Consider the following 144,179-nt stretch of genomic DNA (forward strand, 5'->3'; position numbering starts at 1 on the left):
TCAGTATTATAGAATTCCATACAAGAATGAAAAAAATTAAGTTCTGGTGGGTTTTTTTGGGGGGTGGTCTGTATTTCAGAATTATGGTTATAGTAATAAAAGGTTATGAGAGCTAATATCAAAGATAACTTTAAGATTATGAGTCTGAATTACTAGGATGATGTGATTGTCAAACAATAGAAGTAAATAATTTGGATGTGTGCATGGTTTTTTTTGGGGGGGGGAGGATTATTTCAGTTTTGGATATGTTGAATTTAAGTTGTCAACAGAACATGTCAGTGGAATTATTCAATAGGTCAATGGGGATATGGGACCAGAGTTTTGGGAAGAGGTTGGAGAAGGAGTAGAAATACAGACTTAGGAGTTATTTGCTTAGAGGTGATAAAGTGGGCAAAGGGAGAAAATGGAGAGAGGGAATAAATCTGAAAATGGGAACTTGGAAAACACCTACATTTAAGGAGAGGCAGAAGGATGAGAATACAACATAAAAAGAAAAATGACAGAAAAGGAGATGAAAAATCTTGAGAAAGATATGTCACAGAAACTGAGGTAGGAAAGGATATCTATAAAGAAGAAGGAATAGTCCAGAATGCAAATGCCATAAAAATGTCATTAAAAAGTCATTGTGGAGCAGCTACGTGGTGCAGTGGCTAGAGCACTGGCCCTGTTGTCAGGACGACCTTGAGTTCAAATCTGACCTCAGACACTTGACACTTACTAGCTGTGTGACCTTGGGCAACCCCAATTGCCTCCTCGCCCCCCCTCCCCCAAAAAAAGTCATTGTTCTCTTCTGGTGGCAGAGAAAACTAGATTTCAATAGACTGAGGAGGGAGTGACAACAAGGAAATGGAGGTACTGAGGGAAAAGCACTCTTTTAGATGCCTTAAAGAAATATTAATTTGGATTTTTTGTTTCCTTTCTGTATTATGCCATCTGTAGGGACTCAATTCCATCACTATCAGTGCCAGAGTGACCAATAAATCACTGCTTCATGAATAGATCAATGAGAATGAAATTTAAAACAAATGCTAGTTTGGCTACTTCACTTCCTTTTGGTGAATTAGGTAATAATGGAGGCATAGTGCTGGTTTTTTAGCTCCCTGATGATGGGGATAAGGTAGGAATGTGGTTCTTTGGGCAATAAATACAATCCACAAAGGATGCTAAGTTTACAGAGTTATTATTATGCGAGTTTCATTATAAAAAACGAATTGATGAACTTTTGGTTAGAAAGCACCACCAGCATCATACAGTGGAGAACCATATGTAATAGTTTTTCCTGGAGAGAAACTGTCTTTATGTTAGTATACAGATGACAAGATAATTTTGTGATAACAGTATTGGATGTTGTCAGAAAATCTGGGTTCAAATCCTGCATCTACCACTTACACTATGACTTGTGTTATATTGCTGAAGACATTTCTGCTCAATAGGCTTCACTTTCCTTATCTATAAAAATTTAAAGTCCCTTTCAGCTCTAAATCTGTGATCCTGTGATTCTATGAGTTATGCCATGTCAAGATAATGGAATGTGATAGATGAGATTTGACAGATACTCAGGAGCCTACCTGAGTGGATTACTGGCTGATTTGACTGGATTACTAGTTGACTAGATTCTAAGCACATCTGGCTGGAAGGAGAGCCTGCACAGAGCTCGAGAGACTCCAGAGGACTTCACAGAGAATTGAGGAAAAATAGGATTGCCAGGCTGTAGGAATTCTGTTCTCAATCTTTCTCTTTCTATCTTTCAATAAACCCTTAAAAACCTAAACTCATTTTATCAGTGATTTTAGTCAGTTTCCCCCAAAATTGGGGGAACAGATTAGAACCCACATTTAGAATTTTAAATTACACAGCCACATGGATAAACTTAACATAGGCTGAGTCACTGATCCCAGAGATTTCACCAGATGCTCCTAGGAAAGGAGTGGTAATAGATGTTGCAAAGCAGAAGTGGTGCAACATTGTTGGGGAGGTCCTGCCTATCCTGGGACTCTAGCTCCCAAAAGACTGGCAATGTGGTCTTTTGATTTAACATCACTTTTAAGAGAGAGAGTCAGAAATATGGAGCCCCTAAATAGTTAAAGTAACCTCCTGTTCACAAATGTTTCCTGATCCTACTATATCACCCAGTCTGATTAGTTTCCAGTATTCTTCTTTTCTATCCCATTCCTCACTTCTGGGAAGAATCTAGAATCTGACATTGTATTCTTTCCAATATTCCAGACATTAAAAAACAAAATTAAAAAGATTCTTGCTTGAAACAGAAATATCTCTACAACATAAAATAATTTGTGTTAATATTTTGATATATCAGAGAAAGACAAGTAAGAAAGGGTAGATTATTCTACATGGAGCTTAGGTAAAATAGTTTTGTTATGGGGATCTATGAATAAGGAAGTATAGATATCCAAAGAGTGCTGAAATTTGAATAAGAAAATCTGAGTTTGAATCACAGCTCTACTACTTTTTAGCTGTGTGGCCTTGGACAAATCATTTTATCTCAATAAATCTCAGTTTCCTTAGCTGTAAAATAAGGGATTTGGATGAGGGGATGCCTAAGGTCCCTTTGTCCTATGTATCTTGAAACTTATGATGGAGTGCGTAGTGAATTATTACTCCTAAGATACAGGGAGTGTATTATATTTTTAAATTCTGGAGGATCCTCCATTATTCCTTCTCTAATTGTCCTCCCCTCCTTCGTAAGAGCCCCTGAACCCAGTTACTTTTCCAGCTTGATAATTCTAATCTAAAAATTTCCAGAAAAATTATGGAATCTTATAAAGAATCTCCCTTATATAGATTTATGTTAGTCAAAGATATGGAAGGGACAAAAAATAGGGAAAAATTTGACCATGAGAAATTTTATTAGGAGATTTTATTATGTGTCTTTGTGAGGAAAAGACCAACAACCACATACAAGTTTACAAAGATGGTTATCCTTCAACATGCTTACTGTATGAATGGGACCAAAGTAGCCTCACCATCTAGGCTATTTCTTGAAATATACACAATGAAGGGAGAAAGTCTTCAAGAACAATCTTCAACAGGAAACACTGACAAATCTTGTAAATCTAGGCTTTTTAGTGCAAGTCAACAATAACCCTGACCTGCAGTTTTTAAAACGAAAATAGATTAGCACCATCATATTTGCCTTCCTAAGTTTTAGTGGTCTTGACCAGCAATGACAAGAAAGTGTAGAAGCACCTTTGAAAAAAACTGAATTTAAATCCATGAATAAAATGAATAGCTTAAAGAAAGGGGCTGCTGCTCAATCCTTGCACTCGCCTGTACTTTATCCACTACCCATTGGCACAGAACTATACCAGTTTTTTTAAATGAATAATTTGAATTTATAAAACTCTCAGATGCATACAGAGTTTTTTTTTTTTTATTCATTTGCTTTTGGTTTTGATTGAAAGCTAATTTATCCCAGTTTCTGTCCAAGATGAGGTAGTTGAAACAGGGAAGTCCTTTCTAGCTTTTTCTTTTTACCATCTCAGAAAGGAAGATAAGTTGTTCATGCTTGGGATATTCAGTGCCTTGCAATTGGGGCAGCATTCAAAGACTGGAACACAGAATTGTTGTAAGACTGTTGAAGTTTATTATAGCACCACTGAGACATTTTGAAGATGGAATTGGTAAAAAAAAAAATAGAGCCAAAAGCATTTGATTTGTATTTGGTGTACTAGCAAAACAAAAATGATCCCTTTTTGTCAAATCATCATTTTTTTCCAGAAATTTTGGAAATAAATAACTGGAATACGGTTGTTCACCTGTATTGGTTGACAAGATTAAAACAAGAGGAACACAATTGGAGTGTGGATTTGTTTGCTGGGCTTTCAAAGAGAACAAATTCTTTAGTTTACAAAAAGCAAACAGGGCCAATGTCCACACCAAATTCTTGATCAGGACCACCAATATCGAAGGGAGCAATATCAATGATGGGCAGTCTCACAGCCTTGCGTGTTCGGTATTCAAAGACCGTTTGACCCCATTCCCCGGTGTGTTTCTGTGGGGGAAAAAAGGAGCAAAAAAGAGAAAGAGTTGCATCAATGACTTGAAAATGAACAGTATTTAATAAGTTGTTTAGATATGGAAAAATAGTCCCCATGGTATTTCACTAGTTTCCTTGCGACCTACAACATGAGAAGTCATGAGAACATTGAGTTCTCTTTGTTGAAGGATACAAGTTTTAGCTTGAGCCCACTCAGGGTTGCCTGATTTTAGAGGGCATGGCTCTGAATTCTCCCAGAAATACAGAACTTACTGTCATGACCATGAAGGACTTGGTAGCTTTGCTTACTGCTCATTAATGAATGAGTTGAAGGACAAAAGGTAAGGGGAGGGCCATTCTGTGTGCCTAAACTGCCCTGTAAATTAAGCATAGTCTTCTAGGGCAGAATTTTAAACACTAAACAAAGAATATTTAAATCATTCACTTACACTGCAACCATCTTCCAGAACGGTGTATGTGAATTTACTATTTCCTTCAGCCTTGAATTCACCTTCATTGGAACCCATCAACCTTAGAGCTTTCTTTACATTCCCACTGGCTTGATCCATATAAGCAATGCTGTTCTTGCAATGATATGTGATGTTCTGTGAAGCACGGCTGGAAAGAAGTCTGAGGAATGCCAACTGAACCTCTAGAACATCTTCAGGAAGCTCAGGATTACCATAGCTAAACTGTGATAAGGAAAAAAAAAAGAAATTAGCCAAAAGTTCAAAATTTTAATTCTAATTCTTGAGATTTAATTGGAATCTGTAGGAACATATTTGTATTTACCAGTGGGTCACTCACAGTGGAAGAAGTGGAAGAAATGTTACCTATGGAGAATAATAGCTAGTGTGCCCCCCCCTCTCCTTCCCTCTCTCTCTCTCCCTCTCTCTTCTTCTCTCTCCCTCTCTCTTTCTTCCTCTCTCTCTCTTTCTCCCCTACTCTCTTTCTCTCATCTATTTATGGGAGTGCAGTGGTAGGAATCATAGTATAGGATCAGTCTTGGAGTCTAGAATACATAAATCATGTCGAGACCTCTCAGTGCCAAAAGACAACACTAAATCTATGAAGTACAGAGGGTGTGTTGGTAGGAACAGTGGTGGAAATATCCCCACCAAAACAATTCGTATAAAAAGAGTAATTTGCAAATGAATTTATATTTATTTTAGTATAATATATATTTTCTATATATATACCAGAAAGTTTTAATAAATATGTTTATATCATAAGAATGAATGATTCAGTTAACATAATTCTTAAGCTTTTCTTTACCCTGATAAACATGTAGCTTAAAGGAAAGCTCGTCCATACTATTTCATCATTTAGAATACTCATTTCATTAATTTAAGAAGCAGCATAGTAGAGAGGATAGACAGCTAATCTCTCATGGCCGGCATTCAAGCCCAATCTCTGATTCGGTGCACTAAACCAGCCTGTGTGATCCTGGGCAAGTATCATCCCAGGTGACACTGTAAATCCTATAATTTATGGATCCATACTGATAGAGGGAGTTTACTTACTGAGAACTCCCCATGTGAAGAAATAACAAGTCCAGACATGATCCCTTCCCCCTCCCCTAGAGGCAGGTAGGTGGTACACTGCCAAGAATGGAGTACAGAAGACTTGAGTTCAAATCCAGCCTCAGACTCTTACTAGCTGCATCACTCTGGGCAAATCACTCAACTCATGTTTGCCTCAGTTTTTGCATTGGTAAAATAGGAATAATAATAGCACCTATCTCCCAGGGTTGTTGGATCAAATAAGAGAATAGTTGTCGTAAATTACTTAGCACATTGCCAGGTGCATCATAAGTGTATATAAATTTTAACTATGCTATTATTATTATTAAAATTGCTAAATAACTTTGCTTTGCACATACTTAATAAATCTTTGTCAAATTGAAGAGAAGGAAAGTAGAGAGGAATAGTAGAGAATCAGATAAATTTAGTTTATGTTACTGGGAGACTAATAATATCTCCATTCTTACCTGGAAACCACCATTCATGGACTCTCCAAACCAAATGTGTTTCTTTTCACCTTTGGAATCTGTCCACCAGTTCTTCCGTGGAACATTCATGGGACTGGCATTTATACACGTTTCACCAGTTTCCATATTACAGTACACTTGGATAGCATCCATCTTGCAACCTTGGTTAGGATCAACCCAGTACTGTCCTGAACACACACAACATAGAACAATGGTTAAGAAGTTCATTTGGAAAATTCATTATTTCATCTAGGTTGAAAGATTTTTTTTCTTTGAAATATAGCAATCCATTCTTAAGGTTAACCATTTGAGAAAGGAATCTAAGCTTCAAATGAGACTATTTGATTGTTTATTCCATGTGCTGATATTTTACAATATAGGATCTGAGAGAAAATTTGTAGTTTTCTAATAATTAAATACAAAGCTAGAATACTGTGTTTCCTGTCAGTGTAAATATTATGAGAGGCAGAATGTTCACCTTTTATGGATATCATAGAGTGAAGCCCTGCATTGGGTAGAGAGATGGACTCTAGTTTAAGTTCTGAGGTTACTTTTAAAACTGATTTGCTGAGGGGCAGTTAGGTGGTGCAGTGGATAGAGCACCGGCCCTGGAGTCAGGAGTACTTGAGTTCAAATCTGACCTCAGACACTTAACACTTACTAGCTGTGTGACCCTTGGCAAGTCACTTAACCCCAATTTCCTCACAAAAAAAAATACTGATTTGCTGAGTCTATAAGGACAGTGTCAGATTCACAGAAAAATAATATCCTGATACCTTGACATGGTTTTAATACTATGTATATTTTTTGTTGCTAATTTTGATGACAGAATCAAGGTGATTAGAACAGGTATTTTTCTTAATTATATTAACTCTTTGGGGATTACTAATAATTTAATATGTTTCCTTTCCATAAAGTAGCCTGGAAGAGCATTATTTCAAGCCAGTTCAAATTAATTTCTACTAAATTCCTTTAAGTATTACTTTGATTGTATCTTTCTTTCACTTTCTGATTTCTTAGAAAAAAAATGACCCATGTCACAGAGGGATGAAGCCTGCTATTTCTCACCTTTGCTAAATTTACACTTGCATTGAAAACCATTTCCATTCTAATATACATACCACTCTTGAGTTCAGGATGGCAGAATTTCAGGTCACGGCAATTGCGTGCAGGATTTTTTCGTGATCCATCAGGACTAATGATGCTTTCTATCTGTCCATTCATTGATTTGAGTGAGGACAAAATCTCTTCAGTGTTGACTTTGAAATCTGAGGGCTCATCTCCATAATATGGGGCAGATTTTTCTTGTGAAAGTCCATAAGCAGCAGCACCACCACCACCACCACAGCAGGGACCAGGGTTACCAGGTGGGCCAGGAGGACCTGGGTTTCCAGGGTGGCCAGGAGAACCCTAAGAAGTGAGGAAATTGGGAACAATGATTAAATGTTAATCGTTGTCTTGGAAAAGCTGTATGGAAAGACTCCATAAGATTTCATGGAAAATATAGCTTAAAAAATGAAGAGGCATGGTAGTGAAAAGGAAATGGTTTCAAATTCAAACCCATTGAACTGGGTTCAAATCAAGGCTCTACTACTTAGATACTATATGTATTACTTAAGGCAAATAATTTAACTACTCAGCCTCAGTTTCCTCATATATTAAAAGAAAGAATGAGACAAGATGGTTTCTGAGGTGTCTCCCAGTTCTGAATTCAATGATTTGGGGGCAGCTAGGTAGTGCAGTGGATAGAGCACTGGTCCTGGAGTCAGGAGGACCTGAGTTCAAATCTGGTCTCAGACACTTGAGCCTTATTAGCTGTGTGAACCTGGGCAAGTCACTTAACCCCTGATTGTCTCACATCAATAAATTAATAAATCCAATGATTCTAATAGGGTAATGATTTAATAACTGTTTTAGTTTAGTTGTTTTAAATGAAATGGTCATGATTAAGGAGATAAATATTTCTGATAAATGTACTTCAAAAGTAAAAATATATCGTGATACAAAAATGGAATACTTTTGCCTCAACCTTTCATATTATTTTGTTTCCAAGTTAATAACTAAAAAGACATCAGGGAAAAAATTAAAAATAAAAAACCCTTAAATATAAGAAATATTGCAAAAAATTTATAGGAAAGGAGATTTTTAAACCTATGAACCAAGGAAATTCTGACAGTAATGCTACTTTCAGATTACTTATTTTTTTAAAAAAGGATAAAAAGGCCCAAATAATAAAAAAAATGTTTTTAAAAGCAATATTTTTGTAGACCTGGGGTGTGGAGAATTTTGGGGACACTTTCAGAAACACTTTCTTTGGTTTGTGGAAACCTAAGGAACAGAATTCCAAGGAGATATGTTTTGGGGGAATGAACAATGGACCAAGATACTTGGGACCTGGTGCTAGCTCTGTCACAGCTTTTAAAATACAGGAATAGCCTCTGCTATAATGGTATGAAGAACAAAAGAGGTGCTGTATAAAAAATACAAAGATTTTATGTGTGTGTGTGCATACACACATATATAGTCTATCATCTATCTATCTATCTATCTCTGTCTATCTTATAACATTATAATTATCCCAATAATTTTAGGCTATTTTTATATATTCACATATTGACAGGAGGTAACAGCTCTATAGTAGAGCAATAAATAGCTTTGGAATCAAGAAATATGGGTTTCAACTCCATTTTTTTTTTACAATTATTAGTTATGCCACCTGAACAAGTAATCAAACCACTTAACATCTCTGAAAATGGGGATAATCATAATTTTCATGTGCTAAGTTGTTATAAGAATTAAATAAGATAAAATGTATAAAACACTTTACAAATCTTAAAGTATTATATTATTGGGCATTAAAAAAAATTAAAGGGCCAATTAATCACATGGTTTGACAAAACAACTGGATGACTTTTTTTTTTCACCTGGACAACTTTTTGAAAAATATTCAACCATGTGTTTTAGCACTATTGTGGAAAGTCTTAATATATTTCCTTAAGTCATGGTGGTATCTACAATCTCAGTCTTATAATCTAAGCTATAAAGAAGTAGTATTTTTTTTCCCGATTTACTTGTGCTTTTATTAACATAAATTATTTTTGGTATCTTAAAAAAACACATTCAACTTCATCTTTCTGATAGTTGGTGAAAGGAAAATAATAATTAAATGTGCATGTAAATGATTGTCTCCTTACATCTGACCCTCTTTCTCCTCTGTTCCCTCGGGGGCCTGGAGGACCGATGGGACCTGCATGCCCGCTTGCTCCATCTTTGCCAGGGGGTCCATGGGGTCCAACAGGGCCCTAAACAAGATTTAAAGGAAACAATTATCAAAGCCACAGAAATACATATAATGGGAAAGAAATGCATATAGACAAAATTCATCATGAGAAACCTATTTTCAAATGGATTAATATTATTTCACAAAAACTTCACAACTAAGTAATTCTCTTCATTTTTAAATAGTCTTATAAAAGTTTCAATATGTAGTCATCTCTCAATACTACTTACTCGGGGGCCTGCAGGTCCTGGACTGCCAACGGCACCTTGGTGACCAGGTGCACCCTGAAAAGGTAGGATAGTTTGAAAATTAGTTAAGAAATTCTTAACAGTTCCAAAAATCATTGTTGATCATATGAGATTCAATGCCATGGTCATAATTTAAGGTAATCCATTATGCTTCACCTCTTATCTGCTCTATCTATTTAAACTAATGCCAAGGTTATCCCTAACATCTACCTAAAGAATCTGAGAATTTAGTTACCTCTTCATTGAAAAGTGATTTCTTCTTACCCATTATATTCTTTACTTTTTTTTTTTGTGGGGCAATGGGGGTTAAGTGACTTGCCCAGGGTCACACAGCTAGTAAGTGTCAAGTGTCTGAGGCCGGATTTGAACTCAGGTCCTCCTGAATCCAGGGCTGTTGCTTTATCCAATGTGCCACCTAGCTGCCCCTATCCTTTACTTTTTAAAAGAAAAATGTAAGCCCCCAAATTTATTTTCTAGTCTAGAGTTTTCTTTATTAATCTTGAAATAGGTGTCTTTGCTTATTTGCTAATTAATATCAGGGTCCAGGTCAACAAAGCCATATTTATTTTGTACTTATTACAGCCCAAGCACTGGGGATACAAATGTAAAAGACGTCTTTGCACAACAAAGACATAAGTTAAAAGCTACTTTCTCAATTAGAATATCAATCCAACATAAATCCTTTGAATTCATTTATCTCTAACTCCCTAATTAATTGAGGAAGTTAAACTAGTTATGTGAAAAATAAGACAAAATATATGTTATTTTGCTTTTTTCTAATTTCTGCACTCGAGCCTCTGTACTGAAATGAACTAATAGTCATGCTATTTAGAATAGGTGTAGTCATGTCTCACTGGATATGATATAGCCTCCTCCTCCCAAAAAGATTGAATTACTCAGGTATTTTTCTTTCTCTGCAATGATAACTTGTTCATGTGATGAGTTGCAATGCTAAATGGAGAATGAATAAATGGTAGTTTTTAAGATAGATGAGTAAATACAGAGAACTTTAATTCCATGGGAGTTAGGAATGAAACACATTGTAAGAGTAGGATAACACCAGCTACTGAGATTAATATGAACTTTTGGAACACAATTTAGCAGCCTATGTGGCCTTGTTTTTCTTTCTGGTTTTTGTTTTTGGTAGGGCAATGAGGGTTAAGTGACTTGCCCAGGGTCACACAGCTAGTAAGTATCAAGTGTCTGAGGTCGGATTTGAACTCAGGTCCTCCTGAATCCGGGGCTGGTGCTTTATCCACTGCGCCACCTAGCTGCCCCTGTGCCACCTAGCTGCCCCGTGGCCTTGTTTTTAACTAACAAGGGGACCTTTAAAAAAAGTTTAAATACTTACTGCGGAGCCTGGTGGACCAGGAGTCCCTGGGAAACCACGATGTCCTTTGATGCCATTATTGCCTCTTTCTCCAGGTTCACCTTTGTCACCACGTGGACCTTGAGCACCCTGTAGAAATACATTGGGAAATAACATTATAGGCTTAATATACTTCTGCATTATAATACACTCTGTTATCTGATATTCTATTACCTAGAACTCTAGTTCAATTGGCACTTCTGCATAGTGATAGACTAATAATAATTGATGTTTAAGTGATAATTCTGAGGTTCTCTGAGAACCTGAGCCGTATTCTGAATTATTAAATAAAAAGTTAATTTATTCTTTATCATTTCCATTTTAAATATGTTTTATTAATTTTCCCATTTGCCATATTTCCACTGGAATATGTTAATGACCACTTTATAAAATGAATATCGCCTACATGAAAGGCACACTTTAGAAGGCAAACTTCTTGAGGGCAGGAAGTTTTCTTGACTTGGGGGTTTATATCCCTGGGATCCATTACATATTACAGCTTTCATAAATGCCTGCGTAATTGCAATCAATTGAATGCACCGAACCAGGCATTATTTGTGTTGGTTTTTTTTTTAATTCATTTAACACTGTAAATCCTTTCATGGATTGTCTAGTAACTGTCATCTAGCACTTTTCAATTCCCTGACCATGTCAGAAAAGAAAGTTTTCTGTTGCTTGCAGATGTGAAGACATAACTTACTGGAGCACCACGAGCACCAGCAGGACCCGGAGGACCACCAGGACCAGCAGGACCCTAAATTGAATGGAAAAGATGTTAGTTCACATCATGATTTTTTTTTTTTGTGGGGCAATGGGGGTTAAGTGACTTGCCCAGGGTCACACAGCTAGTAAGTGTCAAGTGTCTGAGGCCGGATTTGAACTCAGGTACTCCTGAATCCAGGGCCGGTGCTCTATCCACTGCACCACCTAGCAGCCCCCACATCATGATTTTTTAAATACTGAGAGGGAAAAACTCTTATATTAGTGCTTTCACATATGTTCAAAGAAACTTCATTTTAAGAACTTCTGAAACTATTCCTACACCAGCTAGGAACAGCCTTAGTGACTTTTCTCCTTTAGCCTAGGCTCAATATTAGTAATCAAAGTTCTACTTTGAAGTGCTGAATAACATCAATATATCATGCTCAGTGAGTCAAGAAGACCTCAGATTAAGTCCTGTCTTGGATATATACTAGCGGCAAGACCATGGGCCCTTTCAGTGTCAGGAGCAACTCTAATATTAGAACTCCTGATAGGTATTCCCAGATGGATATTATACACCAGGAAATCCCCATAACATCCCAAATCATAGCTCTGGACCAAAAAGAAAAATGATAATGGGATGGCTTTTAGTTTTGAAATATTTCTTACAAAGTTTCAAACATCTATCTGAAATGACCATTTATTATTTAGTTGGCAGTTCTCAACAGTGTCAGGAAGATTTGGATTCAAATCTTGACTCTGACACCAGTTGTATGACTATGAAAAAGTCACAAACTGTTTGAACCTCAAGTTTCCTCATCTATAAAATGAGGATAATAATATTCATAGTACTTACCTCATGTTAGAGTATGCATTAAACTAGGCTTACAGAAAAACAGCTTTATTAATCCAGATTTTAGTTTACTAGGAACATAATTTTTATTCCTTGGTATCATTATAGTATGATTTTTTATTTTGATAATAATCCCTCATGGACTTCTGTCAGGAATTTCTAACTTGAAATGATAATTTCTATACTATGAAAGTCAGATTTTTATTTTAAAATGATATATCTCTTCCTTTACTTGCTGAATAAGTGAAGAAATTCCAGAATCTGAAATCCTTCCATCTACTGATGTATATCATGAAGGAAATTCACACAAAGTAGAGCTGATCCTGTTTGAACTTACAGATTCTCCTCTATCTCCATTTTTTCCAGATGGACCAGTGGGACCAGGAGGGCCAGGATGTCCAGGAGAGCCAGGAGATCCAGGAGGACCACCTTCACCACGGTCACCCTGTAAACAAATTCACAAAGTCCAGTGTAAATGTAATACAACCTGTATTGAACTAACCTCCCAACCATCCATCTATCCCTTCATCAATCAAACAAGTATTTGGTGAGCATCTACTATGTGCCAGACAGTCTGCTAGGCACTGGGGATGTCAGCACAAAGAATGAAACAATCCCTACTCATAATGAATATTCATTATAAGGGGGGATAACAAGTATGTATATAAATATATACACTAGAAATTTAAAGTGAATGAATACAAATATATAACAAGTAGTTAAATATAGTAGTTTGGGAGAGGGCATTGCCAGTTGGGGGAATCAGGACACAATTTATTTAGAAGTTATTGTTTGAGTTGTGTCTTTTTTTAAAAAGTAGGGCAATTGGGGTTAAGTGACTTGCCCAGGGTCACACAGCTAGTAAGTGTTTAGTGTCTGAGGCTGGATTTGAACTCAGGTACTCCTGAATCCAGGGCCAGTGCTCTATCCACTGTGCCACCTAACTGTCCCATTGAGTTGTGTCTTAAAGGATGAGAGGGGTTTTATGAGGCAGAGATCAAGAAAGAATACATTTCAGGCACAGGAGACTGTGTTCCTTGTGTTCTGTTTGGCTTTAAAGGCTAAACAGAGGAATTTATATGTTATTTTAGGGGCAATAGGAAGCCACTAGAATTGCTTGAATCACAGAGTGGCATGATCCAATTAATATCAATAAAAATTATTTTGTCAAGACTGTGTAGGGTGGGTTGGAGTGGTGAGAGACTTGGAGGAAAGAGAACAGTTAGAAGATTGTTGCAATAATCTGGGCAAGAGGATTAAGGTGATAGCTATATGAATGGAGAAAAGGGATTAGCTACAAGAGATGTTATAAAAGTAGGAAGGGCAAGATTTGACAATTGATTTGCTATGTGGAGTAAAGGATACAGAGGATTCCAGGATAATACCGGAAGCATCAACCTAAGAAAGTTGGAGAGTGGTGCTGTTGACAGAAATGAAGAAGTTTAGGAGTCAGGAAAGTTTTAGGAAAAATAATGAGTTGGTTTTTGCCTGTTTACAGTTTGAGATAACCTCAGGAAATCTATTTGGAAATGTCAGTTAGGGAATTGGTGATGTGGTACTAAAGTTCAAGGGAAGTGGATAGAGCACAGGCCCTGGAGTCAGGAGTACCTGAGTTCAAATCTGGCCTCAGACAGTTAACACTTACTAGCTGTGTGACTCTGGGCAAGTCACTTACCCCCCATTGCCTCACTAAAACAAAAACAAAAACAAAAACAAAAAAGTTCAAGGGAGATTGAGATTGGATATATAGATCTGGTGGTTATTTGCATAGAAATTATAAACCAATGGAAGTCTGTGAGGTTACTAAAAGAATATCAAATGAGAAGAGAAGAGAAGGCAAGATACAACCTTGAGAACCACCTGTAGATAGGAGTCATGATGTGGAGGGTAAGTCATTAAGGAGATTGAGGAGTGGTCAGAAAGGTGGAATTCGTACCTGGAAAGAGCAGTGTCACAAAAATTCAAAGAAAGAATTCTGGAGGAGAGGGTGTTGGGCAGTGTCCATTGGAGTGGATGGGTGGAGAAGGAATAGAAAGGAGGAAAAGATCATGAGATTTAGAAATTAAGGCATCATTGATAAATTTGGAGAGAGGTGTTTCAATTGAACAATGAAGTTAAAAGTCAGAGTGTGAAGGATCGAGGAGGAAATGATGGTAAAGGAAGTGGAGGAATGTAATATTAGCAGCACTTTCAAGGAATTTGGCTAAGTAGAAGATATATATATATACATATATATACATATATATATGTATAAAGATATAAAGATATGTACATTTGTTTTACTGTCTTTATTGATGAAAAATCACAGCATTTCAAATGTTATTCAAACATTAACAATATCAAAGGATTATAATTTGAGGGTATGGTAGGGCTTAGTAAGGATTTTTTTTTTAAAATGCAGAAATTTGCTCAGGTGTATAGGCAGTAGGAAAGGAGCCAGTTAAGATAGAGAAGGCTTGAGGAGGAGAAGATGGGAAGGGATGGGATGAAGTACAGGAATAGAAGGGTTGGTCATAAAAGAAGGGCCATCTCTTTGTCAGAGATTAGGGATGGGGAAGAAAGAGTGGGAAATGAGGTCAATGGGTTTTGAGATCAAAAGAATAAGTGAAGAGAGTGCTCATATCAAATGACCTCAAATTTTTTCAGTAAAGGGGTAGGTTTATTAGCTGAAGATAATGGTAAAGAGGGAGTTGTAAGAAGATTAAAGAAAGTAGAGAAGAAAGGGAAGAGAAGGTTATATATAGCTTCTGTGGAAAATCAGTCCTACTGAGGAAACCAGAGACTCTTCAAATTGTACCTTTCCACCAGGAGCACCATCACGGCCAGGCTGCCCATCTGATCCAGGATTTCCCTAATGAAGAAAGACCAAGAGAATTAAACCTAACAACATAATAATAAAGTTGCTACTATTGCTTAAGAGATGAAATCAGACAAGCAAGCATTTTCGCCCCCTTCCATATGGCCTGAGAGTAGTACCACCATGCCCTTCTAACATTCACTATTATTCTTTGAATGATCCCTTTATAATTGAATAGTCATTATCGTATATCATGAAGCCCAAATCAAATTATGCCATAGAAGATTTTTTCATTAAAAAAAAAAGGAGAATGTAGTCATATGACTTTATCTAGATTGCTGAAAATCTCAACTGAGGTACATTCATAAAGACCAATTTGACTGCTATTGAAAGTCAGGTTTACTGAGACTAATTTGATTGGACCACAGAGACTCTACCACAGGATTGACTTACATCTCTGCCAGGTTCCCCAGGCAAACCACTTAAACCAGGCAGACCTTGTGGGCCCTGAGGACCACGTTCTCCATTTTGACCACTCGGTCCTGGTTTGCCATCTTCACCCTATATGAAAGGAAAGAAATAAAAAAAAACCTGGTTTTTATTCCATGTGATCAAAAATGAAGCACTAGAGAGTAACCTGATATGCAGAGACAGGTTCTTATTTCTATTTTTACTTTTTCTTCCTACATATTCTCAGTTGAACTGTGATTCTAGAGGTAGGATATCTATTATATAGCTTATAGGCCAGATGTGGCATATCTAAACCCATTCTTCCTGAGATATTTTTGCAAAAAGAAAGAAAAAACTAATTTCTGACACAAATTAACTAGGAGGCCAAGAGGACCTATGCGATCCTGCTGCTTTTCTGTAACTGACAGCCAACATATAATTTCATATAAACAGGTCTGGATCACTTAGTAATTGTCATTTTAAAAGATTCATGAGACCTACATATATATGGATTTCTTAGATACACCCCTTCTTGACCTACTTCTTTTCTGGAAAAAAAGCAGTTTCCCTCCTCCCATACGCCCACAGGATAAATTTAATTCAATTTGCTAAATTGTGCCAATAAGTTTGGCTATAGTTAAAAAATGAAGGGCCATCCTGAAGTGAAATATTTTGCTCATTAAAAGTATATCTACTTTTTAAAAGTGAGCCCCAAAGATGTTAAAAGTATCAAGAAACAAGCAACCCATGGATTTCTACTCACTTTGGGTCCTTGTGGGCCAGGTCCTCCCCGACCTCCTGGCATGCCTGGTGGTCCTGCAAGACCTCGTGCGCCAGTGATACCTGAAATACCTGATGGACCTGGACTTCCCTGTTGAGAAAGAGAATAAAAATTTGTTTTCTGAATATTACAATTACTTAATTCACATTTCCTTTATTTAGGCAACCCTGGTCCTTAGTTCCAAAGAAGAAGGACCAAGAAGACTCATTATCATATATGTACTTGAGAGAAAATGAAGTACCTTAGAGTATTAGAGTAATGTTCTAAAAGCCAAAAAAATGTGTTTTGCAAATTGAGTTTTGTTAATCTGAAAATCTGAAGTCAATTAACTCCTGACTTACTTTGTAAAACTATAATCCCCTCCCTGAGTATGTATAAATGAAAAGTTGGAAGTAAAATAATAGAGGCATGAAATTTCAAAAGACATAAGTGAGGGGTAAATGTGAGTAGTTGAAATGATTATCAAAATATAATGGAATTGTAAAAGAAGAAGAACATGGAAAGATTAAGTTGATTAATAATTTTCAAAATTTTGGATATGTGATTCCAAGGTCTTATGTAAGTGAGTAATAAAATTTAGTTACTTACCGGCGTTCCTGGTGGGCCAGATGGTCCCTTTTCACCTGGTGGTCCAGCATCACCTTTTGGACCAGGACTTCCTGGATTACCAGGAGAACCACTATTTCCAGCTGGTCCAGGGGGTCCATCCTTGCCTGGTGCACCATTGTTGCCAGGAGGACCTGGGTTACCCTTTGGAGAAAAGTTAAATACAGAGACATAATTATTACCCAGAAAGAAGCACAATCCTACTTCTTTTCCCTCTTAAGTAAAAGATCATGGTAGTAATATATATAGTGATTATTGTGTTTCCTTGTTTGTGAGGAAACTGTGTGTTTAGGTTACTAGATCAGTACTGGTATGGCTCCTACCAGAATAAGTGTCAGGAAAACATTCAAACATAACTTACATTATTTCCAGGAGGACCAGGAAGACCACGAGCACCAGGAAAACCAGCAGTACCCTGTGAAATTATAATCATTTTGATCACTCTTGGAATACTGGTACTAATAAGCAAAAAAAGCTAAATAGTCTAGAGTGTGTGGTAGAGGTCCCTAGGATCCTGATAATAGGATCTTACTTGCTGGGCAGTGAGATCTTTCAGAATATCTTTGGATCATTCTTAGTCACTTAAAAAGATAATTAATTCTATGGAAACTTCTTTTTTGGCCATTTTACAATGCATATGCTAAGTCTATTTGGGAAGATAATTTTTAATTATTCACCTGTGTCTTTCGAGGATTAATGATTTGTATATGGAATAATCAGATGATTTTGTGCAGGGCTAGGATTCATAAAGTAGTTATTTTAAGTACTTATAATACAATATATTTTTTTCTGTTCTTTTTTTAATCTTTTTTTTTTTTTTTTAGTGAGGCAATTGGGGTTAAGTGATTTGCCCAGGGTCACACAGCTAGTAAGTATCAAGTGTCTGAGGCCAGATTTGAACTCAGGTACTCCTGACTCCAGGGCCGGTACTCTATCCACTGCACCACCTAGCTGCCCCTCATTCTCATTTCTTTCTTTTTTTTTTTTAATCTTTTTTTTTTTTTTTTTTAGTGAGGCAATTGGGGTTAAGTGACTTGTCCAGGGTCACACAGCTAGTAAGTGTTAAGTGTCTGAGGCCGGATTTGAACTCAGGTACTCCTGACTCCAGGGCCGGTGCTCTATCCACTGAGCCACCTAGCTGCCCCCCTCATTCTCATTTCTAATGGCTATAAAACAGCCATGGCCAATGAAAGATGCCATGAAGCCCTATTTAGTCTTTATATTTGCTTCTGTGCTAATGAGCACTAATCAATGAATCCTGATGGAAGAAACATAGAATAGAACTAGAATAAAAGAGAAAAAAACTCACGGGACCACCGGGATTGCCACGATCACCTTTGACTCCCTGGGGACCTGGGGGACCCTACATGGATTGAAAATCATAATTAATTCTTGCCTTCAACTCAACTAAACTGTGAAAAAAGTGATGTTTGCAAAACATTAAAAGTAAAGTATTTCATAATAAAAATTATAAATGTCTATTGACATGCATTCTTTGGTTTAGAAGACCACGAAAATGAAGAAGGAATACTTACAGCTGGGCCAGGGCCTCCTTGGGGCCCTGCCAGACCTGGAGGACCTCCTTCACCTTTTTCTCCTGGAGCACCTCTCTCTCCTTTAGCACCAGGCTCACCATTTTGTCCCTACATCCCAAAACAGCAAACCATAAATTCACATAGCAAAACACACATATGGATTAAATTATCCTAATTCCCCAAAGTTCATATACTAAGTGAAGTAGGAAGGAAAATCTTCCTGAATCTTGTTAGGATAAAAAAAAAAAACCCAACAACACAAAAAACCCCAAAGAAAACCCTACCTTTTCATGACAGGAGACAACAAAGCAGGAATTAGCTGGACTGCTAATTTTACAGGACAAAACAATCCCTACCCAGATGAGTGGGGATGAAAAGAATAGTTTCACAATTTTTCAAAAATAAGATATACTACTGTATTTGTTATAAAAAGGTGCTGTGTAGGGGCAAAATTTTAAAACATAACTTTTTGTTTCATATTTTAAAATCTTTATATTTATACAGACTTGTAGTACCATATTTTTGGAGGACTTCACCTATATTTTCTTAGGCTATTTTCACCATTATTTTGGGAGGTGGGTGGGGCAGTTATTATCTCCATTTTACAAAAGTGATTGAATAATAGAACAATTATGTATGATGAGATAAACTAGCTATTAGCAATCAGTGTTCATGAATGTCAGAGTTGTAAAGTGCCTTAGAGATCATTCCATCTAACCCCTTTGTTTTACATATGAGGCAACAGAGAAAACTTGAATAACTTTCAAGATCTCACATCTAGTAAATAGAACCTATGCCTTAATTGCTAATCCAGAACTATATTTATCAAAAAATAAGAGATCTGTAAAAGAGTTACACACTTACAGGAGCACCAGGGAAGCCAGCAGGCCCAGGGGGTCCATGTTCACCTCTTTCACCCTGAAATATAAAATATAAGTGTTTGACACAATTACAATATTCCATTCGTAGAAGGCTAAACTTTATTTTTCTGGTTAGATCTTCTATTTCTTCAGACAGAAACTTTGGTATAGAATATACAATAATTATATTTCGTAGGCTAAGCTCTGTCTTTGACACTCAGGTATGACTTTCTTCAACTTGATAAACATTTTGTGCAGAATTAGCTTTCTTATTTCTTCTCATTTATCATCACATTTTATGAATTAACACTAATTCTGATTTTTGGCATTTTCAAGTTTTGTATCTTTTTATTGAAATGACTTCCAATAATGTGATTTAAAATATAATTGAATATTCTATAGCAGGACTAATTGAGAATACTGATTATAGAATCAATAATTTAGAACTAGAGGAACCTTAAGATCATCTAGTTTATGTAAACAAAGAAACAAACTATGCTAAATGGGTTTGAAAAAAATCCTCATCTGGAAAATTTATATTGCTATTTGAAAGCTATGGCATATAGCAAATGATAATGCCCCCCATCTTTTTTCATCCAATTTGTTTGCTTTCTAAAATTGCATTTAAGACCATTTCTTTATCTAGAGGAAAATGTGTATTTAGTCATGAAAAGGGGGGAGATTCTAAAAACCTATTAAATGAATTTTAGACATAATAATTTCACATCTCTCATTCATAGAAATATGAATTCCCTAAGCATTTTGATAAAAAGAGATCTGACTGTATATATTACAAGGAAAGATGAGACTCTTCTCTAAAAGCGAGTTTCTCAGTAGAACTGCTATTCTTGTAGCTAAAATTCTATTACTTATCTCAATTCTACACCATTTCCAAGCACTTCAAAGAGCACATGGTAATAGCACAGAATCAGAGAGTCATTACTGTATCTGAAAAACATTTCAAGTGAATGTTTCTGACATCTTGGGTTGAATGTTGCTTAGTCTGTTGACCATTCCCTTTTTATTTTCTGCTTTTTTCTTTCTTTGCTGATTTCCTTATGACCTAAGTTGCTAAATTGTAAATGCTTATAAAAACAACCACAACAACAATAACAACAAACAACAAGAATGTATCAATAAACATCTAATAGAACGTACGGGACCACCACGAGGACCAGCAAGACCTGGAGCTCCAGCTGGACCGCTTTCACCCTGAAAACAAAAGAGCACCATAATTATTAGTGACTTCAATGTAAACTATTAGAATTTGCTTTTCTATTTCTAAACCATTTGTTACCTTATCTCCAGGCTGACCAGCTGGACCAGGTGGTCCAATGGGACCTGCTGGGCCCTAAAGAAATCAGAAAAAATATTTCATTATTGAACTTAATTAAAAGGAGGCAAAAAATTCCTTGAGGACAAGGACAATAACCAATATAAATTTTATATTTCTTTGGGCATAGCATAGTGCTCAGTATAGGTTTATTTAATTTAATGAAGAAATCTAATTATAAATGTAGAAAATATTACATGCTGTCATTATTGAATGATCACTTGTACAGATGTGTTCTATGTAGCTGCTCATTTTTTAAAAACTGTAAATAGGGGCAGCTAGGTGGCGCAGTGGATAAAGCACCGGCCCTGGATTCAGGAGGACCGGAGTTCAAATCCGGCCTCAGACACTTGACACTTACTAGCTGTGTGACCCTGGGCAAGTCACTTAACCCCAATTGCCTCACCAAAAAAAAAACCACACAAAAAAACCTGTAAATAAAAATACCCTACAGCTTCTCATGGCCTAGTCTACCTAGTCAAAAAAAAAATCCATCGTTTGTTGTTTTCAGAGTATGCTCATTATACATTTTTATAATTTGAAAAATTTAATAATTTGATGCTTTAAATTTGAAAGATATTGTTTTAGTCTGTCAGAAACATCCATAGCTCAAGGCTTAGGTTTTTGCATATTAAACAGCTTTTGTATTATAGTCTAATTCCCAGGGTTATTATCAAAAGTTCTCCAAAAGCTAAATAAGTTATTAGAAAGTAATCACATGCAAAATGTTAAAGATGAAGTTTTCCCTGTAATTTCAGGGTTTTCATTATAATTTTCTTTAAATGAGCAAGATTTGTATCTTAAATTTCATATTTACTAAAAAAAATCATTATGTTTACATTTTCACTTGATCATTCTTGGGTCATGTCCTGTACATGAGAGGATACAGAGGGAGATACAATATAGCCTATTTGTCAAGACAGTAATTATTTAAAATTATAAAAGTAGTGTGGAAGGGTGTCCCCTGATTAAGTTGTTTACCATTTGAATCTTATGATATTTGCAATAAAGGAAAAAATTCTCATGTAGGTAATTCAGTATTCCATATTGCTAAAATCTATTCCATTTCCATTGTACTGGGATTAAATATTTAATACTCACTCTTGAGCCATCTTTCCCAGGGGGTCCATCACCGCCTTTGCCACCTGGTTCACCCTGTCAAACATGAGCCCCGAAGAATTATTATATATAAATTCAGAGTGATAATAACCCATTGTAATAGTAAGTTGATACATTTGAATATTTCATAATTTCTTGGCCATTCCCTTTTTGTTCCTATTTTTTTTCCTCTGTCGATTTTCTAAGATGTTATCTGGTATAGTAATTGGTTAAGCATACAAATAGAATTCAAGTTTAACAAGATACACACACATATGGATATATATGTATTAGGCATACATGTGGGGTTTGTGTTTGTGCTTTTCTTTTACCCAAGAATGTCCTTTCAATAAATGAATAAAAGAAAAGAAGTGGATACCTTGTCACCCTTGGGACCTGGAAGTCCAGCACCTCCTCTTTCTCCAGGCATACCCTGTAGACCAGGTGGACCTGAGTTGCCGGTAGGACCAGGTGGCCCAGCAGGACCCTAATGACAGAATAGCAAGTCAAGTAAAGAGTATGCAACACATTTATTGAAATATTGTTAGGAGACTATAAAAGTTGTAATCTTACTTTTCCACCTTCGGGACCAGGGGGACCAGCTCCACCTCTTGCTCCTGGGGTTCCTGGGGTTCCTGGAGCACCACGTTCACCAGGTGGACCAGCATCACCCTATAATAAGATGATTTATATCATTTTTAAGCTAAAACTCATTCACTAATAATAATTCTGATCAGCTAGAGGACTTAAATGGGTAATAATACAAGCTGTATTCCTTTCACTGAAGAACATTGCATTAAAACAGCATGTCTTCTATATTTTACAGTCTTAATGACCAAGACCAATACTTTTCACTTTGCACTTAATTTAGGCAATGGTATAGCAACTGAGCATGTTAGATAGCCCTCAAAAGGAATGGAAGCCAAGCAATTGACTCCATGATATTTAATAGTATTTTTTTTTGAGCGGGGGGGGGGGCTGAGAATTTATTTTTCTGCTAAACAAATTTAACATAGGATCACTATGTTTATATTCATTCAAAGTGTGAACATTAAGGAAATCATTGTCATATTGCTGCTACTGCTTTCTAGAAAATTAGTAAATTTGTATTCATGTTCCTGAAAACTAGTTTTCACTCCTCAATTCAGTTTAACTTATTTTTAATAATTTAAAACATTTTACCTTGCCTCCTGGGGTTCCAGGTGCACCAGCTTCACCTTTTGGACCCTAGTTAAAAAGAAAACAGTATTCACCTCTCTCTTCAAGAACAGATTAACTAATATAGCCCATTAACAATGCAATTATTGGGAGATTTAATAAACATCCACCTTATAGATTATGTGACATCAGACTTTGGATCTTTGTAAATATGATTTCTGATCCATGGGATATCAGAATTCATGTTTTGTGAGCTGTGTTATAAAGGTCTTCTACTCTATAAAGGTACATAAAATATATACTGCAAATGGGATGAATAGGAATGATACATTTTACTAAACACTGGCAGCAGGAATTGTTTTTTCTTCATTTCCCTATATCCTGTATATTAAATGGTTTCCATTTAATTTAATCCATTGCTTTTTCATCTTTTGTTACAGAAAAAAAAGCCAGAATTGAATTTGAATCCTATAATTTATGGAATGAAAAAGTATGTACAACTGAAGAACTAATGAAATAATTTTCTTATGCTTTTAAAAAAGGAAATGACACTTACAGGGTCACCAGGCTTTCCATTTTCTCCAGGAGGGCCATTATTCCCAGGCAAGCCCTAAAAAGAATGATGGTTGAGACAATTCTTTGCATTTATATTTTTTAAAAATTATACTAGTTCTAGTTTCAGATATGAAAATTTAGATACCAACTCAACAAAATAATGAAAATTATCTTTGTTTTAGGAAAAGAAATTTATGCCAGATATATTTGCAAATACTCAAGAGTTCTAGAAAATTTAGTCAAAATTATTTTGCTTCTTAAAAAATTATTAAAATATTGAACAGATACATGATTACTATTTTTAGGTATAATTTATAGAAAAATAGAAAATCATATTTATATATATCATATACATTTAACTATAAATATGTTTCCTAAAATTATTATCCTATATCTTTTCATCACATATAATCATGGTAAAACAACTACTAGTATAGTCCAATTTTAATGAACTCAAGTAAGTGCAGCATAAAGGAAATATTGCAAAGAAGGGATGGTCTTTAAGAAACAGATATCTATGGACAAATAAGTAAAAGTGACATACTTGGAAGCCTTGTGGTCCACCTGCGCCAGGTTCTCCTCTTTCACCAGGTGGGCCCTATGAAGGAAAAAAAAATAGTTCCTCTATGACTTAAAATGATTGATCTCATCTTTAGTTTACTTTGGTGATTTAACATCATCTACACAAGTGCAGGCTTTCCTTTAAAGAATATATTTAAGGTGTAAAAACTATTTCTCTGGGGCAGCTAGGTGATGCAGTAGATAAAGCATCAGCCCTGGATTCAGGAGGACCTGAGTTCAAATCTGTACTCAGACCCTTAACACTGGCTAGCTGTGTGACCTTAGGCAAGTCGCTTAACCCCCATTGTCCTGCAAACAAAAACAAAAACAACCCTCCCCAAAACAAACAAAAAACACACGCACACCAAAAAAATATTTCTCATTTTAGCTTTGATGATAAAAGAACAATGAATCAATTGTGTAATTTTCAACTCTGCAACCTCAGAGATGTTGAATAACCCAAATCAAGCAACTAGTATAGGACAGAGTGGAGATTAACTAAATAATTTTTAATATTTCTTCCATGACTTCTATTCACAGGATTTTTAGTGTTGTAAGAGATTTTACAGATGACTCAGTCCATTCCCACAATAAGGCTGATAAAAACAAGACTTTCCTTCCATGATGTCACAATCTAAAAATTATCATTCTTCTCTTTCCTCAGTCACATGTAAAAATGATAAATCATCTATATCATGCCGTAATGGATTCATTTAACATGATCAAGAGCGAGTGTGTAATTTCATGCTATCTTAGCCACCTAGTACGAGGATTCTAACTATCACACTCATCAGAATGTAACCTCTCAGAAAGCAGAGATGATGTTTTTGCCCTTCTTTGTATCCCCAGCATTTAGAATACTGTCTCGCATTTAATGAATGTTTGTCATTGCTATTCTGGACTATAATAATTTGATTTCATTCACTGGCTGATTTTACAAAAAAAAAAAGGTTTTAAAACACAATATAAATGTCAGCAATTGTGATACAGCTATATACCATGATCAGTCAGTAAGTATGTGAGAGCTTACTTGCTTCAGACCCTGGGCACTTTAAGTGCTGGGTGATATAAAGATGAAATATAAGATTTCCATATTTCTTTTTCTTTCTTTCTTTCTTTCTTTCTTTCTTTCTTTCTTTCTTTCTTTCTTTCTTTCTTTCTTTCTTTCTTTCTTTCTTTCTTTCTTTCTTTTTTTCTTTCTTTCTTTTTTTGGTGAGGCAATTGGGGTTAAGTGACTTGCCCAGTGTTAAGTGTCTGAGGCTGGACTTGAACTCAGGTCCTCCTGAATCTAGGGCTGGTGTTCTATCCACTGTGCCACCTAGCTGCCCTGAGATTTCCATATTTCTAACTTTGCTTGTCCCTTCCCTTCCTCCTTTTGCCTCAAAGCAGGACTTGAACAGAGTTTGGGCAAAAAGGGAAGTATTAATAAAAATGACTTTAATGTAACTTTCTCATATACCAATTTTTATTTCTGGGTATCCACAGGTAACCTAATGTGAGGAGTGAAAAGCCTGAAGTACAGTCATTAACAACTAAGAGAAAATTATCTAATATCTTCTATGCAAATATAGTTATGCTTGAGTCCGAAAGTAATGATTGTCATAAAGACCCCTTTTTAACTTTATAAGAAGGAAGAATTCTCTAACATTTAATATGTGAAATTAGTCATACTGTCCTCATTTATATTCAATTAAATGGCAACATCAATTAGTCAGTGACCACTAAAGCAGAGACTAAAGTATGTCCTATTAAACATGTTCATTTTATTTTTGGAGAGGCAGCATGGTATAGTGGATAGAGGCCTTGCCTTAGAGTTATGGCGGCCTGGGTTCAAGGCCTGCCTCCAATGCATACTAGTTACATGATAAGGAGCCAATCACTCCCTAGTGGCCTTAGCAATTCACTAACCTTACAAATATCAGACAATAAGCATCAATAGGAGTTTTTAGATAAAAGTTTCTCCCCCTAATTAAAGCATAGACCCCAAATCTCTATTTCTGTGTCTCTGTACTTGTCTCTCCATCTGTGTGTGGATGTATACACACACACATATAATGTGTATATAATAGAGATAAAGAGATACATGCATTTTTTGGAATGGGAGAACATGTATCAATTATGTATTCAACTTCATTAATGATACTGGCATTCTTTTTAATGGTTTATTCAGTTTACAAGTTCCAAAATTGTTTTGCTTGGCTATTGTTGTAAAGTGTTGGAGTTTATATGATCCCCATAGTTTCTCATCACAAGATAATAATGATGAAGGCTATCGAGTTCCATCTATCAGATTCTCCTTTCCCTTTTTAGATATATAAGTAAACTTACAGCAGATCCTGGAGGACCTGGAGGTCCAGCTTCACCATTCTTTCCAGCAATACCCTATGAAATAAAGAAAAGATGATTAGAGTGTCAGGTCTAACTACTAGAGATGGTCAGAAGGCAAAAAAGTATATGATTACATAAATATAATTAAATATAATAAGTGCAACATACTTGAGGACCAGGACCTCCTGGGCTACCACGTTCTCCGTTCTTTCCAGGTGGACCCTAATGAAGAAGAAGAGGTCAGTTTTTACTACTTAACTGTCTTCAATCCCATGAAAAAAATGCCGGTCATATAATTAACTCACATCATTGCCTTTAGGACCAGGGAAACCCATGACTCCAGGTTGACCTCGGGGACCAGATGGGCCTGGGGGACCAGCTCGACCAGATTCTCCTTGATTGCCCTATTGAGAGAAAGAAAAAGGTGAACTTCTAGAGAACAAAGTAAAAACAAGGGGTGTGGTAAAAATTAAGCAATATTTCTAGGTTTCTATTCCTTGGGTCAAAGATTATTTTCATATCAATGGTTACTATTCTAAACTAATTATGAGTTAGCACAAATGAATAAATGCATACTTTGTCTGTTCTCTAATGCATATGCATTCACATGTAAACATAACATATTTCAAGCATTAAGGATATAGAATAAGACTTGTGAAATATACTTACTGGTGGGCCTGGTTTGCCATCAGCGCCTGGGCCTCCTGGACTTCCTGGTAAACCCTGAATTTGATGAGATCAGTCTATTACATGATTGTTAATCACCAATTTTTCAAGTACAGTATTCAAGCATGCAGAATCATGTTAAAGATGACATGAATTTATAGTTAACTCAATATTCTTACATATATGTTCATGTTTATACTGTACATATTGATGACAGTCAGAGCTACATGTAATTATGTTGATCACAGATTCTTAGAAAGACTTATTAGAAGAAACTTTAAATGTTATCTTGGCAAAGTCTAGATAGGATTTCATTTAAATTCTCCAAGAGGGATAAAGAGTGATCCTGCTTTTAAAGATCTCCAGGGAAAATTACTTAATTACTTTTTATTCAAATGTGAGCCTGGAGATTAGGCTCACTATAAGTGTTTGGTGTTTCTTTTCTTTTCTTTTTTTCAGTATTAGAAAACTAAGATTGCTATATAGGAAAAATGGAAATATGTTAGGTAGGGAGCAATATGTCAAATATGTCAAAATAGAAAAACTCCTGGAGAAATAAATGCCCTTTGTTGGCTATCAAATATGTCACAGTTACTTAAAGAAATAATCTTGAAAGTTCACCAAAATTGCAATAGCAAATTTTCTAAAAAAAGCTTCACTGACCCACTGCATCTCAAAGAAAGGGTGCCACTACACACCAATAATCACAATATTTGGTTGTGGTGCTTTGAACTTTCTAAACCACTTTTTAAAAATTTATCATTTCCAAAAGGGACGTGCTCAGGAAAACCTGGAAACACTTATATGAACTGATGCATAGATCAAGGAAATGACAGAACCAATAGAATAATTTGTGCAATAATAATACTGTAAAGTCAAATAATTTGAATGACTTGAGATCTCTGAGAAATACAATGGCCAACCATGATTCAAGAGATTCAATGGGGAACTATGCTACCCTTCTCCTGAGACAGAAGTGATGGATTCAAGAGATAGACTAAGATATACATTTTTGGAGATAGGCAATGTGAAAATCTGTTTTTCTTGATTAAGTATAGTTGTTAAAATAATTTGTCTTTCTTTTTCTTTTAAATCAAAGGGGTAAGAGGAAAAATGCTTGTTAATTGAAAATAAAAAATACAATGAAAAGTCCTATCCTCTTATGTCACCCTTTTAACAAACCTGATTAATTAGTCCAATATGAGAAATCTGAGGCAGTATTTGAATGCCCTTCCTAAGGTAATATAGCTAGTTTCATGTCTGATTTATAAACAGAAATACTAGCTATAGATTCTTGCCTTGCACCATGTAACAGGAATGAATGATGCTTTCTCTATTTACATTATACAAGTGTGGTTGAAGTGAGCGTAGAAACATACTTCAGTTAACTTTTAAGTGTATTGCAATCTTCACAGCAGCTGATTGCACCTCCAGAATTCAGAGCTTGTGTCAATCTGGAAACAATGTTTGGCAAATTTTCATTTAAAAAAGAGCTTCAAAATTTCCAAGCATCTTGAACCTTAAGAAAGGACTAGTTTGGTTGAACATTTTGGGTTTCTACAGGATTCTTCATTACACCATATTCAAGAAAAACTTTTCACCCTACCCTTTGTCCTGGATTTCCGGGAGTCCCATCACGTCCAGGTTCACCAGCAGCTCCTCTGGGGCCTGCAGGACCTGGACCACCTCGTTCACCAGCAGGGCCCTTATTGGTTAAATAACATAAGGTTAAGATGAATAAATAAAATAAGTAACCAATATTGACTCTCAAATCATCAATATTTGAAATATAATGGAGGTGAACCTCATTTTGCCTATAAGCCACAGGTAAGTTCATGAAGTTGCTATACAGAAATTTGTTGCGAATATGTATTTATTAACTTACATTGAAAAATTGGCAATACTATTCTACAGAAATGATACACATTTACTACAGTAGTAAACCCTTTTTAAAGGACATAAAGTACTGCTTCATTACTGCAAACACCTGAGCACCTAAATCTCTATTTAATAAGAAGATTCTCAAGCTTAGTCAATGACCCACTCATTAAAAGCAATATTTAATGCAGCAGTCCAGTTGGATTTGAACACTCTATGGGAGGTTATTGTAATGGGATCATTGTTTTTCTAAGAATGATTACAGTCTAATAGATTATTCAATCTCTTTCTGAGGTCAATGATATATTTTACACTTTTAAAAAATCTCCAGTGACTGGTATAGGTAGATGTGAATAACAGGTACTAAATGAGTGCTGAAAGGATTTCAGAGATGCTGAGGAGATGGAATTGATGAAATGACAGTTTATTGGATTGGGAGGTAGAGGATAAAGTCAAGAATTAAAGAGGATTTTGAGGTTGGGGAAATAAGTCACTAGAGAATGGTAGTACCCATCAGCCTTCAGTAGAAGGGTTTTGATTCTATCATAACTGACTTTCTTAGCAATTAGGAAAATGTGGTCCAGGAATACGTTATTGAATTAAATTGGAAATATCATTAGCAATAATTTTGCATTTGTTTGTTATCACTATTAAATCAGTGGAATGGAATTATGCAAGATCTGAGAAGATTTCTTTTGTTTTCTTTTTGGCTTTGCCTATTTTGTCAGCCTCACCTTTTCACCTTGATGTGATTCCCTAGCAATAGATCAATATGCAGAGGTGATTTCCCTGAAACTTGCTAGTAGAGACTTTCCTGATTTTCTGGGCATGCTATATGTCAGGGTTTCTTAAGTGGGGTCCAAGAAATTTTTTTTAAAAGAACATTTTGACAATTTTATTTCAATATAATTGATTTCCTTTCTAGTACTATGTATTTATGTTTATAAGAACATTGTTCTGAGGAATTTCATAGACTGCCAAAGGAGTCCCTCATACACACACACACACACACACACACACACACTCACACACACACACACACACACACACACCACCTACCTTTTCACCTGGAGTTCCAGGGCTTCCTGTAGCACCTCGGAATCCAGGGGCTCCCTGAGAAAGTAGTAAGGTGAAATATTTCATATGAAAGGGAAAATGACCAAAAATATTGGAAGTCAAAATACAGTCAAAATCTGACTTAAATAAATGTTTGGCGTTTGTCTTCTGTACATGTGACTAAATGACATTATAGAAAGGCAATAGCCCTGGGGATTCTCTACTCAGATTACACCACAACTGGCATAGGAATTGATGGCATATATTATTCTCTATCAGAGCAAATTGTTCTTAAAGCATCATTCAGAAATTAAGGGTGATTTATAAAAACTGGAATAATGTTTTCACTTTGCTGTAGGCTACATTATTAAATTTCCATACTGAAATTACTAAGATATCATTTTTGTTCCTAAGTTTGAAAACTTAAGCAAACTGGTCTCCTTTCATCAGGAACTCACAATTTTGATTGACCATTTTACAGTACACTCTCAGATGAAAAAATCTCTTGTTTCCATTTATATCAAAAATCTATCTTCACCTACTTTAATTGATGCCTTCCTTACATGGACAGAGGAATCATTTTTACTAATTAAGTAGAAAACAAGGAGTCATGTCAATAGCCTCTGTAAGGTTCCTCATTGAGAGTGAATATATATTATATACTCATACATATATTTGGGATATATATTATATATATAATTGATAGCATTTCATATACAGCCACACCATATGCTTATAATATATAACCTCTTTATTATCCTGTATTTTAACTTTTGTGTTGTACTTCAAGAGCTGTGTCTAAGGTCGGGTCATAGCATAGGAAAATCAATAGTTCACTGATGAGCTAAAGAGGCAAACAATTTCAAAATCAAGAAATGTAATCAGTTTTTTGAAATTATTGTATGCTGCAACCTACCCTCTCTCCTGGAGATCCTGGGATTCCATTTGCACCTGGTTCTCCTGGGTTACCATTTTTGCCATCTTCACCTTTAGCTCCTGGTTGACCTGGAATGCCAGCTTCACCCTAAAAGAAGGTCCAAGAATAAGAGAAAATGGCTGGATCTCTGAGCACTAGTCAGTTCTTAAAACATGTGGCCTCTTTAAAAGAAGCATCCATATTTGTTGAGGGAAATACTTACACGTTCACCTCTTGGACCTGGCTCTCCCTTGCCACCATTTTTACCAGGTTCACCCTATAGGAAGAAAAAGAAACAAAAAAATGAATTAAAGATCTAGAGAATGAATAAAAGTAGTAAGTTGATCTGAAGATTTGTTTTAACAATTCTTTGTTTTGTGATTTCTTCCTCCCAGGCCAGGAAATCTACATATAGATTAAGGACAAAGCAACAAAATCATCACTACTACTGGAAAAAAAACAACACACAACAGATGATTTCCTAATAAAGCATCATCTTCCTGAATATTTCATATATGAAAGACAAAATCATCACCACCACCAACATAATCATCATATCCTCATCATTAATAACAACAATCTGTCCCTCATAAATGGGATAGAATGATGTGTTCTTACATAGACTTGAATTCTACTCTTCAGATTTATCAGAGAGAAAACTGATTTATCTATCTATCTATAATTAAATTCTATTTATTGTAAAGTATCAATAAGTATCATTAATTAGACATTTACCTTTAGATATATTTACGGTGGTTTAAAAATTAATTAGTAGCATTTTCCCTCAGTGGAAATGAAATAATAAACATAATCACAAATATCAAGCTGAAAGAGACCTAAGAGGCCATAAAGCTCAAACCCCTTATTTTATAGATTGGGAATCTGAGGTCCATGTACGGTAAGTGAGGACATACAGGTTCAAAGTATCAGAGCTGGGATCTGAACCCAGTTCTTCTCAATACAAAGCCATGGTGGTCTTGCATTTGACCACAATGTTGTCATTTAGGAAGCTATAACTATTATGAAGATTTTTAAAAATCATATGAAAGAATATAGTTTAGAAATTAATATCCAGACATTTTAGTGGAAAAACTACACATACATTTGTAACATTTTCTAAATAATAACTGATGTGTTCTTGTACTTTACACATTCATTTTTTAAGCCTCATCATAACCCTTTGAGGTTGGTACTATAAGCATTTTTACCCTCACTTTACAGGTGAGGAAACTGAGGCAAAGAAAAGTTAATGACTTACCCTTGGTCATCTAAATGATATTTAAAAGCATATTCTCCAGATCTGCTATAACATATTATTTCTACAAAATCAATGTTGTCTGTCTCAAATTTGTTTAGGTTTTTTTTTTTTACCATGTTTAGCTTTCATAAGCAAAAGAATGCAGTATAGCACTTTTGATTTTTTACAAAATTCTTAAACTCTCATTTCTCCAAAAGTATAAATGAAATTAAAGTAGCTCAGTGTGGTGGAGAGAGAGCTGACCTTAGAACCAGGTAGATGAATGTTCAGGTCCAATCTCTAAAAAGAATTCTCACTATGTGGCCCTCAGCAAGTCACTTCAAGTTCTCTTCACTTTAATCAACTATTCAGTATTATTATAGAGAAGGAGCCAACCTACATTGGCAGAAGGAATTTTCCCATCCAGAGAATTTCCTGTATAAATGAAATCATGGGCTTTTATCACTTTTAGTTAGATCAGTTTTAGTCTTTTAGAATATGTAAAACACAAGCAAAGCCCCCCAAAATTCATTTATAAATATAAATATTTGAAAAAAAAATTAAAGGATGAGATCAAGCCAGAACTTGCTGAGAAGTAAAGAAGATTTGGGGCAGATAGGTGGTACACTGGATAGAGCACCAGGCCTAGAGTGAGGAAGATCTGAGTTAAAATTTGGCCTCACTCGCTTGCTAGCTGTGTGACCTTGGGCAAGTCATAACCCCCATATGCCTCAATTCCTCATTTGTAAAATGTGGACACACTGAAGAAGGAAATGACAAACCCCTCCAATATCTTTGCCAAGAAAATTTCACAGACAAGTTCATGGGGTCACAAAAAGTCAGACATGATGAAAAGACTGAACGAAAAACAATAGATTTAGGAAAACTTACTGCAGGACCTCTCTGTCCAGGAGTACCAGGTGTACCTGCAGCTCCTGGAGGACCTCGGGTCCCAATTAAGCCAGGAGGTCCAGCATGCCACTAGGGACCCTGCATAATGACCGCAGAAAATGAACATTAGTTAATTAAGACATCTTTTTGTTTAATGTCTGACTGACCCCACCATCAACAGATCTGTCCCGAAGTAAAAGTAGATGATATTTGGGTAAAGACTTACCGTTTCAACCTTTAACCACCAGGGCTATACCATTGTTTCCAGGAGGACCCTGACAAAAAAGAAAGGAACAAAGGCAGAAAAAATTAATAAGAACAAATTTCTACATGAACTATTTAAAAATGTTTATACATAAAATACTTTTTTTTTTCTAAAGAAATATATGGATTCCACCCCCACTCCTCAAGGTAAATTCAAATAATCAATTGTTGTAGTTGCAGCAAATTTTCACTAATGTGGACCAGGTAAAAATAGTCATCTGGATATATTAGGGGAAAAATAGATTTTGCCATTATCAGGGTAGTGAATCCTGATGTAGAAACTTCTTCCAAATGAAGATAAACAACTCATTTGTAGTCCCAGAATGCTATCTGGGGCACTTAGAGATTAGGTGATTTTCTCAGGGTTTTCTAATGTCATGTTTTCAACACAAGTCTTGATGCCAAAGTTGTCCTCTATCCATTGCAAGATGTTGCCTTTACAGTCTCTAAATGACTGGGTTCTTTTAAATCATATAAAGATTTAATCTGAATCATCCTGGGTAGTCCAGTTATCTTTTACAGACTTCCAAATTAACCTGACAAACACTAACTTTCCATTTCACCATTTCCCCTTCACCAGTGGGGCTACTAAATCTTATGCAAAGATCCCAACAAACTACACATTGATTTAGAAAACCACGTATTAATATCATCTATCTTCTATTGTATTTTTATTTATTTTATTAAAAATTTCTGAATTACATTTTAACCTGGGTCTATACTCAAGTATTATGAATGCTAGATACTGAGGAACTGCGTTTGATACCAAATCCCATAGTTTGTGTGTTTCTCATCATTAAAAGAATTAAAATGCAATTTTAGCAGCATTAACATGCATTCTCTATGATGGTATGATTATGAGATATTATAGTATGGAAAATACGTGATATTCAAATTGTCTAAGAGGAGGCCCAAATTTGCCATTAATCTTAAAATAGTTTAATAGGGTAGATATGAACACATGTATATATAGTTTTCTGATATTGATAAAAATGTCAGTTTAACTCCTTGAAATTTTGCAGTGTATGCTTTCGTGTGACACTATAAAAATACATTCTAACATCAACTATACTATATGGTACTTACTGGAGGACCTTGAGCACCAGCATGGCCTTGAGGCCCAGGTTCTCCTCTTTGTCCAGGGGAGCCATTTGAACCAGGGGAGCCTGCAGGTCCAACTTCTCCCTAGGAAGAAAGCATACCCCAGTTTCATTAGCCAGGTCTGGCTGCATTTCTAAACAATTTACAAGATATTTTTATGCTAAGGCAATGAGTATTTATTAAGCACATAATAAAAGTTTTTCTCCCATTAAATGGTATTAGCAGTGATTCACAGATTGACAGGATCATGCATGTTAGAGTTGCAAACATTCTTAGAGATTATCTAGACCAAAACATTTATTATACACAAGAGGAATTAAAGCACTAAATCTTTAACACATAGAATGAACAGGGGAAGCATGTAGAAGATCATTGCCCAGATGGGTTTAGGAAATAGAAAGAAGGCAGTACTGTGTTAAGAAACAAACAAACAAACAAACCAAGGAAAGCCTAACAAGTTCTTAGGATTATAGTATCAACCAATAGATATTTAGTAAAACTTTAACATAAGGGCAAAGTTCTATAATAGAAAAGAAATAGAAAATAATTTTTGAAGTCACTGAATGCGCCCCCAATTTTAAATGTCTCAGAAAATACTGTCTTTACTTTGTAAAAGATTTATTCTGAAGCTCCCCTATCCATTATTTAGTTGTCAAACGTAAACAATATTGAATACGATAAATTTCCTTGCAATTCGATATCTAACAATTAAAGAAAGTAATTTTCTTTAAAGAACTATCCTGGCTTCCTTTAGTCTTCAAGACATGTATTATTTGCTTCCTTAGAAATATATATATATATATATATATATATATATATATATATATATATATATATATATATATAAGTACCTTAGCACCAGGAGAACCAGGAAATCCTACGGTTCCAGGCGGACCAGGAGGGCCCTGAAATGCAAAAATGAGATTTGATGAGAGGTGAAATGCAAGCAAACTAGCAATAACTTTAAAGTACTTCAAAAATATAGTTCTACATTACCAAACAATAGTAAAACATGTTCTAGACAATGTATCTAGTAATCTAATGTATGATATTATCTGACATATTAAACATATATATTATGAGGCATTTAGAATGCTATGATGTCATAACCATTTCCTACTCTAATATTATGAAAGTACTTTAATTTAGAAGAAGGATATAGAACAACAGAGTATGGGAATTGTTGCTTCAACATGACCCTTCCATTATAAGAATCTAGGGTCCAGCAAGACCCTAATATTTGGGAAAAGTTTGGTTTATTAAAAGTTTAGATATCCTTAGAAATGCACAGATATTAGTTCAAAGTACACATGTTGTACATAATCCTTCTCACTTAATTTAACTTGTCACATATGATTAAAAATATTCTTTTGAACTTTTGTTTACAATTCTGCTTCAAGGAATAAAAATTGTTGTGATATATGAGACAGAGGAAATAATATTAAATTTGCCTTTCATTTTCCAGAAAATAAAGAATACTTAAGAAAGCATTCAATGAAACAATGAAATGTTTGTTTGAAAATGTGTTGTTGGTTTATCAACAAATGTTGAATTTAATATAATAACTATAACTTATATGTAGAATTGTATTATTTTCAGAGAAACTGTACATTTGTTCTTAATTACTAGATTGACCTTCTAGGTAGGCAGAGCAAACATTATTCTCCCCATTTTCTGGATAACAGAATCACAAAAGTATCTGAGGCAAAGAGAGAATAAGCCACTTGTCCAAGGTCATAGAAGCGAAAGACTCTGGATTTGGATGCAGGTCTATTGCCTCCAGATCTAATCTTCATTCTCATACACTATTCTATATTATAATGAAAAACTTCTTTACAAAGAAAATTTTAGTGACATTGTTGAAAATAAAATGGAAGGTGTTTATGAGTAGCTAGATTTAGAATCATTTCCCATTCCTTAGATCAATTGCTAACTCCCAGCAATTTTTTAAAACCACAAAATGTTTAGTATCCAAAGTCCTTATTTATTAAAATCTATAAACATTTAAAAACCTTGAATATTTATTTCAGTATTATGCTCTGTTCAATCTGGGGTCCAGTACTCTCCATTCTACCAACCCTTGGCCTATAAAACACCAGAAGCTAGTGAATTGAGGTTGAGAATGACTTTCACTGTAGAAAATTTAGTAATTTCACCAGCTTTTCCTGAGTTGGTAAATATTGACCCAGAATGCCTAAGCCTGAAAACAAAGGGGAGAAAGAAATATTTATTATAAAAATTACTTACTGGTGGGCCAGATGCTCCAGGAGATCCATCATTGCCACGAGACCCCTAAAAAAAGGTGACAAGATTTGTCTCAAAACATGGTCATCAAAATTAAAATGAAAAACAAATAAACCTTGTCACAAGTGTGTGTGTGTGTGTATATATATACATACATGTGTGTATGTATATACTATAAGTATGCTATAATTTATATTGAATCTCATCAATTTATATGTATATGGTAAAATATGATGCTCTTCAAAATAGGTTTTCCTAAGCATCACTGTACATTTTAATGAAACTATCAATTTTAGAATTCATAAAATCAGAACATTATAGAAAATTTTGATTCTAAGCATAGATATTCATGGTGAAGTTGTCTCTGATACATTATTCTAATCAAATTTGCATGAAATATCACTATAAAACTTTTTCCATAGCATCAAAAAGGATTATATTTTCCATTAGATCAAAATTTCCCATTGATTTTTATAAGAAATATAGCTAGACTGAGATTCGAATTATTTTTGTTTGTTGAATTTCAGACAGCACATGTCTAAGTACTTACTGCACTTCCAGGAAGTCCAGCTCGTCCTCTTTCCCCAGGAAGACCTCTTGGACCCTAGGGAAAATATAATAATTGTTTTATTAGGAAAATAAAGCGCATAGTGTAGACTTTTTCATAATTATTAACTTGAAATAAACTTGAAGATAAGAAAATTGTTTTAACTAGGATCATAGAGATTTGAGGTACTATAAATTAATAATTAAGTGATGCAGAAAAAGAAAATTACCATTGGGCCAGGGGATCCATTTTCTCCAGGAAGACCATTTTCACCCTATTTTTAAAGAAAAAAGAACATTGGATTTTCAGCTTTTTGTCAACTATTTTAGTATCTAACCAAAAAAAGTGATTTATGCTCAGGGCAGACTTCCCATTAAAAAATCTCCATTGACATTTGGTTTCATTCATTAATACACCCACATTAGAAAGGAAAAGTAAAGGTGAACAGTAAGGATAATTAGCATTCCTATTTATTTAGAACAAATGTATATAAAAACATTGGCTTTCTCAGAAATATTAATATATTGCTACATTTTGTCCACTATTGTTTAACTTTTGAAGCATAGAATTTGCTTAAAATATTGACAACTAATGATGCCAATATACATTCACAAATTTTTAAAAAATGAAAATGAAAAATTTACATTTTTAATGGAACAACATACCTTTAATCCAGGTAAACCAGGTTCACCTTTTTCTCCATTCCGTCCATCAAAACCCTAAAAAAAAAAAGTAGCATAAACATACTAGGTTGACTCATTCTTGTCTAAATTCAATTGAATCCACTCACTCTTTAGGTGTGAGTGTTATATGCTGGCTTAAATTGTAATTAATACTGATTTTTCCTTTGGGTTGATCATAATTTTTATAAACAGTTATAATTTTATTAGAAGTATTTTAGTATGATATTATTAAATAATTTAGTAGATAATGTCATACATAGGAATAGGGAGTGGGCCTGTGGTTTTATTGGCATAAGCATCTCTTCCATGAGGAAACTCTTTATACTAATTCATATTAACACCTGTCTGCATTTACTGTCCTCAGAGTTTCCTCATCCTCTTCATGAAAAGGATAAGTGACTTGCCCAGGGATGTAGCTAGTCTGTGTCAAAGACAGGACTTGAATCCATGTCATACTAGCTTTTGCCAGCTCTCTATTCACTATGCTATGATGACTATAATGTTAATAATACTATTTAGTAATTTTTATGTTTCTATTCATGGTATCAGGAAAATAATTATGCCAATCAATGACTGTTTAATTTAAATAATCTTTCCCCCCAAAAAGACTTGTATGTCTATAGAACACTGTTCCATACTATAATATATTATTGCAGTTGTTTTGTTAAAATGTTCCCACAAAGTTTTTCCTTCGAATACATTTTATATCACATCAGACTTGTGATAATTACCTCCTCTTTGCATCTAACTAGTGGAATCTACTCGTGTACCATTTTCCTCAGTTTACCAAAATTCATTGTTAAAGCATTCAAACAGACACGTACTTATAGATAACTTAGAAATAAACTCAACTTACTCGATGTCCTTTCATACCAGGGAATCCAGGCATGCCTGCAGGACCTTTGACACCCTAAAACAAAAGAATAAAATCTTTATAAGCTGGAAAGTTTCCAGAGGAGGGGAGCCAATATGGTAAAGGGTCTCAAGTCATATGAGGATTAGTTTAAAGCACTGGGCATGTCTAACCTGGAGAAAAGAAGACCCTATGGGAAAAGTACTGTCATGCACAGGAAGGATTAGGTTTTTTGCCATATGGCTTCATAGGGCAGAACCAGAAGCAATGAGAGGAAACTACAAGGAATGAGTTTAGGCTAAATGTCAGGAAAAACTTCCAAACTTTGAGAGTTAACTGGAAGTGGGTCTGCCTCAAAAGCTAGTGAGTTTTCCTCACTTGGAGGTTTTCAAGAAGAATCTAGATGACCACATTCTAGGCATGTTATAATTGGGATTCCTTTTGTTTATAAGGTTAGACTAGAGGTTTGCTGAGGTCCTTTGCAATTTGTAACCTTCAATCACAGCCACCATCTAATGCAGAAAAGCATGAGAGAGAGAGAGAGAGAGAGAGAGAGAGAGAGAGAGAGAGAGAGAGAGAGAGAGAGAGAGAGGGAGAGGGAGAGGGAAAAGGAGAGGAGAGAGAGAGGGAGAGGGAGAGAGAGGCTAATGACCCATCCCTTCCAATTATGGATTCTGTGACTTTGTTTTCAGATGACTGGGACTTACCGGAGCTCCAGGCAAGCCACGTTCTCCAGGTCTTCCGGGTCTTCCGGATTCACCCTAAGGAAGAAATGAAGAGTATGTGGCTGTGTCTGCTCTGTAGCCTGACAACAATGGCTACATTAAGGGAACAGAATCTGATAGTATTTTGAACATCTCATATCATGTTATGAGAAATTCTAGAGATTCAGAGTTAGGGTAGATGAAGAGCAAGTGTGATTTGGGTGCAACACAGTCAGAATTGACTACCCAAGAGTCAAATAATAATAATAATAGTCCCAATTATATGGCACTTTAAGATTTACAAAGAGCCTTATGAGCATTATATCATTTGAATCTCACAATAACTCTTGGGAGGGGGTGAAGGCTATTATTACTTTACTTTGTATATTTTTGTATGGAATTATCTCTGTATACTTTGTTTCCCCCACAGTAAGTTCCATGAGGGTAAGGACTGTTTTCAATCTAGTCTTTGTATCTCCAGCACCAATCACCATGTCTGGCACTTACCAGGCACTTGGCAAATTCTTACTTGAATTGAGCTGTCAAATTGATTGAGTAAATTTATAAATTCTAAACATTGTAGATGTCAATGTCTGACCTGTTTGGCTGAGACAAGAGTTTAGTTTTGTCTCTAAACAGTCAACAAAGATTTATTAAGCTCTACTTTGTACTAGGCACCATACTTAGGTTCTGGTTATACAATTACTATGAAGATCTTTCTGCAAGAAGCTTATATTCCAAGTATTTTGTTTATTGGCTTTTGTAGTCAACAAAGCAGGAGGAAATCCCAGAAACACTGTGAGGAAGGGCTTTAATACACAAATTAACATGGTATTATTTGGCATGTACTGTTTAGACAGACACTAGATAACTTTGGTTTAACAAGGTAAGGCCTTAAATGATTAATAATTTAAAAAAGTTACCTCAGAGTTTGTTTATCTGCCTTCTATAGTGTAGATATAATACAAACTCAATGTTACTGTATTAATAAAATTATCTTTCAGTCTTCCCACATTCAATCTTTAATAACTTACATCTTTTCCTGCTGGTCCTACTGGACCAATAGCACCAGATGGTCCTGGGGGTCCCTGAAATTAGGAGAGAAGAATGAACATCATAGTATTATAAATGATGTTTATAATTTTTTGGGAGATGTAACCAAGCAAATCTTGGTGTTGATAAATACAGTATTGAATCCCTGAGGGAACATTCCTCCCCACCCCAAGAAAGAATTTTAATATTTATTTTATTCCAAAAAAGGAACTTGTCACATTATATCTAATGGTGCTGACAAAAAAGGAAGCTGATAACATGAATCTGGAAATAATTTTCAAGAGAAAATTAAAGTTCTGTGAGCCACCAAAATGCATTGCATCTACTTTTTCCATAGATGATTTTCACTGGACTGTTGAGAGTAAAAAAAAAGATACTCCTACTTTTAGAAAAATGAAGCTTCCTTCTGCTTGTATTGCAATAAGGCAAAAAAAAAAAAAGTCAGAATATAACACCAGGGAGGAAATTGGGAGAGTGGTCAGTATCACAAAAGGGACTTGCATTTACTAGCAAATAATCTCTATTTGTAGTATGCCTTAAAGAATTATTTGGGCTGGGATGAATTAATCTAAGAGTCACTTGGATTAAATGGCCCTTTAAAATCTAAAAACTATTTAAATAACTACAATCAGTTATTAGATGTGAGATAAACCCAATTACCAGAAACAGATTAGACAATTATTTATAAGTTTAAATACTATGGTGTATTGGGAAAATCTGAATATATTAATTAGAAAATAAAAGGGAATAAAGGTAATATCATGTACTGAACTATTCATTAACTATATTGGTTAATTAAATAAATACATAAATAGTACCTACCGAGGGACCAGCTTGTCCAGGCTCACCAGGGGGACCTTGGTATCCAGGACTACCCTAATGCACAGCAGAGAGTAAAAATGATCTTAGAATAAATCTTTTTCCATTTGCTAAATTTACATTAGAGCATTAATGGTCCTTCATGTAGTATTACATTTTCTTTCAATGTATATAACATAATTATAATGAAATTGGCTTGCCTTTTTTTCATGAAATAAGAGAAAGAGCTGATGAGGAAAGCAGGTTAAACCAGTTCCCATAAACTGAGATTTAAAATATTTGAATTTGAAATCCTATACTATGAAAATAGAGTGTCCATAATAACTCTTTTTCTATGCTACTAATCATCACTAGTAGAATGGAATTAAATGTTGCTTTATCATAATACTATATACATAGCCTTAATATCTTGGACAAGGCAAAAGAAAAATAGGAAGTGATTACAATTCAGAATCATGCAATCTACAGTAACAAGAAAACATTGAATGTATTACTTACAGGGGCACCAGGATGACCAATTGCACCAGGGGGACCAGGAGGTCCTGGGGGACCCTAGAATATTTTGTTGAACAATAATTACAATTAGAAGACATAAATAGCATTGTACTCATAGATTAGGGAAACAACTGGGGACTGTATTAGAGTCCTAGACATAGAGCTGGAAAAGACCAAGAAACCATTCTGTCCATCTTCCTAATTTTATAAGGGAACCAAGAGCCAGAGTGGTTAAACGATTGGTCCATAGTCAAACAGAAAGGAGACTCAAAACAAAGAACATAAACAAGGGAATTGGGCGAGGGGTCACCTGCCTAATAAAGGTGTCTATATGTATTGGAGTAAGAATCTCCATTAGAAAACCAAAAAAATTGAACCTAGGTCTTTTGACTTTAGAATCAATGCTTTTTCTACTCTAGTGCCTGACAATAGCTTTAAAATTATGATAATATTATGGTTTTTTAAAGTAAATGAATGTATGAAAAATAATTTATTAATCATTTACTAAATACAAAGCACTGTGCTAAGTACAAGAGATGCTCAAAGAAGAACAATACACTCTCCCACTCTCAAGGGGCCCACATTCTAATAGGGTGAGACAACACATATAGGAGTTTTAGCTGCAAGTCAGATGGAAAGGCCCATAAGCACAACAACAAAGAAAATGGTAATGCATCTTTCATGATTATTTCATCAATGAAACAATATTCACTTATGACTGACTTTTTATTTATTTTTTTGGTTAGAGTTCTGTCCTTTCTGGTAATCCCAAAGCTTAGCATAGTGCCAGGCACATAGTAGGCACTTAAATGCTAGTTGATAAATTGGCTAATGTGCATGAGATTTGATTCATTGTTCAGGATTTGCAGCTAACTTTTGACAATTAGATTTACTTTAATTTAGGCTAACTTCAAAATATCTTATTTTTCCTAGAATTGACAACATTTTGCCACCAATATTCCATGATTATTGACCTGATAACAGACTGGTTAACTAGAGAAAAGTCCAGAAATCAGAAACAAGAGTAGAAACAAGTGACCAAAAATTCACTGTTTACTTTGGAGAGCAGCTCCTATAGGAATTCCTGAACTTTGCTGGCAGACTCTTCTGTTCCACTTCAGAAGATCAACCAAATATCCAGGTAAAAGTGGAGATTAATATGAATGAATGAATGAATAAATACATAAATAAAAAAAACATTCATTAAGCATTTACTATGTGCAAAGCACTGCCAAGTTTTGGCAATATAAATAGAAAAATAAGAAAATCTCTGCTCTCAAAGAGCTCACATTCTAATGAGGGAAGACAAAACATGTAAAAGGAGAGATCAGCTCACAAGATAGAAATATGAAAGACATCAGTGCCAGTTAAGATAATGTTGTAGGATCATGTATGATTTTGAGTTTATCAGAGAAATAAATTAAGCTAGCTCTGGCTGCATCCATGTAGTGGCTATGAGTTAAATAAAGCATGTTATTTTCCAATGATGTTACTAAAAATTCAAAAAGAGGTTAGAAATAACATTGGTTTTCTTGTTAGCATCTTCTCTTGACTGTCAATAAATGATATTTTAGTGGTTTCATTGAAAGATAGAGAAATGAAAATTGAATGCAACAGAGAGGTTACTTTTTAGAATATCAGTATCTGGTCAGCAGAGAGTGAAGAACAAAGGAGCAAGGCTCAGGATGAAGTTGTCCTGGCTGGGGTTGAACTCACCCTGTGAGAAAGACATTTAATGGTATTAGGTCTAAACTGTTAATGTGTGCTGCTAATGCATGCTTTGTGAAAAACAAAACTTTGAAGTATAGAAGTTATTAGAATATTAACCTATAGGAATGTCACATTTTACAGACTTAATAGTAGAAGTAATATTATAGAATAAAATGACTTCCAACACGATTGAGTGTTGGAACTGAGTATTATCAAGCTATCAGTGGTGTTGCTTCCAAGCATAATTTGTCCAAATCAAAGATATTAATGGGAGGAATGGATTATTCTTTGTTATCTTTATCATATGCAAAAATTTCTCCTTAAATTTCTCTGTATTGCTAAAATATATATTTTAAAATTTTGCTTCTTTGTCTAAATTAATATATTATCCCATCTCCTTATTTCTTCTTCTTTTAAAAAAAACTTTTCTGTTGGCAGCATAGAAAATAAACTGACATGTGGGACATATTCTGCCTGGAAAACTAGAAAAGTGCCACATTTAGGTCAATTTATGGGAAGATTTGGACAAGAAACACAAGGATAAGAAAGCATATATGGATTGTTATTTGGTTGGGTAGAATGAGTATCCATGTATACATTAAATAAGTATATAAGTCTCTGTGTGCATTTGTTAAAATACTAGATCTTTTTCCTTCTTAATATCTGAATGTGAATCACATATCCCCCTTTCATTTCACTGCTAAGAATAAGTTTCTAACAGCATTCAGTGTTTCAGAGTCTTCAACATTTAGGATATAGATTTTGCTCATTTGCTTCAAGGAAATGCTCTATTTCCATTCTCATGACCTTGGCTTGTAAAGAAAAGAAAATTCTATTGTGGCCATGTCTATTGTTTTCCTGAAAATTAAGACATTTTTGGAGCTGTGATATAGGGAAATGAGCTGTATTACCCTTAAATACCATACATTTGGTATCAACTCCCATCTGAGTTGTCATATAGGGATATACACACTAGTCACATTGCATTGAAACCTACTGGGGATGGGCTTTCTGCTATCTCTCATCCCTTTCTATCTCAATGATGGATCTTTGATTTAATAACAACATATATGGGATCATATTTGGGATGTCTTCTGATGTAGTAGAGAGAGGGTGTCAGGTAGGCAACCAGATGAATAGCATATGAATCCCGGAGTCAAGAGGGAAAACTTGAGTTGGAGTCTTATTTCAGATACCTATGAACTTTGTGGCTCTGGGTATGTCACTTGACCTTCCATAGCCTTAGTTTTCTCATCTATAAAATAGGAGTAATAACTATTTTCCAGGATTGTTGTGAGAATAAAATAAGATGATACTCATAATACACTTTATAAACTTTAGCTTGTTGTTGTTGTTGTTGAGTTGTTTCACTTATGTCTGCCTCTTTTTGATACCCATTTGGGTTTTTCTTGGCTTTTTTTTTGGTTTGCCATTTCCTCCTCCAACTCATTTTACATATGAGGAAACTGAGGCACACAGGGTTAAGTAACTTCCTCAGGGTCACACAGCTAGTAAATGTCTGAGGCCACATTTGAACTCAGGTCTTCCTGACTCCTGGCCAAGTGCTAGATATTAATAATTATAATATAATTAATAATTATAACACACAACATATAATTATGTATAATTGATCATTAATATTTAGAATTGATAATATTATTGTCATAATTCTCATCATTAAAATGAAGTCTAAAAGCTAACAATAAAGAAATATGGGACATAGAAGTCTGCAGTTTGGAAGGAAATGCATAGGTAGCTCAATTTAAAGGACTTTTTGTAAAATAGATGGAGCCATTAAGTATTAATGACTTTAACATGTGCTAGAGTTTTTAAAGGTGTGGAAAGAGATGAGAAAACCTCATAAACTCATACATCTAGCATTAGAATGGACCTTAGAGGCCTTCTAGTCCAACTGTTATTTTAGAGATGACAATATTGAAGCCCATGAAGGTTAAATTATTTGTCTAAAGTCACACAGGATGTAAGTGGCAGAACAGGTATTTGAACACAAGTCTTTTGACTTTAAGTCCAGCCTTTCAACTCAACAATAAAGAGATAAAGACCAAAGAAATGGGTAATGATTATGTTAAGCAAAATACAGAAAAAATAACAAAGGATATATAAGCATAAAAGGAGATGGAAAAAATGAGCCATGCCAAAAAACAAACAAACAAAAAAGCACAAGTTAGTGTGGGGGAAATGATGATGAGAGAAGGGAAGAAGAATAGAGGAAGTTATTTTGGGAAAAAAATGATAGAAACCAGCACCATCATTTTTTTGCACATCCTCGGTGGGAAATAGCCCCTTTTGGACAGTTCCAAGAAGATCATTTGACAGAAAAACAAAACAACCCCAGCCCCATATTTTTAGAAAAGCAATTATCTAAAACATAACAATCTAAAAGGGAAAAAAAAACCAAGTTAATACTCTGGAAAATAAACAGATAAAATGTTATACATACAGGTATCCCTGGCATGCCTGCTACTCCTCCTCCTCCTCCACCACCAGCCTTGACATCATAGGATTCATACTGAGGAGAGAAATTCTGGAACAGAAAAATTGAAGTAAATGTGATTGAATTAAATCAAAATTTCATTTGTATGCCACAGGCAGACCTTTTAACAAGTGGTTTGACAATTCTATATAGCTAGAATAGGGTATTTTTCAGCTCTTCCAGGATAGTCATGTAGTCTGTCTCTCAAGTGAAATAGTATTGTATCACATAATCATCTGGATTATTTTCCATTCCCAATAGTCATAATATGTCAGAAGGTCATAGGTCTACATGTGGAAGACCAGTTAATTCTATCTCCCAATTTTGCAAAAGATGAAACATAAATTTAACAAAGAAACAAAAAACTCAACTTGAACTTGCTTAAGGTTATATATGTATTTAGGGATGGAACCCAGGTCTTTTAAGTTATAGTCCAGTGCTTTGAGCACATAGAATATACATGAATGGCTATATCTATACCTGCTCTTGACCTACAAATAAAAATTCCATGGAAAACATTACTAGAAAATGGAAAAACTTTGACTTCTTTTAGGCTTATTCTATTTTTAGATAAATGGAGGATTATTATTAATAAATATTTTATTTCATAAACTAGAACACTGAAGGGTTATTGTTTTTCATGAAATGTGAAGTACAGTTAAGAATTTAGTGTTATACAGGTGGTATTAAAACAAAAAAGACAGTTTGTGGACTGCTATCCATGTTACCACCAACAATATCTCCTCTGAAAGTCTAGCAAGAGCCGTTGACTTGGAAGAAATGGCCCTTTTCTAACTGAAAGTACTAAGAACCAGGTTTAGCCACCAGTCAGGCTTCTTCAATAGTTTTTATAAAACCTGTACCTTTGCTAGATAAGGAACTGAGCTTCACTTGGTCCCCAAATCCCTAGAATTATATAGTCAATTCATGGCCACATTTCTCCTTCTTTTTTGTTCTTTTTGGTTAAATGTCCATTAAAGAGGATTGGAGAGTAAGTATATGGAGCTTATAAAAGTAAATTTGGTTGCAACAGTAAAAAGCAATTAGAAAATGATGGGGTACAATAATGATATTTTTTCAGTATTTGTAAATTGATTACTAAGAGGGTGTTCAGTAGGTGTTCTTCATCTCTACTGAGGATAGCACAAGAAGGATGAGACTGTAGTATGAGAAATTTGTTTAGATTAGACGTGGGAAAACATGAGACAATTAGAGTGGTAAAAGAGATAAGGACATCTTCAAGAGATCTCATGGAGTCTTGAAGTCAATTTTCAGCTCTTACAGATGGTTAGAGAATGATCTTGATTAAAAGAAGGATTACCTAGATTAAAGGAATATACAGGTCATTTTAACATTTTACCTGGTTAATAGGTGGACATGATTCACAGATTCCAGGTGGGCCAGGAGAACCAGGAGTACCAGGTTGTCCAGGGATCCCAGGATCACCATTTCTCCCAGGAATACCAGGTGGGCCCTAGAAAATAAAAATAAATGACTAAACCAAGGATACATTCAATAATGCAATAACAAAGGCCTAGTGACTGGAAATAAACAAATTTATGGAGTTTAATTCAAGATCTTGCATGAGAAGGAACAATCTCTTTGAAATAAAATACATCTTATTTATTAGAGAAATCGTTACTTGGTGGACAACGGCACTAAACAGTATGCAATCTTGTGATGAGTTGAACATGGCTTCAGATCAGAGATTCTTTACTTTTGGGTGTGTCATGGGACCCTTTGGCAATCTGATGAAGTTTATATATCCCCTCTCAGAATAATAAGTTTAAATGGAAAAAAATTTTTAAAAAGGCTTACAAAATTAGCCAATTACATTTAAGTGCAGTTATCAAAATATTTTTAACAATTCACGGATCCCCTGAAAACTATCCACAAGTTCCCAAGGAGCCTATGGATTGTACATTAAAAACTTTAAATGTTCATGGCTAGTGGCCAGTTTGTGAATTTTCACAGTGACCATGAGATGTAGAAATGACGTTGGATTTTAAGGATATCAAAATCGAAATGTTCAATTAAAAATATTGTTGTAGCAATTTTATCATAGTACCTGGCATTCAAAAAGATGGCAATGAAAGAATGTAGGAATGAAGGAATTGTCACAACTAGGAAAACGATAAACATATTGTAATCCTTTCATCAGATACATTTTCTTTTACTGAAGATCTTTTACTTACAGGATCTCCTTTTGGGCCTGCAGGTATATGACCATTAGGAGGACGGGGAGCCTATGCAGAAAGAGAGAAACAAGATAAGAAAGACATGGAAACCATTTTCTCATGAAACAAAGAAGCAATGCATAAGAAATGCACCCATAAAACAATTATTGCTGAAAATTGGGTTTATATGGTTGGAAATGTTGCTCTGTTCCACAGTTTCTTAGAGATGCCAGTGAGATTTGATAGATATATTTCATCTCATCTCAATTTCTCTGAAAGAAAATATAAGTGGCTTTTCCCCTTCTAGTTTCTTTAAAATACAATTTTTCCTTTCTAAATATCACTTAATTCTAAAAAAAAAGATGAGTGATTTTTATGAGCAATGGATTAAAATTATTTTATCTGTTAGTGGCTATTACAAAAAGCCTCCTTCACTTTAGTGGGGCGAAGCCATAAACTATTCAGAAGTAGAGATTAGATTACTCAGAGCTTTAATGATTATTTACCTATTTAGAAAAAATGTGCTTCATAAATTTAATTTTGAAATGTATCCTATATATAAAGGATAGACTGCTCCCCCTTGAAATCATCTAGAGGATCAGAGGATATATGTTCAAGTCCCATTATTGGAATAAACTAGCTATGTTACCATAGGCACATAATTTAAACTCTTAGCATTTTCATGAAATTCTCTAATTAGTTAAAAATGAATTGTCAATCTTCATAGATTGACATAGATGAAGGGAGTTTCTACTTGGGGAGCTGCCTATGTGGAGGAAATCACAGACCTGGATTGTTGTTGATAATAATGGTGATGATGGCTATCAATATAAAGTGACAGAATTCAAAGAACATGTGAAATACGAAAATTAGAGAATAGTATTTTACTAAGGATTATTTTGGTTCGATTCAATTGCTTTCATAATTTTGATGTTGAAATAGAGGTAAGAGTATATCCATTTTTCAATCTTTGATTTTTCATTTGAATGCACACTAAGTAAAATTCTATTTGTTTTCAATGTTATTTTATTCTTCTTTCTCCAACTGTTTTTTTTTTTGGTCTGGAATTTAATACATATCTAAATATCTTCAGCCAAGAAAGACTTTTATAAGCTTTCTCTTTATATCTCCTGATAGTTTGTTCCTCATTGTTTTGTGTATTTCACTGGGAGTATAAAAAACTGGATATCAATATTTTATTAAGCATCTATGAATGTAGAGTACTATGGAAGATTTTGGAGCTGAATTCATGATGAAATTAAATACTACTGAGTTAAAAGAATGTTTATTAAGAAATATAGCATCAGGGGGCTGCTAGGTAGTGCAGTGGATAGAGCACTGGCCCTGGATTCAGGAGGACCTGAGTTCAAATCCGGCCTCAGACACTTAACACTTACCAGCTGTTTAAAAAAAAAAAGGAAAGAAAGAAAAAAAGAAATATAGCATATAGCATTATTTGAAAAAAACAAACCAGGAATCATAGAAATCAGGAGATCTGAGTTCACATCAAGCCTCAGAAAATTCCTAGCTGTGCAAGTCAGTTAACCTCTGTTTGTCACTTGAAGAGGAATTGGCAAATCACTTCAGTATCTTTGCCAAGAAAACCCCATGGACAAAGGGTCCAGGGAGTCATGAAGAGTCAGACACAACTGAAATGACTGAACAGCAATCTGAGAGATGGAGACTTGAGTCCCAATTATGTTTAATTTAACTATGAAAAAAATACATTTTGAAATTTTAAATTTCTATTTAAAAGGATAGCCTGGTGGTGGACTTCATGTCTGTTATCATTGGACCACTTTTGAAGAGGGATCCATTTTTTGACCACAGCAACTCTTTAAGTCATGGACTAAGTTAAAGAAAAGTTATAATCTGCATTAGTGGAGAAAATCCATATAGTGATGAAATTATTGACTCTAAAATTTGATGATTTTGTGACTAAGAAATATAAAAATAGGGTGCAGCTAGATGTCGCAGTAGATAGAGCACCAGCCCTGGAGTAAGGAGGACCTGAGTTCAAATCCGGTCTCAGACACTTAACACTTACTAGCTGTGTAACCCTAGGCAAGTCACTTAACCCCAATTGCCTCACTGAAAAAAAAAGAAAGAAATAAAAGAAATATAAAAATATCTATCACTGGACCAGAAAAATACATCACATTTATGTATATCAAAATGAATATTGCACTATTTAAGGTTTTCTTTAAACTCACAGATGATGGAGGCTGTGGGCAAACTGGACAGCATTCTCCAAATGGAATCTCTGGGCTGGGACAGTCCAACTCCTGCTCATCACATATTATGTCATCACAGAGAACAGATCCTGAGTCACACACACATATTTGGCATGGTTCTGGCTTCCAAACATCTCTATCTGCATATGATTGGCCAAGATGGGTACATCCTGCATCAATAGCTGGAAAAGAAATGAGATATAACTTTTATAGCTTTCTGCTTCATTCAAATATGCCATTTTCTGGGCTCCTATGAGTGTATTTGATAGCCTATCAAGATACACTTATTTTTCATTTCCAAAGGTGCCCAAAGGATAAGTGTGTGTTTATGCACATACGTGTTTATAAATTGACATTGAGATAAAAAAATCCAGAAATTTCATACAAAGAACAAATAACTGTGGGTGGTCTTCTTGATATATAGGTTTCACTCTATTATATTTGAACTGCTTGGGTTTTTTTTTTGAAGGAAGAAAATTATTTTTTCATTCAGTCCAAGACCATACAAATATTTTTTCCATATGTAGTGGAAATTCTAAAGCATCCCCCACACCCTTCCAACAAACAAAGTGAATACAACTTTGAATAAATAAAACATTTTGAATGTAGTGCCACTTTATGAAAAAGCTTACTATAATAAAAAATATGAAGAAGTGCTTTTAATACAAACCTTTTTTTAGTCAAAGGATGTTTATATGACACCATTGGGGGTGGAGCAAACTAGATTAGTCAAATTATAGTTCAAACTTTGAAAATGATCATTTTTACCAACTAGTTAATGAGTATACCCTTAATCCTTATAATGCAAATAGAGTTGTTAAGAAAATTGTCATACCTATATATCTAACATTTATAAAGGAACTCTAATGAACTCATACTTTAATGGAAAATGACACAAACTAAGTATTTTATAACATTTAGTAGCTATTTTCTCCCACATTTCTTACTTCTTTCTCATGAAAATTTTATTAAAAGTTTGTAAATGTCCTCATTTTACTTTTTTTTGCTTTTAATATAAATACACATAAAAACACATACAAGAAATTCTAGAAAAGCTGTGAAATTCAATTTCATAACTCTGCTGTTCCTTGATATGGTGTCTTTAATACTAAAGCATGATGCAACCTAAGCATCTTTTAAAATACTGTTCCAGTAATGATGAATATTTTATATTGGTCTGTTATCCATTTTCTCTTTTGTAGGCCACTTGGATAGGTCAGTACTAAGGCTCCATTCCAAGTCCTTAAGAGTTAGGGACAGAAAAATATTAAATGACATCACCTGAACTAATTGAGCTAATTGACCACAGTCTATAATGTTCTCTGAAAAACAAAACCTCTAGATATTGGTGAACTCTTTTTTTCTTATCAATTTATTCATATTAATAGGAATTTTTGTTTTTATATTACCTTTATTTCCAAATATATCCCTTCCCTTTACAATAAGCATAAAGTAGGTCTTATTATTAAGAATACAGGAAAAAATAAGTCAAGCTAACTAAAAGATCAATTGAGTCTGATAGCATATTCAGTTATACATCTGTAGCCTCTCACTACTGCAAAGAAGAGATGTATTTTCTCATTCTCTGGGATGAAAAATGGACCATTAAAATTATATAACATCTAAGAACTTGCAGTTCCTTCCAATTACATTGTCATAACCATTAGTTATAGTATGTTGTTGGTTCTCTTCATTCTATGTCGATATATATGTCTTTCTATTTTCTCAATCCTTTATATTCTCATTTCTCACAGGGAAGTACTATTTCATTACATTCATGTTATCACGTTTTCTTTAGCCGTTGTTCAATTGATGGACTTCTATACAGTAGGTTTAAAAATATCTAAAACCACAATGTAATCTCTTTACAAAATTAAGAGAAAAAGGAAGTTTGGATCAAGTTAAAAAAACACACACCAGATGTCAATACTTGGTGCCAATCACTTATTGCTCAACTTTCATTTCAAATATTAAACATATGCCCTATGTTGTTTTAAATGTTTTATAGCTCACTGTAAGTTCTTTGATAAATATAACTTTATATATGTACGTATATGTTTATCTTTTATAAGTTCATCTATTTTGCCTGTAATTTGCCCTATGCTTTGAAATTTGCATTGGAAGAGTCAAATTGGTATTGTGAATTTTGTGTCTAGTTGCACTTTGAAGAATCTAATACCTGCACAGAGTATCAAAAATGTTTGACCTTGCATTAACTTCTCAAAAATTGTCTCCATTATACTCTATCATTGTCCTTAACAACAGAGACTGATTTTGCCTTTCTTAGTATTCAGCATTGCTTAGCACAGCATCTAGCACATAAGTACTTGATAAATGCTTGTTGACTGACCATTGTCAAACCCAAATGCGACAACCCCACAACTGTAGGTCAACTTCATTTTGAAATAACTGCAAATAATACAATCGAATCTTACCACAATGCCCAGAATCACATCCTCCCCATAATGTCATTTGACTGTCTGTATGTAACATTGTTACTACTCTGGAAATAATAACCTCTGTTATATTTTTTTCATCTGATATTATGTTTTAGAGTAGTCAGTTAATTGCTTAAGTAAGCAGTAAAAACCTATTGCTTTATCTGGCAGGAAAGTATAGGGGAAAACACACTGAATATAATCCCAGGTACTTACACTCTCATCTTATTTTAGTTGTTTACTAGTTATGTGACCTTGGTAAAGTCACTCAGTCTCTTGGGCCTTAATTTCCTCTTGTAAAATGAGAACTAGTTTAATATATGAACTTTCTTCCAGTGATGTTTTCTAATATTCCATTTTGCCTCTCCACTAACCAAACCAAACCAAACCAAACCAACAAACAAATAAACAAAAAACCTATTCCTGTCTTGGCACCTATAATTGTTCCATTAGAAAAATGCAAACATAAAGTCATCCCTTTTGAGTTTCTGCTCATCTTTTTCATTTTTTTCCATGTCTGAATCCAATTAACCATACCAAAGCCATTGTCTTTCACTGGCCTCATCTTGAGTATTAAATAAGCTAACTCAGGGCTTTCCATACCCTCAACAGAGACACAGACAACGCGAATTTCAGCAAAAGTGACATCCTTCAAAGGAGAATTTTCAGAGCATCAGAAGCTATAGTCCTATGTCAAATGATGATGAGAAAGCTGTGTTTCCTCTTATTCTTCCTGGCATTATCTGTGCTCATTCTGAAAACCATTTAAATGGAAAGATTGTCAATGCAGAAATCCAATTGACAATTTGATATGCATCAGAAATGCATTTTCTCTCCAGACTAAATATCAAGCTTTCTAATGCTTCTAGCATTTCTGGGTTCAAAATGGAAATATGAAGAAATAGCTACAATTGATGTAAAGAGGCAGGGGAAAAAACACCTGTGAAATGTTAATACAAAAATACACAAACACATATATTGGAAGTGGTGTATCTTTTAAAAAAAACAACTCAAACCAACCAAAGGAACTGATATTTTTTTCTCTTGTTGACAGCTTTGAAGTTTTTTATGTATTAAGATATAAAAAATCAAAATGATAAAATGTTATAGCTAGGAAGGGCCTTAGAAATCATCTAATCTAAATCCTTAATTTTACATATGAAATAACTGGGGCAAATAAGTGACTTGCCTAAAGTCATAAAAGTAATAAGTAGGAGAGTTGGGATTTGAACCCAGGACTTGAAGTCCGAGAGGACTTCAATCCATTGCTCCTTTCAAACTGTGGAAATGAAAAATTATTTTTCACTTCTGCATACATTTTATATGTAGTGGAAAAATTTATATTAATATTAGCTTAAAATATAAACTGAAAGAAAATTAGTATGTGAAGAAAAAAGTTGTCCCTAACAGTTGTTTGAATAATGTGTTATGATGGAAGATATAATGTATTTGGAAACAGGAAACTTGAATTCTAGTTCTGATCAAAATTGTCTTTGGAATCTTGGATCCTCATTTCCCTTCTGTGGGCCTTGATTTCCTCATTCGGAAAATGATGAAGTCAGACCAAATTATCTCTAAGGTATCTTCTCTCTCCACCTAGCATCATGATTCTATGACATAACTTTTCTGTCTTGTAAGCCAATGGTCATGTTACAATGATATTTTGGCCTCAAGCATTTTGTATTACACACACACACACACACACACACACACACACACACACACACAAAGGCTAACTTGACTATTTATCTTGGTTTGAGATTTCCATAAGTTGTCTTCTTTTGTAGCCAAAAGAGTTGTCTTGCTCTTCCAAGTGAACTTTCCTTTTTCCTTTCCCATGTCCTTATGTAACTACTTCTTGTTTTCAAACTGACCCATTCACCCTGCCCTGTTGCTTAAATAATCTAAGCCATTTATGTTTCCTAGTACTTGATCCCAATGATTTTTTTCTCCTATATAATTTGGGGAGTATAAACTTGGAAATGGCTAGATGAACAAAAAGAGATTGAGTATGTATGTAAAGTTTTAGATGTTAGAATCTTTATCTTGGATGAATGAATGAGAAGTAAGCCCCCAAATTTAGAAAACAAACAAAAACCACCAAAACACATATTAAAAAGATAGTTTAGAAAGATGAAACACCTCAAATTAAAGCATAAGCATTGTCCCCTAACAGATGATATCAAAACTATTCTAAGTTCTTAAAGAAGGAGGATGATATGGCCTAAACAAAGAGTGATAAATCTATCTTAGGGAACAATATTGATAGATAGTTTGGAATTCTCACAGTATATAATCTTCTTGAGGGAAAAAAACTATGTCATGTTTGATTTTGTAATCCTACCTTTTAGCACAGTGCCTTGCATTGAGTGGACATTCTTAAAAATGTTTAGTGGTTTGAGAAGACAGGCCCATATAGTTAGTAGAAAGATAACAGATTTCTGATCCCATAGTAATCAGAACAAGAATATTTCATGCAATCATTCTTGCCATGTCTCCTAAAAGTATAGTGTCATTCTTCCTCAACTTTATGCCCAATTCCCCATCATGATAGGAAGCACAAGTATCTTATTTGCTCCTCACCAAATGATATATAGTAAGGCATTTCTTGATCATTACTCTTCTATATGTGGTCAATGAGCCATGTCTAGATATTTCTTCCTGTATGTTATAGTTTGAATCTATTGCTATTTTTTTCTTTCATTTCTACTGCCATGTGGGATATTAGTCTAGGTGTTTGATAACTTTTTGTCTTTTTAGCCTTGTTGGCAAATATATATATATATATATATAAAACACAACCATTTCCTACTGTTTCCTATCCCAAATAACTCAAAATACTATTGGTAGATCCATATTTTCTCTATTCATTACTTTAAATATTTTACTATACCTCCCATAATTTTTTTTAAAGATTTTAATTTATTTATTTTTGGTGAGGCAATGAGGGTTAAGTGACTTGCCCAGGGTCACACAGCTAGTATGTGTCAAGTGTCTGAGGCCAGATTTGAACTTAGGTCATCCTGACTCCAGGGCCAGTGCTCTATCCACTGTGCCCCCTAGGTGCCCCTTCCCATAATCTTTTTTTTTTTTTTTTTAGTGAGGCAATTGGGGTTAAGTGACTTGCCCAGGATCACACAGCTAGTAAGTGTTAAGTGTCTGAGGCCGGATTTGAACTCAGTTACTCTTGACTCCAGGGCCAGTGCTCTATCCACTGCACCACCTAGCTGTCCCCTTCCCATAATCTTTTGGTTGCTTCCTGATCATCTCTGGATCAAATACTATTTTGTGAGAATGAGACCCTTCTCAATGTGTCATTAATAGTTTAATGAAATAGACTTTACTGAAAATGCTACAAATAGTTTATCAGGTTGAAGCCTTCCTTTGTTGTGTTATTTAAAATGATCTTGATTGGGGGCAGCTAGGTGGAGCAGTAGATAAAGCACCAGCCCTGGATTCAGGAGTACCTACATTCAAACCTGGACTCAGACACTTTAAACTTACTAGCTTTGTGACCCTGGGCAAGTCACTTAACCCTCATTGCCCCACAAAAACAAAACAAACAAAACAACAACAACAACAAAACCCCAAAACAAAAACAAAATGTCCTTGATTTCTTAGTTTTTCAAAGAAGTTTGCCCTAAAATTTAGGCCTGTTCTAAGTCTAGATTATTTCTTTCTATAACCAGTAAATTCTTAAGCTACATAAAGATGATCATTTTTAAAAATTCTTTTTCTTTTTTGGATTTAAAAGCCTCAAAAACAGTTCTTGTGAAGTGACTGGTAAATAGTAAGAACCTAATAAATGCTTGTTGATTGGTTGACCCTATTTCATTTTAGGTCAAATTCAGGCCTTCTACACCTTCTTCCTCTTCAGTGAAAGCTTTTTACCTCCTCAGTTTTTATTATATATATTACATCTTAGATTTAATACTTTCTCCTGCAAAAAAAAAAATAGATTTGGCTAGTGTTTTCACTTTAATAGCTCCAGGAGTGCCTATCAGCCAACCAGACAATTGGCACACATTAGCTCATTTACCAATGAAAATCCCAGAATAACAGAATCCTAGCTTTATAGTACAAATGAAGATGTTTTCCAGCAGTCTAGCCTGCTATCCTCTACTTGAACAGTAGGTGGAGGTATTAAACAAAAAGATGAGTGTCTCCAGTTCTGGACTTTATTATCTTGGTTTGAGAAATGAAAGGGAAAATTGTACTGCTCTTGGCAACATGAATATGCTCACTAGCTTTTCCTGGGAAAACTTAAACTCAGCTAATTTAGTGTTGCATACCTATCCCTGCCCTGTGTTCAAAAGTGTGCCAGTAGTTCAACATGCAATATAACCTGTCATGTGTTACACATATGGCTTTAGAGAAAGCTCCACATGGGTGGAAAAGAGCTGACTCGTTTCCTTTTACTTGTGGCTCAAAGTGATGGCATATTTTCTGCAACCAAGGTTTTGTTTTTGGTATCCTCATACTACATATTATTACTACCAAGATATCCTTAAATATCAGGAATGAATAGTCTCCATATTTGCCAGGGTGAAAGCTGTACCCAATTCTTTTTTTTTTTCTTTTGGCTGTACCCAATCCTTAAAGCACTAGTTGTAGACTGTGATAATATACAATTTTAGTTCTTTCCTGATTACTGAGATGGCTTGCCAATAATTGTGAAAACACATAATAAATTTCTGAACATCTGCAAATGATTTGTAAACTACAAGGGGGTGTTCTGTTCAGTGTTTTGTATATTTTGTGAAACACTGAGATTCTTTCTGTTTCCTTAATGCTCAGAGCTTTGAGATGTCTGCTGAAGGGAAATTACCTGAGAAGGACAGAGGACTAAACTAACTGCATAGCACACTGCCATATTGCATTTCAGATTGTCTTATGGGCTAACCCTTCTAGACTCTACCCCGATTGATGGAGCTTCAAATATCTCTTCAGATTCCCTGTCCTCTAATGAGTGACAGTGCTAGGTCCTGCAATAACCTATGACCAAGGATAAGACATGAAAATCCCACAATTTCCCTTTGCATCACTAGTTCTGTAAACATCACCTTAACATGAGATGTTAATGAGGCATGGAAAATAAAGCCTCTAGCTATTTGCTGCTCTAAAAAATAGGAAGCTGAGGGGGCAGCTAGGTGGCACAGTGGATAAAGCACCCACCCTGGATTCAGGAAGACCTCAGTTCAAATCTGGAATCAAACATTTGACATTAGCTGTGTGACCCAGGCAAGTCACTTAACCCTCATTGCACCATGAAAAAAATTATATATATATATACACACACACACACACATAATATACATATATACATATTATATATACATACATATCCATATCCACATACATATGTGCATATATATATATAATATATATTATATATTATATATATATAAGAAGCTGAGGAAGAGGTCTGAAAATCACCTTTAGTCATTAATAAACAAGATCATTTTCAACATATTTTAGCACAGGACATAGAATTATAAGTACTAAAAGTTGAAGGGAATGTTAAGAAGTATAATCAGTACCTGAACAAAGCTTTTCTTAAAAAAGGAACAGTGATTTAAGCAAAATTTTTATAGGAAAGCTGAACTGAAATGTAATAGTGTTAGTTATTTCTTTAAAAATCTATACTCTTGGGCAGCTAGGTGGCACAGTGGATAGAGCACCAGCCCTGGAGTCAGGAGTACCTGAGTTCGGATCCCGCCTCAGACACTTAACACACACTTGCTAGCTGTGTGACCCTGGGCAAGTCACTTGACCCCAATTGCCTCACTTAAAAAAAAATCTATGCTCTTCATATATGCATTGTACATATCCATACTCCAGTGCCTCATAGTAATGTGAAATTGTTCCTGGCTTCTCAAAGGCTATGACAGCAGAATGTAAATTCTGGCCAGGGTTATCAGGTTGAAAAGACTTGGAGTATGGTCCAAGTGACAATATGTCTGCCATCCAAGATCACTATCAGGCTGTCCACTAGGTAACAAATTTGTTGAAATTTTTTGGCCATGGTGACAGTGACATGTGTATTATGTAAATATGTGTGAATGTTTATATATAAATATATATGTGTGTGTTCAGATAGACAAACTTATATGCATGTTACAAATATACAGATAGAATATATTCCACACAAATATGGAAAAAAGTGGTAGAATTTAAAGTCTAGACACAAAACAGAATGGAAATTTAGGTAGTTAATTTAAAAATTCAATGTCTTTGCCATTGAAAAGTAAAAATAAATGTCTTGCAGTGGGGACCCATTTTCAAGTACCACTATCAAATTGTGGTACTTCTGGTCCTTTGCTGTAGCCATCTCCTCATCAATTGCTATAGAAACCCCCTTGCCCACCATCCATTGCTGTAATTACATTGATGCCATGGTAAAGAAATGTAATGGTCTAGGGCAAGACATGGCATAAGATTCTAGACCCTTGGGAAGAGTCAGTGCCCAACAGTAGACTTCTCAATCGTGAGCTTTCCAAGTTGGCCAATTTGAGAGAGGCTGGATTTTTAAGAGTGCCAAGAAGAGAGGATGTGCCTAATGTGAGAGGGAGGAAGTGTGGACATAGGTCTTTGGAAGCATTTTATCTTGGGCTACATTGTTCAAAGCAAAGCATTTTGGTCTCTATTTCATAGGTCAAAGGGGGAAAAATCTTGTTTTTGGAGTCCAGAAATGTTTTAGACAACAGCCACAGTTTTCTTCTTTATGTTGTGTGTATAGATACAGCTTAATGTATAAGAACACTTTCCATCAAACTTAGGAATTAAACAGTCCTTTCTTTTTCTTTCTTAACATTAGTTAAATGTATCTATTGTTACTAAAATAAAACAGGATTGATTTATTAACACTTTAAACAGTCAAGAAAGAATCTGTTGGGGGCGGCTAGGTGGCGCAGTGGATAAAGCACCGGCCCTGGATTCAGGAGTACCTGAGTTCAAATCCAGCCTCAGACACTTCACACTTACTAGCTGTGTGACTGTGGGCAAGTCACTTAACCCCCATTGCCCTGCCAAAAAACAAAAAAACAAAAAAAAAAAAAAAAAAAAAAAAAAAAAAGAAAGAATCTGTTTATTTTAAAGGAAAACCATTCTAATTCCTTCTCTATGTTTTGAAACAGATATATGAGAACATTGGAAAGAAATACTGTCTCAGCTTTTAAGGAGCATTCCTTCGAACTTAGTGAACAAGAAAGTAGAGTGCCAAATGGCCTACCTCAGAACAAATGGTGACTGTTACAACGATGACCATGTTTATTAAAAAAAAAAAGAAAGAAAAGAAAAGAAATCTTTTCCCTCTTGTTTAAAGCAGTAATGGAAAAAAATTGAACTTTGCAATGAGCTCATTGGTTCTCTAAGCCAGGATTTTAAATATTCTGAGCTTGGAATAATTAGATATTATCTGAAACCATGAGCTATTAAAGTATTATCCACCATATAACACTAGAAAGAAAAATGATGGTGTTTAAATGTATCTTTGAAAAGGGATTCCTTAAGAAATACAGAGGCAGATCATCAATCTGAACTTTCTTGTACCTTATCAAAAATAGGGTGTTAGGGTCCAAATCAATGCATTAATGCTCTGGTATAATCCCTGAGAAGTTCCACAACATGTCACAGTCATTCATTTGGAATGTAAAGTCCTATAGAATTGCCTGGGGCACAAAGAAATTAAGTGACATGACTTGCTCACATGGTCACATAGCTAATATATGTCAGAGGTAGGACTTGAGCTCTGATCTTTCTGACTTCAAGACCAAACCTCCATCTGCCCTTCCAATTCCTTCTCACTATAAACAATTTTACAATGTAAACAAAACATTCTTTACACCAGGGGTTCTTAACCTTTTTGTGTGTATCATGGGCCCTTTGGCATTCTGGTGCACCCTATGGACCCATTCTAAGAAAAATATTTTTAAATGCGTGAAATAACATACATAAAATCATGAAGGAAAAAGAGTTGTTTTAAAAAATGTGGAAGAAAGGAAGAAGAGAAGGGAAGGAGGGAGGCAGGCAGGCAAAGGAAGGAAGGAAAGGAGGCAGGTGAAGGAAGTAAGGAAAGCTAAATCAGTAGAGAAAGAAAAAAGAGAGAAGGAAAGAAGGAAATGAGGAAAGATGAGTGGAACAGAAGGAGTGAGAGGAAGAGATAAAGAAAAGAAAGGGGGATGGCTAGGTGGCACAGTGGATAAAGCACCTGCCCTAGATTCCGGAGGACCTGAGTTCAAATTTTGCCTCAGACACTTGACACTTACTAGCTGTGTGACCCTGGGCAAGTCACTTAACCCTCATTGCCCCACAAAAACAAACAAAAAAAGACTTATTTGGGGGGCAGCTAGGTGGCATAATGGATAAAGCACCATTCCTGGATTCAGGAGGACCTGAGTTCAAATCCTGCCTCAGACACTTGACACTTACTAGCTGTGTGACCCTGGGCAAGTCACTTAACCCTCATTGCCCCACCAAAAAAAAAAAAGGAAACAGGAAAAATGGGGGGAGGAATGAAAAGAAAATCGAGGAGATAAAAGGATGAAAAACTGGTTAAATATCCTTATATCATATGTAGTTAAATGGGAATGAACTACAGCCATGGAATGGATTAGGTATAATACATCATACTTGTAAATAGATTTTTTAAAAAATGAGCTCCTTGAATCTAAGAAAATCTATGTGCTATAGAGAAATTAGAGTTGGCAACACTGCATACTGCGAATTGGAATCTCATTCCAATTCTCAGAGCAATAACTAAAGTCAGGTCTACAATGTTTTGCTATAGGGTATAGAATTATAGAGGTCACCAACTTAACTTCAGCAGATAGAAACCACTGCATTTAATACATAGTTAGTAGGAAAAATTAGCCTTGAAAGTTGTATCCCAGAGGAACTTCTCTGCTTGCCCCTTCCTTGTTTTCTTCCCCAACAGAGAGGCCTCTCCAGGAGCTGACCAGCAGAGTCCTAAGCTCTGGGAATCTCATTTTTCTCACATTCTGAGACCCACCTCGCCCCACCCCCACCCTCACCACCATCCCACACCAACAAAAGCATTATGTCTTCAGTCTAAAATCTTCCCTGGACTTCTCTCAATCCACCTCAACTGAATTAATTTTTGCCCTGAGAATTTTCTCCTACCAAGAGTCTCTGTTCTATGTCACATTCCCCTAGGGCCATCTAAGATAACAAAGTGGGGTAATGAGTTTAATCAGAAAAACTAGTTCCTGCTAGTGTATCAACTGGAAAAATGTTATTCTTCTAAGGTAATCTATTATCTTAGCCCACTTAAAATACAAAGGCCCGAAAAAAGCCTACAATAAAAGTTTTGTTGTTTTTAGAGTCTGACTTTTTGTAATCCTAATATATATTTTCTTGGCAAAGAAACTGGAGCTGATTTGCCATTTCCTTCTCCAGATCATTTTATAGATGAGGAAACTGAGGCATACAGGATAAAGTGACTCGCTCAGGATCACACAGCTAGTGTCTGAGGTCAGATTTGAATTCAGGAAGATGAGTCTTCCTTACTACAAGCCTGTCACTCTATCCACCTAGCTGCCCCACAACAAAAGTAGTGTTGTTAATATGGGGACTTTAGACTCTGTGGCAGACCAGTGGGAGGAGCATCTTTGGTCAGGTCAGCTTTTAGATACTCCTCAAATCACACCAAAGAAGCAGTTGGCTGCTCCCTTTATGCACAGAATAAGCCCTATTCCAAGAGGTCAAGAAAGAAGTACTTGTAGTCAGAAAAGGATCAGTTGAGTATTAGAGTGTTGGAGTCATGAAGCCAACTGACTTGGCACTAGTGGAGAAGCAATAACAGGAGGTCATGAGCCATGAAAGACTGCAAAGGTATTTTAATGAAATGTTGTCATGTTCTCAACTGAAATAAACATAGCATTCAGTCAGCTACATCAAGTATAGGGAAGTTTCTTCAGGTATGACAGATGGGAAAACTGAGCAATGAAATCATAATCATACTGAGTTGTTCATTTTGGACTTTGAGATTCCTAGAATCAGACAGGTTTGAAGATTAGGGCTAAAGTAGCATATAGCAAGCCAAAATATTTGTTAACAAAATAATTACCAAAACATAAATAAATTCTGGCTTTACCAGTTTGAAAAGGTGTTATCTTTTATTATTAACATTATTATTATTATTATTTTGGGTGTGAGGCAGTTGGGGTTAAGTGACTTGCCCAGGGTTACACAGCTAGTAAGTGTTAAGTGTCTGAGGCTGGATTTGAACTCAGGTCCTCCTGAATCCAGGGCCGGTGCTCTATCCACTGTGCCACCTAGCTGTCCCCAACATTATTATTTAACTAAGACTTATTCAATATGTTCCTACTTAAAATAACTTTCAAGCTGCAATCTTTTGTGCCATTTGGTATTACTATCTCTCAGTAAAAAGTACATAAGTGAAATCAATTTATTTGTGGTTACCCAAATGAGAAATTGGAATAAGTTCTCTTATTTCTGGGGGCTGATTGTTTTGATGAGCTCAGTTTGTTCCCTAATATCCTGTTTTAGAACAATTTCAATCTTCCCTTCCTCCTTTTCTTCCTCCTTTTCTCCCCCCTTTTCCTTCTCACAATACAGTCTGTTTTTTCTGATTTTCAAAATATTTTCTTAAAATAATTTATTCCTGTTTCAAAGAGCCCATACCAATGTCTCTATGTCTAACAGTATGCATAATACAAGTTTTTCTTCTTGTACTCTTCCAAGTAAAAGGTAAAATTAGATCTCATTTGCAAGGTTGACGTAAGAATTGGTACAAAATGACATTATGTGGAAGGAAAATAATCATAACTTATGTGCTTAGTTTCTCATGAACTTCATTTAAAAATTTTATACTATTGAATTATTTTCTCTTACAGGATACATTAAATTATAATTTTACCTTCATATAACTCTTTCATCCTGAATAAATATATGACTCTGGCATGGAAGAAAATAAAGAAGCACTAACATATTCTAATTTGAGTATAAATACTCAAAGGCACCAGATAATACATGAAATTTGTGTGTTAAACTTAATTTTATCTCTTTTCATTTATTAATTAGTTGTGCTCATTTTACAGAATTCATGTTTAAAGCAATTATCTTTACTATCAAATGGGAAATACATATCTTTTATGTCCTATATTATTCCTTTGAAACATAAAAAATTGTCAAAAGAAACATTTTATAGTAGTAAAATTCAACCTTGGTTTTCAAATTCAGTAAAATTCAATTCAACAAATACTTATTAAGTGCTTACTATGGGCATTGTGTTAGGTTCTAGAGATGAAAAAGTCTCTGCACTTGAGGCAGATATGTTCTAATACACAGAGAATGTGCCATGTCACATATTCGACAAATGTTTGATTAATGGATGAATGAGTAAATGCTATCATTTAGATTTTTAAAAAGGAATCCTTTTAATTTTAATATTTGTGATGCACATGTGGTACCTATTAGTGCTTTCCACATAGTAGGCATTTAATAAATGATTGTTGGATTGAATTGAATTTTCCAATGTATCTCCCTAAAAATATTGATAGATAACTACAGTATCATGGCTAAGGTGACTTCAAAAAATTATCTGTTATATTTTAACTGAACATTTCAACTTAAAATGCAATTACCTGGACAAAATGATATTCAATGGACCTTTAGTCCTTTTTCTCCTCCTTTCCTCTACTTACATCTGTGATCTATGTGCTTGTTTTTTAAGGGATTTCCTTGAAATTAACTAATTTTTTAAGTAAGAAATTATCTAGAGAACTTTGAAAAGGCATTTTCCATGATTAACAACCAGAAATAGTATCTATTTTTGTCATGCCATTATTAATTCCAAAGTGTTGGAGATGATTTTTTTAAAGTATTTTCAAAGTCTTACCACAGTTGGCAAACACATCCTTCAATTTTACCTACATCTGTTATTCATAAACATATATTTCTCTACTACATGTTGCTAAGTATTTCAGGTCCCCTTTTCAGTGATTCTTCTTCTAGTGTTGGTAAGTTTGTCATGAAGATGGCTGGAGAGTATTAATAAGATTCAAATCCCAAACTATAGATACCTTTCCTGCCTTTCCCATTATGACAGCTAAGCATGAAAGGGTAGAACCAAGTAATATTCTGCAAAGGCAGATTTGGAAGAGATAATAGTGCAAAGCAACATATCTTCCCTTTCAAGCCCCAACATGAAAACCCACAGCTGGAGTCAAATTCCACTGTTTATTTTCTTCTGACCTTATGAAAGAGAGTAATGTTATTTAGATGGCCACCCTGATGACAATCCAGACCACCAGCAATCTTATAATAGTGTCAGAGCTCCAGCTTACACCATGTCATACTCTAAGATGAGGAATTCAAATTCAAACAGTAAAGTCTTTTGTTTCTAGTTAAACATTGTCACAAAAGAATTGTCTACATAAGTTATTCTCCATAATTGCTAAAAAATGTTAAATAGTGTCCCTTTCTAAAACATACTTATTTCCCTTAAAATGTAATTACTGAGTGAAGGATGTAAAGACTAACATTTTTCTCCTAAGGTTTGATTTTCCTACATGGATATTTAACCCCAAATGACCACTTCTTATAGCTATGCCTGACTTATGAAGTCTGCCTACTTTTACCCAAAACAAAACTACAAAAAATAAACAAAAGGGCTAAAAAACTATAGATTACTTTAGAGTGAAATACTTATGACTCAGAATTGGGGCTCATAGTGAACATCTCCTTTCAATAGTTTTCAAGTTGATATGCCTAGCAGCAAACATGATTCCTGTCACATTTGTTGATTTATTAATTGATGCTGGATATTTTGCTGCCATTCTTTTTGAGTTTTTGTTCACCACTCCTCCCTTCCATACACACAAGTAAGAGTTTAGCAAAAAGAATACATGTGTGCATACAGACTTCTCCAGCAATTCTGGAAAATGGAAGGAGCTTATTAGGTAATCTAAAAGGAATTCATTTCTGCTGTACTTTACTAAGTAGAGACAGAAATCCCAAAGGCTAATGCAGCTCTCAAAACCATAGTTAACAAACGACTTGTGCATGAATGGTTGTCTGGTGTTTTCCATTGTCATCTTGATATGAAACATGCAAAGTTTATGACTTTGAAAACTCCAGATTTTTTCCCCTACAGACAAACCTTTTTTTAAGCATGAAAAACAATAAAAAGAAAGGCAGTGTTCTCCCAAGGAACATTGTTTAACAAGAAACACTGCACTAAAATGTATTCAAACAGTCACTGTACAAATGGAAATTTTATAAATCTTGGTTAAATCTAGAACATTCAAGGATATTTATTTTCCTTTTTTTTTCTCAAATCTTAAGCAATAAGCTTTGTACTTTAATCACTTCAGGGTTGTCATGTCATTAGGTAGTATCAACTGAGAGAGATGGACTAGACAAAGTTTTCGACATAGGGCACTCGAGTAGAACTATATTATAGGTTCAAATAGGGGACTTCCTTCCCACTGAATGAATTCCAGGGATTCCTTTGTCTGTAAGATGTTTAGCAAGAACTATCCTGAGAAACTTTAAGGACAACACTAATCTTATGGTAACTATTCAGTCTCCATTAATATTTTTAAAATAATAGCAACATCAAAATCTAGCATGTTGGTATTATTCTCTACATGTAACCCAGATCCAGATTGGGAATCTGCTACAATTGAGGCTTATGTCACTATTGTTTTCCTCTCTTCCACTAAATCTACACCTAGAATATATAACGTATGCATTGTATACAGGGAATTTGGGGGTAGATAATAGACTCACTTGTTAAAAAAGACAAATTGTCTATCTCTGTAAATTAAAATCTTTTGCAAGTATGTTTCCTGGTTACTTGGATAATGGTAATTGAAAAGGGACTACAAAGGCAAAATCTGAGTGATCTGAAGAAATTATTGCATTAATTTACATTTTACAATTTACTTTAAGTGGGGCCCAATGTTACAGGAATAAAAACTTTTTTTATGGAAGCTAACAAAACTGGAATTTGGACAGTTTTGATATTTAAGCTTGTCACCCCAAAGACAGCAGTAAGCACTGCTGATAAAATAACATCTATCTATCTATCTATCTATCTATCTATCTATCTATCTATCTATCTATCTATCTATCTATCTATCTGCCTTATCCAAGCAGAATATATGATGCTTCATGATCAGAGTGTAATTCACAATAAGGAAAAGACTGCTAGCATGAAAAATCTCACATGGCTTGATTAGGGAAAAGATTGACAGTCTTGTTAATTCTCAATTCTCTGAGTTGTGGTGTATGCCTGTTCTGAGTGGGTGAAATGATTTGCTGACCAACAACAATAATAAATGAGACTCTGGGTTATATTACAGTTTGTGCTATGTCCCTCTCCTAGACTGTAAGCTTCAAGAAATCAGAGACACTATCTTTTCTAAACTTTGCATCTGGCCAGAGCCTAGCATGGTCTTATATGTTTAATACTTTTGATTATTGAATTGGATTGAATTTAGTCAAAGATTATGGATTTTCCCATTGACAAAAACAAAAATTTGGTCTTTACATTTCTCTCTCTAGCCAAGTACAATATTGATGGCAGAGGCCATTAAAGGGACACCCTATAGTAAAATAATCCTTTGTTTTAATGATTTAAAAAGATACAAAGCAAAAATTCATTTGAACTATTTTTATATTAATAACATAAAAGTGAATAATTATCATGATTCTGATTTCCATGATTATAAATGTTTTTTGTTGTGGAAAGAACACTAGATTAGGGCTCAGGGCATGAGCTCTAGTCCTGATTCTAGTAGAAACGACCAAAGTAGCCTTGGATAAATCACTTAATCCCTCCAAATCCTAGTTTCCTCATTTGTCAAATAAATGTGTTGCAATAAACAGTTTCTAAGAAAGCTCCCCCCTCCCCGTTTTCTAAAGGTCTAGTTTAACCTAACATAAATATGCATGTAACTAACATTATAGTCACAAAATTAAAGGAAGCACTATGATATTACATATCATTGTGCCTCATTATTCATTTGCTGAAATTAAATTCTTTAAGATTACCATTTTGAATAGCAATACTCTCCCAAATCTATATAATTCTCATTCTCTGCTATGCTGTAATTCCCAGATTATTTTAAAAATCAAAACAGGCTAGATCTACCCAGCCAAAATTAAAGGAAAGTTTGAACAATTATTCAGCAAATCTGAACTCATTTAGAGAGCCAATTCAGAGTATTCTGGCAACATGACATGAACTTTTCTTGAAACATCTGGATTGGCTATGTGAACTGTCTCAAATATATGGACCAGTCATTTAGACTTCTCCATTTCATTCAGCCCTGTATTGGCATACTTATTAAAAAAAATTTTTTTTTAATTCTTTTTTTTTAATTTATTTTTTTAGGGCAATTAGGGTTAAGTGACTTGCCCAGGGTCACACAGCTTGTACGTGTTAAGTGTCTGAGGCCGGATTTGAACTCAGGTCCTTCTGAATCCAAGGCTGGTGCTTCATCCACTATGCCACCTAGCTGCCTCCGGCATACTTATTTTAATGCATGACATATACAAAGAGTATATATGTGTCAGTATTCCATTAGATTTGAAAAAATCTTTGAGTATTTTCTATTCTACTGAATAAGTGATTCAAAACATGGCCAAAATAGAGCAATGAATATTGAATTGTGTTCATATAATTTTGCCACCCACCTCAATTTTTAAAAAAATCATTATTGATAGGTCATGGATTGTGGGTCAAATTCTTAAGCAATGAAGGATGCATTTTTCTCTTCCCAAAGTCACTATTATGGTTTATGGCTTTAAAAAATTCCTCTAGCTGCTAGCACCTCATAGAACCCCATAATTACTGCATATTTATAGTGTGTGTATAATTCCTATGTTTATGCATTCTTTACATCAATAAAATGTAAGTTACTTGAAGGCAGAATCTGTTTTCTTTTTGTCTTTATGTCCCTATTGACTAACAGAGTTACTGGTGTGAAGGCTGAAAAAATGGTTATTGATGTATTGATGCTCTGTGGGACTAACAGCCCACTAATTCACAACTAAATGAGAGGAGTAGAAATATGGTAATTACAATTTAGCTTATTGGATTGCTGATGGCATAATAGATAGAGTAGGGGGATTAGGGACAAAAAAACCTGAGTTTGAATCTTGCCTCAGCCACTTAATAGCTGTATGACTTTGGACAAATAGCTGAATCTCTTTCAGCCTCACTTTCTTAATCTGTAAAATGGGGATAATAATAGCACTTACCTCAGAAAGCTGTTGGAAGGGGCAAATGGAATAATATATAAAAAGTGTTTTGGAAACCCTAATGCATGAGATAAGTGCTTTCTATTATTATTATTTTTTATGGGAAAGAACTGAAACTCTGTGTAGTGATAAAATAGGTGTTGATAAGCTTATACCTACCATATTTATAGACTTTTTAAAATTCTTACCAAGTTTCATCATTTTTAGTCAAGCAAGCTTATGAAAACCTCTTTCTGAATAGCAAAGTCAATTTGAAAAGTTAAGACTTGAAGAGCCTTTATGTATATATGAGTTGAAGCAAGTGAGAAGGAGTAGGTATGGGGAGATTTCCTCTTCCACCAAAAGACCAAAGAAAAGAATGTATGAGATCAGGTATCATTCAATTAATTCTCCTCAACAAAAATTTATTAAGCACCTTTGATATATAAAATATTATGCTAGATACAAAGAGAAAAAGGTATTACTACCCGTCCTCAAGGAGCTTACATTTTACTTGGAACCATAAAACTAAGATGTTACCAAGGTAGTTTTATATACCGTAGAGATTCTCTCTCTCTCTCTCTGTATATATATATATATATATATATATATATATATATATATATATATATATATATATATATATATATATATATATATATATATCTTTCTCTTTTGGAGCTATATTTCCCTTGTTGCTATAATTATTTGAAAAGTATCCAGATTTATTGATTCTGAACTAATTATTCATATTTACTATCTGTGTTCTCTTTTTTTCTTTTCATGTTCTGTTTAATAGAATTGTTTAATGAGAATAGCTAGAAAAAATAGAAAATGGACATTAGTATCTTGAACATTACACATACCCATACAGACAAATATTCTTTTTCTTTCCTGTTTAAAAGTGCTTATCAATTGTTGCATACAGATAATTAAGTGGTGGAACTACACATGTTTGGTTTAATATTAACAGTAAGTCAGAAATAATAATAGAAAATCTGGGGGGAAAGTAGTCATAACACCAGATTTTTTTTTTAATCAGTAAAATACCCAGGTATATTTCAAATTTAAGTTGGACTGTTACTGTCAGGTCCCTGAAAGGTGGCAAAACATGCTAAGGAGTTTATACATTTTCATTAGGAACATGATACATAATATTTCCTATTCAGAGCCTTTATGTTTTCCAAAACCATTCTGAAATATTTATCATAGTCATGTCACATTCAAATTGTCAAAGGCTATATTTATCATTAACTCACTGGACTTTGTCTTCTCTGAAGGAAACCCTCTGTGAAACCACTAGATGGCGCTTCATTCTGTTAGAAATGGTGATAGTTGAACTACAGGAAATTTAACAGACTCCATTGGGGGGAAAACAGATCATAAATTAAATGTTGCTTTTGCAGCACTTAAAAAATATGAAATTTGTGAGGATAAGGAGCATATTTTTGTTCTCCAGAAAACTCTTCTGAAGAGAGCAGAGAGTTGGAGAATTAGCCTGCACTTTGCTGAATCTCTCTGGCTGTGACAACCAACCTAAGAAACACATAACCCCTAGCTACATCTGCCTATTCTCACTGGGTTGTATATTCATTCCCCTGCTTCCTGTAAACCTTGCCAAAGTGTGACAACTGGCAAAAAATTTTTTTGGGGAAACCATTTGAAACTCTCTAGAAAGTAAGGTATATGCATTTAAATCACATTGTTCATTATTCTTTTGCCTTTCATGGAGTTGTTCTTGGTGATGGTAGTGGTGGTGGTAGTGGTGGTGGTGGGGTGTGTGTGTGTGTGTGTTGGAAGAGGACCAGAAGACTCTTCCCTCCTCCTCAACCCCCTCCACTAACACTTAGTTGTTTCAACAACACTAGTAATTGGGAATATTTGGAATCTTTTTCTTTTTTTTTCTTATTGAACCGCCCCTCCCATCTCCCATGGAGTACAAGTACTACATACTTGGAGAGGAAAAAAAAAAGGTAGCTGGCCTCAGTGGAAATGAAGGTATCAGAAAATACTCATAATTCCTCATTAGAGCTCATTGGTGAGGACAAATAACTGAAAGATAAAAGGACACGGATAGCTATAGCTCTTGCTCCACATTTTTAAGAGTTAGTATCTGTATAGAGTATTGTCTAACTGTTGAGATGAAATTATAAGATGAAGAAAGCATGTTTTTTGGTAACACTTTCAATGAAAAGGAAGTTTTGTCATTGTTTGGGGCTGTCAGAATTGCTTGGCAGTTAAGAAAGATGAAGATAATGTATTGAAGGGATGATATAGGAATTTGGTTAGCCTGAAGAAGAATCCTACTAAGGGGTGCTGAAACTTTAGGGAGTCAATTATTAGCATATGGAGTTGTGAGGGAGGGGGTAGAGGGGAAAGGAAAGGAAAGGGTTTTTTTTTTCTTTTTTATAGCAATGGCCAGGAGATGACTTCAATTTATGTTGTGCCTGTGAGGGCAGCATTGGTATTTGAAGGTTAATTAAAAAGTGATTCTTACATTGCACTGGGGCAACTACAATGTAAAACCAAAGGCAAAAGATTTTATCATCACAGTTTTAAAGAAATGCAATCATTTTACTATTTTCTTTCCATTAGTTTGGTATGTTAAGGATCAATTTCTATATGATGTATCTGTTCCAATTTCTCATTTTATCCAACATTTTCATGATTTTAAGAGAAGTGAAAGAAAAGCATTACTCTCACAAACAAAAAAGCAAGAGACCTAAAGGTTATTAGGGAAAAGTTCTATAAGATGAAAATCAGGTTCATTCAACAATGCAGCAGTTCAATTAACCCGATGATACAATTTAGTATATTACCTGGTTTGCAGACTAGTCAACCCATTCAAGATGAGACTGTAATGCTGAAAATAATCTACTTATTAATTCATATATTTATAATGCATACTATGATAACAGACATCTAAACGATACACAGTTTTAAAAGATCTTAATAAACTTTGCAAATACTTGAAACAGACTTGAAGCAAGGATCAAAATACATTAGACTGCTAAAATCATTTACCTTTCTGCTGTGCATGAAAATAAGAACCTGGGGGCAGACAGACATTTCCTTATGCTGTTTTGCAAAAAGTAGATTCAACAATATTTGTGAATGATAGTGTTTTCCTTAAGATGAAATTCTTTAAAACATACCATCTTAGTTCCCAAACAATGCCCAATGTACAGTTTCAAGAGGTAATCCAGAAAACAGCTGGAAACACAGAAGTATTACAAGAAACCCATAACTTCCAGACTGCCTAGGGAAGCATTCCAAGATGTTAACAATCCAAGATTTTTTTTAAAATAGTGATTTTAAAAGTTTCCAGTGCCTTTAATGTGAAAACCAGTTAGGATAGGAACATTTTCTTCTTAAAAAAATATGGAACATTTTAAGCACTTAATATTATGAAACACAAGATAGAAAACACAGTTATTATTGGTGATTAGATTTTTTTAAAATCAGGAGTTAACTAAGAAAAGATACATCTTGGAGATTCTATTTTCTTCCCTCTAGAACCCACTCGTGAGGGGGAAAAAACCCATAAAATTATTTTAAATGGGAATTACTCACCTTCTTGTTGTTGTGCCAAAATAATTGAGGGGTGAAATACAGCAAGAATTACCAAAGTCAGTATTTGCACAAAGCTCATCATGTCTAAATATTAGACATGAGACTCTTTGTGCAAAAAAAGAAGGGGGGAAAGAAAAATCTGTTCAAAGTAGCACCATCAATTGCTCCCTGCCCTTCAGCACCGGGCCCTTCATAAAACAGCCACTGAGATTCCTTTGCTTTGGCCTTAAATAGGAAAAACTTTGGCTTCCCTTACTTTCCAGCCCCTTTCTGAAATATGAGAGCAGCACCCATCCCCTTAACAGTAAAAGAAATGATTAATATTTCTCTTGCTCTTATAGAGTGAAACAGCCTCCAAAACTAGATAAAGGGCACATCTGGAGCTGCTGGTATATAATGGAGCTATAATTGTTGGTATACAATGAGTTGTGCTATTTGACATGTGTGTACACACATATATGTGTGTTTATAACATATGGATATGGAAAGAAGCACACTGGCTTTCTGAGCTTTCTGTAGGGAAAACTTGGGTTAATAAGAGCCCCCCTTTTGATGTTAAGATCTAGCTGACTCTGAGAACATGCACTGCCCAGATCTTAGATCTAGGTAAATTTTACACCTGATCCTATTAAGAGATTATTTATGTTGGAATTTTGCCAGGATACACCCAAGCTAAACTGAATAATCAAAGGGAGAGCTGAGGGAGACTAATGGAAAGAAAAGTCTGTTTTTCCCCCTCCTCTCATCCACCCACCCACCCTGAATGCTGGAAGTTGAATTCCAATGAAACACCATGCTAAAGTCTCAGTATTTGGGCTCAGCTTGAATAATATCTGAAAAGTTAGATCTTTATCTAAATTTTTTTTTTTTTGGTATCCTCCACAAACTTTTCCGATCAGCTAAATCATGCTGGAGACTTTGCAAAGGCTGATTTTCTTGTGAGATTTCCAACATGTCTGCTGATTTTCCTAGCCAGAAATATCAATAAAACAGATTTTTCTAAAGGAAATTTAGCCCTTCCATTCCTTGTTTTAGTCAGAAATTGGAAGAGAAATATAACTTATCACATGGCATGGTAACAGAATGTCTCAACAGGTTCTCACTATCTGAACTGGTAGGAACATTTCTAATTTAAAAGCTCCAAAAGTATGTAGACTCCAGATCCGTAGTAGCATATTAGACCACATCGTTTCAACCCATTTCCAAAACCATAAGGGGTAAAACTTGGAATGTATTTGAAACATAAACAATGGCCCCATTTCTATGACCACTGGGCTTCTCTTAGGAATTTGTAAACTGTTCTATCAACTCCCTAATTCTCAACTGTATTTCTCCAGCATCACCTCTCATCATCCTACCACATGTACTCCAGTTTAGCCAAGTTATTAATCAATTCCTTATCTGAAAAATGACTTTCAAACAAGTATTTGCACATTTCACCCATTCTAAAATTTCCACTCCTCCAAATTCAGGTCTGAAAAACCCTCAAACTTGCATTCTTTAGGAAACCTTTCATATTAATACTGCTGTGATCTTTCTTACTCTGTGTCTCCTTAGCACTCACAGATTGAATTTGTAGTATAGTATAGTATAATCACTCCTTTAATTATGAATGTAAATATTCCACACAAATGAATTAAATAGTCTCTGCCTTTCTTCCTGCCCTCCCCCTAATCCCCTCAATTACATTGGATAGCAATTAAGATGTTTTATGCTCATGGAATCATTTGGTGTCTGCCATGAGTATCTGTCTGATACAATCTCTTTTTCTACCACCTCCTTTCTTCCCTCAGAAGACACTCATGTATATGTAATCCTTCCCACTTTCAATCCCAGTAGTTCAGTTAATTCTCAGTTATTCCACCTCAGGCAATCTCTTGTCATACACATTTTCTTTATCCCTTTTCTTCTTTTTTTCCTTCTAATCCTCATTCAGCTGCCTGAGGAAATGATTCTTTTCTTTTTCTAATCTATCCTCTTTATTCCACTTGTGACCCATGCTTAGGGTGGGTTTACCCCAATCATGATTGATAAGAATGAGAACAGTGTTAGTGATATATCAACATCTAGGAAATGAAATGTTCTATATTTTAAAGGGAAAGTAGCCATAAAAGGACTAATACCATAAAAAGCTACAGACCTTGAAAGTACCCAGAAGGGCCTTTTAGACTCTCCCTAAAATCTCTTCCACGTACTCTCTTAATCCTTTTTAAACTAAATCTGCCTTTCTTTAAATGCTAGTATTTGATGTAAATTAGAAAACTCTTCTTAGTCAGTTGCATTCTTTTTTTTTTCTCTTGCTAATACAAAAATATTGTTCTCTATTATTTTTGTTTGCCACATGCACAATATTTCAATTTCATCCACATTCCTCTTTAAATGGGTTTCTGTGAATAAGCCTGGGAACCCAACCACCATTATAACACTGTTTCTATGGGCAACTGTTTTGAGTTTCAAACAACCTATGTGCACATGAACTTTTGGATAACAGCCTGCTTGTAAGTTTGGAAGGAGCTCCATAATATTTAGCAATCATGGAAATCTTGCTTTAAAATCATTGATCTGTTGTTCTCAAGTCCTTTCACGAATCTGTTTTGTTTTCTTCTCCAACCAGATTGTAAATTTTCATCTTTCTCTAAGTCCTATGAAATCTATAAAGTCTGACCTCCCAACTCCTCAGTTTTCTGAGCCAAAAAAGATAACCTTCTTCCTATGGCTGCCAACAAAAGACTGAAAAAAATGGAACATTAGTTGGAAGCAAAACACCCAATATGGGGCCTTGGCAACATAACTTTCACAATTTAAAAAAAATAGTTCTATTTAGTTTCAAAAAAATTATTTCAACTGATAGCTAACTATTTCTATGGTAGGATATCCAACCCACAACATTTGGAACTGTACAAAATTCCACCATTGATGTGATCTGAGGTGGAATAACTGAGAATTAACTGAACTACTGGGTTTGAGATAGTAAAACAATTACTTCCATGTAAATCCATTCTTTACAAATGGACTGAATAAATTGTATTTATTTGTTCCATAAATTATTTTGATTTTTCCTATGTGACTTATCTAATTTAATATCCCACAGCTAAGAAGGTTCGTGCATGTATATTTCCATTGAGATAGCCAGAAGGGTTTGTTTTCTCTCCACAATGCTAATTTTTCTTACATGCAGTTTTCATTTTAGAACCAAGAATTTTTTAAAAAAACCAATGCAAAGATGTAGAAATAAAGGAAATCATAACTCATCATCAGTAAAGAATAACTTGTACATGTGCGGGGCAGATTATTAAACCACAACCATTTGTTAGAAGATGCTTTTCTGAATGTTGGATCCAAAACTTTTGAGGGACACCTCTTTTCTTTAAAAGAGAAAATTAACTTAAACCTTACTTATATGATCCTATGAATCTTTCAGATATAGATCACAGTCAAGATGCTTAAATTTCCCCTACACCCTACTAGATTTCATTAGACAGTAGGTATTTTCACAGGTTGGAAAACCCAGAGGTCATTATTTCAAATGAAGTATTAATATTATGAAAGCACATATGAGAAGGCACTTATGTTTCTCATGTATATAAATATCTAATCAAACAGATAATATGAATTTTGCTTCTTAGTTAGTCAATTTCTTGCCAATGCACTTATTGTCCATGAGGAAGAAAAAAGTTAAAATTATGGCTCCAACAATTGGAAATGTTATTGATTCATGACCAAAGTCCTTGTCTCAGAAGAATATGATGTCTAGTGTCATTAGGAGTAAAGCAGAAACAAAATTCCTGGCTGGGAGTTCTACAACAATTTCTAAAGGATGGGGGTAGTGGGGTAGGAGGGAGAGAAGATTATATATTTTGCTTGGATTTAAATCTTATTCCTGAAAAATATGGTAGCTTCACAGGGGTGTCTCAGAGGAAAATAAAGATAGCAATAGTTGTTGCAATTTCCTACCTTCTCCCAGCAAAGATTATGATAGCACACTATGCTTCCATGAGGAATCTGAGTTAAATCAATATGGAGCTGATGGTGAACCAGCTCAAATAGCTTTCTGTAACTTTTTGTAAAACTGATACAACAGGGGCAGCTAGGTGTCACAGTGGATAGAGCACCAGCCCTGGAGTCAGGAGGACCTGAGTTCAAATCTGACCTCAGATACTTGACACTTACTAGCTGTGTGACCCTGGGCAAGTCACTTAACCCCAATTGCCTCACCCCCCCCCCAAAAAAAAAACCTGATACAACAATGAAAAGGAAAACAGTGGAGAAAACCACATTTTCTTGATTTTGGGGTCAATAATATATCTCATGGAATTATCAAGAGAACAAAATTTATTGTCACAAGAATCACTGACCTACTTGGGTATAAATCTTAAGGCCAGTGTAGGGGTGTGTGCTACTTCATTTCTGGCCATACATTAACTCCTGAACCAGAATGACCAAAAGCTTCCAATTTTGTGGAATGAATCTATATCTATAAATCTAAAGGTTAGAGAAGCTGAATTCAGAAGGAACTATGGTGGTATGATCTGCTTCTACCTCACCCTCATTAATCTGTTAACTCGATCAGGGAACTCCTCTTGCCATATTCTAGGTATGAATATGCATATGTTTCTATAAACACTGGCCTTGGGATTGGGGATTCACTGATTAAGGGAACAGACATAAAGAAGGTGACTTGAATTTAATAATAACAATAACAATAGTAATCATAACAATAGTAGCAGTACTGATGATGCTAAAGATATTAATAAATGTAATGAATGGAGCAAACTCTAAGAAATTGAGTAGTGACTAAGGAATAAACAAGGCAAATGGGCTTTGTTCTATTTCCAACAAAATATCAAAGATTTTTAAGGATTGCCTTCCCCTGGGCTATATAATTATATAATCAGAAATAATGGAACACAAAAAGAAATAAGAAATCAGATCTTTGATTTATAATCTTTAGGAAAGACATGTATAAAACTAGCCAAGAAACCTGGTTATCCATCTTTTCTCCTAATTCCATGCTTTACAATCCCATTTTGTATTGTGACATTTAAAATTTAATGTGTGGTCACCTTATTTCTGAGTCAGAAAGTTAAAAAAAGGCCTATCTAGCCTAGAGGTCCAGCCTGGTCTGGCTCTTCCTCAAATCCTCCACTAGGATCCTGCTTTAACCACTAACTCCCCAAGCAAACTGAGTGTGGAAGCATTTTATAGGTCTGGAAGAGAGGTGGTCCTTTCAAACTGCTTCAAACTGATTGGCTAGCATCATCCAAAACCATTGGTTCGGGGCAGCTAGGTGGCTCAGTGGATAGAGCACTGTCCCTGGAGTCAGGAGTACCTGATTTCAAATCCAGCCTCAGACACTTAACACTTACTAGCAGTGTGACCCTGGGCAAGTCACTTAACCCCAGTTGCCTCACTAAAAAAAACAAAACAAAAAACAAAACCAAAACCATTGGTTCACTGGACTTGAGTTCAAAGTCCTTAGCTTCTGAGAATAATACCTACTTAAGGTCCAGCCAGGTGTGGTTACAATCTAATTAACTTTAAGTAGGCTAATCAGCAAAGTCACTTTCACTATTCAATCAGTTTAGGTTAATCTCCAGGTGGGGTCTTTGAGTATCTGCCAAATCCTATTATTTTCTCATAGTATTTAACAATATAGATACTCATGTAAATTGAATTGTATTCATTTCATATTTATGGAGGTCAATTAAATATGAAAGTAACTAAATCCCCAAATTAAAATTAGTGCCAAAATGTTCAAAAGTAAGATAACTGTATTTGTGGAACCTTTTTTAGATAATGATATAAAAATATTGTGAAAAAACATTTCTTGCTTTGCATTATATGTCACATATAGAAGGAGTTCTTTCATAATGTCATAGATATGCTTATCCTTTGCATGTATGTATATACATATGTATGTATGTTTATGCAGTCATGTATGATGTCTTCCCTATTAGAAGTTACTTGCACCTAGCACAGTGCTTGGAATATAATAAATGCTGAATAAAAATACCTGTTGATCAAATCATCTTGTATTCTTCATTGGTTAGCACTTGTAATTTTTACACTAATATGTAAGATCATACTTTTTATGCACAACTTAGAAATCTTGAACTAATTATTGTATGTGTGTATTTATATCTCTATTTCTATTATATAGCTACACATGGAGAGAGAGAGAAGATGGTTGATGATATAGGGTTTCTTTTTTCATTTATGAGAGAACGCTCAAGTGTATGAGATCAAATATCCATTGGAATATACACACATACATGTATCTGTGTGTTAGAGGTGAATTCATTGATAGAAGAAACTCCTAGAAGAGGAAGCATCCTTTACCAATGCCATATAGTTCCTTTACTTCACATTATAGCCTTAGAGAGTTGCCTAAAACATTTAGAGGGTAAGTAACTTGTCCAGGGTGACTCAGACAATTTGACAGAGGACAAACTTGAATCTTCATCTTTCAGGCTTCAGTATTGGCTCTCTATCCATTACAAAGTTATGCTTTTTCTTCTTCTCTTTTTTTTTTCAGGGCAATGGGGGTTAAGTCACTTGCCCAGGGTCACACAGCTAGTAAGTCTCAAGTGTCTGAGTTCGGATTTTAAATCAGGTCCTCCTGAATCCAGGGCTTGTGCATTATCCACTGTACTACCTAGCTGCCCCCAAAGTTATGCTTCTCAAAAATCTCTCATAAATATTTGTATGTATATAGGCAGCATACATATATACACATGCCCTGAAAACCACACCTGCATACATAACACACGTGTGTAAATACATGTATTATGCATACAACAAATATAGGCACACAACATGTGTTCACTGGACACATGTATATAGGCACATGCATGTGTGCTGTGTATATTATGTACTACACATATGTATACCTATAATCTATGGAGAGAGATTAATTTTGCACAAAGAACATACCAAATTCAGTGGTTTTAAAAACTTTTTTTTGATAGTTGTCTACATTATGTCTTTTTTTTTTTTGAGGGGCAATGAGGATTTAGTGACTTGCCCAAGGTCATACAGCTAGTACATGTCAAGTGTCTGAGGCTGGATTCGAACTCAGGTCTTCCTGAATCCCAGGCTGATGCTTTTTCCACTGGGCCACCTAGCTGCCTCCAACATTATGTCTTTTTAATGTCACTTTCCAGATATTCCAGGTTGTCATTCTACATTCCTGAATGTCCTATTCAGCCTCTTATTCCAAGTTGTTTATAATTTTTAAAAAATCCTAACTCATGGATCATGATTGCCTGTCTCTCCAAGATACTCTCTCACAGCTCTCATTCTGTCACCTAAAAACATTTACTAGTGCAGCAAGCAGATATGCATCACTTTCTACTGTAGCCATGCCTAGCTCTAAATTATATCATATACTTAACTGAGCACAATACCAGATTCCTTGACTTGAATAACATGTCTGCCATGGTCCTATTCTCTGTTGCCTGATTTCTAGGGCCTGACTAGCTCCTGTGTTTCCTTATTTCTGAACCATACCTCAAGATCATTCTGCTCATCTTGTTCCCCTTTTGGATCCTACTTTGCATCTTAACCTGAGAATGGTGTATGTGTACCTATGATAAAACAGCAGTTAGTTTCTCATCCTTTCTATCATGCAACACTACATATATTCTAATTACAAAGCAATAACATTTATTTCCATAAAAGCCTTCTTTGGTGATACTTTGCAGGGCATGCAAAAATGTCTTTTCTTTCTTTTCTCAAATGCATATGATATTTTAGTGCAAATAAAACACCTGCACTTACCAAAGAAGTGTTTATACTGGTTTTCTTGTAATAAGGACAGTTGCTATAAAGTTGAGCCCAAACATGGGAAGGGCAGATTATCAACAAAAAATTCAAATTATTTCCCTTCCAGTGGAAAAAAAACGTCTTGGGATAAATGCATAAATAATACAGCTGTGATTAACTTAGTAAGCCAGTGAATGTCAGCAGTGCTCTCTACAACAGTAGTGAAAAACCCTATTATCTAATTCACTCCAACATCAGAGAATGGCAGTACTTCCTTTCTTTTCTTGCACAATATACATTTTTTCAACTAAGGTGAAACTTAGTTCTTTATGGATATTCCATTTCCAAAACAAGAAATGGCTTCAAAAAGACTTTATTCAAGTCACTTGTGCATAGTCATCAGCCTATTATTCATATATTAAAATTATGATTCATAATAGAGCATCTTACAAAGTAATTATAATATAAAGATAATCATGGAGGAAAATCACCGAAGAGTAAGCCATACAAAATTGAGGAGAATAATTCCTTAGGTCTATGCTCCCAAGTTTAAATCAAAGATCATTCTTAATAATCTTTCTACTTTGTTGAGACATTTTCAATTTAAACTTCTTGGTGACTTCATAGTGTTACTCTCATTATGCTTTAGGACCATTTTAGGGGTGAAACTAACTTGATAATTACTTCAGTACTTCAATTACTGAATTTTCTAGGGATAGACTCTAGGAAGCACCTCATTTTTGCTGAATTTAGCTGCAAAGAATGAGGTTCCAAATTGTGATTTTATATTTTTGTTAGATGGGTGAGAATTCCATAGAAACAAAGAATGTTCTTATTGGGCAAGACAACATATACTATTTTGTCCAATCCCCTCATTTTACAGAGAATCAATCTGAGACCCAAAGAGTTTAATTCACTTGTTCAAGAATTCTCTCCTCCTAAGAAAAAGTGGATCATATTTTTAAATAAGAGAGGATAGGGCTCCTATAATGTGAAAATAGAAAATAGAAGATCAGAAAGTTGGTGGAGTCCTCATGCAAAGGGCGATTAAATGTTTGCCTGTGTGGTTTAATTTGAAAGGCTTCTTTCACCATATCAAAAAATATTCTTTCCCCTAGAAATGCACAGATCTTGATTAATTCTTTGGGGTTAATAAGCTTCTATTTAAAAAAAATAAAGTTCTAATGGCCTTGAGAGGGTTCATGCTATTAATCATTTGTTTCAATTCAACAACTTTTAATAAGTATCACTTATGTATCCTATACAAGGCACTGTACTAGACTAGGATGAAAAGAAGAAAAAAGCCATAATCTCTACTGTCATAGGGCTGATAGTCTAATAATGGGCACAGGAGAGGAAAGGCAAGTGAAATGGTAAGAAAAGTGATTAAATTCAAATGTGGGGTGTGATAAGTACATATTCAGATCAAGAAATCTAATAATTAACTACTAATAATTGACTTCTTCCTTTGTTGACCTACACAAAATGCCTTATAGTACCTCAAGAACAATTTGAAAGGGAGTCTCTTAAAAAGATAGAATCAATGTAGGCAAATTAACCACAGCCACCCAATGAGATCAAAGATGAGCCAGAAATATATGCAGTCTATAGGACTCTGTGTATAGTGGTAATGAAAGCTTAGGATTCTCCCCCACCATGAAAAGTTAAAACACAAAAATATATCAAGTAGAACAGGGGAATAAGTAAGGATAAGGAGAAAGTTGATTTAAAGGGAGAATAAATTTTTTAAAATAGAAAAGAAACAGATCATGTACCTCTCAAAGCTATGGCAAGAGATATATTCTTAACCAAATAAGAGATAGAGACAATTATAAAAAGATAAAGTAGATAACTCTGATTACTTGAAACTCAAAACTTCTGCACAGAAAACATTGATGCATCTCAGATAAAAAGGGGAGTAGTCAAATGGGGAAAAAACCCTTTGTATAAAATTTCTCTTATAAGGATTTGGTATATAAGATATAAATATAATCTCTCTGTATGTACATGTGAATATATGTGTTTATATATGAGTATACACATATGTATATATGTGTATGTATGTGTATGTGTGTATACCTACACCTGTATACACACATATGTAGTCATTCTCCAAAAGGCAAGTGGTCAAAGGGTATGAACAAACAATTCTCAAAAGAAATTCAAAGCATTCACATCTATATAAAAAATGCTCCAAATCATTAAGAATAAGAGAAAAGTAAATTAAAAAAAAACTGATGCTTTACCCTATACCCTACAAATTCACACACACAAAAACAATGACCAGAAATGGCAACAGTAAATGTTGGAGGAGTTGTAGGAAGATAAAGTGCACTAATACATTTGTTGGTGGAGCTATGAAATGGTAAAACCATTTGGGAAACAATTAGAAATTATGCAAATTAAATTACTAAAATGAGACTCCATTACTGGACATACCTGAAGGAAGCCATAGATAAGAAAAAGTCCCTATGGACTCCAAAATATTTACGGCAGCACTTTTTGTGATAGCTAAAAATTGGAAAAAAAGTAGATTCCCAGCAATTGAGGAATGCCTAAACAAATTGTAGTACATGAATACAATGGAATATTATTGTGCTATAAGAAATGATGGATGTGATGAATACATCGAAACATAGGAAGATCCATATGAACTGAGGTAGACTGAAGTAAGAAAATATATATAGTAACTACAACAAAGTAAATGGAAAGAACACAACAAACCCAAAAATCCAAAGTAGATGTAACAAAATTATAAATATCAAGTGGGACTCAAATGTAGAGATATGAGAAGACATCTCCAACCTATCTGTTTGTGGAGATAGGAGGTCCAAAGGTTTTAACACGTGTTTAGACTTTGTAAATGTTTCAATCAGCTATGCCAACTTTTTTCCCTTCTCCCTTAAACATTACTATATGTCATATAGGATGGTCCTCAAGCAGGAGGAGGGAGAGATATACACAGGATAAGGTGGTGATGTAAAAAACAAAAAAACAAAATCAATAAAAATTACTTTTTTAAAAAGGAAGTATAGGGGGCAGCTAGGTGGTACAGTGAATAAAGCACTGGCCCTGGATTCAGGAGGACCTGAGTTCAAATCCAGTCTCAGACACTTGACACTAGCTGTGTGACCCTGGGCAAATCACTTAACCCTCAATGCCCTGAAAAAAAAGGAAGGATAATATTAGAAAGAGAGGAAAAATTGCAAACAAAATAAACTTTATAATCCCAACGATCAAAAGGTATTAAATTAATACTGGAATCTATGGGGATGTATAGTAGTTTGGGAATGGTTAAACAAATTGTAGTATGTAATTGTAATAGAATCTTATTGTATTATTAGAAAGGATAAAACAATTTCAAAGAATTCTGGGAAATATGGACTGATTCAGAATGGAGTAAGCAGAACTAAAAGAGCATTTTACAGAATTACAACAACATTATGAAGACAAAATGACTCAGAAAGACTTAAGAGTTTTGATTAATGCAATGTCTAACAATGACTGTGGGAACCTATGATGAAGAATGTTAACTACATCCTGACAGAGGTGATGAACTCAATGTCCAGAAAGAAACTAAAGATTTTTGTACATGATTATTGCATGGATTTGTTTTGTTTGACTATACTTATTTATTGGAAAACTTTTTTCCCTTGTGTTTTTAATTTGGAGTGGGGGCAAAGAAAGGGATAAGCAAATTTTTATTCAGTCTGTCATGGGTTTCTTTGTGACCCTATTTAGGGTTTTCTTGGCAAAAATACTGGAGCAGTTTGCCATTTACTTCCCCAGCTCACTTAATAGATGAGAAACTGAAACAAACAGGGTTAAGTGACTTGCCCAGGGTCACACAGCTAGTAAGTGTCTAAGATTTGAATTCTAGAAAATGAGCCTTCCTGATTGCAGACTCTGAACTCTATCCACTGTACCATCCAGCTACTCCTTTGATGAGCATTAGTTATGTGAATTTAAAAAAAGAGGATTATTGAAACACCATTTAAAATTGCTCAGAGAGAATACAAAGGTCAGAAGGAAGCACAGTCAAGCAGAACAGTACTGTGTCAAAATGATAATATTCTTTTTAAAAAGGTGGTAAAAATAGATATTCAGTTTCATTTATGACCCACTTTCTGTATTTTGTTGTATATGTGAAAATGCATGGTGCATTTTGGTGCTTAAGATCAGAATAATAAATTAATTTTTTTAAGTACAAAATGCTCTGTAGGGATGTGTGTGTGTGTGTGTGTGTGTGTGTGTCTGTGTGTGATCATTCTTGGAAGAGATGATTCAGGAAGACTTTGAAGAGGTAGCAAAGCATTTGAGTAATTGTGAAAAGTAAGAAAGATTTCTATAAATGGCCATAGTGTAGGGAAGGGTGTGGAACTGGGAAGGAATAAATTAAACCACAAAAGCAAATGCCAGCATGCAAATGGGTAAAAGCTGAGTTTATCAGAAAGTTCTTGGGTCATGGGTCAAATCAGTGTGAATTATATTGACCAAAGGGCAGCTAGGTGGCACAGTGGATAGAGCACTGGCCCTGGATTCAGGAGGACCTGAGTTGAAATCCAGTCTCAGACACTTGACAGTTACTAGCTGTGTGACCCTGGGCAAGTCACTTAACCCCCATTGACCTGCCCCCAAAAAACCCCCCAAACCAAAAAAATAATTATATTGACCAAATGTCTTCCACCTATTATTTATCTGAGTACTCTTGTGTGAGATGAATTATAATGGGTAATTTCGTGAGAAGATATTAAGGAAAGGTCATTTGGGGACCCCAGAACATTGTCTAGGGAGGGTAGACTTGAATAGAGTGCCCCTGTACAAAAGCCTGATAATCAAAGAGAAGGGTGAGGATTTGGTATGTCTGATATGCTGGGTAAGAAGATTCAAGGAAGGATCAAATGAGATAATGTTTGTAAATCACTTAAATAGTTCCAGGCACATAGTAGGCTCTATATAAAGGCTTTTTAAAATTTCCCCTCTTCCCTCCCCTTCTTCAAGTAAATGAAAGCAAATGAATTTGGGCTTAGTTCCATTTTATGGTCTATGTTATGCTTAGGGATTAGTCACTGCTCTGATGTGATAGAAAACAGCCTCCTGAACACGAAAGGTTTTCCATTCTATTTCTCAGATGTGATAGAATTCTGGGTAATGGGTGCAGCTCAATCCAAAAGCTTTTGGCTTCTGGAGAATCAGATTTTCCTGTGCTTTAGTAAGAGTGTCCTGAATAGCACTCATTTTGGACGGAACAAACTTGCTGATAAACTTCTACACTGTCCTTAAAACCACACATATTAAAACACAATTTTTGCCTAGGTTAACTGTCTCCTGCCTATTCATTTAATTTCCCCACTCTTAAACATGAAATATTGGCACCTTTGTATTTCTGTTAACAAACTCATATAACTTCAGGTGACCTTTTGTTTCAATGCTTTTCAAACAATAGCAATCTGTAAAACACACAGCTAGAGCTTCACCATTTATGTGAAAAATGTCCTGATCTCCCTCTCCTCCCCTCAAAATTATCTCATGTTTATTTTGTTAATCAGTCTAATAATATTCATTAAGCCTCTATCATGTTCTGGGCACTTTGTTAGGCACTGGGAATTCAAAGGAAGGTAAAAGACAATGAGCTCACAATCTAATTATTTATTTTGTATATATTTTGTGTAACCCAAGGTTCAAGCCTGGGCATTTGTATAAAACTATCATTTTTGGTGGAACAAATGATTAAAGAAACATAGCTTCTAGATGGATTTTTCCATCTTTGTCTCTAATTGTCAACTCTTAGCAATTACTGCTTAATTTCCCCTAGTTAGATTTCAAAATTTGAATAGAAATTCCTCCAATTCAACCTGTGAGGAGCAGTTAGTAGTTGGTGGGATTAGCTGGTCCCTTCCCTACAGGAACCTCCTCCCCAGATGATGAGTATGAGGACTGGAACAGCAGTAGGACTGATGTTCTGGGGGATATTGCAACTTTCAGGGTTCTTGTGTGGGTCTGCCTGCAAGTGGCAGATGGATAGCAGTTGGTGCTGGTGATAAGGAAGGCAGGTCCTTTCTTTACATTGTTTTCTCTTATATGTGTCTATGTGTCTATGTATGTGTATATATATGTGATATACATATGTATGTATATATCATATGCATTTCCTCACACACATAATTTTTCTAGATGCTGAGTGGAGAGATAAAAGTGAATCAAACTCACCCATCATGATTGTACATCACTTGTGGCAACCTTCACTGAATATTTGATTAAGGCCATATTAGTCTAAACTTTGTACTTCTACCAGATCTTAGCATAATGTTCCATATTCAGGAGGTTTTAAGTAAGTGAATAGCTCTTTAAGCAAATTATTAGCTCTTTAAGCAAAGCTTCAAGCATGTTTATGACTGCCCTCAAGTGAGAGGAAGAAGATGATGAAGGAGAAGGAAGAGATCATCTTAAGTAGTTCAAAGATAACAATTATATTATATTAAAATGTCTTATTTAATTTCCAGAGTCAGGTGTAAACATCTTTTTTTTTTTTAAGTGAGGCAATTGGGGTTAAGTGACTTGCCCAGGGTCACACAGCTAGTAAGTGTTAAGTGTCTGAAGCCGGATTTGAACTCAGGTACTCCTGACTCCAAGGTCAGCGCTCTATCCACTGCACCATCTAGCTGCCCCCAAGTGTAAACATCTTAAGTCCAAGGGAAGAAGGACCTAGCAGTGGCTGCAGTACCAATTTATTATTCTACAATTTTCCAAAAGTTAGAAATGTGAAGGTTAGAAGAAGGAAAATTAGAAGAAACTAAGCCCTGACTAAAGTCATTGTCTAATATAGTATGATCTAGTGGAAATAATGGGCTAGGAGTTAGGACACCCAATTTTCAATTCAGCTTGACCACTAACAAATATATCTGTGCCCTAAGACAAATAATTTTAGCTCTTGGGGTCTCAATTTCCTTATATTTAATATAAGGTGGGTTGACTGGATATTCTTTAAGATCTCAGAAATTCCAAGTCATAGAATCTGAGTTGGAAGAGATTTCAGATACTCTTTAGTCCAATCTGTACTTGAAAAAATAATTCCTTCTGTGTGATGGCAAATGACCATCTAGTCTTCATTTGAAAAACTCCTTTGAAGGCTAGCTCATTACTTCTTTTTAACTTTTATATTATTTTTCCAATTACATGTAAAAATAGTTTTCAACATTCATTTGTGTAAGATTTTGAGTGCCAATTTTTTCTTCCTCCTTCCCTTCCCACCTCCCCCAAGATAGCAAGCAATCTGATATAGGTTATACATTACAATAATGTTTTATTTTGTTTTGTTTTGTTTTGTTTTTTATTTTTTGCAGGGCAATGGGGGTTAAGTGACTTGCCCAGGGTCACACAGCCAGTAAGTGTCAAGTGTCTGAGGCTGGACTTGAACCCGGGCATTCCTGAATCCAAGGCCGGCGCTCCATCCACTGTGCCACCTAGCTGCCCCCATTACAATAATGTTAAACATATTTCCACATTAGTCATGTTGTGAGAGAAGAATCAGAACAAAAGGAAAAAACACACAAGGAGAAAGAAAAAACAATAACAACAAAAGTGAAAATAGTATGCTTCAATCTTTATTCAGACTCCATGGTTCTTTTTTTCTGGATGTGGAGAGTATTTTATCATGAGTCTTTTGTAATTGCCTTGGATTATTGTATTGCTGAGAAGATCTAAATCTAACACAATTGATCATCACACAATATTGCTATTACTATGTACAATGTTCTCTTGGTTCTGCTAACTTTGTTTTTTGTTTTTTTTTTGTTTTTTTTAGTGAGGCAATTGGGGTTAAGTGACTTGCCCAGAGTCACACAGCTAGTAAGTGTTAAGTGTCTGAGGCCGGATTTGAACTCAGGTACTCCTGACTCCAGGGCCGGTGCTCTATCTGCTGTGCCACCTAGCTGCCCCTGGTTCTGCTAACTTTACTCAGCATCAGTTCATTATATGTCTTTCCAGGCTTTTCTGAAATCTACCTGCTCATCATTTTTTACCACACAATAGTATTTCATTACATTCATATACCACAGCTTGTTCATCCATTCTCCAATTGATGGGCATCACCTTGATTTCCAATTCTTTGCCACCAGAAAAAGAGCAGCTATAAATATTTTTGTACATGTGGGTCCTTTTCCATTTTTTATGATCTCTTTGAGATATAGACCTAGCAGTGGTATTACTGGATCAAAGGATATAGTGTGTTACTTCTTGTGGCAACCCATTCTACTTTCATATATCTCCAATTGTTCGAAAGTTTTTTCTTATACCAAACCTAAAAATGCCTTTTGCAACTTCCTCTTATTTCTTCTAGATGGCCAAGTAGTACTAGTCTGATACACCTAACAAATATATAAAAAAGTCACTTTTTTTCTGTCACCACCACCACCACTAGCACCATCACGATCGTGATCACTAGCATTTTTGCAGAGCTTTAAAATTTGCAAAGCATATCTCATTTTATCCATACAAAACCCTGGGAAGTAAGTGCTAATGTTATCCTCATTTTGGTTATGGGAAAATTGAGGCAGAAAGATGTTAAGTGATTTGCTCAGGGATCACTCAATTAAGTGACTGAGGCCAGATTTGAACTTTCTTACTCCAAGTCCATGGCTATCTCCATTGTACCACTTAGCTGTCTGTCTTATAAAAATAAACCTTATAGTATTATTTTAGGGGCAGATAGGTGGCATAATGTATAGGGTTTAGGTCCTAGAGTCAGGAAGACCAGAATTCAAATCCCACCTCAGAGTGTGGTCCTGGGCAAGTCACTTAAGCCTGTTTGCCTCAGTTCCTCATTTGTAAAATGAGCTAGAGAAGGAAATGACAAACCACTCCAGTATTTCTGCTAAGAAAACCCCAAGTAGAGTCACAAAGAATCAAACACCATCAAAAAACAACATAGGGAATCAGGATCAGTCAGACGAAATGTCTCTTTGGGTAACACCTCCATTCACAGGGTGAATTCCTTAGAGGATGTTTATGTCAGGTTCAGGAAACTCCATAATCCTAATGTTGTAGCTCATGAACCCCTACCAGTGTAGTTATCTTTCAGTTGTCAGCCAGAGGCCACAATTAACCCACAAACGTGCATGCTGAGAAAACCTCATATGGAGTCACAAAGAATTGGCCATGACTGAAATGACTGAACAACAATATAAAGTTTTTGTGTTAATTTCAAATGTACCTTCAGTTACTGTCTGTCACACATCATTATAAAGGAATCACATTCATATGAATACATTACAAACTATAATACCAGGAGCAGAGCCAAGATGGCAGAGGAAAGGCTGTGACTCCCCTAAGCTCCCAACAAAGCCATCTACATACTCCAAGAATAATGCCATAAGACAACTCCCAGAGCAGCCTAACCCCAAAAAAAGAACAGAGTGAGAATATTTTCCAGCCAAAGATGGATTAATTAGGTGACTGGGATCACCTGCCTTTCAGGCTGAGAAAGGAGTGCAGCACACAACACAGACCATGCCTCCAGAGCTTCACAATCTTCAGCAACAGTATCTTCTTCTGAAACTCAGTTCGCAGGCCAGTGAGGGGGTTCAGTGGTTGACCAGGGTGAAATAGCTGCAGTCTCTGATGGAGTTAAGGTGGAGTGCCCATATTCTGAACCAGTAAGCTGACTCCAGTGGCAGTGGCCCAGTGGGGGATGGGCATAGGCACACCAAGCTTCCGACCATAGAGAGTCAGATTTCAATCAGACATCTGCTTCCAGGTCAAGATGAATAAGAAGAGAAAGCAGTGGACCATAGAAAGCTTCTTTGGTGGGAAAGGTAGACCAGAATACACCCTCAGAAGAAGATAATAAGAAAACCCAAGTTTCAATATCCAAAGATTCAAAGAAAAATGTGAATTGGTCTCAGGCCATGGAAGCACTCAAAAAGGACATTGAAGAAAAAATAATAGAGATAGAAGGAAGATTTAGAGAGGTAGAGGAAAAAATGGAAAGAGAAATGAGAGCCATGCAGGAGAGTCATGAGAAAAAAGTCAAGAGCTTGAAAAGACAAATGGAAAAGGAGATATAAAAGCTCTCTGAAGAAAATTATTGCCTAAGAATTAGAATTGAACAAATGGAAGCTAGTGGCTTTGTGAGACACCAAGACACAATAAAGCAAAGCCAAATGAATAAAAAAAGAGAGGGCAATATGAAATTTCACTTTGGAAAAACAGTTGACCTGGAAAATAGATCCAGGAGAGATAATTTGAAAATTGTTGGACTACATGAAAACCATGACTAAAATAAGAGTTTAGACAGCATCTTCCAAGAGATTGTCAGGGAAAATTGCCCAGATATGCTAGAAGTAGAAGGCAAAATAGAAATGGAAAGAATCCACTGATCACCTCCTGAAAGAGAGCCCCAAAGGAAAACCTCCAGGAATATTATAGCCAAGTTCCAGAGATCCCAGGTCAAGGAGTAAATTTTGCAAGCAGCTAGAAAAAAGGAATTCAAATACAGTGAAGCTACAGTAAGGATAACAGAATATCTAGCAGCATCTACATTAAAGGACCAGAGGGCATGGAATATGATATTCTGGAGGGCAAAGGAACTGGACTACAACCAAAAACCACCTACCCAGCAAAAAGGAGTATATTCTTTCAGGAGAAAAAATGATACTTCAATGAAAAAGAGGACTTTCAGGCATTAGTGAAGAAAAGACCTGAACTGAATAGAAAATTTGACTTTCAAATACAAGACCCTAGAGAAGCATAAAAAGGTAAACAGGAAAAAGAAATCATGAGGGATATTAAAATGTTAAATTGTTTACATTCCTACATGGGAAGACAATACTTCTAATTCATAAGAACATTCTCAGTATTAGGGGAGCTGAAAGGAATATACTTAGAGGGCACAGGTGTGAATTGAATATGAAGGGATGATATCTGTAAAGCATTTATTTTTTGGGGGGGCAGGAAGGGTGGGGTGTCTTATGTCTGGGGCTAGATTTGGGCTTGGGGCCTCCTGGGTCCAGGGCTGGTGCTTTATCCACTGTGTCACCTAGCTGAGCCATGATGACATCTTTAAAATAAAGTTAAAGAGTAAGAGGAATGCACTGGAAGAAAGGGAAAGGGAGAGGTGGACTGGGGTAAAGTAGCTCACATAAAATAAAAAAGAAAAAGCTTATGGAGTGGAGGGGAAGATGGGGAAGGAGTGGGGGAGTGAGTGAAACTTACACTTATCAGAATTGGCTCAAAGAGGGAATAACATACACACTCAAGTGGGTATAGTAATATATTTTGCCCTGAGGGAAAGTGGGAGGGGAAGGGGTTAAAGGGAGGGGGGTATGGTGGGAGAGGTGAAGGAAGGGAGGGCAGATTGAAGGAGGGGGAAATAAAAAGCAAAACACTTTTGAAGAGGGATAGGGTAAAAGAAGATAGAAAATAGAGTAAATATCAAGGAGAGGGAATAGGATGGAGGGTAATACAGTTAACAATAGTAACTGTGAAAGAAATGATGAGCAGGATACTATCAGAAGGATGTATGAAAAATTCAAACCACCAGCAGAGGAAGAACTGATGGTATCTGAATACAGATTGAAGTACAGTTTTATTTGTTAGTTCCTTTTTCTAAAGTAATTTTGTGTATTTTCTTTCACAACCTGACTAACGTGAAGATAGATGTTTTGCATAAATGCACACATATGACTTATATTGAATTGTTTGATTTCATAGGGAGGGTTGAGGAGAGGAGGAAGAAAATTTAGAACACAAAGTTTTAAAAAAACAATGTGAAGGGGGAGCTAGGTGGCGCAGTGGATAGAGCACTGGCCCTGGAGTCAGGAGTACCTGAGTTCAAATCCGGCCTCAGACACTTAGCACACACATACTAGCTGTGTGACCCTGGGCAAGTCACTTAACCCCACTTGCCTCACTAAAAAAAAACAAACCAAAAAACCAAAAAAAAAAAAACAATGTGAAAAAATTTGGGGGTTTTATACATGTAACAGGGAAAATTCTAAATAAAATTTAAAAAACCTCTATAATAACTTAATATGCTCAAAAATCCATTTTACTAAACAAAATTATGATTATTTGTCTACCTCTCCACATTTCTTCCTCCTTCCTTCCCTCTTTGCTTCTTTCTTTCCTTCCTTCCTTCCTTCTTTCTTTCCTTTTTTCCTTCCTTCCTTTCTTTCTCCCATAGAACATCTCAGCTTAGTATCCATTACTGGTTACTCAGCATTCTTTGTCTTCAGTTGTCCTGGTATCACTTCCCACTACAAAATTTCTTGAGTGAAGTGTCCCTTGTGACTAGTGATATCCAAGGTTTCTGGGGAAAAAGTCCATCTGTGTATAGAAGAAATGAAACTTGAATAACATGTTACCTAACATAACTCTATGGGCTTTGCAATGACCAATGACAACTTTTGGTTGTTTACTCTGCAGTTTCCTAAATACTTCAATCAGTAAAATTATTTCTATTTATTTTCTTCAACTTCATTCAACTCTTCCCCCCACCCCCAAATGCTAATCTTTTCTTACTTCTTTTATTTGTCGGCAGTTAAGTAATCTTTCTTTTATTTTAGACTCACTGTTTCTTGGATTTTCATTAGAATTTTTTAAATGCAGCATCAAAAATACGTATATTATGACAGGAAATTTACACATGAAAAATTATGAGATGAAAAGTATAATCCTTCTTCCCTCTGACAACCTTTCCAATACCATACTTCCTTCACTAGGTTCCTGGATTTCTGCATGTGAACATCTTTTTAATATACAATGATACTTCTTCCCTTACTTTTTTTATTCTACTGAAAAAGGCATATTGTTCCAGAGTCATATTCCAGTCATGAGTTGCATCACACAAAAGTATGAGTTATATTGAGGTAAAATGTTCCTTCTTTTGTTAAAATCTCTAGTTTACCTTGTTGATTCCTATACTCTGTACCTTTATGTATAGATATGTGTAATTATTAATTTTCTCTTCCAGCTATGAAATTCTGAGTCAATATTCAGGTCTAAAATAATCACAAAGAATCATCATAGGAAGTGTTCATAGTGCTTAAGGTTTGCAAAGCACTTTTTGAACATTATCTCATTTGATCTATCTGACATTACCCCTATTGGGATAATTTGGGGTAACTCTATTGGGTAATTGCTTTAGGTTACCCTTTCACAAATGAAGGGAATGATTAAGTAATTTGTCCATATCTAGACAGTGAATAATGTTGATTATTTGTTGGAGTTGAAATTTGAAGGCAGAGCTCTCTTAATTTGAAATCTAAAGTACTTTCCCTTATGCCATGCTGCTTCAGTGATTTTAATTTAACCTTTTGCCTGCCTTAGAAAGGACAAAATGTGGTCTAGTTAGTGAAACTTCTAATGACTTGAATAGTTGCCATTTCAAAAGAGAAAAAGAGAGAAGTACTCAGAATTATTAAGCTAATATTTTTCTTCTAATTTATGGGAACAAATGAATCAATAAATGTTAGTATCTAGTGTTTTAAAGATGGTACTTTTTGTTACAAAAATAATAAATTTTCTTGCATAAAATGTTTTAAGTAAATATAAAAATAACCCTACATACCTCCCCACAAAACTTTGGAACCCCTTCCCCATTTATTAGTATTTTACACCAAGCAGTAGTTGCTTAAATTTTGTGTGTGTGTGTGTGTGTGTGTGTGTGTGTGTGTGTGTGTGTGTGTGTGTATGTGTGTGTGTGAGGCAATTGGGGTTAAGTGACTTGGCCAGGGTCACACAGAGCAATAGTTACTTAAATGGACAATTCCAACAAATCTTTACATCAGATCAGACCAAATAATACATTAATATAAAGCAAAAAAGCACCTAATTGAAATAGAATAACAGAGTGAATAACATAAAATTCATTACTTAATGAACATTCTCAATACTCATACTAAATGCCTGCAAACTGCTCTGCTTGAACATCCAAATTCTCAATCACAATGCTAGCATCTAAGGGATGCTGCTCATTTCTCAGAGGCCAGACGGCAAGCTTCTTGTTTTCTCTTCTGTTTTTCAATCTCACCTTTCTACACAAGCTCTCCTAAGCTTTCAGAATCTCCTTTTTCTTCTCACTCCCTCATCCAAATCATGACCTATTTTCCTCCTTTCAAAACTGCCAGACTCATGTGTGGGGAGACATATCCATGTTTTAAAGTTCATGTATAGCATTCTATGAAAATTATTTTTCTCTAGCTTTTTTCTTCTGCAAACATATGGGAAATGGTCTGGAATAACTTTAAAATGTTTTAAAATAAGATTTTTTTGAAATTTTAAATGAATTTTGAATACATAATCAAAAGTACACAAATGTAACAATATCCCAAAATTAATGGCGATTGCCAGAAAGCTAAGAGAAAACACTGCAATTTTAAAAGTTTGAATTGGCCTCAACTAAGGCTAGAAGGGGAAAATTTCTAGTTAAACATTCTGTCAAATAATTAAAAAATACGACTACATAATCCATGAGAGATCTCTGTTATAATGTCAAACTCAAAGCTATTTCCAATTGTCTGTTCCAAAAATCTTTTTTTCAATTTCAAGAAGTCATTTGGTAAATGACTAAAAAGGAGTGTTTTATAAAATATAGTTTTCTAGAAGTAGTATTTCTAACAATCTACTCATAACATGGGAAAATTCTGTTTCCAATTGTAATCTAGGGAGCTCCTTTCTATCTTTTTTAGGGCCCTTTAAAAATGTCTTGGAGAATTTTGTTTCCAAAATTATCTTTTTTTAGAGGAAACCCAGAGAACATTTCAGGCAGGAGAGGCCATTCTTTTTTTTTTTTTTTTTTAGTGAAGCAATTGGGGTTAAGTGACTTGCCCAGGGTCACACAGCTAGTAAGTGTTAAGTGTCTGAGGCCTAATTTGAACTCAGGTACTCCTGACTCCAGGGCCAGTGCTCTATCCATTGCACCATCTAGCTGCCCCAGGAAAGGCCATTCTTGACTATGTAATGTGGATGATATCTGTAGTTGGACTACTTCCAAAAAGTAAGCTTGGCAAATTGCCCAGGATACCAGACTACCTACCAGGTAGTATGTGAGAGCAGTATCACAATCAAATTTTATAAACTAAGGAATTATAAAATATCTCTGGGAAAAAAGAAATATTTAACTTCCAGATTAGATGAGATCATGAGAAATCTGGGATGGAAGAGTCATTAAATGTTACATAGTCCAACCCCCATATTTTATCGATTTGAGGTGCTGACACTCAAAGGGTTTATTTTCCCTACTGAAGGTGACACACATAATAACAGAGCTATAACTAGAACTCAAGTCGCTTGGGTTGTTTTTTTGTTTTGTTTTACTCCTATTCAAAAGTCTTCTAGTTCAACGAATTTTTTTTTCCCCTAGGGCACCCAAACAATCAATTTGCAATTATATTCTGAAAGATGTAATTCTAGTGTTTTCCTGCTGCTGATTATCCTTTATATAGTGTGTTGTTTAAAAGTCTAAATGTGGGTTCTAATCTGTTCCCTCCCCATTTTGGGGGAAAACTGGCTAAAATCACTGATAAATTCAGCAAGAGTTTAGGCTTTTAAGGGTTTATTAAAAGATATAAAATAGTGAAGAGAGAGAAAAATTGAGAACAGATTCTTTATAGCATGAAAATCCAAGCTTTCCGAGCAGCCTACATGAAGTTCTGCCACCAAGCCAATGTCTTGAACCAAAAGAGCAAGTTCCAGTCTGCCAGACTCCACTTCCTACTTCCCGTCATTCTCCCTGAAATGGGAGGTTCTTCAAGTTGATTGGTCGAGGGCAGTCTCCTGTTGATGTTGCAGTCCACAGCCTCTGAGAACATACTCATACTCTACAGTGTGATCTCAATTTAATCAACCTTAGCTAGGTTCAACTTCTGAGAACAACACCCTACTCAGGGTGGCCAGGTATAGTCCCAATTTAATCATCACAAGTAGGTACTTAGTCAGTTTCTCAAACAATACTAGATCAATCAGGTGGGACCCCTGGGCTTCCACCAAATTCCATTATTTTATCACATTAGCTTCTTTGGTCATAGTTGTTTGTACACATTAGATTGTGAACTCCTTTAGAGAAGCTTTCAGAGCTGCCCTTCTTTGTACTTCCCTGTAGTTTTGAAATTCAACATTGAATTTCCTTTGGGTTTTGCATACCTGTGCCAACACTTCTCAGTTTCAGGGTAATAGGAAGTCAAATGCCATGCAAATATAACTTGGAGGAAATTGAAAGCATAAAATATAAAACTAGATTTTCCCCTGCTGGGAATAAGATGAAGAAAAAAAGATAAGGAAAAATATTAATGATCCATGTAAAAATCCAATGTCCCTATATGTCTTTTGATATTAGCTCATTATCTTGAAGCTCATAGACTTGAAGCTAACATTGCTATAGATTTGTGTGGATTATCTCCTTGCTTGTCCGGAATGTGTATGTGCACATATGTACATATATACATATGTGTAAGCAACTCCATGTATGATGCTTATATCTTTTACTTTCTCATTTCTATCACCATGGAGGAAGGACACTATAAATGTCTAAAAGGACTATAGCTATATCTCCATTGGTAAAAATAAAGAATCCTCTGAAGTTATCACATCTAAATCAATTTGCACTATTTGAAGTCATAATTATGTAAATATGGTAATTGATTAAATGCAAGATTTCAGGCCATTCATTTTTCTTACTAATCAAGACCTGACTATAAATTATAAACACATTAAAGAATTGCAGTTTTATTTATTTCAGGTAAAAAGACTAATCCTCACTATGTTCACAATGTTATAAGAAATTTTGAAGCACTTTCATAATGAGTTTGTAATCATGATTTGCAATTATTATAGCAACCATTTGCCTATATATGTACATTTTCATAAATGATTTATATATTTAAGCTGTTTAAGCATACCCTCTATAATTTACACTATTATTATTACTTTATATATACTATTCATTTGCTTCATTTATTCTTTTTTGAGATACAAAATAGAGAATCTTTGGGTCAGTGCCTGCCAAAATGATTACAAATTGTGAAATGCCCTAGGGAAGTTTATTTAAAAAACAAAAAAAACCAAAGTTTGCCTATACTTGGGTTTGAATGAGAAACATTTACAAGTACTATAATTGCTGTCATTCTAATTAAAAGCTCATTAAAACAATATTTTTCTTCATTAACCAATTTAGGGATTGAGCTCTCTCTCTCCCTCTCTCTCTCTATCCTATTTGTCTTTCTGCTAATTTATCTTTCATGTATCTCTCTATGACTTGCCTAAAGTCCTGCAGGTAATATCATACCCACCTTGACTCTTTAACTCTCTGGAGCACTGTCTCTTGGATCCCACTTTCAAGTTGGCTACTGTGCCCATCAGTACCTTTGCCCAGGTATAAAAGTAATCTATCAGAAGTCATGTAGTACCCATTCTCTAACAAAACACTTTGTTAAGGAAAGATGACAATTGAAAAATGTTGTTTATTTCCTGAAGGAAATGCTGCTTATCAAAACAAAAACAACTAGGTCAGAACTATAGTGCTTGTAATATGAGATGTTAAATAACATAATATCCTGAACAATTTACAAGGCCAAATCTAGGAACCATATCCCATTGCTATTACCATATAGGCAGAAGAATTTCCATTAATCCATACACATGTGATAACTTTGAATAATTCAAATCAGAAAAGCATTATGTGCAGGTTAAACTTTCTGGCACCCCAGTATCAGTTGTTGCCTAAAGGGGTTCCTTGTACTAAGGAAGGGGGGGGGAGGCATATAACACAAATTTAGAGTTGTCTATGACTGCACTTCTGCACTTCTAGTTACCTTTAAAATGTCCAAAGAGACTGTTGAGATTTATAGGTCAGTCACCCATGGCCATGTCTTATTTTCTAAATATTAAAAGGGATACTTAGGAGAGGGGCATTGGGTACTTGGAACTCTTCATGTGCTCCATGCACACTGATAAGTAAGAGAGATTTGATGATAGGATGGGCATTGGATGCTACAGTTGTTCGTGGATGATTTTAATCTGATGGATGGATTGGAACGTTGCTGATCTCAGCCACCATTTATATGAGCCCAACTGTTTCTGTCATATGATCCATGTGGCAGTCCAGAAACACCTTAAAATATTCCCTTTGTGGCTCATTTATAGAGTAAGAGAACTTCTCTACCACTGTAAATTCCCAATGGAATATAGGGATAAATTTCCCTGTAACCACTGGACCAAGTGTTGTAGCCTGTTTTACTCTCTGATCTAGTCTCCTTTCCTTCCCACCCCAGATGTCACCTACATTCCCAAACAATTCATGCTTAGTCTCTCTTCAAGGAAGAGAGGGGGAGGATTCAGAAGACATCTAATCTAACCCCCTTACTTTACAAATGAGGAAACTGATGTCCAAGGAGGTTAAGTAACTTGCCCAAGGTCACATAAGTAGTAAGCATCAGCCATGGGATTCAAACCCTGGTCTTTTGACTTCAGAGCAAGGTTATGCCCAATACATTCTGACTATCTGTCTCACCCTCACCCTGAAAGTTGTAGACCTATCTTCCCTAAATCTTCCCAAATCTCTACACATGTCCCTAGGGGTCCCTCCCTGCTGTCTTCCTCTGGTTTCCATCTGCCTGCAGGGTATAAGGTGTAGCTATAGTGTACCAAGGTTTCTAAATCTTTTTTCTAGACATTTTAAAACTTAAAAGATGAAGTCCTAAGGGGAATCCCCCAGGGCATGTGAAAACACACACACACTACAGTATTTTTAGGTAAAAAGGAATCACCTTGTTTTCTTTTGATTCTTGTCATTATAAAAATAACTTATTAAAGTATTTTTGTAATTCTGACAGAATATGGATACTCTTTGGATGAAGTTTCTCTGTTTATAAAATAATTTCAAGATATTATGATAGTTTTAAAAAATGAAACAAAACAAATAAATAAAAACTAGCATTTACTAAGGTTAGTAACACACAATGGAGAAAGTAATCTTTAGGCCTGGTTAGCAAAAAAGTTGAAATTGGTAAAATCTGATGTTTTAACATATATGTCACAGACAACTGAGGGAACAAAAATTAGAACACAGTGATAATACTTCTCCCTTTTTCTGTTGTGATGCATTTTATAAAGTTGAATGGAATCCAGATGACTTCCCAAATGATCCCAATAGTAACTACTGTTAGAGCTAAACCCAATTTGGACTAAAACTGCTGACCTGGAAATTGTTTTCTATCTATTTTATTTTATTTGGGGGATGGTGATAAAAAGGGAAAAAAATTTAAATGTGTATCTTAAGAGGATACTTTTAAGAAGATTATTCAAATTTTCTTTCTTTGACTTGTTAAATTCTATTATACTATATTTTTCTAATTGAGAATTGGGGACAACTAGGTGGTACAGGGGATAGATCACTTGTCCTCAAGTTGGGAGGACCTGAGTTCAAACCTCACCTCAGACAATTACTACCTATCTTACTTGCTGGGCAATTCACTTTATCCCAATTGCCTTAAACATCTAGTGCCATCTCCAGTTATCCTGATACAAATCTTGCCACTGGACCAAATACCCAATGACCAGATGGCTCTGGGGGAGAGAGTAAGACTGGTGACTTTGTACAGCCCTCCCCCACTTAAATTCAATTCACTGCAAGTCATGACATCACCCTGATGTCATGATCCTCTTTGAAAATGAAGAACAAACAATAACTGAAAACTTGAGTGGGATGGGAAGTACACCCACTGACCCCTGTAATAGAGACTCGAGGAGAAAGGAGGCCGAAGCATTGATTTTATTTCTTTCAAAAGAAAGGTGTACCACACTCACTGGGACAACCAGGAGGTGTGACACACCGGGATTAGAAATCAAACAGTTTTTATACTTTTTACAGACATCTAATTTGAGCAAAATGCGGTAATTGGGTTAATACTATATGTTCAACAATAAATCTTTCTCCTGGGATGTTCAGCGATAAGTCTCTCTCTTGGGTCAGAGTACCCCAACCTCAGGGGTTCAGCCATAGGTTATTTTGCAAAATTTCATGTTTCAGCAACAACTTATCATATCTACATAATGTCTCGGTGCAGACCCTATGAAGCAATTTTTTTAAGTTGATATGCCTATATTTAGAAAGGGGGATAGTAGCTTCCCGTTATTGCCTCTCTCTAGAGAAAAAACAGAGAGAGAGAGAAATAGGGGGCTTTAAGGGGCTTTAAGACTTTGAGATCAGATCACTAGGCCGAAGGGGGGGCACTTTCCATCTCAGTGGAGGGTCATATCCATATGTCCCTCTCAAACTGAAAATAGAATATATGCGTATGTATGTATACCTGTGTGTAAGAGACAAAGAGGATATTGAAGATATATTATTATATTTCTGATCAATATAAAGAATGACCAGAGTTTCAAAGGACTGATAATGAAACACACACTACCCACCCCTGGATAGAAATGATAAACTTGAGGTCCAACAAAGACATATTTTCAGATGAGACCAATGTGGGAATGCATGTTTGTTGTGGGCTTTGTTGTTCTTTTTCCCTATTTTTTGTTGGGGGGAGGGTGTTGGAGACTGGTAGTAGGGTTGTGCCCACAAAAAAGAAAAGAAAAAAATCTTTTAAAAAAAATTCATAAATGAGAACAGAAGGAAAGCCAAATAGGCACACAAATGAAACAACTTCAAAAGTTAAAGTTTACTTTATGCTTTAAAGGAAAAGTAACATAGATTATTATTACATAATAAAGATTAATCTTTTTACGTACAATCCTCTCTTTTCTACTTTGTATAAGGAAATGCTGGTTTTATTTTGAGTTTGTTTATGTTAGACTATTTTAAATGAAGAAATAACATTAGTTACTATTATATTCCCTCCTCTTCTTTGCCTATTGAAGGTGTCCATAGCTTAAGATTTGTGACCTCTAAAAATATTTTGAGAACCATATAGCAACATAATTGGTATCTTTTGTAACTATACATATTTTATGTTATGCTTTTTAAAACATTATTATGGGGGGGCGGCTAGGTGGCACAGTGGATAAAGCACCGGCCCTGGATTCAGGAGTACCTGAATTCAAATCCAACCTCAGACACTTGACACTTACTAGCTGTGTGACCCTGGTCAAGTCACTTAACCCCTGTTGCCCCACAAAAACAAAAACAAAAACAAAAACAAAAACAAAAACAAAACCATTATTATGATAATGGATCTATAGGCTTGACTAAACTGACAAAAGAGTCCATGATAAAAAATGTTAAGAATGCTTGGTCTCTTGAATCCAAGGCATTCTTAATATTCATCCTCCATGAAGTTTTCCTTGCTTCTCAGATACTTGGACCTCACACAGACCTTTGTTTTATAATTTTCCAATGTACATTTAATTTGTTATTGTGCACTATAATTATCCATTTATGGCCTCCCTTTACTAAACTACAGACTTCATGAAAGTATGTCAATTGTATATAACACACATTCCCAGTGCCCCACATAATAATCCACAAACAATAGCTGCATAATAAATTATACAATAACTCACAAAACACTGAAATGCTCAACCTTACCAAAATATGTGGCATGCTAAATCTGCTTGCTCTGCAATATTCAAATTGATTATATGGTTCCAAATTCACTGGGGGATCTTGACACCATCTAAGTTGCTTAAGTTGCATGGTTAAAATGTCGGTATTAACACATGACAGCATTGATCTATGATCAAGAATCATAAAAGTCAAAAAAACAAACAAACAAAAAGAATCATATAAGTCCTGGACACTTTACCCCCCATTCAACAAACCCCAATAGCATCTTATTACCTCTAGTATCAAATGTAAACTACTTTCTTTACTATTTAGAACCTTCTTCAACCAGACTGACGCTAATCCTTATAGACTTATTATATAGGACCACCCTTCATACATTCTAAAGTCCAATCAAATTGGTCTTTTTATTGTTTCTTCATTCTTTATTGTTCTCCACACCTTTTCATTGGTTGTGCCCTGGGCTTGAAAACCTCTCCTCCCTCACCTTTGTCTCTTAGAGTTTCTTTGAAAATTCAGTTTAAGCCTTACCTTCTATCTGATGCCGTTGGAGACAGCTCCAACTTCCAGTGCTTCCTCTCACTTCCACCCCAGTTACCTTTTATTTATGTCGTATATACTTATTTATGTATATTTGGTCTCATCTAAGAAAAATGGCAGAAACTGTTACTTTTGTTCTCATATCTCCAGATCCTAGGATAGTATTTTCACATAGTAGGCCCTTCTTAAGTGCTTGTTTGATAGATTAACTTTTTTAGACCAGTACATAAATTTTTGATAAGTTATTTGATAAATTTCTTAGTATTATTAAAATCCATTTAAACTGTACATACCCTTCAGAAAGGAATAAGTAACTTGCTAGTGACCAGATAAGCCATTCATATCTAGTATTGAGGACTATAATGGGGCAGATGGCCTGTGATTTGGTGAACTTGATAAAATGAGGGAAGTGCCAAGTATGTGGCTGAACAGGTTAGGATTAGGCCTGGCAATATCCCCCAAACCTGAAGTGGTGAACAAAGGAAGGAAGGAAGTTACAAGGTAGATAAGGAATCACCCCAATTCCTTTCCTCTTTCACTCAAACCCTGAATTCATATTTTGTGGTAGACAAGACAAAGAAAAAGAGAAAAAAAGCCAAAGTTTTTACTTAGAGGCAGATCTTGTAAGAAACTCCATTAGAATGGCCATTGAAATTTACAATTTAAATAGAATTAGGCTCTTAAAACACTTAACATTTTTAGTTTACTCCCATTCCCACAAATAACAGAAGCATCAAACTGTTATTTCTTGCCCCATTTTCTTGCTGGGAAGCAAAAGGAGAGGTACATCTTGGGAGTACCAAGTGACATTCACCCCAGTTGGAATAGCAATTAATGGGGGGGACCATCACAACCTGTGTGCTCCATAAACAGCAAAGAGAAAATGTGGTTAGTCATTGAAATGGTGTGGCATGATACATTACTGGAATAATTTTTTTTTTTCTGAAAAAATGTTTGCAGACCATTCTCAAAATTATAAATGAGTCTCAGGAAGATTCTTTTTTGATTCTTACCTAAAATTAAACCAAATCACACAAAAACTTCTCCAGCCACTCACCAGTAAGTGGCTTACAGTGTTCCTCCCATTAGGGGTTCTAAGAAAGTTCCTGGGGTCATGGAGACTGGAGACTCTCCAAACAGCTGATTGATGATTATTATTGTATTTGTTAACATGAAAGGGTGGGAAAGAAATAAGAAAAATACAGTAGCAGAGACAGTATCTATTGAGCACCTTTTTCAGAGACACCACTATATTGCCTTGTCATCACTATGATAACCTTCTTGAAATTGAAAGACAGAGGGGCAGCTAGGTGGCGCAGTGGATAGAGCACCAGCCCTGGAGTCAGGAGTACCTGAGTTCAAATCCGGCCTCAGACACTTAGCACTTACTAGCTGTGTGACCCTGGGCAAGTCACTTAACCCCAATTGCCTCACTAAAAAAAAAAAAAAAGAAAAAGAAAAAAAAGAAATTGAAAGACAGAATACAATTATGGCTGCCTTCTCAACAGCAGAGAAACCACATCTTGAAACAGACAATGTACTTTCCAAAAGTACTTAACTAATGTGTAGGGAGTAGTTTAAATGATGTAATAATCTAGTTTAATGTATTTCTGCTTGTGCATATGAACATTTGGAGGTAACTCATCTTTACTAGAGATAACTTAGCTCCTAACATTAATCTAATGGAAAGTCTTTCACACATCTATAGTCTATGACAGTTTTGTTAGAATAAAGTCACTTTGTAATAAAATGTTTCTGTAAAAAGATTTGGAGTTTGCTTGTTTCTTTTTTTCTTTCTTTTAGTCCAAACAAAAATCTTGCCAAGGGAAAGAAGTTGAAGGAAATTCAAATAATTTGCCTGGGGCAAGTTTATGAATATTTTCCCAAAGCAAATTTTATTTGAACTATTACTTCTGGATCATTATCCAAAAGATAAAAGCTTATGGGGAAAAAAACAAACAACTTGACTTCTAAAGGCTCTGTACACAGATAAGCACTAGCATATGGCTTGAGGGAGGAGAGATATCCAGTAAAACACTTGAAATTTATCACATGTAGTCCTAAAATTCTCTAAAGGGAGAGATTCCTTCATTCAATTTCAAACTTCTTCCAGAATTTGACATACATGACATCTCATAGGTTGACTTTATTAGTAATTTGGAAACATGAAAAAAAGGTCGTGACATTCCATATCCAGCCCCTGTGCGTTCATTTAAATTTTCCTTCATTGTTGGAAATGTATTCCCTCCTTAACCCAGCTGCTTAGAATACCTTGCTTTCTCTAATGTATGACTCATCTCAACTCCTTTCTGGGGCCTTCCCTATTCTTCCTATTATGAACATTCTCATTCTCTTAAAATCAAATACAAACAATGAGTATAGTCATTTTTTTGTCTTGCCAGTGAGTTGTGTAGCTCTAAAGATGGCATTTGCAATTGGCTATTATCTTTAATAGTCTGATTGTCTCCTCATCATATTTTCATCAGAGTTGTCCTGGATAGATATGCAGATTATTATCTTAGATATTTATTGATTGATTTTTAATTAACAAAAATGTTGTAGAAGTGGCAAAGTAAACATAAAAATTGGATGTCATTAATATTCTTTCAGTTTCCTTATTTTTGTAATAATGCATTTTGTGATTCTCCCCCTGCCCCCAATCATTCAGTATTTTTTCCTCTTTTGGAAATTATGATCATGAGTCCTTAATGTTCTCAAAACTATGTTGCCTATGATTATTTATGTTTAACCTTAGTTTTGTCTATATATTCTTCCTGTCTTTGTTTTTGTTCATAGGGTTTCCTTGTGTGACACACAGAAGACTGACATCTATTATCACTGATGGAAAAATAGCTTCTTATGTAAATGACAGATATTTCCATTTTTCATATATTCATTATATTTTAATTTTTATCCTTAAATTCTTTTTAGATGACCTGTCTTAGTAAAGACAAACATCAAATATTTTTCCATATCTATTTGTCCCTCCACCACTTCTCACTGTTTTATGGAGCAATATTGCTCATAACCTTCTGTCATCCTCATCCATAAAACTTTGCAAATGGTTTTATTATTCTAAACTTTTTAAACCTTTGATTGCCATGTCTCTCTTCTTGGCAAAAAAAACCCAATAATTTGCTGGCATAGGCAGGAATTTTAGCCTCCTTGTTGAAATGATTTCTTTTTTTTTCTGCTAAAATTTTGTAAGAAATGGTGATAACCTAGGTCAGAGTTTGTTCTTTTATCCATTTCCCATTTGTCAATATTAATAGCTCAATTAATAAGCATATTGGAGATGTTTTAATTGTAAGCCATATTTTCTTATCTTTTCTCTAATTCTACTAATTCAAATTGTTTTATTTTACTGTTTCAAAAATCATCTTTGCCCTAATAAGTCTGGTGAGACTATACATGGACTATTCAGAAAGAATCCTATATGAGTACCATTTTCTATCTATTAGGATATAGGCAAATTTCTCTTTGTAATGCTATTTAGTGTTCATGAATTCTAGCTCCTCAGAATTATTTTTCAAAGAAAGTATTCATGTTACATAAGGATATAGAAACTTGTATAACTTATAAGCATTTGACCTCTTTCATTTTTTTGGTCACAAATAATATTTTCCAATATATTTTTCCATTTCTCCCCATGCTCACTTTTGAACTGTAGTCACTGAATAGTAAATATATGTTGATTTAATTTAGGTCATATGTAATTCCTCCTAGAATTTCTCTATGTCATCATCTTGTGCAACATACATTAGCATGTTAGTTGCAGTTATATTTATAATATTCTTTTTTACTTATGTTCATCATGAATATTGTAAGGTGTAATGACCAAGTATTCCACAAGATTATACATTTTGGTGCCTTTACACTCTCAAGAAAACACACTCCCTCATTTGCTTCCTGAAGGAGAAACTTTAAACTTTCCTTTCCCTTAGCTAAAATTTATGTTTGTCTCTGGTTTCATTTATAACCTAAATGTCAATATGAATATAATTCATTTCCTTGGTTAGTGTTAAAATAACTTGTTGATTGGGCAAGAATCTCCTAGGTAAAGTCCCAACAGTAAACTTAAGTGTTACAGATGGTCTAAAACTTTAAGATTCCTATTAATCCCTGCTCCCTTTTTTGGGCCATTTTGCCACTGTCAGTGCTGAAGTGTAAAAGGGTTATATGGGACTGAGAGTAATTTCGTATTTTCCTTTCTTGTGTGATATACCATAATTACAGAATCCATCATCTAGTGGCAGAATGACTGATGATGAACTGTGCTTAGCTACTGTCATAACTGGTCCTTGAACAGCAGAAACAGTCTCAGCTTCAGATACAAAGCTGTGTGACCCTCTTTGTGTGCCTTAGTTTTATAATAGCATCTACCTCATGATGTTGTTGTGAGGATCAAATTAGATAATATTTATCATGCACTTGGTACATAATGGGCATTTAATAAATATTCATTGCTTTTCTTTTCTCCCTTCAAGGTAACTATTTAGAAAACAGTATTCCTGAGGATATTTCCATCCTGTAACAGGATTCATTTAAAAGGAAAAGGAGTCATATTGCTTTACAGTAATACAGTTGTATATGCTGTCTTTTCTGAAATACTTTATTGTTTTTTAGCATGATATGCTATGGATATAGAATCCATCACCTAGTTGCCAAGTGACTGTACTTAGATATTGTCATAACTAGTCCTTGGATAGCAGACACAGTCTGCCCTTGAGGCTGCACTGGAAGCTTTTACATCACAACTGAGCTTGCCAGACCTTATTCCTCCTCTGGAATAGGGTCTGGGAATCCAAGGTTTCCTTTCTATCATGATGAGGCACTAGAGACTTGTATGGCAATGTTGAGCATTGTGAACTATAAAATGACTAAACACTTCTACTTTACCCTCCCCCTGAACATATACCATCTTCATTGGCTCCTATGATAATCTTTATACTAAATAAGACTTAATATTTCAAAACTGATTTCTTTTCATGAAATTATTGGCAAACATGCCCTTAGGAAAAATAAATGTGACTGAGATGACTATAGAGAAATGAGACTCATTTTCCCCATTAATATACCAGAACTTATACGTTAAATTAGTACTGTCCACTTCAAAGTAGTTACCATGGGAATAATACATTTAATGCAGTGATGCTTCCATTGCTTAAAAAATTGGAGCCTTTTCTCTTTAGGAACTGCCTTCAGGGCCTTTAGCAAGTTCTTTTTATTAATCTCAATAGTGGAAAAATTTGTTGATTTTCTTTTAAAGAGTTAAAAGGGGGCTTAGAAATCATAAATGTAATGGAATTCCAGATTTGGAAGGGATCTTAGTCAAACTCTTTAATCTTTTATCTTTTGGAAAGAGAGTAAAATTTTTCAAAACAGCATTCATTCACAGCCAAGTCTAATGAATAAAGTAACAGAACTGGGCAATTACATTTGGGGGTCACAAAGTAGGTACAGTAATAGAACTGATTATAGTGGTAGAGAGAGTGGCTTATAAACTCAATTTCCAAGTAATGCCAAAAGAGGAGCCATACAACTATTTTGAGTAACAGCCACTGCAAAACTGGGATAATTATAGTGCTTTGCTCATGCATGATGTTGTGCAGACCAAATGGGATAACATTTGTAAAGTGCTTGGCACATAGCAGGCATTTAATAAATATTTGTTCCCTTCCCTTCCTCCCTCCAAGGTGATTGCTTCTGATAAGTCTTTAAAAAGAAAAGTAGTCATATTACTTCATAGTGATAAATTATATGTGTTTTCTTTTCTGTCGTTTCTTTTTTTAAGTTTAGGATTATAAACTGGGAGTTGGAAAAACACCTTAGAGGTCATCTATCCAATGTCAGTATATTATAGATGAAGAAACTGAGGCCCAAAGACAATGAATGAATTGACCAAAGTCACACAGTAGCAGAGGCAGGACCAGAGGCTAGGTACCCTAACTTTAAAACTATCATTCTTTCCACTATACCACACTGCCTTTCATATGAGAAAGATTAAAAATTGCAAGAATAAAAAGCAAAGAGAAAACACATTCTTATAAATTTATTTTAAGTTGTCTTTGAGAAATTGTACTGATTCAGAAATATGTACAGATACAATATTCAAGAATAAGGACATATATTTTTTATTTTATCCTAATTTTCCTTTTTCAGAATCTGTTAAGCCAATCCCAAATTCTGCTGAGGTCAGTACTAAATCATCCAAGCAGAAAATGGGGAATGTAAAATTGGCTCTCCCTTCCCTCAGGGTTTGTCAGACAATCTGATTCCATTCTGGAAGGACAGAAGTATCATCTCCAACAAGATTAAAATATGTGGCAATGAACTGTCCTGGAATAACACAGTGAAGTAATTCATATCCCCAGATCCCAGGTTTGAAAGTTGAAACTTATTCCCTAGGCTGCCTTGTATATAGCCACATGTTTACTCCTTTGATTCTTTCTCTTTTTTTAAAAAGCAATCTTACTTAATCTTCAACTTCTTTAAAGTTAAATACAGTGTTTTAGAAAATGGATTTTTATTATGTGAGGATTTGGTGCTCAAATAAAGAATAATCAGAGATCAACAGTAGAATCGATTGTCATATGAGAAATAGGCTTTAAAAGTTGGCCAACTGAATCATGATTTCTTGAAAATTATTCTATAGCTTTACATATGCCATCATTTTTATAGATTTGGGGGTTAAAAAACTTAGTGGTCTTGAGGGTATTTATTTCACAGAACCAAAGAGTCACAGACTTCTGAGATGGAGGGGACATCAATGGCCATTAGTACCGGATACAGGTTGAGCTAGATGGTCTCTGAAGTCTTTTCCAACTCTGAGATTCTTTCATTCAGGTCAGTCCAACTAACTTCCTTTCCTTTTTAAATAGGGTAAGAAGGATGATAAGATCAAAGGAAAGCCATAGACATATTATACTTTGATTTCAGCAAAACATTGGACAATCTTTCATTCCCTTCTTGGCTCTGCTTCTGACTTTTTGAAGTTTGTGACTGTGCCTCAGGTCCCATCTCACCCTGCAACATCCCTCAATACCTTGGGCCTCATCACTTTGGAAAAAATCCATCTCTTCCTGCGGTCTTCCCATACTAGATCATCCCTTTGCTATGTTGGTCCTCCTTTCTTTTTGGTGACTTTTCCTTTTTTGAAAGAAAGAGAATTTTTGAATTTTGGAGAGAAACCCAACCCTTTCCCCCTCCCCCCCATCAGCTTTGATTTTTCTGGGCTTTGACTCATCCCACTCCACTTTTCATCTCCTTTTTGTCTCTTGTTTTCCCTCATTAGAATGTAAGCACTTCAAGGGCAGGGGCTACCTTTCTTTCTTTCTTTCTTATTTCATATTTTTATCTCCAGCAGCAGCCCATTGCCTGGCACATAGTAGGTTCTTAATAAATATGTGTTGACTTGCTTTGTTGCCTTGTATTATCCTTGTGGACATACCTGAACTTGTAGCTACCCCCTCTGCTTCTAGGATTTCTAATCTGGCCTAGGCACAGCTGCCAGACTAATGATCTTAAAATTCTATTTTAATTGCTGTTTTGCACTATGAAAATATTTCTAATATGAATAAGATCAAACTCAAACTCATCAGTCCAGTGTTCAAATGTTAGGCAGCTAGGTGGTGCAATGGATAGAATACTCAGCCTGGAGTTAGGAAAACCTGAGTTAAAGTCCGGCCTCTCCATTAACTGGCTGTGCAATCCTTGGCAAGCTATTTATCCTGTTTGTCTCAGTTTTCTTACTTATAAAAAGTGCATTACAGGAGTACCTATCTCCCAGGTTTGTTGTGAGGATCAAATATGACATTTGCAAAGCATTTAGCACAATTCCTGGAATAGTGCTATATACAAATGCTAGCTATTATCATTATCTTTCAATAAACTCAACATACTCAACAAATCAAATATTTTCTCTTACTAACCCTGAAGATTAGCCCTTTATTCCTTTCAGTATCTTCACAATTCCTCAATCATTCCTCCAGGATTTAATGCATTTATAATCCTAGTTTTTTTGCCCCTGTACCTACCACCCTTATCTCCTACAACTACAGCCACTTTATCCTAATTCCTCATTTACCATCCCAGGCCCTGGCATCAAGCAAATCCTTAACTTAAAAAAGGTGTTAAAAACCCATAAATTAATATATTAGTAGTCTAATTCAAATCATTGTCAGATTGTGGTGCTGGTGTTGCTCCATTTTTTACCTTGCTTCTTTAAAAGTCCACTTGGGAAACTGTTGGCATTTTCATGTTCTCATTACTTTTGGACAAAAAGTCCTCACTCCTTCTGTCAGGATCTCTCTTTTCTCTCATAACTGGATTTAAATGTTACACACTCCAAAACTACCTGATACAATACTCCGCTTACCTTTTAGGAAACTCATGACCTGGCAGCTCACTGCTAGTCATCCTCTTGATACTAAACACTCACTAATTTACTTTAGGAATACTTAAGTAAATCATTATTGGAAGCATTTACATTTTCAGCTACAACTTCTTGTGACTAACATGGACTTACATCCATGGTACAAAGTAGTAGTTTCTTTCATTTGCTTTAAATCTACCTCTTTAAATCTTCAAGGGGTAAAGTTCTGGCATTCCAAGATTTCTTAACAACCCTTTGACCATGTCACTGATTGGCCTTTGAAGACGCAAGATATTCCAAATATCAGTCTAGGAGTTGCCAGAAAGGGTGTTGAAGATAAGGCAGGGTGGGAAGCAGACCCCATTTATCAAAAGGCTTTTGTTTGGAATTCCACTCAGGACTTGGGGAAAACACCCGTTTGGAAACAAAGGTGAAGAAAAGGGGTGGCAACAGCCTAGGCTTTGAGGCACCACAGGCAACACCCAGATATCCTGACTTTTTTCCCCCTCTTGCCAAAATATTATGGCCATTTCTTTGAGCTCTGTTAAAGATTCAGAGTCCAAATTTTCCCTGATTCTGCCACGTGTAATGTTTCCTTAGATGGTGAGATAATGCAGCTGGATAGCTTGACATCTGGTATCATTAATGAACTAAATATTATCTTCCAACTCAAGTAGAGTATGCTGACGTGGAACCTTTTTATAATATTTCTAAATAAGGATTTGTCATCTTCAACTCTTTGTTTAAAAAAAATCTTTCTCTACTACCCCCACAAAAGTAATATTAAAATAACTATTACAGAAAACTATTTTATTTTCATTGTCTTATTAATTTTGAAGTCTTCTGTCATAATGAACAAAGAAAATCCTATTCTAGCTTTTTGACACTCTTCTTCTAGATTTTAGTTACATCAGTTCTCTATGATCAAGCTAAGCACTTTAGTACTGGATTCCTTGCTCCAGCTATGTGAGAAATTAAAAATCTCAAATCATGAAGTGTTATCCTAAGTAGAGAGGGCTTAAACTGATTATCATTTTTATTCTATGGTAGATGTAAGATCAGGTCAAAGAACTAAAATGCCCCTAACATGCTTGCTTTAGGATGACAAATGTAACTCTCTAAAGCTCCAGATAGTAGATATTTTGGAACCTCCATTCTTCATCCTAGGTGTTTGAAAAAATCATGTCATTAGCTCTAAAATAACATTTTACCATGGAGTTATAGTCAATTTTATGCTGTATGATTTCTTGAACTACTTTTGTAGCCATAGTCTGGAGGACTTGTATGGTTTTTACCCTACACTACATCTTGTAGGAGACATGTTAATACCTACATAGTATGTGACTCTAGGAGGATTTCTTGTGGCTCATGCCCAGTGTTCTGATGAATTTGGACAAGTGATATTCAAAGGGAAGAAGATCAGTAGACAGGGGTGCAAAGCCTTCTCTTCATTCAGTAGATTGTCTCTGTACCATTTGAAAAATAATTTCCATTCCCCTAGCACAGATGCCACCAAGTATTAGTACTGAAGCAAGTGAATTCCTACCCAGCAGGTGATGAAGAGAAGTACAGAAATTGATGGATGGGAACTTGTTTCCTGATGGTGTTAAATCAATGAAGGAGAATTCTAGTACTCAGATAAATATTCCATTGCCTAGTCACACAGTAATTGTGAGTGACTTAAATATACATGAATATATTATATCTGTACTTATTTGTAATATTTACTTAAGTGCCTAAACTTTATTTCAACATAAGACACAGAAGCCATTGAAAGTGAAGCTCCAGGGGCAGCTAGGTGGTGCAGTGGGTAGAGCACTGGCCCTGGATTCAGGAGTACCTGAGTTCAAATCTGGCCTCAGATAATTGACACTTACTAGCTGTGTGACCCTGGGCAAGTCACTTAACCCCAATTGCCTCACAAAAAAAAGTGAAGCTCCAACAAAAAAAAGGAGTTGAAGAGAACTTTTGCTATTTTTTTTTTTACTTTTTTAAACTTCTCTTTTACCTAATCCAATTGAACCATTTACTTAGCTAATGCCATTTTGGTAAATGCTTTTGATTGACAACTTGAAGGTTGGGAGTTAATGGTGAGAGGCCAATAAGTTTATTAATTTTACCAAGGCATACATAAATAGCTCTTGATCTACATTGAGACCTGAGTTAACCCTACTGGAGTAGACAGAGCCAATGAATGGGAGAAAACCAATTTTCATCAGGACTTTGATGAAAAACACTAAACAAAATAATAATACTCACAGAACCACCTGTAGTAGTCACAGTCACAAGGGCAGATGATAAAAAATTGTATGACTAATATATTCCTTTCAAAGTATAGTATTATTTCAGTTGGTTTTGAATACATTATTATTGTATTTTCACATTTGGGCAAAGCTACATTTAATTAGCCACTGTCAGAGAGACATAGGCATTTATCAGGTTTCTATATATTGATTTTTTTTTTTGGTGGGGCAATGGGGGTTAAGTGACTTGCCCACGGTCACACAGCCAGTAAGTGTCAAGTGTCTGAGGCTGGATTTGAACTCAGGAACTCCTGAATCCAGGGCTGGTGCTTTATCCACTGTGCCACATAGCCGCCCCCTATATTGATTATTAAAGAAGTTCAGGTCCTGGGTTCAAGGGAGGGAAAGGGTATGATGAATAAAGAAATGATATCAACAAGATTTAGGTGGGGAGGTGAAAGGAAAAGAGCATTGAAGGAAAACATGAACAAGGAACATATGAAACAAAAAAGTTTCTGGTTCATAAGCAATTATTCATATTAAGTATTTAGAAAGTTGCTAAAGAACTTAAGGGAAAACATCAATCCTACAAGAGGTTTTAAAGAAGAAATTTTGATAACAGAAAGATGTTCTACAATTTAAAAAAATGAGAATGAAATAAGATATGGGGAGAATTAGAGAATCTAACAAACTCGGGGTTAGAAGGAAGAAGAAATTAACTGACTACAAAGTCTTGAAAGAATATTATGGGAAAAACCCAGACATAACTACTAGATGAGGCCAGGGGATGGTCATCTGTGACCTTAGCAAGAATGTTTTCTAAGGAATGTAAAAACTAGAAGCCAAACTGGGTTATAGGGTGGGGGAAGGGCAAGGAAGGCCAAAGAGTGGGAGTAAATTTGAAGGGCAAAGGGACATTGAGAATATTGTAGCAAAAAGGACACTGTCGTGTTACTATGGACTTTTCAAATTGGTATCAAATTCATATTTTAGTGTTTGAAAGCAGGAAAGTCCAAACCATGTGAAATAAGAATAGAAAATATAGCTAAAGACACTGTAGAAAACATAAATCTTTTTTGTTTGTTTGTTTCTTTAAATGGGCTAGCAATGGCTAGAGACAAGTAAAAGACCACAGAATTAGAATTCAGTGAGATGAGGGGCAGCTAGGTAGTACAGTGGATAAAGCACTGGCCCTGGATTCAGGAGGACCTGAGTTCAAATCCGGGCTCAAACATTTGACCCTTAGTAGCTGTGTGACCCTGGGCAAATCACTTAACTCTCATTGCCCTGAAAAAAAAATCAATGGGAAATGAATCATAAGATTCCCATCCTTGAGGGTGGAGCCAAGATGACAGAGGAAAGACATTAAACACACACATTATTTTACATCCAAAGACATATTAAAGAGAGCCAGGCTTGGCTGCAAGAAGAGTCCAACCTTGTGATTGCACCAACACAGACCACAGGCACACTGCTCCAGAGGAACGTACCCCTGAGCCTCCTGAATCAGCTGCAGCATCAGCATCATGGAGAGGGCTGAACATCTAGGTCAGGGAAAAATACAGGGGTGTCTGCAGGACCTAAGGAGGAATTTGGCTATCCCTACCTAGCAGGGAACCAGGAAGAAATCCTGAGCAATGGGAGGCCCAGGTCATTGCAACTAAGAACCACAACACACAAAGTTCTGCTGGCTGGTTAATTAGCAAGTTGGCTTGAGGTTATCTTCAGACCAGAGAACAGGTCAGGTGAGAGAAAAAAACTGCCCTCCCTCAAACCAAAACACCTGGGACCCTCTGAAGCTGGGGACAGTGTAGCTTAGAAGTAGGGCCCCACTGTAAGAGGGAGTTAAAAGTCAAGTAAAATACAGCAAGATGAGCAAGCAAAGAAAGTTGAGAACTATTGAAAGTTTCTTTAGCAGTAAGGAAGATCGAGGTGCACCCTCAGAAAAGGATAACACCCTCAGGGCCCCTACATTCAAAACTTCCAAGAAATATATGAATTGGTCTCAGGCCATGGAAGTGCTCAAAAGGGACTTCGAAGAGAAAGTAAGAGAGAGAAGGAAGATTTAGAGAGGTGGAGGAAAGAATGGAAAGGAAAATGGGAGTTATGCAGGAGAGTCATGAGAAAAAAGTCAACGGCTTGAAAAGCCAAATGGAAAAGGAGATACAAAATCTCTCTGAAGAAAATTTTTACCCAAGAATTAGGATTGAATAAATGGAATCTAGTGACTTCATGAGAAACCAAGACACAGTAAAGAAAATTCAAATGAATTTTATTTTAAAAAAGAGGGCAATATGAAGTATCTCCTTGGAAAAACAACTGACCTGGAAAATAGATCCAGGAAAGATAATTTGAAAATCACTGGGCTACCTGAAAACCATGACCAAAATAAGAGTTTAGACAACATCTTCCAAGATATTGTCAGGGAAAATTGCCCTGATAGTCTAGAAGCTGAAGGTAAAATAAAAATTGAAAGAATCCACTGAACACCTCCTGAAAGAGATCCCAAAAGGAAAACCTCCAGGAATATTTTAGCCAAATTTCAGAGCTCCCAGGTCAAGGAGAAAATATTGCAAGCAACTAGAAAAAAGGAATTAAAATACTGTGGAGTGACAATAAGGTTAAAAAAAGATCTAGCAGCATCTACATTAAAGGACTGGAGGGCATGGAATGTGATATTCCAGAGGGCAAACAAACTGGGACTACAGCCAAGAATCACATACCCAGAAAACTTTTATAATCTTTCAGAGGAAAAAATGGGACTTCAATAAAAAGGAGGACTTTCAGGCATTTATGATGAAAAGATCTGAACTGAATAGAAAATGTGACTTTGAAATACAAGACTCTGGTGAAGCATAAAAAGGTAAACAGGAAAAAGAAATCATGAGGGATATTAAAAGATTAAACTGTCTACATTCCTACATTGGAAGATAATTCTTCTAACTCATAAGAACTTTCTCAGTATTAGGGTAGCTGAAAGGAATACACTTAGACGGAGGACACAGGTCTGAACTGAATATGAAGGGACGATATCTCTAAAGCATTTATTTTTTGTTTATCCTTGTTCTTTATGGGACAAGCAGGGTGGTATGTCTTATGTCTGGGGCCAGATTTGGGCTCGGGGCCTTCTGGGTCCAGGGCTGGTGCTTTGTCCACTGTGCCACCTAGATAACCATTGATGACATCTTTAAAACATGGTTGAGGGGTAGGAGGAATGCAATGGGGGAGGGGGAAGGGGAGAGGTGGACTGGGGAAAGGTAGCTCACATGAAGGAAACAAGAAAAAGCTTATGGAGGGGTGAGGAAGAGGGAGAAGGACTAGGGGAGTGAGTGAACCTTACTAGCATCAGAATTGGCTCAAAGAGGGAATAACATACATACTCAAGTGGGTATAGTATTATATTTTTGTCCTGAAGCAAAGTGGGAGGGGAAGGAGATGGGAGGGGGGAGAAGAGAGGAAGGAGGGAAGGGCAGATTGGAGGAGGGAGCAGCAAAAAGAAAAACACTTTCAAGGAAGGTGAAGATATTCTGCATAACTGAACATGTATGGCTTATGTTGAATTGCTTGATTTCATAGGGAGTTGAGGATGGAGGGAGGAAGAAAAATTTAGAATGCAGAATTAGCTCAAATACCTTAATCACAACAGGAGGGAATAACTTTCACACCCAATTGAGAGGAGTAATCTATTTAACCCTACAGGAAAGTAGGAGGGCAAGAGGATAAGAAGGGAAGGGTGAAAGAAGGGAGGGCAGAGCAGAGGAGGGGACAGTCAGATGTAAGACACTTTTGAGGAGGAATAGGGTAAAAGAAGACAGAAAATAGAGTAAATATTATTGGAAGGGAATAGGATGGAGGGAAATAGTTATGATGATTGACTATAATGGCAAAACTTATGGTATCTACTTTACTGGGCTATTGTGAAGAAAATTTTTTGTCAAGTTTAAGATACTATATAAAAGTTATGATGAACAGGATGCTTTAAGAAAAACCTGGAAAGACCTACATGAACTGAAGCAGAGTGAAATGTATTGTATACAAAATAACAGTAATAGTTTAAGATGATCTGCTGAGAAGCATGTACTTATTTTCAGCAAGGCAATGATCCTATATAACTCTGAAGGACTTATGAAAATTACAATCCATCTACAGAGAATGAACTGATGGTATCTGAAAATAGATTGAAACACTTTTTTTTTGATAATTCCTTAATCTGAAGTTTTGTTCTTATCTGTTTTCTCTCACAACCTAGCTAATGTTTTCCATGACTATTGTCATGGGGGTAGGGGGGTGGAAAGGGAGGGAGGAAGAGAAGTTGGAACACAAAGTTTTTTTTTAATTGATGTCAAAACTTGTTTTTACATGTAATTTGGAAAATAAAATTCTAAACAGGAAAAAAAAGAAATGAAGCATAAGTACAATTAAAAGTTATTTTTATGTAACTTGAAAGTGTTTCAGGGTGGGGGTGTTTTAGTTCAAGTAAGTGATATGATGCCTAATCAGTCAATTCTATACAAGGACTTCACACTAAATATGAGCAACTTTGATACACAAGAAACATGTTTGGATAAGCCAAGAAAACTTGGTTATTCCCACAGATCATCTTTAAATGACCAAGTTAGCTGAGAGGGACTTCTTTCCAGAAACTAGTGTATGGGTTTCTTGCACACCCCTGAGGAAGACCCACATGACATAGCAGGAGGAAAGCGAGGACTTTGTTTTGGCCTCCTTATGTCTCTTTACATCACCCCACCCCACCCCTGATTCATTCTTTGGGCTAAAGTAGTACCCTGTGATTTTGCATAGTCTGGAAGATTTGTGAGTTCATGTCTTCCTGTCAGTTTTTAAGCAGCTCAGATTCACCATGCTTAAAGGGGAATGTTTTTAACATCCCAGAAATGAAATAAAAGGACTTCTAGCAATCCATATCTGTGTTACCCTATTGTCACATATGTTGTGGGAGAATATATTAAAGATTTATTTGTTACTATAATACCTTAGTAAGTACTTCTTTATAAACGTTACTCAAACCTGGCTAACTAAAGTGATTTTCAACTGATAATCTTGGTGTGGAGCATCAGGGTGGTGGAAGCACAGTGGGAGTGGGGAGAGCCATTGGAGTTAGAAAACTGCCACTAGACTCTCAGGAGTCCCCTAGAAGCACAAGAGGAAAATGTAGCCAAGCTATGGAGATTTGACTCATCAGTGGACCTGGGAGTGGGAGATGAGATAGGGATTCTAAAGCTTATATGAGCTATATCTCTTCCAAGAAAATTTCATTAAGATATAATTCAAGGTGAGAGTAGATATTTATAATTGCATGGTCATAATATTTTTATATTACTTTCTTTTAGATTAGATTGGCAACCACTCAAAAGATTTTTTTCTCATCTTTTTATACTGGCATTGTCAATAGTCAAGTTGGGCATAGAATTAAGTAGGGGGAGGAGTGAGGACTGGATTAACTACATGGAATTAATGAACTCCTTTAACTACCCCAAACTTCTCCCTGAAAGGAAGGTCTAAAACTTTAAATTTTAGTGCTCAAATGGTGGTGGTGTATGAGAGGACATTGTAGAATACTATAGTTTCCAAGGAATTACACTTGAATAGCATTCAAGTCTATCACAGTTAATCATCACACAATGTTTTTGATACTGTGTACAATGTTGTCCTGGTTCTGTTCATCTCACTAAGCATCATTTCATCAAAGTCCTTACAGGTTTCTCTGAATTCTGCCTGCTCATTGTTTCTTATAGCACAATAGTATTCCATTACACTCATCTACCACAACTTGTTTAGCCATTCCCCAATTGATGGGCTTTGCCACCACAAATAGAGCAGCTATAAATTTTTTGTACATGTGGGTCCTTTTCCCTTTTTTATGATCTCTTTGAGATAAAGACATAATAGTAGTATTGATCAGTCAAAGGATATGTACAGATTTATAGCATAGTTCCAAATTGCTCTCCAGAATGGTTGGATCAGTCCACAGCTCCACCAACAATGCATTAGTGTTCCATTTTTTCCACAGCTTCTCCAACATTTATTATTTTCCTCTTCTGTTACATTAGCTAATTGGATAGGTATGAGGTGGTACTTCAGAGTTCTTTTAATTTGTATTTCTCTAGTCATTAGTTATTTTGAACCTTTTTTCATATGGCAATAGATAGCTTTGACTTCTTTATCTGAAAACTGCCTGCTCATATTCTTTGACCATTTCTCAATTGGGGAATGACTTGCATATTTTAGAAATGAGGCCTTTATCATAAATGCTGGCTATAAAAATTGTTTCCCAGCTTTCTGAATTGCTTCTGTTGGTACAAAACCTTTTTAATTTAATGTAATCAAAATCATATACTTTGCATTTTATAATGTCCTCTATCTTTGTTTGATCATAAATTGTTCTCTTCTCCATAGATGTGAGAGGTAAATTATTCCTTCCTCTCCTAATTTCCCTATGGTATCACCTTTTATGTCTAAATCATGTACTCATTTTGACTACCAAATAGTTTTATTGGTTGTTGCTTTATAATACAGTTTTAGATCTGAAGCAGCTAAGCAACCTTCCTTTGCATTTTTTTCCCTTTCTCTTTTTATAGGATAGAGACAACAGGGGCACAGGATGGACACCTTGGATTATCATGATTTCATCATTGAAGGGAATGTCCACATCAATGGCAACAGAGAACCATTTGAATATTGGTGCATTTTTCTGTGTTCTCAATATGTTGACTTATATAACTGGATTTTTGCTGGTACACATACATATAAAAAATTGGTGGATTAAGTGTTTGTTCTGGGCCTCCTAAGAAAAGGTTCCCTTATCCCTTAGCAACTGAACAACAAATGTTGTTGTTGTTATTAAGTAATTTCAGTCATGTCTTATTTTTTGTGACCCCATTTTGGGTTTTCTTGTCAAAGATACTGGAGTGGTTTGCCATTTGCTAGGAAACCAAGGAAAATAGACCTAAGTGCCTTGCTCAAGGTCACAGAGCTAGTGTTTGAGGCAGGATTTGAACTCAGATTCTTCTGACTCCAGGACTGGGGTTGCAGTCAATGAACCTTCTAAATTCTTGGCTTTCTGCAAGAATGAATTAGGATATCTTTACTTGAATGTACCTTGACTTCACTTCAATATGTCTTTTAGTCTAGCATGCTTGCATTATATGGTTCCTTGCTAGACTGGAAACCTAAGAGCAGTCCATTTTGTATTCTTTCCAACATTGAGTACTACACAGCAGCCTTATTAAATAGTTATTGAATGAATAAATGAATGATCTAATTAATGCAAGGGCTGCTTAAATAGAAGTTGTACCTATGGGATCAACAGAACAAAAACAAAGAAAGAAAACAATGATATAAATCTCCCATGTTTCCTCCTCTCAATAGGGTTTTTTCCTTCCCATCATCCCTACCTTGCCCCCCCCCCCATCTAGCTATCTTATACAAACATATATGTCATTGTGTGTGTGTGTGTGTGTGTGTATATATATATATATTTAGTGAGGCAATTGGAGTTAAGTGACTTGCCCAGGGTCACACAGCTAGTAAGTGTTAAAGTGTCTGAGGCCAGATTTGAACTCAGGTCCTCCTGACTCCAGGGCCGGTGCTCTATCCACTTCGCCACCTAAATGCCCCATTGTATATTTTTTTAAATGTAAAATTTTGATTTTTAAAACTGTGGTATTTTTCAGAACTTTGAACTTTCCCAGGCTTTTATAAATCTTCCTTCTGATATCTAAGCAAAGCTTATAAAACCTATGATATTGCAAACAGTCTGAATCATACCAAAAACTTGAGTACAACTATAATCATAATAAATAAAGAATGCAACCATAGCATCAAATAATTATATCTTAATAGAAATTTAGAGGAACTCATTGTTTATAAAATTGTGTGTACATGTAAGTATGAAAAATGTATTTTTATACATGCCACTTAAAACCTCTTTATAATAAGCCAATTGAATATAGATGTTAATTCATTTCTTTAAGAGAATTTGTGCTTTTAAAAATATATCAAACTCTCTTCCAAGTCTAGGCCATAATTGTGAGAAATATAACTTAAAAATTACAAGAAAAAATATTTTTAACTCTTTCAAATACCTCACAAATTGTGTGGTATGATTTGAAGTCAAAGACCTGAGTTCAAATCCTGACCCTGGAACATATTACCCAGTATCACCTAGGACAAGTTATTACAACTTTTTGGGCCTCGATTTCTTCATCTCAAAAGTAAAGGAATAGGTAAGAGATCTCCAAGGTCTCTTCTAGTTCAGATTTTGCATTTACGTATTTATTTAATCATATAGAGATTTCAACATGTAAAATTCCTCTTCTAAAAATAATGTGGATATTTTGAACCACTAACTATGGCAGGAAATAATCTATTCAATTCATTATCATTAAAATAAATTTCTATTGGTCATTCCATAACTTAATAAATTTTGAAAAATATGTATTCTGATTTCATAGCATTTTCCTAAAGTAAATTACTCAAATTCTCAACTTAGTTTTGGATATCAGATATTGATGCATTGAAATAATTATAAATGCAAAAAATATTTTTATACATTGGAAAAAATCTGACTTCAGTCCAGAAAAGGTATAATGAATAGTAACCCATGCATGTGTATATATATATATATATGTGTGTGTATATGTATGTATACACATATGTAAATATGTGTGTATGTGCATATATATGTAGACATATATACCAGTATCTACTTTCATGTTTAAATCCCTCATTAAAATATGGAAAACAACCAGTGGCATATGAATTCCAAATTATCTTTATTCTGACATTATGTTTCCCTAACTTTCTTATTACTTTCTAGCTCCCCCCACCCCTCCCCATTCTCCCAGTTACACAAGTTCACAACTTAGGTGTCATCCTCAACTCTCTCACCCCACCCCCATACCAATTTAGCGCCAAGATCTATAGATTCTACCTTTATGGTATCATTCATATTTATCCCCTTCTTTGTTCCTAGGCTACCAACATGCTGATGCAAGACTTCATCCCTGAAGACCTATTATAATAGCCTGCTGGTTTGTCTTTCCTCACTCCAATCCATCTCCACTCTTCTATCAAATAGACCTTCCTAAAGCTTGGGTATGACCAGGTCACCTACTATTCAATCAACCTAGTGCCTCCCCTTGAATGCCAATGCCTTACCTCCAAGATTATGTATAAATGCATATATATACATATCAGTATATATGCATATATAATATGAACACACATATAATACATGTGTTTTTGAATCTATATATGGGGAAGGCATGGGAGATGTTTAATGTTTGTGTGTGTATATATATACATGCATATATATGCATATATACATGCATACTGTAACGATTGGAATGACGCCAACTGCTGGAGACTTACTGTAGAAGAGTTCTGCCCATGAAGCGAAGGTCTTTGAGGGCAAGACCAGGAGTCATTTCTTTGGTGTCAGGAAGTGACACGGGCTAGTGGGAGGAGGAAGGAAGAGACTGGCACTCAGTCTCGCGCTCTTTCCTTTGGACTCTGGTGGAGAGCGGAGCTAGAAATGTGCTCTCCCTTTAATAGATAGGAATCTAGGCCTTTCTCTCTCTTTATCAAATTCTTATTCTCCTTAATAAACGCTTAAAAGTCTAACTCTTGCTAAAGCTTATAATTTATTGGCGACCACTCATTAAATAGTTTAGACAGTTTAGCTAGAATTTTAGCCTTAACAATACATACATATTAATTAGCTGTTCAGTGCACTCCTTTAGGGAAAGGATTGTTTTGCTTTTCTTTCCAGAAATTAGCATAATATCTAGCACATATATAATATCTAGAGAGTGTTTAATAAATGTTGACTTGACTTGAAATGTGTTATATCATCACAATCTGTCAAAAGGCCCAAATTTGCCAATGTCACCATAAAGATAGCGTGATCTCTACAAAGTGTCAAATTTTACTTTGCCACTTCATCTAATTTCCAAGAAATATATTTACCAAGAAAAGGAAAAGTCAGGGAAACAATTAACACTATTTAAAACAACAGCAAAATAAACATACTTATTAATTAGGCACTGATAGAGATTGGTGAATAGCTGATTTTCACAAAATACAGAGAAATTTCTATTTTGAGAGTTCTAATGATGACTCATTTGGATACTTATTACAAAATAATACATTCCATAACTTACAAATTAAAAACATTATATTGCTTATCTTCTCTGAACCTCTTTTCTCATCTACAAAATAGGGATGATTACCTCACTGGGTTGTTATGAGGAATATATCATATATAAGTTTGAGGTGATAATGGTTAGTAATAATGTAATAGTAATGTAGTAGTGGTTATTGTTGTAGTAGTGGTAGTGTTAATGATAGTAGCAGTGGTGGTAGTAGCAGCAGTGGTAGAATAGTGGTGGTGGTAGTGTTGATATAAATATATAGTATAAATAGTAGTAGTGGTGGTAGTGTTAATAGTGGTAGTAGTGTTAGTAGAAATGATAGTAGTGGGGGCAGCTAGGTGGCGCAGTGGATAAAGCACTGGCCTTGGATTCAGGAGGACCTGGGTTCAAATCTGGTCTCTGACACTTGACACTTACTAGCTGTGTGACCCTGGGCAAGTCACTTAACCCCCATTGCCCCGCAAAAAAAAAAAAAAAAAGAAGAAGAAGAAATGATAGTAGTGGTAGTAGTAGAAGTAGTAATAGTGGTGGTAGTAATAGTAGTTGTAGTGGTGATAGTAGAAGCGAAAGTAGTTATAGTCATGGTAGTGATGATGATTTTGGTGGTAGAAGTAGTAGTAGCAATAGCAATAGTAATAATGGTGGTGGTAATTTTGATAGTAGTACATGTAATAGTAGTGGTAGTGGTGGTGGTGATGATAGCAGTTTTAGTGGTAGTAGTAGTAGTAGTAGTATCACTATATAGATGTGAAATGTAAAAATTGGTGCCCTAGCTCTGACTCAACTAATAATGGTTATATGTCTATTCCCATTTTGCCAAAAAAGTACAGGAAAAAGTGATACAGAAAGAGGTGGTGCTTGCAGATAAAACCAAGAGCATCCACCTGTTGAATGCTAATTATTGTTGACTAGTCCACAAGATCATAGATCCAGAGCTGAAAGGGACCTTACCAGTTATCTAATTCAACCTCTTCACTTTACAGGTAAGAGAACTAAGGTTTAGAAAGATTGTCACATTTGCCCAGGGTCACATTGGTGATAAACAAAAGAAGTTGGATTTGAACTCAGATCTTCCTGACTCTAAGTGTAGCATTTTATTATCCTATACTATACCATGCCGCCTTTCAGCATACTGATGGTTGAGAAGTGTTGTCTGTAAAAAAGGAAGAGTCTTGGTTGTGGAATGATATAACTATAGACTTTAGAGGTATACAGATACTAGAGAACTTTGGCAACTGAGAAGTGTTGGTATTGCCACCCCCAAACAGCTATTAAAACATTGCTGTTCAGCTAGATAGCTCACTAGATAGAGCTCTGGGCCTGGAGTAAGGAAGACCTGAATTCAAATCTGACCTCAGATACTTACTAGGTATGTGACCCTGGGCAAGTCACTTAAACTCTGTCTGTCTTAATCCACTGAAGAAGGAAATGGCAAACCACTCCAGTATCTTTGCCAAGAAAAATCCATGGACAGTAATGGTGTGGGTCTATGGAGTCATTAAGAGTCAGACACAACTGAATAACTTAACAAGTTCTGGTAATATATACTGTTTTAGAATTTCCCAAAGACTACTGCTCTCTACCCTGCTTTGATGGACTATGCACTAAAAATCTAACACTAATTTAAACCCATGGTTTTTACAAAGGAGGAGTTACTTGTCATATAAAAGAGATTATCAGAGAAATGTCTGAATGGGGAAAAAATTGCCAGCCACATAACAAAAGCAAAGGACAACCAACCAGTGGATGGACAACCCATGTCCTCCAATGACACCCATTCAATGAATGTAATGCAAAAATATGAGTCTTCTTGTGGCTAATTCATGGGAGGGCATGGACCAGGTTTACACTTTTACACTCCATTGGCAGACATGGACATGTTGGAACTTCATTGCAGGAAGGAATGCCCACATTGATGAGATCAGAGAGTTTTGGAGTACTGGAGGAATGGAGTAATTAATTGAAAGTCATAACTTGGTTAGCAAATGCTTTCTACAGGAAAGGAAACGAACTATTCATGTCTGTTAAAATTTCCATATAGTAAATCTTCTGAATTTATTTTGGACATACTGTATATGTTTTCAGACATGTGAACCTAGGCCATAGAAATAATATAGTATATACATATATCAATACACACAAATACATATACACATACATCCACACATATATATGCATGTGTATACACATATACAGATGTGTGTATATCTTTGTATGTCTCTCTCTCTATATAAACATATACACACATGTACACACATACACATATAGCAGGTTTTCATTGAAATCTTCACATCTTTGGGCACTCAAATTCTAGGATCCCAGAGTTCAATCTCATCTGTGACAGGGTAGGAGAGGCTCTGACCAAGCTTAATAGTAAGCTCATATGGTACCTATTGGAAGAATGTATCCAGGAGCTAGAAGTGTAGTATGCTATTAGGAGTTAATATAATAAGGTGATGAGTTAACAGTCCTATGAAAAAAAGTTTATTTTTAATATAAATATCTTTTGCCAGACTAGGAATACTTATTTTAAAATCTAGTTTCCAAATTAGAAAACATCTCCAATGTGGTGAACTGAAGCTTCATAATAGGAAACATGGATTTAACTGATCAATGCTTATCTACACATCAAAAAAGATGATATACATATACTTCAAATGTTCAGTGTCCAAATAGGTGCATTACTAATAAAATTGGGTTTCTTTTCTTTTTGTGTGTATGGGAGGCAATTGGGGTTAAGTGACTTTCCCAAGGTCACACAGCTAGTAAGAGTCAAGTGTCTGAGGATGGATTTGAACTCAGGTCCTCCTGAATCCAGGGCCAGTGCTCTATCCACTGTGCCACCTAGCTGCCCCAGAAAATTGGGTTTCAAAACTTGTAATTTCCCTATTATGAAAGAAAATCTATTGGTATAGTTGGTATAAGAGGTTATGCTTATTTTATAATACACTTTTCTACAGAGTTTTTTTTAAGTCCATCTGCTTGCACTTAACTTGATGATTATTCCTAACTTCTAAAGTCCCTGGTGACTATCCTAATATTGCTCATTAGACATTTGCTTCTTTGGAAAGTCTGCTTAAGCAAGTTGATTTTAATAGCGATGATTCTGAACTTTTTTTTCTCATCCTATTCTATCTGATAGGAAGAAAAACAATTCCTTCCATACTATTTAAGATGAAAGGATATAGAGAATCATTGCGAAAAGAGCACCTTGGATGTCAACATGGAAGAAGCCAGCCTCTAGTTAGAACTAATATGTCATGTAGCTGCCAAGTCTCTGGCTATATTAATGAACACCAGAATGAGTTGTAGTCAACTTTCCTTTCTACTGGAAATGGTTATGGTAGGTTAGGCTGAAGTCTGGGGTGAAAGAAATAAAATGTAACCTCAAGCATCTTCCCTGCTGCTCCCTCTCTTGTGCCAAGATTGTGTAGATATTCAACTCTGCTTCTCTAGTTCTAATGAATTATTCTATAGTAGTAGTAGTAGGATCCTTCTCATCCTACGTCCCTATGTAGGAAGGGAGGCAAAAGATGTGCAGAAGGAGTTAACAACTTTCAGAAGAACTTCTGAGACACTTTCACACAGTGTAGAGAAGAGTAATTCAAGTTCAAAGTTACAGAGGAAAATGTAATAATCAAGCAACTGGCAGCAGGCCACAGGAAAAGATTATTCATGAACCGACTGGATCAGAACATTTAGAAGGGATGGAAGTGAAGCTGTGGGTGGAACCTCACTGCCTACATTAAATAAAGTGGTTTCTGGCACTGCTGTGTCCTTGAATGGAAAAGCCAAGATGTTGAATTCTCTGTCTGTATACTTTTGTCTTCCCAGACAGTTTCACCAAAGGCAGTGGGGGAGGGAGGAGAGAAGCCAATCTCAGCAATCCCCTTTTACTTAACAAATCCAGGGAGAAGAACATCAATTGCCCATCTGAGTCTCATCAGAGTCATGGAAAAAAGCAATCAGCAAATTGTCTGATCCTGGGAATATACTCCTAAAAGAATCCCAGTGCTCATCTAGTTTTTTGTCCCTATATTTATTTTATTTTTGTCACTTTATTATTTTACTTAATTCATACATTAAATTTTATCCAGACTCATTACCAGCTTCTCTCCACATATGTATCCCTGACAAAAATCCAATAGTTGACATGAAAAGGCATTTCACTTCAGTGGTCTCAGTCCTGGAAAATTAAAATTGAAGCACACTTTCCTCTTCCCAGGAGAGAGGAGGGAGACTATAGCTGTGGAATGTGGGATAAATGCCCAGATAGATACAGTTGCTATACTGAATGGCTTTGCTTAAAGGATTTGCCTTTGCTTTTACAAGTAAGGTTTCAGTGTGGGGTAAGGGGCAGTTTAAGAGAAAAATACTGCAGGGCAGAAACAAAAGGTAACAATTAAAGTTTAAAATGCCCAAGCATTCATTGGAATAACTTGCCACAGAATACTATATCTTACAAATGTAGTAATACTCTGGATTCACTCTTCCAGAAAAATGCCAACTATATCTCTCCCCCTACCCCACCACTTTCAAGGGGTTGTCTGAGGGATCAAGAGCATTTTTCTCTAATGCTTTCAGATCCAGCACCCATTCCAGTGTGCCCTCACTTTTAACCCCAGCAATTAGTGCCTAAATCCAGTTAATCAATTAATATGGATTGGAATTTATAAAGGAATATTTACTTCACCTCTATACCACCTAGGTGTCACTCAAACATAGCATTAATCCCACCAAGTTCTCTTCCAAATATGTCATAGATGTTAGGGAATTAGAGTCTGTGTCTCAGCTACTGGTGGTCTATGTCCTGTGGGTTCCTCTTCAGTTCTTTATTGTTGTTTGGGGGGGTCTTTTAAGTTATTCCTCAAAGCCTCGATGGCTAATTGCAAAACCTGCTATGGATTCTGTGTTCCCAGCTTCTCATGGTTCAGTGGTTCATAGTTCTGATCTTTCCAAGCTTATAAGGTCATAGCTGTTTTCAATACTCCTTCACCTAATAGCCAGACAGAACAAACAAAAAGAGGCCAAAGACATGGCCCATATTTACAGGCCACATGTCAGCCTTGGATAGGGAAGGTCCTAGGGTGTTTCCCTTACAGCATTGTCTTTCTCACCAGATAGCAGCCAGGCAGAAAAACAGTCAGACCAAAGCCAGTGTCTCACTTTTGCTGAAGTCCTTTGAAGGCACCCCAGTTCCAACTCCATAGCTAGTTAAAGAGATTTCTCTCCATCTCATGGTTAGCAGAATACATGCAATACATGTTGTACAATCATGGGATATATGTTGGGATCGAATCAACAGAGAATCTTCAGAGCCCCAGGCACCTCTTACACAATGAGAGTTGGAGTACCTTTAACTGTTTTTCAAGGACCTTCAGGATTCAGCCTCAACGAGACATTTCAGCTTTATCTCTTATATTGTTCCCTTAGAACACCCTATGCTTATTTGGAACTATGCCCAAAGGGTTATGGGACTGTTCATACCCTTTGACCCAGTAGAACCACTGCTATGTCTGTATCCCAAAGAGATCATAGAAGAGGGAAAAGGATCCACATGCACAAAAATATTTATAGCAGCTCTCTTTGTGGTGGCAAAGCTTTGGAAATTGAGATAATGCCCTTCAATTGGGGAATGGCTAAACAAGTTGTGTTATATGAATGTAATAGAATACTTCTCTGCTGTAAGAAACGATGAGCAGGAGGAGTTCAGAGAAACCTGGAAGGGCTTACATGAACTGATGCTGGCTGAGAGGAGCAGAACCAGGAAAACATTGTATACAGTAACAACAACATTATGTGATGAACAATGGTGATAGACCTGGCTCTTCTCAGCAGGGCAATGATCCAAAACAAAGAACTCATGTTAGAAAATGTTCCCAACATCCAGAAAAAAGAACTGTGGATTATGAATGCAGATTGAACCATACTGTTTCTACTGTTGGGCTGGAATTTTTTCCCCTTCTTTTATGAAGTTTTTCCCTTGTGCTCTTATTCTTCTTTCACAATATGACTAATGCAGAAATATGTTTAATGTGATTGTACATATATACATTATATCAGGTTGCTCTCTGTCCTGGGGAGGAAGGTGGGAGAAAAATTTGGAACTAAAAATCCTATGAAAACAAATATTGAAAACTATCTTTACATGTAATTGGAAAATAATAAAATACTTTTATTAAAAAAAAAGAGAGAGATGAGGCTGTGATGACTCTAAAAAAAAAAGAACACCCTATACTTCAGAAAAATTGGCCTATTTGTCATTCCCCAAATATGTCCTGTGATTCATTCCTTCTGTTTTTCTTCACAACATTTTCTTTCTCCTGGAAGCATTCTCTTTGCACCCAGTTCCACTTATCCAGTACCTTTCCTTTGTTCAAAATCTAATTCCTCCTCCAGGAAGCCTTACAATATATCCCCAGGGTGGTTTTTTTTTTTTTTTTGGTTGTTTATTTTTGCTTGTCTTTTTTTTTGAAACTTCTTTTCTGCTACCATTTTGTATTGGTTCATTAATTTTTGCTTAGGCTTTTGAACAAAAATCCCAAGGAGATTCATATTTGAATTTCAATAAGATTGGTTAGGGACCAATAATAAACACTTATACATACAGAGGCCAAATAGTCTGTAATAGCTACCCCTCCCCACCCACACACACAGGGTGGGGGGAGGAGGGAGAGAGAGAGAAAGAGAAAGAGATTGTGCTTGAGTATGTGATTTCACCTCAGCATAGAAAACCCCAGAGAGAAAATATTCTATTGATGTATACCAATAATTTTTATGCAACTTCCTATCTTAGAGTATTATAAAGGGCATTGAGAGATTAAGTGATTTGCCCAGGATTATACATTGGGATTTGAACCCAGATGTGCCTGTTTTCTTGAGGCTATCTCTCCACCCACTATCCCACATATGTATATAAATGGATATTGATATGAACTTGTAGATGTATGTATATGAACATTATAAACATGCATGAATACAGACATACACATATATATGTACATTTGTGTATACATGCATGCATAGGACTATATACTCCCCCCCACACACACAATTTGGAGTTTGGCATGTCTAAATGGAGCAAAACTGCTAAATTTTCTTTGGGTTTTTAAACTTTTCATTGTGAGAGTAATGGACTAAAACCTCCATTTGCCTAGTTTCCTAAATTGATACATGAAGTTTTAGTAATAAATAGCTATGGTAAAACAGAAAGAAAACTGGATTCAAAGTTAGGAGATATGAAATAAGGAAATGGGTTTTCATTCTTTTTCTGCTACTTATACCTTTGTGAATGTCTATAAAGTCTTCACATTTCTATGTCTTATTTCCCTCATTTCCTCTCCAGACTTCATTCAGACCTTCCTTTACTATGTCCTAGTTCTTTATTCTGAAGCTTCACTGCAGTCTAGGAATCACACATTGGAAGTCCTCTTCCTCTGATTGAGCACTCCTTCCAGTGCTTCCATTTAAAGATTCCCAGGTCTTCTACAGGATTCATTCTATCTCACCTCTATATCCTATATTCCACCCTGACACCTTTTCAGCTTCTTTTCTATGTATTGTTATCTTTCCCCATAAAAATGTGAACTCTCTGATGGCAGGGACTTGTCTTTCTGCCTTGCATTTGTATTCCCAGTGCTTAGCACAGGGCTTGGCATATATAGTAAGCACATAAAAATAATATTTGATTGACTGATTTGATTTAACTAATTTGTAAAGTGAGGACATTGAATCAGATGATCTTTCAGGTTCCTTCTAGTTTTAAATCCTAAGCAAGAACATTTCAGGTGAGATTCAAAAGACAACATGCATATGTTTGCATATGCCAAACATTCTGTGGTATCATTAGAAAACCCAATCAGCCATCATTCTTCAGATGGGTATGATTCTAGAACCACATTGCTTTTTCTCAATCCACTGTGGAGCTTAAATTTCTCAAAATTCAAACATCATTCTATGCTGAAAGTGAAATTGGTCTAGATGTCAGAGTGAGAAGATGGCCAGACCTCCAAGAAGACATATGGGCAAGGAAAAGAACATGGAAGTCATTTACATACAGAGACAGAAACCCTTGTGGAAACCACAAGAAAATTTAGTGATTTCAGGATACATAATGAAACTCTGTACATGCAGTGTTTTCATTTTAGATTTACTTTGAGTTTTTTGTCATTCAAACCTCAAACACAAAACCATGGGCAATAAAAAACATGCAGACTGCACCACATGAGAGCTTTCTTAAGTTTATGGAGAGCCATCAACTGTAACTGAGTTGTAGATTTAGTTCATCTCATTAATAATATTTTAAAGTTTTGAATATTTAGAGACCTTTTCATTAGAGGAACACAAATTATATCTTAGGGATTATAGATCTGGAAACAAGAAGAACTTCAGAAGTCATCTCTTCTGACTTATTCATTTTACAGATGAAGCAACTGAGGCCTAGAGAGTTTAAGTGACTTCCCAAGGTCCCACAGGTAGCTATGTTTTAAACTTGAACTCATCTTCATCGTTGGTGGTGATGATATTTTATGTAGGGTTTGTGGTTATTTTGGGTGGGGCAATGAGGGTGAAGTGACTTGCCCAGGGTCACACAAGTAGTAAGTGTTAAGTGTCTGAGTCTGGATTTGAACTCAGGTCCTCCTGAATCCAGGGCCAGTGCTTTATCCACTGTGCCATCTAGCTACCCGCTATGTAATTTTTTAAAGCTTTCATTTATTTTTGCAACATGATGGCCAGATATTTGGCCATTACTATTTATATCTTATCAATGTAAAAGAAATACAATGGCCCTTTAAATAAATGTCTTATCCAAAGTTATGGAACAGATTGGTGCCAATTCTGTTTCTATAAAACCAATTTCCCCTTCCAGTCCTAAAAGGAGTCCTACTTTAATCAATTAATGCATTTTAATTTCTGGACCAAAGTTATAGAAATCTGCCTTGGGAATCAAGTTAGGATCATGCCTAATGCCAGATATTCCAGGTGTGATGATAAAGATTGGCTAAGAAAACCCTTTTTTTCTTCACCTAAGGACATGAACCTGAACAAGGAAGGAAGGGTAAATTCAATGGAGCATTTATAGTTGGGCATAAATTCAAAACAGAAAATTGCAGTTCCCGTCTCCCCACCCCCATCCCTGACCATGTCTACAGCAAGTTTAACAAGCATGGCGATATATTCAAGAATTAAAGTCAAATATCACTGTAAAATTGCTAGTCTTTTTTTTTTTTTGCAATAATCAGCTCTTTTGGTTAGAATTGTCATAAATTGTTGGTTTGGAGAGGAATAAATTGACATAGAACTACCATAAGACATCAAACAGAATGCCAGAAGAAAGAAAAAAAAGCCCTGCCAACTAGACTATCCAGTAATTCTAACTGATGGTAGGATCTGAGTGATAAACTGTGGAAACTGGGGGAAAGGGACAACTGCAAGTTATAAACGATACTCTTTGAAATGAATTTCATATCAAATATCACTTTGGATGCCCAAAACTTGGCAGGATTAAAAATGATTTGCAAAGCAAATTTATTTTTCAAAAGTATATCTATTAGCCTTGCAAATGGTTTCTGCCAAATCATTAGTTGTTCAAAAAAATCTAACTCACAAAATTCTTATTGGGCCCACCCACCTTTGCCGTAGCACTGGCTCCTTTCCAAATTGTCTCTTAAAATAAGAAAACATTAATAACTTTTCAGCAAAGTTAATCAGCATTCCCTCACAGAAAAAGGATTTTGCTGAAAAGAAATATAAAGTTATAATCTCCCCAAGTAAGTGGAAATAAAAATAATAAATAATTTCTTTTAGGCTTATTGCCTGATATTCATAAGTCTTCCAATACCAGTTGTTTTTTAAACTGGTTTTTCTTAAGATGATGTGACTCTAATCTTCTCTTAGAAATTCATCTTATACTGTTTTCAACAGAAACTAGCATGGCTAATTTACTATAGCCCTGTTCCCCTTTCCCATCCAAATGAGAATCACTGCATTTCCACCTGAGTGCTTTGGCTCTCTTCTCTGATCTTCTCCTCATCCACATATACACATATTCCTTCCTACTCCTGTTCTATTATACTTTGAGGACTAATCAACTCAGACCCACTTCCTTGGTGGATGTTTCTTTTTTTCAGTTCAATGAACATTTATTAAGCACCATTCATTTGCCACGTGCTTTGCTAAATGCTCAGGATACAAACAAATAAAAGAAAGACAGCCCCTGCCTTCAAGGAGTTTACAATCTATTGGGGGAAGATAGCACAAAATGGAGCTAAAAACTGTGGGGGAAGACCACTAGGGGTTCACAGCAAAGGGGTAAGATGTTTATGAAGTTCGAATGAAGCAGAGATACTGATAGAAAATAGAGTTGTCTGGAATATTCAGAGCCTTCTTTAAGGGAAAGCTTTGAAGGAGTTTTATTGCTTTGCCCTCCTACTCTCAATTAGAGAGTAGAAGCATTGAGGGACTTGAAAGAGTGTTAAGTATTAAAAGTATTAAAATATTTACTACTTAACTACTTGGTGGGTCCTTTCTCACCATTCTGAGATTTTATTTTTTCCCCACTGAATGTCACCAAACTTATTATTAACCAAAGGCTTTTTTTTTTTGATGGCAGGGCAATGAGGCTACGTGACTTGCTCAGGGTCACACAGATAGTAGATGTCAAGTGTCTGAGTCCGGATTTTCAACTCAGGTCCTCCTGAATCCAGGGCCAGTGCTGTTTCCCCACTGCCTCACCTTGCTGCACCCCCCCCCCCCGAATTATTATTTATATATAGCTTATCATACTCCCTGAATTTTGTTAGTTTGCTTTACTTGTATTTATGTTTTAAGTCCTCAACTAGATTATAAGGATGTATACTCTATTTAGAGCACCTAGCATAGTACCTTAATATAAGGAGATCACAAGTGAGGTATGGAGAAGCAAAATAAAGAGCGCAAAGTGTCACAACTAGTTATTTAAAGATATGTAAATAATAAAAAATATGTGGCTCCCTAGTCCTTCAGGTAGAGTGGAATACACCAATAGTGGGACACATACCTATATTGACCATCTAGAGCTCTGATTCTCTGCCCTTGTATTTGATTGTTTTTGCTGTGCAATTTAACAGGTACTACATGGGAGTAGGAGTCTAAGAGGACTCCATCATCAGATGGCCTGGACTTTGAAGTCTACACCCCTCCCATCATTCAAAAAACATTGTGATAGGGAAGTCTGCTCAACTTGTGTACATTGATTAGTTGGAATTGCTTAAGTGATTATGATCATGATAGCCTTGCATCCCTCAACTAAATGAAACTGACTAGAACAGTATTTGATCCATGAGAACCAACTGGTAAATAGGCATGTCAATCAGTGGTCAAATTGTCAGCCACTGCCTAGCGATAGGTGTTCCTCATACTTAAACTTAGAGGATTGTTTTATTTGTTGTCTTGTTTTGGTTTGATTTAACCACTGATCCTCTAGAGTAGAAACTTCCTCTACCTCCATTAACATATATTTTAAACTCATATGAAATTTAGAGAGTTGTCTACGATACCTTGAGATTGAGTAACTTGCCTATGGTTGTACCTACAGTAAGATATATAGGCCATGAAGTAGGATTCAATCCAAACTTTCCTGACTCCAAAACTGGTCTCTGTTCACACTTTCCAATACCCATAGATGTTTCATAAATATTTGTATAAATGGATGGGGATGAATACCATTCATAAATCATTCCTATACTGCAGGAGATTTCTCAGGAGTCAGTAATTCTCTGGAATATTTATTTACGTACATATACACATCTATGTATATCTATATTTATCTATCACTACATCTACACCTATCTCTTTATCAAGAGAAATCAACTACAGAAGTATTTTTATGGTACCAAAAATATTTTTGTTAGCAATGTCTGACTTCTTCATGACCTCTTTTTGGGTTTTGCTTTTCAAAGATACTGCAGTAGTTTGTCATTTCCTTCTCCAGATTATTTTATAGGTGGGGAAACTGAGGCAAATACTATTAAGTAACTTGCCTGGGGTCATACAACTCGGAAGTGTTGAGGTTGGATTTGAACTCTGGTCTTCCTGACCTCCAGGACACTGTGCTCTATCCCATCTGTGCCACTTGGCAAGCCCATGCAAAATATAATTCCATCATTGGAGAGCTGGTTCAAAAAATAATGGCTGTGTTTGTAATAGAAAGTTTTGAACCATAAACACATGAATAAGAGGAATTCAGAGACACTAAATATGACTGATTAGGGAAAAAAAACTAGCTCTGTATTTTGTGTCAGGCAACCTGGATCCAATCCTGGTGCTTCCACTTCCTACTTGATTGAATTTAGGCAAATAATTAATCCCTCTGCATTTCAGTTTCTCACCTGTGAAGTGATGAGGTTGGGCTACTCCCACTAGCAGTACCAAATTGAGTACCTGTAGGGCAGCTATCTACTTCTCCCCTCAGATTCTGAGGAATAATCCTAGGACATTGTAGGATTTTCTAGTATTGCTGTTCATGCTTTCCTGTTGTGGGCCAAGACATCTGTGAAAGTAGGAAAGTGCGAATCAACCTCTTACATTCCCCACAGTGCCATGAGGGACTGTTGTAAGGAAGAAAGGTAGCAAATAGTGTAGGACCTGGGGCAATTTGAGTTAACTTTGCCCCTCCAAAGTGGATTGATTTGGAACCAATCTATAGAACCTTTATAAGAGTAATTTTTGATCCTTTGATGGCAAACTCCTGAGATCCCAGTAACTCACTCCTAACTGCTTTTAACTTTCTTACTAGCATTTTAAAACATTGATTTTAATCCCTGGATTATTTACAAACTACTTTGAGAACTGCTTCTACCTGAGAATATTGGAATATGATTTTAGTAAAAAGAATTATTTGTTTAAAGCCTATAGCTCTGGTGATCTATTTTTCCTAATGCAAGGTGGTTATCCTGACTGCTGTTGCCACAGTGATGGTACAATAGAGTCAGAAGTCCTAAATTCTCATCCCAACCTTTCCATGAGCCACCCTTTGTGACCGTAGGCAAATCATTTAACCTCTCTGGTCCTCATTTTACACATCTATAACTATGGAGATTAGACTAGATGATCTCAAAGATTCCAAGTCTAACATTCTATGATTCTCTAGCTGTCCTTTCTGAGATTGTCTAGTCACTTTCCATAGTACTCGTGTATCATAGAATCATGGAACTCTTGTAACTAAAAGGCCCATTGAGATTATTTAGCCTAATCTCTTCATTTGACAAATAAGGAAACTGAGTCTCAGTTTGACCTATTGTGAGTCTAATCTTTGTGTAACTGATTTTCTTTCCATGTATTATGGGCATTCTAACTATTCAATTATATATTTATTTTCTCAAAAAGCAACAGAAAATTGAAATTTATAAATCTTTTTTCCTTGTATCCTGTGTTTTTTTTTAAATTAAAGCATAAGGCACATCACCATCTATTCTTTCTAATCATTGCATAAAACAACTCTTAGAAGTGGGTTCCATAAAACTTCCCTTCCAGGAATATAAAGCAATTATACTAAGTGCTTTCACTAAAAAAGCTATATGTAAAGAATCCCAACAGTACAAATAAATACAGGAAAACACCCAGCCCCTTCAAAATGTGGTCATAAATAAAAGGTAAACATTGCCAAAAGAGAACTAATTTTAAAAAGGCAACATGAGGAAAGTGAGCTGGATGTACTTATCACAGTTCCCAGAGGCTGCCAAGATTTTCTCTGGAGAACAGCCAAGGGGTTTCCACTATGGTGGAAAGTGAAAAAAAATTTCCCTAGTTCAATATATTCCAGTGGTATCCAAAGTACTTTCTTACCTTTTCCACATATTGGTAGAATGAAAAACTGAAGTTGACCTTATAATTCTTCTGGGTTTTAAAACCTCAATGTGTCAATAAAAACAAAGCTACCGAATAGGGAGTCTCCCAACTTATGAATGGGTTGTATTCGAGAATTGGTTTAGTATTTTGGCTGTTTTGTAACTTGGAGTGCATTTGCTAGTAAATCTATATTTGATTAGGTTTCCATACTAGCTCCTGTCTAATATATAAGCGTAGATCGATAGTATTAATAAGATCCACACAAAGTCTAGGCTTGAGGAGCATAGCACTCTATGGTTTGTAGGAGGGGAAGGAGATGGAGGTGGAGGTAGACCAGGAGGACAGCTTTTTGTACATCTTTCCTGGGTCTCAGGTCAAGCCTGGGTCAAATTTTAAATCAGTAATTTGCCTTTGGCACCTTTCCCCATTTCTATTTCTTAAGAATAACTAGCATTTATGTGGTGCTTTAAATATTTATAAAGCATTATGTTAACATATGTTAAATCAACTGAATCAATGCAAAGTAGGTGCTAATTATTATCTCCATTTACAGATGAGGAAACCGAGGCACAGAGAGGGTTAAATAACTTGTTTAGCGACTTAGATAGCAATCAGTATCTGAATCAGGATATTGACTCTTAGGCCTTCCTGACTCTAAATCCTAACTCATCCACTACACTGCCAAACTGTCATCCTTCTTTCCATTACCAGGCATTATTAACACACCTGACCCCTCCACAAAATGTTAATACCACCTATTCCAACTCTCTCCCTAAAAGTACTCCAGACAAAAATCAATTCCACTATCTGAATTCATCAAGATTATTATTCCTTGTCTAAGCCATCTCAACTCTCTTTACCCCCAAGAAGTATTTGTTTTTTAAAGAAGACTCTTATTAACCTAAACTAATTTTCTAATTAGTGAAGTTTCAGGCAGTATTACAAAATAAAGTGGAAAAATAATGCAATTTAACAAGAAGTATTTTGACTAGCAGAGGGACCACAACACTAGCAGGTCAACTCAGTCCAAAATTATTGTGTCAGCTCTCATGAACTAGTCACATCTAAGATCTTCTCCTTTCTCTAGTCTCTCATAATAAGTAGTTTTTATGGTACCAACAAGGAGGGATCTAGTGTGGGGAGGGGAATGTGAAGAGATCCAATGGCAATGTCAGCTTGATATAGTATTAAAAAATGAGCGTTTGTAAGTTCAGACCTGTCAAGACTTTAAAAGGAAAATGAATTCACCAGTGATGAAAATTATTCAACCACTTGAAAAATTCATCAGCATGGGCTCTGGAATAATTTCTGGAGATCTTTTAAAACAAAAGGTATTCTCATCTGTTTTCCCATGAATTAGGTTCAGGGCTCCTTAAGTACTGAGAAATGGACTAGCTATGCCTTCAAAATTCAGCTAGGTAATTATTTGTCGTCTCAGTTCTATTTGAAATGAAAAGGATCTTTGCCACAGTTAGAAAAAAAAAAGACTCAAGAGACTCAAAACCTACAATTCACTTGGAATATTCTTATGTAACTACTGAAATAACATAAGTGATTGTTTAATTCATAATGTCTAATTAGAAGATATTTTGAATGCACGATCTCAAACCTCTAATTGCAATTTTGTCACTAAAATGTAGAAATCAAGAATATTTTCATGAAAATCTGAAAAATATTGAACAGTTCATAGATTTTTTTTTTTTTTGCCTGGCAATGGGGGTTAAGTGACATGCCCGGGGTCACACAGCTAGTTAGTGTCAAGTGTCGCAGGCCAGATTTGAACTCAAGTACTCCTGACTCCAGGGCGGTGCTTTATCACTGTTGCCACCTAGCCGCCCCAACAGTCATAGAGTTAAAAAATAAGGTAGGGACATGGTATTAACCTCAAACATTTTAGTCAAAAGAGTAAGAAAGATAAAATTTCACCTGAGTTCAAACTCAACTTCATTACCTACATCCTATGTGATCTTGAGCAAATCAATCAACTTCACTGGGCTTCAATCTGTAAAATAAATGGGGAAGTCTAGGTACTTCCAATTGAAATTTTAAAATCTTATGACTGCTCTACTTGGAGAATTTGGGAGTGATATGGGATCACTAACACTTAAAATTATTTTGAAAGTACTCATAACTCAAATTTTAAAGTACGTCTTGTTTTGTAACTCACTTTTCTCTTAATAATTCCTTGACGTAGTGCAAATCTATATTATTAGTTTTATTAATGAGGAAACTTGGGCCCACAGAGATTAGATGAGTTGCCCAACATTGCGCAGTTTTTAAGCATATTCTAACATAATTCCAATAACTCAAGAATTTGTGATGTTCTCTCTAGATTTTCAGGTTCCCACTTTCTTTTGGGGTTTCCTCCTCCCTGTCTGCTCCTTCTCTTTCTCCTTTGCTGGATCTTCCTCCAGGTCACACCCCCTAACTGTAGGTGTCTCTCAGGATTGTGTCCTGGGTCCTCCTCTCTTCTTCCTCTATACTGCTTCACTTTGTGAATGACACCATCAGCTCTCATGGATTTATTTACCATTTTTATTCTGGTGATTCTCAAAATTACCTTTCCTGCCTCAATCTTTATTGATTTCCAGTTTTGAATCTCTTTATGGTCAAATCCCCTCATTTTAAAGTTGGGGATACCAATGTCTAGCCAGGTTAAGGAATTTGTTCAAGGCCACACAGGTATCAGAGGTAGAATTTGAATCTAGATTCTTTGATTCCAAATTCAGCACAGTTTCCATTGCATGAAAAATAATGATGTTTGAAGTATTTTCTCTCCTTATTTTGGTAACAAGGTACATATCCTAGAACTTTTTAGCAGTCTGTCCCATCAGTTGCTGCACATTTATGTTCCTTGGTCTGTAGAGCACATACATCTGCAAGAATTTACATATTGATAGTACAAGTTATCAATCACTTCATTTGTGTACTCTCTTCACAAGTGCAGATTGCAACTCATATCTTATGTAGGATATCATTTCTTATGTGGTTTTTATCCATAACTTTCCATAAATTCTCTATATAGAAGACTGATGTTGGGCCTAGAGGGGAAATTATGAATCATGGTTGATACAATCCTTACTTTAACAATGAGGAAACAAGGCTAATATGAAAAATGGGTTTACATTATTGCACATCTATAACCTATATCAAATTGTTTATCATTTTAGGGAGGTATGAGGATAAGGAAGGAGGGAAGAAAATTTGGAACTCAAAAATTTTAAATGAATGTTAAAATGTCCTTTACATGGAATTGAAAAAATACTATTTAAAAAATAAAAATAAAGTAAAAATAAAAATGAGGAAAGAGATAGCCAAAGAGACACACTATTAAGTGACTGAGCACAACAGAACCAAACACTAAAATCCAATGCCTTTTAGCTATACGGGCCTTCTTTATTCCTTATATTAGCATTACAAGGGTCTTTCTCCATGTGTTTAGAAAGAACACAAATTATATTCAACTCAATATGAAAGGAGAAATAATGACTATTATCACTGTATAATAGTGAAAGTGGGGGTATACATGAGTATGTGCGAATATGTATAATATTTGTGTGCATGTATATATTTATACACGCATATATGTATGTATGTGTATATACATATACATGCACACACATGTGTGTATAAATGTGTATGTGTATACAACACCACATCCCTAGAATTATTGGGAAAGAGAGAGAAGAATCCTCATAAGATTAAAAAAGATTCAGAATTAGATTTTCATCGATAGATTTAATTTTATACCATATGCCAAATCTGAGTCAAAATAAGGCTCAAATGCCTGTAAGAGTATATGTGTTCACCTCCTCTGTGGGAGTGGCAGCTGTGAGAATCCTTCCTACTGACTACAATCTTGTGAAATCATTTTCTGTCCAGTGTCAGCCTTGTTCCATGGATTCTGACTCTACATAGTAATATTGCCAACACTGTTGGAGATGTTTTTGTGGGCAATGGCCAGGAACTTTGGTATCTGGACTCTACTTCAGAAGATTTAGCCAGGGAAACCCTTTAGGAAAGCCCAAAGGAGCTGCATTTTATTTTTCTTACTTAATAGGGCCCTTAAGTCTATGACAAAGAATCTTTGATGCCCAGCATGGTCTTCTCTTCAACAGCATCTGTAATTAATGTTATTTTGCATGTGAAGTTCTAAGTTTAGGAGGTACTAGTAGGGGACACCAGTGGCTACCCAAATCAGGAACTACTAAACATGGGAGAGATCTTAGAAATAATCTTATTCAGTACTTTTCATTTATATTTGTGAGAACAAGGCTAAGAAGTTGTTATATGATTTACTTAGGGTCACATAGCTGGCTACTGGAAACTTAGTCTCCTGGTTCCCAGGTAGATGTAAAATATGGTATTATGTATGTTAGACAGATTTGAAATTAGCTCCCTTTTAAATTGAATACATTGTGGCTACTGGGAGGTCTTGGACTTTTACTACCATATATCTATTTTGACTCATCAGAAAATAAATAGCTATATGACATAGAGAAAATAATTTTCTAGCGGTTTAAGAATACTTATTTCTGTACATTTCCTTCTTTGTGCTTTTTGTATGCCCTGTACTAGGTGAGAGGGGAACTTATTTCTTTTTTTACCCAGCTTATTTCCAGCTCTGTTCACGGTTTTAATATATTTTTCCACTATACAAGCTGCCTCTCAAAGCCCAAAAAGTCACAATTCTTTTCATAATGCCACTAAGACACAGAAATATATTAAAGCTTATCAGTGAGGATCTTCAGTTAGGGAGACTGAATTCATAGTCCTCTGTCTTTAAAAAATTCCAAATAGGCTAATTTGAAATCAGTATATTTCTACAAATGGGCATTGACAATGGAATCATTTTTAAATAAGCCTTCAGTGTGCTGTTTGGTCAAGGACCAGTAGAACAAAGGTCAAATAAACATCAAGTTAGACAGATGAAGAAGGTAAAATTATGCGCAACTACAAGAGCCTCAGCTTGCATTGAGAAATGCATTGTTCTGAAATATGTGAATGAGTAAAAGTGAAATATTGCCTCTAATTTCCTTGATTTATTAGAAAGGCTAACTTTTTAACACCATAAAGTATACAATTCTTATATATTTATGTATATATACACACATATAGATATGTTGTAACATATGGTCTCTGCACACACAAACATAGTATGTGTATTTATGCATATCATAAATCTATATCTATTTATTTCCTGATAATATGGAAAAATTATTTTACCAATCCAGTCTTTCAAATTGTCTCTACTTGCCAGGCTGAGAGATAAATGCTTATGAAAGATTATAGAGGAAGATAGTCAAAGAATACCAGTAATATATTACTTCACAAAACAGTAAAAAGCATTAGAGGAAAAAATGGTCAATGTATCCTATGTGACCCAATTACACTAAAATCATCCTTGAGCATTTAGAGATAAAACTGGACATAGAACAACAAATTAGCCAAAGTTCAACAGATTTACCAGTGGTAATTGCTGACCTATTCTCAATACAACTGTATTCCATTCATTACACTTTGGAGTCTAACTCTTTAGTATTAGATTTGTTACCTCCTATACTGTGGAAGAAGTGAAAATAATCCCTAAGAAGATGAAATCAGGAAGAGGAGCTAGACCTTACTAAATGAATCATGAAGAAATCCTATTGGGAGCCATAGAATTTTGATGTCCTTCAGGGAATTGGATGTAAAATAACTCACAAAGAAGTGAATAGAGAAAGAATTGGATATATTATTTATCTCCCAACAGGAAACCAAACAACCACTGATCCCTATAGCTTTTTCTCCATCTCTATAATTTTTGTTCTGTTTGTTTGTGAAAATAGACTATAGAAGTACTGAGAGTATCCTTAATGGACATATAAATAGGAATCTGGTAAAGTTTTGCAGATAATATTCAATAGATGGAGAGTATTTATAGTCAACCTATTGTTTCTTTTTGTGTTGTTACATTTTTGTTTTGGGGAGGGGGGGTAAGTGACCTTGCCCAGGGTCCCACAGTTAGTAAGTATCAAGTGTCTGAGGCCTGGATTTGAACTTAGGGTCTCTCCTGCATCCAGGGTTGGTGGTTTATCCACTGTGCCACCTAGCTGCCCCCAACCTATTGTTTCAATGGGCAGGATCATAGGATTATAGATTTAAGGCTGCAAGGGATATATGATGACATATAGTCCAACCCTCTTACTTTACAAGTGAAGAAACTGAGGCCTAGAAAGGTTTAATGAGTTACCCATGGTTACACAAGTAATAAGAGACAACACTGGGATAAAAACCCAAATGTTCTGTCTCTAAGTTTAATTTTTGTCCCATTGTACCTTCACAGATAGTTTCTGATTAATGTAAATAATGTATCCTTTGAAATTCCCACTTATCGTCCCCTATACTTTGAATTCATGCTACTTATTTCCACTTCAATGGAACCAATGACTATGTTTTATGTCATAACTTCAAATAGTTAGAATTCAATATCATTTGACCACTGAAGGCACCTTTATTCTCAGAAATCAAGACCTGGCTTACTATGTAAAGAATACAAGATATCACTGTTTATTGCTTATTGGGTGTTAATATTTTTTATTTGATTTGGTAGTGCGAAATTTGCAATTCTCCTCCATCCAGATATTTTCCATGAACGTGTTAAAATCATAGATTTCTTGATAGATGTTGACTCATAGATCACTGTTCCTAATATTATTAATATAAAGTGATGTATAAAACATAGATGCTCCATAAATGTGCTTCCACCTGCAATGGAAGATGTCCTCTGCAACTGAGGTTTCAAAAACAAAACCATGTCAAATGGTATAAATTTGTATTTTAGACCTTTCTCTAAAGTCATTATCAGAGTGGAAAATTATTGTGATCTTGCCCAGGTTGGGACTTTTCTCCAGTCCCAGTGGTTTCTTTCATTGATTTACTAGACTAAGAAATGTAAGGATAAGTTTGATTATATGTATATGTACAACTGATAACCATGCT

At 35.5% G+C, this 144,179-nt stretch overlaps 1 protein-coding gene across 1 annotated transcript; it reads right to left on the bottom strand.

Moving 5' to 3' along the window:
- Positions 1–2,848: 2,848 nt before the first annotated feature.
- On the bottom strand, positions 2,849–72,953 carry COL3A1 (collagen type III alpha 1 chain). The gene is made up of 51 exons (XM_043993602.1): positions 72,768–72,953; positions 50,503–50,705; positions 48,308–48,358; positions 47,473–47,586; positions 46,080–46,163; positions 41,912–41,965; positions 41,417–41,470; positions 40,576–40,629; positions 39,545–39,598; positions 38,841–38,894; positions 37,967–38,020; positions 37,531–37,575; positions 37,305–37,358; positions 36,758–36,802; positions 35,362–35,415; positions 34,496–34,594; positions 33,379–33,420; positions 33,146–33,235; positions 31,241–31,294; positions 31,018–31,125; positions 30,105–30,158; positions 28,774–28,872; positions 27,171–27,224; positions 26,807–26,905; positions 26,670–26,723; positions 26,502–26,555; positions 24,157–24,210; positions 23,614–23,667; positions 23,082–23,126; positions 22,473–22,571; positions 22,279–22,386; positions 21,903–21,956; positions 20,766–20,819; positions 20,627–20,680; positions 19,473–19,526; positions 18,609–18,716; positions 18,383–18,436; positions 17,435–17,488; positions 17,056–17,217; positions 16,450–16,557; positions 15,690–15,797; positions 15,237–15,290; positions 12,777–12,884; positions 11,585–11,638; positions 10,867–10,974; positions 9,498–9,551; positions 9,182–9,289; positions 7,109–7,397; positions 5,988–6,175; positions 4,447–4,689; positions 2,849–4,012 (listed from the first exon to the last, which is right to left on the bottom strand). The coding sequence occupies exons 1-51, from the start codon at positions 72,847–72,849 to the stop codon at positions 3,866–3,868; spliced, it is 4,386 nt and encodes a 1,461-aa protein (XP_043849537.1). The 5' UTR covers positions 72,850–72,953; the 3' UTR covers positions 2,849–3,865.
- Positions 72,954–144,179: the final 71,226 nt, after the last annotated feature.

Source organism: Dromiciops gliroides, chromosome 3 (genome assembly GCF_019393635.1).
Source record: "Dromiciops gliroides isolate mDroGli1 chromosome 3, mDroGli1.pri, whole genome shotgun sequence".
Taxonomy (NCBI): domain Eukaryota; kingdom Metazoa; phylum Chordata; class Mammalia; order Microbiotheria; family Microbiotheriidae; genus Dromiciops; species Dromiciops gliroides.

What these genes read in the sequence shown, in the direction of transcription:
- COL3A1 (XM_043993602.1), bottom strand. Translation starts at nt 72,849, where the DNA reads ATGATGAGCTTTGTGCAAATACTGACTTTGGTAATTCTTGCTGTATTT. An exon ending in CAGGACCTGCAGGCCCCCGA is followed by an intron (nt 9,290 to 9,497) that starts GTAAGTAGTATT and finishes AATCTTGTTTAG; the next exon opens with GGCCCTGTTGGACCCCATGG. An exon ending in GAGGAGAAAGAGGGTCAGAT is followed by an intron (nt 7,398 to 9,181) that starts GTAAGGAGACAA and finishes CTCACTTCTTAG; the next exon opens with GGTTCTCCTGGCCACCCTGG.